At 42.3% G+C, this 124,113-nt stretch overlaps 8 protein-coding genes across 15 annotated transcripts; 4 read left to right on the forward strand and 4 right to left on the reverse strand.

Moving 5' to 3' along the window:
- Positions 1-22,130: 22,130 nt before the first annotated feature.
- c24h6orf136 (chromosome 24 C6orf136 homolog) lies at positions 22,131-28,056 on the reverse strand. Of its 4 annotated transcripts, XR_009937153.1 has the most exons (8): positions 26,901-27,078; positions 25,628-25,791; positions 24,857-25,552; positions 24,645-24,733; positions 24,274-24,474; positions 22,828-22,897; positions 22,403-22,694; positions 22,131-22,255 (listed from the first exon to the last, which is right to left on the reverse strand). XR_009937153.1 is itself a non-coding variant. In XM_062528904.1 (7 exons), the coding sequence occupies exons 2-7, from the start codon at positions 25,724-25,726 to the stop codon at positions 22,551-22,553; spliced, it is 1,299 nt and encodes a 432-aa protein (XP_062384888.1). In that variant the 5' UTR covers positions 25,727-25,791; positions 27,945-28,056; the 3' UTR covers positions 22,131-22,550. The 4 variants fall into 4 exon arrangements, 3 of the variants coding, with proteins under 3 accessions (XP_062384888.1, XP_062384887.1, XP_062384889.1); XM_062528904.1 differs by lacking the exon at positions 26,901-27,078 and adding an exon at positions 27,945-28,056 and having other exon boundaries at positions 22,131-22,694; XM_062528903.1 differs by having other exon boundaries at positions 22,131-22,694.
- On the forward strand, positions 27,422-37,822 carry abcf1 (ATP-binding cassette, sub-family F (GCN20), member 1). 2 transcript variants are annotated; one of them, XM_062528901.1, is made up of 27 exons: positions 27,423-27,644; positions 28,326-28,378; positions 28,483-28,557; positions 28,664-28,793; positions 29,341-29,375; positions 29,459-29,584; positions 30,543-30,593; positions 30,946-31,041; positions 31,382-31,456; positions 31,552-31,638; positions 31,764-31,862; positions 31,959-32,081; positions 32,407-32,507; positions 32,699-32,784; positions 33,371-33,510; positions 33,675-33,823; positions 34,433-34,516; positions 34,682-34,806; positions 34,913-35,025; positions 35,359-35,530; positions 35,705-35,779; positions 35,888-35,958; positions 36,058-36,090; positions 36,348-36,516; positions 36,666-36,730; positions 36,837-36,909; positions 37,046-37,822. In XM_062528901.1, exons 1-27 carry the CDS (start codon positions 27,587-27,589, stop codon positions 37,210-37,212), a joined length of 2,631 nt encoding a protein of 876 aa, XP_062384885.1. In that variant the 5' UTR covers positions 27,423-27,586; the 3' UTR covers positions 37,213-37,822. The 2 variants fall into 2 exon arrangements, with proteins under 2 accessions (XP_062384886.1, XP_062384885.1); XM_062528902.1 differs by lacking the exon at positions 30,543-30,593 and having other exon boundaries at positions 27,422-27,644.
- A 2-nt stretch (positions 37,823-37,824) lies between these two features.
- On the reverse strand, positions 37,825-39,652 carry mrps18b (mitochondrial ribosomal protein S18B). Of its 2 annotated transcripts, none has more exons than XM_062528906.1 (7): positions 39,557-39,652; positions 39,138-39,303; positions 38,953-39,050; positions 38,780-38,848; positions 38,615-38,681; positions 38,457-38,516; positions 37,825-38,325 (listed from the first exon to the last, which is right to left on the reverse strand). In XM_062528906.1, the coding sequence occupies exons 1-7, from the start codon at positions 39,632-39,634 to the stop codon at positions 38,126-38,128; spliced, it is 738 nt and encodes a 245-aa protein (XP_062384890.1). In that variant the 5' UTR covers positions 39,635-39,652; the 3' UTR covers positions 37,825-38,125. The 2 variants fall into 2 exon arrangements, with proteins under 2 accessions (XP_062384890.1, XP_062384892.1); XM_062528908.1 differs by having other exon boundaries at positions 39,563-39,640.
- Positions 39,653-40,172: 520 nt separating this feature from the next.
- ppp1r10 (protein phosphatase 1, regulatory subunit 10) lies at positions 40,173-52,804 on the forward strand. Of its 3 annotated transcripts, none has more exons than XM_062528909.1 (18): positions 40,173-44,651; positions 44,839-44,953; positions 45,278-45,364; positions 45,521-45,656; positions 45,779-45,830; positions 46,006-46,098; positions 46,263-46,391; positions 46,503-46,608; positions 46,810-46,907; positions 47,046-47,155; positions 47,298-47,451; positions 47,680-47,823; positions 47,962-48,208; positions 48,454-48,529; positions 48,701-49,036; positions 49,301-49,445; positions 49,633-50,007; positions 50,327-52,804. In XM_062528909.1, the coding sequence occupies exons 1-18, from the start codon at positions 44,525-44,527 to the stop codon at positions 50,443-50,445; spliced, it is 2,649 nt and encodes an 882-aa protein (XP_062384893.1). In that variant the 5' UTR covers positions 40,173-44,524; the 3' UTR covers positions 50,446-52,804. The 3 variants fall into 3 exon arrangements, with proteins under 3 accessions (XP_062384893.1, XP_062384894.1, XP_062384895.1); XM_062528910.1 differs by having other exon boundaries at positions 48,704-49,036; XM_062528911.1 differs by having other exon boundaries at positions 40,173-40,669.
- Positions 52,805-56,543: 3,739 nt separating this feature from the next.
- On the forward strand, positions 56,544-58,979 carry agr2 (anterior gradient 2). Its single transcript, XM_062529323.1, has 8 exons — positions 56,544-56,627; positions 57,014-57,143; positions 57,339-57,402; positions 57,600-57,652; positions 57,987-58,063; positions 58,233-58,296; positions 58,456-58,539; positions 58,702-58,979. Exons 2-8 carry the CDS (start codon positions 57,029-57,031, stop codon positions 58,749-58,751), a joined length of 507 nt encoding a protein of 168 aa, XP_062385307.1. The 5' UTR covers positions 56,544-56,627; positions 57,014-57,028; the 3' UTR covers positions 58,752-58,979.
- Positions 58,980-60,142: 1,163 nt separating this feature from the next.
- On the reverse strand, positions 60,143-65,547 carry tspan13b (tetraspanin 13b). Its single transcript, XM_062528912.1, has 6 exons — positions 65,304-65,547; positions 64,318-64,485; positions 63,233-63,313; positions 62,666-62,779; positions 62,198-62,308; positions 60,143-61,617 (listed from the first exon to the last, which is right to left on the reverse strand). The coding sequence occupies exons 1-6, from the start codon at positions 65,364-65,366 to the stop codon at positions 61,543-61,545; spliced, it is 612 nt and encodes a 203-aa protein (XP_062384896.1). The 5' UTR covers positions 65,367-65,547; the 3' UTR covers positions 60,143-61,542.
- An 831-nt stretch (positions 65,548-66,378) lies between these two features.
- LOC134072300 (CD276 antigen-like) lies at positions 66,379-84,042 on the reverse strand. The gene is made up of 4 exons (XM_062528913.1): positions 83,862-84,042; positions 78,539-78,889; positions 75,676-75,957; positions 66,379-70,081 (listed from the first exon to the last, which is right to left on the reverse strand). The coding sequence occupies exons 1-4, from the start codon at positions 83,914-83,916 to the stop codon at positions 69,948-69,950; spliced, it is 822 nt and encodes a 273-aa protein (XP_062384897.1). The 5' UTR covers positions 83,917-84,042; the 3' UTR covers positions 66,379-69,947.
- A 20,664-nt stretch (positions 84,043-104,706) lies between these two features.
- khdrbs1b (KH domain containing, RNA binding, signal transduction associated 1b) lies at positions 104,707-121,078 on the forward strand. Its single transcript, XM_062529357.1, has 12 exons — positions 104,707-105,017; positions 107,310-107,440; positions 108,836-108,952; positions 110,210-110,356; positions 111,661-111,803; positions 112,368-112,575; positions 113,387-113,454; positions 113,974-114,032; positions 114,197-114,399; positions 116,641-116,713; positions 117,988-118,126; positions 120,793-121,078. The coding sequence occupies exons 1-9, from the start codon at positions 104,924-104,926 to the stop codon at positions 114,301-114,303; spliced, it is 1,074 nt and encodes a 357-aa protein (XP_062385341.1). The 5' UTR covers positions 104,707-104,923; the 3' UTR covers positions 114,304-114,399; positions 116,641-116,713; positions 117,988-118,126; positions 120,793-121,078.
- Positions 121,079-124,113: the final 3,035 nt, after the last annotated feature.

Below are 124,113 nucleotides of genomic sequence, written 5' to 3' on the forward strand. Positions count from 1 at the left end.
GGTCTTGCACAGAGGGTGTTTTACAATGTTACAATCGGAGTGGTTTTTAACTTATTGCGGTGGAGAATTGTCTTTCAGATTCACAGAGGCAAAAAAACTGGGAGCATAAGGAAGAAATACACACAGGGGCAGAAGAATGGAAAAGGTCAACCAGAAATGAAATGACAGACTCCAGAGAGAATGTGCGCGTGAGAGATAGAGAGGTAGTAAGCCGAGAGGTATATAGCAAGTGACAAAAATGACAGACTGAGATAGAGGTGACAGAGAGAGAGAGAGAGAGAAAGAAAGAGAGAGAGAGAGAATGAGAAAGAGAGTGAGAGAGAGAGAGAGAGAGAGAGAAAGAAAGAGAGAGAGAGAGAATGAGAAAGAGAGAGAGAGAGAGAGAGAGCTCACTGTGAGAGATAAGTGTTAAAGTAGAGTGGTCTGGTTCAACTCCACCGGTCCTTGTGACCTTACACAGGGGAGCCAGATGGGCGCCTGACAGATCCCATCATGAAAGCTGTTTCACGCGCAGCCGACTGTGCCCGGGGCCAAGGCTCGCGTTCACGCTCTCCCCCCGCGCCCCTCGCCCCTCGCTCAGAGAAGAGACGCGCCGCCGTCCGTCGCTGTTGTCACCGCTGCACCTGCCAAACTGCATAGCTTCACAGGTGCCACGGAGAGGTCAGACCCAAGAGCCGGTCCTTTTTCGCTCGGGATGCCCGCCGCGAGAGCGGAGGGAGGTGTATGGCGGAGTCCCTGTTCCCGTACATGTTAAATCAATGCGCTTAATTCCTTTGCCAAAGAGCATGCTAACAGAATATCAATTGTGAATAAGGGGTCACACAGGCACGATGCAACACAATATGGCATAACAAACGATATTGACAAAAGCCCTTGGGTGTACCTTGAGAGAGTGCTCAAGTGAAGTGTATTTATGCTGTGGTCTGCGACACTTTATCCCGTTTTTTCTATCCCCTTCTTTCTTGCACTGGTAGTTATGGCTCCTGAGATGAGGGAGGGAGAGAGAGAGGGAGGGAGGGAGAAAGAGAGAACAGGGAAAAGGGAGAACAGAGCACAAGTGGGAGAGAGGGAGAGCCAGAGAGAGGAAGAGAGAAAGAGGAGGGGGGGGGGGGGGGGGGGGGGGGTGGCTGATATTTTCTTATCTGCCTCATAGCTGGTGGAGAATGACGAGCCAGGGCTGAAGATTTTTAATGCCAAGAGTGTAATTATGATATCATAATTAAGGGTAATGAAATCATTATATTAGCCATGAATATCACCCAACCCTGGCCTCACGCCTTCTCCTCAGGTCACCACAGCCCGGCGGCTCACTAATTAACTTGGCATTCTGCAGGTGGGGGGGGGGGGTCGGGAGGAGGGCTGGGACTTCCATTGGCTGGGGTATAGCTTTAGGAGAGGAGTGTAGAGAGGGAGGCACAGCCTGACTGTCCGGGTCTAAGTCTTTAACTTCTCTCTGTAGACCCTGAAAAGAATCCATCTGGAGACTTACCTAATCTGCCATAATTATGTTCAATTACCCCCCTGCTCTCGACAGAAGGAAATGAGCAGAGATGACCTCGAGGGCTTGAGGGCCGAAGACATGGTTGAGCTTACTGGGCTGTATTGGAGATAGGAAGCTGGAGACACAACCAAGTGGAAATCATTGCGGTTGAACTGTATATGTGTGTGTGCATATGTGTGTGTGTAATTTGTGAAGAAGTGGCTGCCTATGTCAGTGACTGGCGTTCATGTGTTCATGTCTGGGCCTGTATGGTAATGTGTGTGTATATGTCTAAACTGATTAATGTTTACATGAGAACATCTCAGACATACTGTATGCATCCTGAACAGCAGCTATGCTAGAAAGCACCACACATATGTAGCTGGCTACACATACACCACACATGTGCGCACACACACACACACACACACACACACACACACACACACACACACACACACACACACACACACACAACCTCACTGCACCTTGAGAAGTTTTCGACAACTCACAGGAAGAGCTGAAGCAAAATATCATCGCAGAATATTTACTTTTTGACTTATCTTCTTTCTCTTTTTTTGCTTTCTCTCGCCTTGTGTTGAGCTGGGAAACACGAGTCTTCCTCCTCCGGTTCCTCCTCCACCTCCGCTGGCCCGCTGCAGCTGGTGAGCGCGAGTGGGAATGTGGTGGGAGGCCTTGGCCCCCGACCCGCTCCGCTCCTCCAGCAGGAGGACTCCGGACCCAGGAGACAGAGGAGGAGGAGGAGGAGGAGGATGGAGGAGGAAGAAGAGGGAGGATAGAGGCAGAGCAGCAAAAGAACAAGAGAAACATCTTCTACGGTTCAGTGTGTGCTTGAAAAAAAAAAATAGTGTGATTATGATTTCCTTTTGTGTCCTCTATCTTTTCCTTCTGGAGATATAGTCTGTGTAGTAGTGGTTATTAGTTATGGGGTACAATTCCGAATGTAATGGAGCAATTACCGAGAAAATTTCTTTTGGAATCAGAGCCATCTATTTTTATGGTTCCACTACTACAATAATGGCATTGGTCTCTACACTGACAATAACAGAAAGACGGTACGAACGGTAATGCCTCAGTGGTGTGTTTCTCGGTTTTCCCTCCTCCTGTTCAAAACAAAAGCCTGGATGTCTGAAGGAAAAACCTCGGCGATAAGGAGAGAAAACGTTGAGTTTCAGAAAGGGGGAGGCTTTTCTTAGTTCTGTCAAACCGTTTGGACTCTTTTAGGGTCGCATTAGTGAGCGAAAGCCCACTGCGGGTCACAGTTTCATGTCATCTCTCTCTCCGCTGTCGGAGACTCTGGCGTCTTTTTTGGGGGGTCTTTTGATATTGTTTTCCAGGCAGATGTTGCTATTGCATCTCTGTTGCCATCGGAGCCAGAGGGGGACCGGGAGCTCTGCTCTTTCAACCGCGTGGAATTCGTGTGATGTGTGAGGGTGGAGATGTGCTCTGGGATGGGGCCGAGGATAAGTGGGGGTGGGGGTGGGGGTGGAGGAGAGGAGGGGAAAGGGCACATGGTTGACTGAGATGGTGTGATGAAAGAGTGGAGAGATGACGGCGGGTTGATCAGAGGGGGTTGGGAGTGTGTTCATGCTGAAGATGGAACTTCAATGTCGCCCGGCGCCGACGTAAAACATCTTCATCAGTTCCTTAAATGTGTTTATGCTTCTATCTCTTGGTCTATGCTGCTTTGCCAAATACACATAAAATTGTTTTGAGAATTGCTGAAAGCTTTTTCTTTGTACACAACAAATCAACAATTAGATTTTGCTTAGCTCCAAACAAACAGCCAAACTCAAAACCCCTATGTCTGTGTGTCTCTCCCTCCCATACACACACACACACACACACACACACACACACGCACACACAGACACACACAGACACACACACACACACACACACACACACACACACACACACACACACACACACACGACACGCTACAGTTCCCCCGCCTTCTCTCCTGCAGGCCGGTCAAACAGTGCCACCCCCCTTGGGTTCTCCCACACAGCTGCAAGGATGATCATATGAAATCAAACCTCTGATAGATCTGGGTGTCCTAGAAAGACAAAAGCAAGGAGGAAGGGGAGAAACAAGGGGCAGAAAAAAGAGAGAGATAGAGAGAGAGAGAGAGAGAGAGAGAGAGAGAGAGAGAGAGAATTGTCCCAGAAAACGAACAAGAAGAGAACGGGGCTGTGCTATAGAGAGAATTAGTTGGGTGTTGCCATGACACCTAAGGCCCAGCCGACTAAACGTACAACTTGAAAGCAAACACACACAAAAAAATTAGTGAAGAGAAAAGCCAATCACACATGGTGCATCCGAAGCCACCCCTCCCTCCATCTCTCCATCTCCCCCTCCTCCTATCTCTTCCCATCCCTCCATCCCCTTCTCTCCTTCCTCCCGTATTCCCTAAAGCGACGGGAGCAGGGTGGCACAAGCACCAAGAGCGGAGCAAACAGATGGCATCGGAGGAACTAACCCTGTGCCCCCCCCCCCTCCCCCCCTTGCCCTCAACTCAGAAATGAGTTCTAGGAACAACTGTTTGAAGTGTGAGCCAAACACACTGGAGATGGAGACAGGGTGTGGTGGCAAAAAAAAAAAAAAAAAAACAGACAGAGGTGCATGTGACTCTAGTGGGGGGGGGGGGGGGGGGGGGGGGGGGACTAAAAAGACTAAAAAGCGTTGCTGGCTACCTCCGGGAGGTTGTGCCCAGAGGTGGTGGCATGTATGAGAAGCTGTTTGCTGCCGTGATTCTGATGATAGACTGCCATTTTGCCAAAAATTCAGCTCTCATAAAGACATGACTGGTGAGCAAAATGAAAAATGCAAGAAGTGGATTCATATACTTCAATATGCAGCAGTTCACTTAGACAAAAAAACTGAACTGTATCAAGTGTCATGTGTGATAGAGATGAACAAGAACCTTGGCCGTCGGTTTGCAGTACTGACCACTTGTAAAACAGCAAAACTTCTCCAGGGAGAACAATGAATAGGGCATCACAAGGACCTTGGTGTTTCCTTGCTGAACATTTTTGCATACTAGCTGCAGATGTGTAGAAGGCGTAATTGTTCAATTGTTCAAGACTTCACTTAGGTGAACAGTTGTGTATAAACAAGAACAAGAGCTGTACCTCATTCTTCGAATTAGGCTTGTGTGAAGAAAAGACATCTAGATTTTTAATTGGTAGACTCTGAACAATGGGACCCAGTCAATACTTGTTTCTCTGAAAAACACTAGTTGTGCTCTCTTATGCTTTATGCCACATACAGTATGTTAAAAAATCATGGCTGGCAAACCAATTTTTTCTGTTTCAATTTCACTTCAGCACGACTTCCAGGCTTCTTACCAAGAGTCACAACCTGCAGGTGACACAAGGGGGGCATTGCTTTTTTTCCCCCCAGCCAGATTAGGTTCAGTAAACACATACAAATAAATAAACGAAAAGGCCAAACAAATATGTGGGTGTCTGTAGACGCGTGAGGCTGTGAGGCAACAATGTGAATACAGGCAAAGACTGTGTGTTTGACTGCACGTACTGTATGTGCATTTTAAGGAAACAAGTGCAGTGCCCATTCAAACATGCCATTACTGTTGAAAGCCCAATTATATGCCCGCAGGTATGCCTACTTTAAAAATAGAATTATAATGTAATACTGGCTATTATATTGTAATATAGTGGCCTATGATTAACGTGCAGTAAGCAGACATTCCTGTCATTTAGATAACATAATTGATGTGTAATGTTTTCTCCTGTCTTGTTTTCTTTTTTGAGGGATGAACAAAACATACCTTCACACACTCTCCAGAGACATATAGACGTGCAAAGTAACATTGCAGACTTGTGTTTTTCAAAAACAGAAAAAAAAACATCCCCTTCTTTCATGTCAGACACAGGGGATGTGGGTGGGTGGGTGTGAGGTAGAAGCATATGCTGATGTGACGTGTGTGTGTGTGTGTGTGTGTGTGTGTGTGTGTGTGTGTGTGTGTGTGAGGTAGAAGCATATGCTGTGACGTGTGTGTGTGTGTGTGTGTGTGTGTGTGTGTGTGTGTGTGTGTGTGTGTGTTTTGTGATAGCTACTGCTGACTCCTCTGGCTAACCCAACCCCAGCAGTCAAGCTTTTTTTGTAGGCATGTTAGCGCCCCATGAGGCACTACTCTGTTTTCTTTTCCAGACCCACTCTGCTTACACACACACACAGAGAGAGAGAGAGAGAGAGAGAGAGAGAGAGAGAGAGAGAGAGACACAGACACACACACACACACAGAGAGAGAGAGAGAGAGAGAGACACACACAGACACACACACACACACACACACACACAGAGAGAGAGAGAGAGAGAGAGACACACACACACACAGAGAGACACAGAGACGCACACACACACACAGAGAGAGAGAGAGAGACAGAGAGAGAAAGAGAGCGAGAGAGAGAGAGAGACACACACACACACAGAGAGAGACACACACACACAGACACACAGACACACACACACACAGACACACACACACAGCTATTAGGCAAGAGCAATCCCTCCATCCCTCTCTCCATTAGTGCTGTCATCTGCGCTGAGCCGGAGCCTGCTAATCACTTGAGATGCCATTTAGCGCGAGGAATGGCAATCCCCTGACAGCCTCATGCCTCAACACGGAGCTGTCGCAGGCCGGTTAAAGCATGTTAACCAACAAAGCGGGCCTGACCTTTCCGACACCACACCCCGAGCTTCCGAGACCTCCGCATGTACTGGCTTCTCAAGATAAGAAGATGGAAATTGTGTGTGTGTGTGTGTGTGTGTCTCTCTCTCTCTGCTTGTATGAACCTTTGCATGTGTGTGCACGCGTGTGTGTGTGCGTATCGTATGTGTGCGTGTGTGTGTTTGTGTGTGTGTGTGTGTGTGTGTGTGTCAATATGTCTGTACGTGATTAAGTGTGAATGTGAGCCCATACACCACATTGATGCTGAGGGATTTAAAAACTCAAATTATTTGTCAAGGCTTAATACAGCCATAGAATTATTTGAAATGAACCACACTTTGATTTAAAAATGGCAAAAGTTGAAAAAAAGGTTGATTAACTTTCAGTTATTTTCTTTTATTCTTATTTATTTATTTCATTTGGGATTTGCGTGTTGAATGAATGTGATCAAAAGCGCCACGGTTCTCACGAGGTTATATGCTGTGAGTTTACACGAACAAAACTGGCCCAGATCAACTCCGAATCAGCACCAGAACCAGCCATACTGTACAGTGTAGGTCTGTTGCAGAGTCAGATTGAATGTGTGTGATTCGCTCTGCATTAATCACCACTGGGGGAGTGTTAACACACATGGAATTAAGCTCAATTCCAACTCAACTGTCGCCCTGTGCCTTTGAAAATGAACACAGCAACCCTACCCGGGAGGTCAATTTGAGTGTCTGTTGCAGTGTGCTTTAAAAAAAAAAAAAAAAAAGGTCTCCTCTGTATTTGTGATTGGATTTCAATCTGCAATGAGTCTTCACGAACGCAATTTAATATCTCATACATTACATGAATAGGCTTGTTTGTCTGCAGTATAACAGGATGCCATGCTAATCAAATTGTGTTGTCGACCTAAGACACACATTCTTAACCTTCTGTATGTGAAGCCTCCAAACGTTCAAGAAGACACAACTAAGCAAAATGAATTGAAAGAAACATTGGATTGAGTCCAGTTGAATTCACTTTTGTTTGAGGTTTTTTATATGCTGAACCTTCCAGCACTGTTTCTGGTGAGAGAACCAGACAGGAAGTCAGGGCGAAGTCTGTGTGAAAAGTAAGCTTGTGTCTTCTTAGCCAGATGAAAGGCTGGACCTTAAAATGCCTTTACAAGGTTTTCAAAGAAAAATTCTGGTGATTTTTCACAAAAAAACTCTATTTCTCGAGGTCACCGAGTAATGTCAGTACAAAAAAAAGAAAAACAATCGGTTCTACCTACAGTAGCTCGAGCTGTTGCAGCCAAAAGCTAAAGCTGCCAGGCAGCTGGTGCTACACCCTAGAGGCATGTTCATGAGCCCCCATGTCCATAGACTGTAGCCAGAATTCTCCTTTAGGTAGTAGTACATGTACATCACATCACAGCACATAGAGTCTCAGACAGGTCGAGTTTGAATTATGACCAACACAACCTCTCATCTGTTATCACCTGTGCATGTGTGTGTCTCTGTGAGTGTAGGAGTACACAACACTGTAGATTGACTATGATCTGAGACACTGAAATGATTGTGCTAATTAATGAATAGTTAACTATATTGATTTTTAAAAAGAGATTGACAGCGAAGACATGGCTTGAGTGCCAGTGGCTTGCCACCACAAAATGTTTTGCGCTTCTTTGCATATTGTTGAGCTATTGTAGCTATGTTGACTATACTTGTGATCAAAATAGAGTTATGTTTAGAACTTTCATGTCAGATAGGATTTATGAGAGCCATACTTCCTCTATACAGTCCAGGTCCTGGGGAAAAAAAATATATTCTTTATCAAGTGGTGGTGAAGATGAATCATATACAGCACACTGCTCATAGAGAGAGAGAGAGAGAGAGAGAGAGAGAGAGAGAGAGAGAGAGAGAGAGAGTGCAGAGGTACTATATAAAGAAATGCATGGGGGCGGAAAACAAACACACACATACTCCTGTATCAGAAGTGTGTGGTCTTTCTGACACACACTAATAACCAGCCAAATTGCTATTCTTTCGCTGCTCTATACAGTCACAAAGGTACAAAGAAGAACTCTGAAATCGTTTTTGTTTGTTTGATAACTCTAAACACATTTTGTCTCAGTCCATCTCACTAGATATTTCATGATATCTCTAAATATACTGTATCATTACTATAGAATAAAATAGACCAAAAAATCTAATCAGATCACATTTATTCAAAGCTTATCATAGACACTCCACAGATTTGAAACATTTGACATATACTGCAAGGCAACACAGACTCCACAGAGGAGCACTAGATAATGGATTTGCTTTCTAATAATCCTTGGAGTGCAGCAGGTCCTTTAACGTCACAGGAAATGACATGGAATGATTAGCATTCACTATGCTATGTTACGCCTACAATCATCTTAATTAAAGTATTTTGATGAACATAATATAGTGTGTGGCCCCAGTAACACAATAGCTGCCGATGAATCAATGGTTGTTTATGCAGACCACTGGTTTTAAAACGCCACGTGATTAAGTTCCCTGTGGGCTGTCACAAACCCACCGACTAATTGTGGCCATTGAACTGCTCATTAATTTTGAGTATCGTTTTGCCTCCATATATTGAGCCTGTCAAATCAATGTCATCCTTGGACCATTACAGGCGAATGAGGATTGAGATTAAACTCTTGAAGTGTGGCAAGAGACACAGTCAAGGCACAGGGCCAAGTGAGGAGGAAGCTTCTCCCACTTTCTTCATGTGCTCTGAGCATGGAGAGTCCTACGCAAATGCCCCAACTGCATATATCTATTGTTTATTCTGGGCCATGTCCGTGTGTATTAATAAAAACCCACACTGTTTTACTGTTTAGAGAATACTACTACATACAGAATCAAGCTGGAGGTATTTTTTTCATCAGAGTTAAAGATGGACAAAGCTTCCGTGGTGGAAGGAACTATTCAAAATATAATAATAATATAAAATGCAATATTATAAACTAAAATATTTTCTGGTTATGACAACAGGGGATGCACCTTATTCAAGAAGACATTGGTATGATACAGAGAGCATATTACCGTGCTGTCTGGGTAGATCTGATCGCAATAATACAGGTCTGACAATCATTTCAATCTCTTCACATTAAAGCACCGTACCAGTGTTGAGTGCTGTTGACTACAAAGACTGTCGTCATCAGGCTAAGAAATACCATTGTGTATGTCTCTGGTTCAAAAGGTGCCGCAGCGAAAAAGCACACTTGTAAATGCAGTGTTAAGGGGAGAAGAAAGAATTTGCAAAGTGGAATGTGCTGCTACACCTACACAAACACACACACACACGCGTAAGTATGCACACACACATGCACGTACGCACTCACAAACAAACACACAAACACATACACACGTACACGAAACAATGCGCTCACATGCACGCACGCACAAACATCCACACACACACACACACACACACAAACATCCACATCCACATCCACACAAACATCCACATCCACATCCACACACACACACACACACACATCCACACACACACACACACACATCCACACACACACACACACACACACACACACACACACACACACACACACACACACACACATCCACACACACACACACACACACACACACACACACACACACACACACACACACACACACACACACACACACACACACACACACACACACACACACACACACACACACACACACACACACACACACACACACACACACACACACACACACACACACACACCAAATAAAGCATGGGAGCGCAGAGGGAGTTGTGTGCAATGGTGCACCGATGAAGACTATCTGATCAACACTTGGAGCCTCTCAGAACTAAAAGGGCAGGTGTTATTGATTGCTGTCGATGCCAAAGGGGTCGTCAGTTTCCACCCTCCACTCCAGCAGTACTCTTGTACTGCTGAACATGATCTGTCGTCCCTGAGGGAGGGGAAAAAAAAAAAAAAAACTCCAGCAGGACTCAATATCCCATCATTTTATGACATTGTAGGCCACTATATTTTACGAAACCCTCTGCAGACCTGCAGTCATGTATCATTTTGTTGATGCAATGTTCACTGATAGGCATTTCACTGTGTATAACTGCAAATAAAAATGTATTGACATGGGAGAACATGGGAGAACAGCGACTCAAGACTTGGCCATTTCGGAGAGATATATGAACAGCTGATGTGTTATGTGCAGCTTAATTGCCCTGTGTGTAGGCTGGCAACACTGTAAGGAAAACACTGGCTAAGGGATGCTACAGAGTCATATAATGTTTGATATGATCAAATTAGCTGCCCACCTCGTTCATTTGTGTAATTAGCTGCTGGACCTGAACTGATTGCTGCTGAGTAAGCAAGCACCATCTTTTTATATATAAAATATTAGTTTACAAATGTGCATATCAAAATGTTTATACAAGGCAATTAATGTGTTGAATTTATCATGATTATTTATGTGATAATCTAACTTCAGTATCTGATTTCTCTTTTGTCAGATGGCAAGCAAAGGAAGCAACCAGAAAACGGCTGTACAAAGCAAAGGGATAAGGTGTGCGTGGAACATTTTTCGAACACCATTTGAAAAGCATGTTTTGGTGATCATTTAATTTACATCAAGCAGGCTTCATAACATGAACAGTCAAATATATATAGATAAATATGCAGACTCTGGCTTGACCTTACATTTTTGTAAAGTACCTGTGCTAGAAGTGACTTTTGATACAATGATCATTGTGCTGCCAGGTCCTCCGACAGATTCTTGCATTTATTGCTGTCACAGTAGAACCAACCTCACTGAAATACTACCCCATAAAATCATATCTCAGTCAATGTACACACTTTTTTCTTCAGATGATCAACAGTAATACTAGACACTTTTTTCCCCCAAATGCATGAATTGTAAATGCCAGATTCTTTCCTCTGATGGATTCTACATAGTGTCTGACCTTTTTCCACTGTTTACACTTCAACAGCATGCTTGTTTTTTTTTCTTCTATATGCTGCTGTACATAGCCAGCGCTAAAGGTTAACTTGTCAAGATAAGAGTAGTTTGACCCGCAGAGACAATAAAAGCACTTCAGAGTGTGAGAGGTCTCAGAGTTTGAAAAGTTACTGCTAATAGAGGCATTAAACAAGGGTTTAAGACACTATAGGTAAGTGTTCGAGAAGACACCCACTCGCACACATACAGGTTGCCAGTATTCTTGAGATAACGCTTCAGAGAGAGGCTTGCCCACACGAAAAGAAAAGGAATTGCTCCCCAGTACTTTCTCAGCTGAAAGGTTGCATTTCACAATACTGAAGTAAACTGCGTACAATACAGCATAAAAATCTATTGTAAGTATCAAACCTTTTTTCAGCTGTTGGCATATTTTCTCAATGCAGAGAAGCCAACTAGGCTCTCCCTACTCCCTGTAAGTCTTATGCTCCATCTCATCGTCTCCAATGGATCTGCTTCGGACTCTAGGGTGACACTGACACCCGAGCCTCGCACTCCAAACTGGGGGGTAGGGGTGGTTGGTTCTTCCTGCCCCAGTCTGGCTGCCTGCCTGCCTGCCTGCCTACCCTGCCCTCTCTCTCTTTCTCTCTCTCCTTTTCTTTTCTCCTCCTCCTGACGCTCGATGGCCATCGATTCGCTCCCCAGCATAGGAGACGCCAAGGCCCAGTGAGAGCGAAAGTGGATACACCTCGCCCCGTTTCCAACAGTCCCTTTGTCCCTGTCTGGACAGGCTCGAAGTAAATTAATAGTGTGCTTGCACAGGCCAGGTTATCGCTAATGTATTTGCTATTGATAGAGTGAGATAACATGAGTAGCTTCAGCCTTACTTAACACAAAACATAAATCCTTGAAGGCCCTCCACCTGCAGCGCCAATTGGGAACGCAGAGACTGAATGAGGGGGTCTGACTTTGAAATGTATTACTTTTTGATCTAATTAGGTCTTGGCCTATTTTGTAATGGCTCCAGGCCTGGAATTTCAACATTTTAGGGGCAAAGCCACTTGGTCTTCGCTTGGGCATATTTGGCATATATTGGGCACATAAGCCACACGTCAAGCAGGGCACCAAGGCCAAAGTTGTGTTTAGCCCATTCACAGCAGTAGACCTGCATCACTGTATGAAACATTACAAAGACATAAATCATGACATATTACATAGAACTGTAAATCATTTGATTTTAATACAGATATCTAGGCTATGCAGTATTTAACATTTACTTTCTATTTGACTAATTACATCACATATTTAACAATTTAAGCACAGCTCAACTTTAAGAAACTCAAATAACCTACATGCATGCTTAGCATTTTGTGATCATTAAAGGGATGGTTCAGAATAACTTTCGAGGTCCATGATTGCACCATGACCTCGAAACAACAACAGGGTAGTGTTTAATGAATTCCTCCTCGGATTAACGTTAAGAGAATGAAAGTTACTGTTATAACCGACACATTATCAAGTCACAGAGAGCATAACTTCAGTACAGCAACATCAGTGAATGGGTCAGTGTCAGCTGACATTAGACTAGGCTATTGCCTCCCAAAAGCTACCTCATATAAAATGTTCTTGCCTTGTCTTCTGGCTGCTGAATGTTGGACTTGCGTGTGCTGTCACTTTCTCCATCGCATCAAAGACTCCATTAATTTGGGCTGTGAACGCTAAGATTATTTTGACAGGCCATAGGTTGCAAAATTATTTTACTTATTGCTATCAGTCAGACAACGCGGAATATTGAAAAAAAGGGGCACCGAGGCCATAGTGGCCTGTGAACCTCCGATTTTCAAAGGGGCATCACGGCCATGATATTCCAGCCCTGAATGGTTCCATTGGTCGTTTTAAGTCCAAGGGTACACATTTTGTTGTGTTTTTTAGTATCCGGATGTTATTGAGTATACCTGGATTTGACTTGGGAATGTACAGTAGGCTAGTAATATGAATTCATAATTCATTTGTACATCATTTTTGCCAAAGGTATAGATGGCGCCTGCGCCTATTTTCTAACAAATTGGTTGTGCCCGGTGCGTGACTCCAAGAAAAAGTTCAGTCAGGTAGTAAAAAAGTAGAGAGTGCACTCAGGGGCTGAAATGTATACAAAACTGTATTCGAAGTGCCGATAGATCATACATCATTACTGCAAAAAGTCTATCTTTTTTTGTCTTGATGGTTTCAATATCGCCCCAGAATCATTTGGACTATCATACGCTGCTTCCTAATGTTTCAAATTAATCATACGCTGCTTCCTAATGTTTCAAAGTAATGTGCCTCTCAAATCAAACAAAATCCAAAAATAGCTCCCACACTGTAAAAAAGGATTTTAGAGGGTGGTAATTATAATCCCTACGAATGGGTTAAAATTTACCTACGTATATTGATCAGCAACTGAAATCTATAATAAAGGGTAAATTCTACCTACATTACCTATTTTTTAGCAGTAACAAATTCTACCTAAGGGAGGGTGGTAGGCTAATTATAATTCCCATGAATGGGTTAAAATTTACTTATGTATATTGATCAGCAACTGAAATGTATAATAAAGGGTAAATTCTACCTACATTACCTATTTTTTAACAGTAACAAATTCTACCTAAAAACGATCATAAAATATACCCAAAGACTCTTGCTCTACACTTGGCGGTTAGAGGGACGTGTGCTCAGTTGATTGTCTGCTATGGTGGAGCTGCTGAATTCAAGGTAAGCTCTGATTCCTGTTTGTCACGTTGCTTTGCTGTGTATCATCATAGGGAATGTTAACGTTAACGTTTTAAATGGTTATAATCTACCAGAGTTGTAGTCGGGGTAACGTGCATGCATGCTTGAACCAGAAAGTTTGGCCGGTCGTTCGTTAGATCTAGAAGGTTCAGAAATTCGCCCCCTCTGTGGGTGAAAGCTAGCATGCTAACATCACACATTGAAAGTCAATGGGCGAACTCGCTAGCTGTTACACTTTATATATTCGTTTAACATTCAAATGTAGTTCTGCTTGTTTCTGAACACAAGGATTTGAAGGACTTGTGTTTACTTAACTGTCCAGTGTATGCTAACAACTTAATTCACTCTCAATTTCCCAATTTTGATGACAAACTTCACTGGAAGCTAATATATTCGATGGTAGCTTCATTAGGTTGCTAACTAGCTAGCTAGCTAACTTTCTATCGTCAGTTTAACAAAACCACACATTCTGTTGTGAATCATGCAAACATAACAATCATTGCCTGTCTGTCCTATCCATTGCAGGTGTTGGACACGTCTGTTGGATACACACACACAGCAGAAGCACTGAACTGTACACTCTTCTGAATGTTTTGTTATTTAGCCTATTATTATGTTAGGCTATGTTTCAGAAAACCAGTTGTGAAGTGATCAGGTGCACACAGACACATAAAGCACAAAGCAGAGTTGTATGAGTATACTTTTTGTTTGAGCAAACTCTTTGAATATATTGTGAATATGTTTTATGATCCTTTTTGTATATTCTCCATCATTTGATTGATTAAACAAGTTAACTTTCTCAATACAGTCTGCTGTGTCTGAAAATAACTCAATAAACTTAACCTTCCCTGAATAGGTAGGCTCATAATTAATTAGTCATATTAGATAATTATTACTAGTAATTATTAAGTAGGTTAATAATGCCTAACAATCTAGAGTTAATATTACTCTATTATTTTGAGTAACTTTATTGAAAAAATCTTGGGCAAATTGTACCTAATTTATTGTACCTAATTTATTTAAGTATTTCAGAACTGTTGAATGTAGGTAGTCTTTACTCAAAATAATAGATGACATTTACCCAACCAAAGCAGATGCAAATCCTCGCCCGCGATAAATTGGGTAAATTATATAGGTTGTTTTTTACAGTGCACTCTGTTGCTGTGGCCCATCACTAGTACAAAGGGAACCCATCTCAGGCCTAATAAGCAGCCAGTAGTACTTCAGGGGATTCCAACTCACTCCGAGCTGATTACTCTCGGAGAGGGAGAGAGAGAGAGAGAAAAATGTCTATCAGTTTGGGCACCTCTGGCTAAAAACTCAAAAGGCAGACCTTGTCAGGGAGCAGGAGAGAGAGCGAAAGAGGGCCTGGAGAGAGTGGTGTGGTGGCAGGTGTTTACCACAGGCGCTTGTCTGACACCAGCACCGCGACGGACCTCCTCCACTCTCACCTGCTCAGACGTGTACAGATCTATACACATAGCTCAATGTTCCACCCCAATGCCTCCCGAAAATCGCTCCCACTTGATGGCCGCCAGGCAATTACTGACCACACACACGCTGAGAAATGGCAATAAAATCAATTTCAAGGTTTCATTCCATTACTTTTCAAATTGATCTTGCTCCAAATAATTTTCTTTCTATTTTTTTTTTTCCTTTTCTCTTAAAGCCTGAATGTAGGATGTGCTGGAATATAAATTGCTTCACTCTGGACATTTATGTATGAGGGTGCCAGAAATAGCTGAAATAGGCGGTCTTGCAACAAGGACATTCAATATCCAAACATGGGACAGCATCTGTATTTTTTTTTTCATTTTGGTCTTTCATTCGTCATTTGCTCTTTTTCTGTGACCAATCATATGGTCACAGCAGGATGACCGTCCATCAAGATGACAAAAATATTTTGGATTACTCAACCGTACCCTGCACCAACATGTTGCATGCTTTTATGAAAGGCAGGGAAAATGGCTTTTCTTTCAAAGTAATACCGCAAATCTAAATTTGTGTGCTAATCTGTTACTACAAAAGGTTTCTTCTCACTGCCTGAAGTGGACATGTCTTTGGGAAGAGCTTACAAGAGCTCCCAATAAGGAAATCTTGGGTTGAGATGTTTAGAGGTAGTGTGAGAATGATGAACTAATTCAAAGTTATCAAAGGTTAAAAAGGCCATGTAAAAATATGTTTTGTGTATGGCACAGACTGGGATGTTACTTTAAAGGGTTGCAGAGTGTTCAATGAACTGTTTGCAGCCAACTATTTCATTGCTGTTTCATCACCTGTTATCCTCGATTTTCATTAGGAGGTTGAAAGACGAAATAGCAAAAATTAGAACTCCCAAACTGGCATTCTAATGAACTAATGGAAACTGAAGACTCATGCAAAAGTTGAAGCTTCTTGCTTATCAATTCATTACTTCAAGGGGGATATAACTAAACTGCAATGAATTTAAAATTCTCCTTGGATCACACATATACAGTATTAAACAGCACTGACCTGAAATCTCAACACACTGGGATCAAAAGTTGAATCATGCCATATCAAAGGCAACCATATCTAATGTTGTTATTAAACAAAGATTAATTAAGAGGTCTATGCTTAAATGTGGATAAGGGCTCTTAAGATAAAAATAAGATGCATGTAGCGTTATCTGGAACTGAAAATAATGGTGCTTCTAAACCTACAATTAATGTATGTGTCTGAAAGTTATAAAAGGTAAGTTTGTAAATACCCTTGTCAATTATTATGAGCAGAGAGAGCGCAGACAAGAATTGCAAGAGAGAACAGAGACATAATGTTATAACTTTCCAATGATAGCATATCATTTCATTATTATCCCTGCATGGCAAATACAGTTATGGTGCACTTGCATAATCACACAGTGCAAGCACAGTAATTATAATGGGAAAAAGAATCGGATACAGCTCAATGCACAAACTTCTATTTGCTTGACAGTTGACAACTTAACTATAGGCCCAAATAAAAGTGCATAAGTAGACTGGCCGGGTAGTTATAGGGCTCAATTAAGATGATGATCATCTTTGTCCTTAGTTGGGGTTATACTCTCGTATTTGGGAAAAGGGCAGAGAGGGATCAGTCAACAAAATGAACAAAATGGCTATTGTGTTTTGATCGACGGACCAGATTCTGTTTCATTGAGGAGGGAGACAGATGATATTATTGGAAGTTCTCAACATAGAAGAAACTGAAATCCATAGACATGATGTAGTTTCCTCTTAAATAATGCAGGTGCCTTCCCAAGAGAAATCTACAGATTGTGCACATTTGACATTGGTCTGGCACTCTATGACACAAGAGACTTTTTCCGATATGTCTGTGGTAATCAAAGACTGATTTTATATACTGATCTTGATGCATTTTGGTATGACGTATCACTGGATAAGTGGATTTTCCTGTAATTGATTGAGGGAGTCTTGGCAGCAGCTTGCCGCTATAACAGACCTCTATCAAGGTCCAGATCAGTTGAGGCGATGTTCTATTTACAGATAAACTACTGTACAGCAGAGATAAATATCCATCTTGCCTTTGCCACTCTACAAGATAAAGTCTGCTGAATAAAATGAAACCATGAAACCGAGGAAGTCCAATCGCCAAATTGTTTTCAGTGGAAATGCATGACAAAAATCAAGGAAAAGTGGTCACCGCAGTCAGGTTTTGCTTGTGATCTTCATCTCTTCACTGTGCCTTTTCAATACATAAACCCACTTCATCTACTTCCTATGCAATATCAATGATCAATAGCCTAATCAACAAACACATACTATGCCAGTAAAGTACTATGTAAGTATAACAAGAACCGCTGAATTAGCTGTATGTGTATGCTGAACAGATATGTCTTTAGACACTTATCCTTTGGGAATCTAAGGGCAGCAGGCAGTACCGCTCATTCGGAATACACATTTTACAATTGAGGACATTGAGCGAATGTTCCTTTTAATGCCACTGTGGTGTTAGGGGTTACGTAGGACTCCAGTCATTGGACACTCACTCAGTGCTAAACTATATAACTATTTCATACCATCACATTCAATCTTCAATGTTCTTTATATAATGGTATGCTTATCTATCCGTAAAACACACACAAATTACATATAATGAAAAGTTTAGATAAAGATCAAATTGACACTAAAATGTGTGTCAAACATCACTGTTTTTATGCATGTTTTTCAGCTAATAAGAAGCTTTGGCAAACTTCCTGCAACCACTGTTAAACAGATGTTATCAGTGGAGGAACACAATGATCATGTTAGCCGAGACAAAAGGGATACAAACATTGGCATGATGTTGAAGCCTGGTAAACTGTTTGCCCATGCCTCCATGTCAAGATCATTGTGAATTCTATCTGGCTTTCATGGCTGAGAGAGCTGTTGCCGAGCAACATAACAGACCACAGAATGTTATTTATGCATTTCCGATTGTCGCTTTCTATTTTTATGAGTCTCTCTATGCATCAAGTGTTGAGGGATGACATCTGCATCTGAAAAGAGTTAGTGTGACAGGTCATCCTTGTCGAAAACTGTGTTCTATTGATTTTTGACAAATGGGCCAACTTAATCTACCACCCACAAAGAAAACATGCTTCTAGCGTGCCACAGAACCAGAATTTACCATGGAAATGTAAATGACATATGCACTGTCCACTGAGGATAATGTAAGGATAGCCTGAGGTAAATCTAACTTACTTCATGTAAATTGAAATTGTCCAAAAGGACAGAGACTGACATTTATTGAATAGTTGAGCGATTGCTGCTCAAGCAATTTTGCACCAATTATCTTGGCTGTAAATTACAGGTGACTGTTTTCTATAAACAAACTGCACTGCAGGCAACACGGTCCAATTTTAACAACTGTGTTAAGATTTAGTTTCGAATAGCGGAGAAAAATGGTCAATGATGAGTAACTATAATTATCAACAGTGATTTTGTGAAATTTTGTAATTTAGCAAAGGCGAAGGCAAACAGTCCTCACCATGATAAAAAAAACACCTATGTGCACACATATTCCAGCTAACACAGACACATAGAAGCAGATCAGCACTAAACCATGGACAGATACACACACCCACACTTAAATTACTTGTAGACTATGTTGTGCATAATTTCTGCCTTCCGTCATGATTCATTGAACTTGTATTTCTTCAGCTGGATTAGGTCAGTAAATGTGTTTTATAGTAATGTGGTATTTGGCTCCAGAGCGTCCCAAATTCCTCTACCTCTGTAACATTGAGATCGCAGCTATAACTTAGAATGCCGTCTGTGATTTCACGATGAGAAGAGAAAAGCGCCAGGTGGGTAGACAGTATAGGCTAGACATGGCACATTGATGCCCTCTAGAGGCCAAAAGAGGCAATGAACATCATGGACTTGCCCTAAATGTCTGTGGTCCATCATTTGCCACAAACTTCTCGTGTACAAAACTTTCTGACTTTAACTTTTAACTTTTTTTTTTAAATCTATTCTTATTTTTACAAAAAGGCAATGCTGATTCCATTCTTTTTCAGAGCTGCAATGTCTTTTAGAGCTGTCTTTTAGTTACTGGCATCCAATTTTGCCGGGCTTTCCCTACAGTGGAGTATTTGTATTTTACACAAAATACTACTTCTCAGGGCTTGCCTTCCCGAGGGACAGGAATTGGCAAAGATAATCTCTGAAGAGCTCTGTTGATTGACAAGGTAATTTACGCAATATACGGGTAGGCTATTGCATAATTGCCAAAAAACAGTTTGGGTCGTGGAGAACAAAGTTGTAGGGCTGGTTCTCAGGGTAGGTTATGGATAGCCTGGTGTCACCTTTATGATACCGGATCTCCTTATTTGGGCAAAGATGGTAGCTTTATTCTATCTTCGCACATCGCCAGAGTTCTAACCTCCACCTAGCCATTATTTCCATTGAACCGGTCACCTCGTCGGCCGTTATCCCTTACTTGGCTACAAAAAGAACAAAGAGCAGTTTCAGTTGAATGACCACTCTCGAAACCAGACTGCATAGGGTTTAGTAGGTTGTTCTGATCTGAGAAGTCACAGACTTGTTTGAAAACCACTTTCTCCAAAACCTTAGACAAGAAAGGATATCTGGCATCACGTCAGTCATGTACTGAGTAACTTTCCACAGATCTAAAAGACTCCCTTTGCCAAAACATCACTACAGCTATTAGCTGGTCTGTAACGCCAATAGTCATGGGATTATTGTGCTGCATCAGTCACGCACATCTAAATCAAGACCTTCCAGTTTCCAAATGGTAAATGGACTACATTTATAAAGTGCTTTTCAAAGTCATGCCTCACATTCACCCATTTACACATTCATGCACCAATGATGATACATTACACCGCTGCTACACAACGTGACAAATTCTTCAGAAATACTTGGCCGTCATGATTACAAGCCCAAGTGAAGGCCCAATGGGATCTTTACATTTCAAACCTACCCTACATGTCAGGTTTACTTACTTCCACCGCATATAATTAAGCTCACTCTCGCCTCAGCGGCTACTTTAGTCATCCTGCTCGACTGCGGCACTTGCAGGTCCTCGCATTTGTGTGGACCAAGGCTCTCGCAAATGGGGCCCAGTGGTTGCATGTGTTGAGCAGCCTCCATTCAATTAACTGATAATCTCACTTCCTGAGGACCCGGACAAGCAAATGGCCTCAATGGAAATCACGCTGAATTCAATCAGGCGGTTAGGTGCAATGAAGCTATGCTTGCATCTGAACTTTCTAGAACCCAAAAATGTAATGAATTCCAAGAGCAATCAAACCCTCGAGGGATGGGTAAAATTAGGGGATGGGTAAATCCACTTGTGTGTTAGCTTTGGTAGTTTTGATGAAGAACTTGTTCATTGACTCATGAAAGCTGCTATGCATTTGAGAGTTTATTCTGCCAAAAGCTATTTTTTCCCCCTCACATAAAATACAGGTCAAAAATGCCCTTTGCCACTTTAGTACTAGGGTGTGCAAGTCATCACAATCGATACGGTTTATTATTCACACATATTCTGTTTTATTCCACTGCAAAGTTGAATTATTACAGAAACAAAAGCCAATTACCATCACAGTATACCAGCATGAGGATTTTGTCATGTTTTCTAATGTATTTGTCTATCTGAATGATTTAATTGCAGAATGATGTTAAGTCATGCTGTTCAACTCTAGATTGAATAAAGCCAGAGCAGTGCTATAGCGGCAGTGTGGCGTCGTCAGGACAGATGAATCACATACAGCAATAAAATGAGAAGAAAAACTAGTTTTCTTTTTTTCATTTTGATTTACGTTTTTAGAGCTTTTTTTTTAACTTGTTACTTTCACCATACAGGATTAACTGGAGCTCTTTGATTGACTGATCATGGCATGTTTAACGTGGTATGCTGACTCTTATGACACACATTTCAAACACTACTTTCTGACAGCTGCACATACAGATTACATATTTGGAGTACTTGCTTCAAACAATGCTCCTACTGGGTTAGCAATTTAATTGCAGATATAATTTCAAATAAATTGTGCAGAATCTAGCTATACTTGAACACGGATTTGATCCCATTCATCATGGTTTGATTTCTTAAATAGAACAGAAATATGACTTTGAATGCACTGACCGAAATACTATAATACAGCTCTTCCCATAATGAGTGTTTAGGTGAACATGACCCATTTCGTAGATCTATTTCCAACAATGTTACGGAGGAAATGGATTGGCTCTAACCAGTCAGTCCCTGCGACTGCATTTTCACTTCATATTTTTCATATTACCCCTGAAATGCCTTACAGTATATGCCAGGTACTTGGCTGACTGTGTAGATTATTAGTGTGTTCTGTCAAAGTTATTTTGAGTCGGTATAGTGGTAATGATTACCCTATCAGAAAGGATAAAGATAAAATTAAAAAAAAACCTAACCTGTAACCAAGACCTTGCAATATACTCAATCTCACAGTAAAGCCAGTTTCAGTCAAGAGGTTCTTCAAACTGTACAATAATGACACAGGGCAGTGTGTGTATCTGTACGTGTGTGTGTCTGTGTGTCTGTGTGTCTGTGTGTCTGTGTGTCTGTGTGTCTGTGTGTCTGTGTGTCTGTGTGTCATAGCAACATATCTGTACATCATTAAAGCCACGGAAGCTGTTTTCTAAGGTGCGTGCATGGATTGTGCGTAAGGTTGAAGCTATTTAAAAGCTCCAATTCAGTGATCCACATCAGAAAAGGGGACACGTTGGAGGGCATTGCATAACAGTTCTGGTCATGTTTTAACCAACTATTCACAAACACTACAATATTTTCCTCTTAGCTACATGAGACAGAAGAATACACATTGAGGGTTTTAGCTTGCCTGTACAGTTGAAGCTGGGGAAAAGCAAAGATAAAAAACAACAACAAAGGGAGTCATTTTCAAGTGATGATATTACTCATTTTAAAATGATTATTTCTTCCTATCTAGGATTGTAGGCATCATTCTTCCTTCCTCTCTTTGCCTCCAAACAAAACCCTTACCTCTTTGACAGATCTTTCACACCTTCTCTGTCCCTCTCTCTCTCTCCTGCTCAAACCTCTTTCAGCCCTCCTCAGGCCCTTTAAAGTCCATCTCTCTCTGTCTGTCTCTCCCATTCTGGCAAACAAACGCTGCGCACCACCCTCAGACTCAGTCTCGGCCCTGCCTGAAGGAGGACAGCAGGAAGGGCAACAGGTTGACAGCTGGCCGGTGCTCTTGGAAGCCCAGAGCCACGAGCGCCCCGGCCAACAGCGAGGTCACCCCGGGCAACACCGGCGGCGGGGCCTGCATCACCTATACAGACAGGAGTGAGAAATCGACAGACAGAATTATGGGATACACGTTCAACACATTCTTGCGTGCCCATCCCAAAAGCAACTGTATTTTCATGACTTTTTTTTTTTTTTTTTTTTTTTTAAAAGCTCACCTTTTCCACTCTATGACAGTGAATGAGACCATCAGAGCCCAGGTAGAATGTGGAGAAAGCATCGTAACTCCTACAAAGAGGTGACGAGAAGTCAGATTAATACATACCCTCTGTTCTGATAGGAATGGCCACTATGATGTATATTATGCTCCCAGACATATGGATTCTACACAATGAACAGACCAATGCAGTCAAAACTTCGGAAATCACCTGCATTCAGTATCAACATCTGCATCCTGCATCAATATGCATCAGCCAGAAGGACTGCCAAAAACTAAGGGCTCAATCCAGCTGTTGGGGAAAGGAAATATCTAGCTACAGTGTTACACTCTGGGGGCATAAGTGTCGCACTGTAGCTGCCTGGCAGCTCTAGCTGTCGGCTGCAGCAACTCGAGCTAAGTGGAACGATTTATATTTATATACTATCATTTTCATGCATACCGACTACCTCAAGAAAGAGATCTACCCGTAATTTCCCAACTATTAGCCGCAGCTTATACATTGATTTTTGCAAAATTTATTCCGCTATGAGGTTAATACAGGGGGGCAGTTGATATGGTGTTAATATGGTTTTGTTTCTTTTAACTTGCATAAAACACTGTCCTGCGGCTTATACACAATGCGGCTTATATGCAGGAAATTACTGTATGTGGAAATCCGGAAAATCTCCTTTAAAGGGATAATCCGGAGTGAAATGCACTTTAGATCAGTTTTTCGGACTATTGGGAGTACATACGTTGAGTTGACACCAAAATCATGTCATTCGGATGTATTTTGAGAAAGTTCGAGTTCACCGTTTTTAGCCAAAACTCGTTAGCCTGGAAGTGACCGGGGCAGGTCCTTTCGCCACTACAAAACGCTATTTTTATACCTCTTCTACTGTTCCAAACAACGCTACACTTACGTGGTAGTGAGTAGAGGGTCCCTAAAGCCAAACCGAAGTATCGTCACGTCTTTATGTGGTCGGATAGAGAGTCCAGAATGAATTTAATCGAGTCAGTACCTTTCCGGAAATGTTAGTAAAGTGTTGTTGAAGCGTTGCGCAGCTGCCGCAGCGACATTTCCGGAAGGTACTGACTCGATTAAATTCATTCTGGACTCTCTATCCGACCACATAAAGACGTGGGGATACTTCGTTTTGGCTTTAGGGACCCTCTACTCACTACCACGTAAGTGTAGCGTTGTTTGGAACAGTAGAAGAGGTATAAAAATAGCGTTTTGTAGTGGCGAAAGGACCTGCCCCGGTCACTTCCAGGCTAACGAGTTTTGGCTAAAAACGGTGAACTCGAACTTTCTCAAAATACATCCGAATTACATGATTTTGGTGTCAACTCAACGTATGTACTCCCAATAGTCCGAAAAATTGATCTAAAGTGCATCTAAATTTCACTCCGGATTATCCCTTTAATGCTCTTTACTTGCTTGCATGGTCGTCCTTTCGCTCACCTATAGAGACGGCTCTTGTCCTTCTTGTAGAAGCGCAGCAGCAGCATGTGGAAGGGCAGGCCTCGGATCCTCCAGCGCGCTCGCACCGAGCCGTCCTCGGGGTGCTTGGTCAGCTTCAGCACCTCTATCCGCGCCTCCGCGTAATAGCACAAACACGTCACTCGCCACAGGGACAGGGTCAGCTGATACAGCATACGGCCCCTGCAAAAACGCACACACACACACACACACAAAGATCCTTTTCAGTCTAAAAACTTACATCGGACTATAAATACAAATGCCAGCCCCAAAAATCCAATGTTATTATGAATCATATTTGTCAGGTATTTAATTAATTGAACAAATGTCTGATGGAAAGAATAGCTATTTACTTGGTCTTGGTGTTAATAAGTCCATTGATGAACTCGATGTCATTGGAGTAGAGGCGATAGTCATGAGTTTTCACCAAAAGCTGCGGAAGCTGCAAAAACAACATACCAAGAACGTCAGGTGAGCAGGGGAGTCATAAAAGCACTCATAAAAAGACAAAAACAAGACAAAAATGCAAGATTTTTGAAAAACCTGTTCCTCTCCGTACACCTACCTCTAGCCTCAGCCGCTCATACATTACTGCCAGCTTCTCCTCGTCCTCCCGCTCACGGTCACTCCTGCTCCTCGCTACCCGGTCAGGTTCATCTTCGTAGTAGGAGACCGAGGGGAGTGGGGGGGGGCCTGAGGCCTGCGCCTCTAGTCTGAGCCTCAAGTTAAGCCTATTTCCACTGCTGGCCAAGGGCTCCATCGCCGGGCAGTGAAAACAGTAGAAGTGTGAGCCCAACACAAACGGAGCAGGACAGCCTTCCGTCTCAAAAAGACTCCGGAAGGATCCTGTCTCTTTCCCAAGAGTCGCTCCCTCCGCACATCCTTCTTTCCTGTCCTTCGCTGTAATGCTAATGTCATCCTCCCTGCAACCGTCAACAGTCGTTAAAGGAAGGAGGAGCTCAAAGGGCCTGTTAGGTCCCAGAGCAAGGAGCTCGCTTAGTTTAGCCTGCCCAAAGTGTGACACCTCCACGAGGGTGTGCTGCCCCTCAGACTCCTTGGGTCGCAGCAGCACGCACAAGCTGACCGTCTCGTCCCAGTCCTCATCCAGGACAGCTGCTGTCTGGGGCTGACTCGCATGGTGGAACGGGTGCGACAGGGACGGATGTTTCAGGTTCTGATAGCGTAGGCTGTTTGGTGGTGCCAGGGCCCACGATGCACTGCACAGTGTCCTTGTGGAGCCATTCAAGGGCTGTTCAAGCATCTGCAAATGACACATTTTAATTAATTTCACTTCTGCAAACTATGGCTTATGTACTTTCTCTTATTTCAAGTGTACCTGATATATAGTCCAACATGGCTGCCTTCTGAGTTGACTGCTGCCATGGCTCCAGAGACACCCCACCCAGAAAGCAGCACCCCCTCTGCACACAGCCATTCACCTCAGGAAGGGGCAGGGGTGACCCCAATGACAGATTCAGTGAGCAGACACCATTAGACAAGCTGGAGGGAAGAAACACCACAGTTATCTTTGCTTTGTCTTGGCTTGTTTTTCTCTCTCAACACTAAAAATGCAAATCACCATCACTGCAAATCAACAGTCACACTCAATTTACTGAACCATAATGTTGCAGGTCTCTATTACTTTATGTCGAAATACAACTGCCATCTAGTTATTCCAAGACGCAAAAGCAGCCCAACATCACTATACGATATACGAAGGGTGTGCTGAGACTTTGACCTCTCGTGCTCTTGAAGCTCAGAAAACCACTGAAGCCAAAGTAGCACATGACACATTGAACGTGAGTGGCAGCAGCAAGTTCGGAAATCATTCGATTAACGATAGCTGCAACTTCTGTAGCATGCTAGGCTGGGGCAGTTCGCCAGCAGCAAGGTAGCCTACCTATGATCTCATCTCATTATAGTGTAACGTTAAACACATTATATATCAGGTTTGTTTGCAGAATATACTCACAGACGTGTTCTCACGCATATATAAATAAACTTCTCAGCCGATAACAATGTTACTTAACAGCTAATGTCAACGTTAACTAGTGTCATCCGACTGCAAAATCTCACATTAGCTCATTTCGTGCCAATACTGAGATAACATTAGCTACACCAGAGTGAGAATAATCTACTGTTAATCTAAATCGACGCGCTGGCACAATCAGCCCAAAAAAAACAAAGCAAAGCGGTCCAGCAGACATCTGTTTGGTAACATGCAAACCAAAGCCAGATAGGCAGCACGCTAGCTGTTAGCTAAGCAGTGAGCTAAGGTTATGAAATCCATGTTTGGTTGTGGGCTGATGCCCTGGTGACTACTGTAGCCTGCAAATAGTTAGCCATTTAAATGTGCATGCATACTCCTTACTGTGTATGTAACGTTAAATGACAGTGAAAGTGATTAACCTTTCCTAACACTGACGTATCAGAGAAGGCTGACAGCCATATCATCGAGTGATGACAGACTGATGATGTAGGATTTCTGGCTAACTTTCCAGCAAATAGTAACGTTACTTCACTGGTCCAAAAGTATGCTAATAAGCTAACAGCACAGCTAACTAGCTGGGTAGTAGCTATGCATGCAGTTCCCAAGCAATTTTGCTTACCTTTATTAGTTAACTAGGGCTGTGATGCAGGCGTGTGTTTGTTTGGTCAAACTGTGCAACTCATATTTTATCTCCGCTTACAAGGATTGACGTTTTTCCCGCAATTTCCGAGGCCAGTAGCTAATGTTATACAAAGTCATTCCATCTACCGATGTCCTTGCCAGTCTACAGCCAGCACACTGTTCACAACGCAAGCGTCAAAATGCTTCTAGAACAGTACTCCGCCCATCTACCTCACACACCGGCGTCCCGCTGATTGGCTGGCAATGACTGTTCAATGTTGTGCCAAAAACATTACTTTTATCCATGAACATATTATATAGATTTATATATATAAAAAAATATATATTTAATCTATTACAATTTTAATCCCATAATGCATATGTATTTGCAAAAAAAAAAAAAAGCACCTGCAAATATTTGCACATTACAAACGCTACAGCTGAAGTACTGGTTTTGACCACCATACATTGTTGGCGCTATGACATTTTCAATGAACCGGCTAATACTCACTCTCTCGTAGAAAAAAAAGGAAAATAGGCACAGGCCGCCGCATGCGATTCGCATTAGCTAGCATCCCTGCGCATTTTAAGTACAGCTGGCTGGTGGTCTCCCAGTGGTCCGACAATTATATTAAAATACATTAACAGTTTTCCGAAGCCCATTAACATATTTAAGGACTGAAAATGCCCAAGAAAGCTAAGGAAGTGGAACTGTGGGAAGGAGATGAAGTTGAAACGACAGGTAAGTTAACGGCTAATGTTAGCTAACCTACTACTGGTGAATCCACTTAGCTAACGTAGCTAACGACATTTCAACGAGCCATAATGTAATTGATAGGCAAATATAACGTTAGTCATGTAGTGAGTCGGTTATCGAAGAAAAGCCTAACCAACACCTTGGTTCAGGCTAATGTCACGTTACGTTACTAAAGCTATTCCCATATTACATGAGAACTGAGTCCGTACAGACTATTCAAACGTTACCCATTATTGTTGCGGGCTTTGCGGTTTTCGTGGCTTTTGAGGTACAGTGTAAGCTCACCTGTCAACGTGAACTAGAGCGGAATGTGTAAACCTTGAAGCACAACGTCAGATTTGTGTTAATACTTTGCTACTACTCTAATCGTTAGTAACTTTTAGATGTGTGTTAGCTGAAAGCTTATGCAACAATGCGTCATCGTTTGAAATTGCTGTCCTTTCATCGGTGTTGCTGGCCAACTTTCCCAGGCCAAAGGAAACGGCAATTCTAGCAAAACTGCTGTGCTGTCAGAAAAATAGCTGGCTACCTGGAACATCTACATCACTATCAGCTTCAATTCTCATTGAGGCTCACTCACTGGCCCTGGTTACTGTTGTTGTGTTCACTGCCGTTCATGGTACCCACAAAGCATCTATTCATTTAACCTTAAATGCTTTTATCTAGAAAAAGAAAAAACAGTCAAGAAAGGAAAGAAAGACAAGAAGGGGAAAAAGAGTGTAAGTCTTTGTGTTCCGATTTAGTATGTTTTCATTTTAGTATGTACAGTTGGTGTTGACAGTTGACATGTACCTGCATCACATCCTCATTCATGTGGTCACAGTTTTTTGAGGAGCTGACATCAGATCCTAAACCAGAACAAGAGGAGGAACCCGTCAAAGAAAGTCATTCAAAACAAGTAAGTTCAAATTCACTCCTAGAATTTCCTTCACAAAGTCTCACAATGATTCGGTAGTCCTAAACGTTAGGACCTAAACCCTGAACCCCCTCCGATTTGTGTCCAGCCTCAGAAGAAAAAGAAGGACAGGCGAAAAGGTAAAGGAGGAAATGCTGCTGATGACGACGATGAAGATGTCATGGAGAAGCTCAAAAAGCTGTCGGTACAAGCCAGTGATGAGGATGAAGAGGAGGAGGGTACTGTCAAAAGATAGTCTTTGGCTCATTGGGTCATTTAAAAGGCAGGCAAAGTGCAAAGTCTGTCAACAAGCCAAGCTCTCATGTCCAAACTATTGTTATCGTGTTGTATGTAGGGCTGGGAATCTTCCAGTATCAGTGTGATATCTATGTAAATGCAGAAGAAGAAAAAGACACAAATTATGGAATTATGGATTTATCCATAACATTTCACAACTGAATCAAAACAGAATTTTACAGTTTGCAGAAGATTACCTTCATTGATATTTGCCGCTTATTGATGATATATCACAAAGAGAAGAAATGCAGTACATTGCAGTATTTATTTTGATATTGTGTCCCATCCTAGTTGCATGCGGGAGCATTGAAGAGACTCATCAGTGTTTGCACTGGTCTTATCCATTGTGTTGATTTTGCCTAGCTAATTAAATTAACTTCAGTTAAACTTAAGACTTTGCATTTGCTTACCTTTTAAATTGGGACCCTTTGTCTTAATGCGCTTACCGGTTTGATTTTTGTAATCACAATGATTATTTTTTCTCCTCAGTTGTGGTTCCTAGCAAAGGCGCAAAGAGAAATAAGGTAAGTCCTTGGTGGGAAGCATTGTATTTCACATTTCTGTTCTCCCTGTAGAGCCACTCTTACCCTCTCTCTCATCTTGCTAGGGAGGCAACATTTTTGCTGCTTTAAGTCAGGGACAAAGTGACGATGACAACGATGATGATGATGAGGATGCAGGAGATGACGATGACGAAGAGGAAGAAAAACCATCAAAAAAGAAAGAATCTGTGGTGGGTGGTGATGACATGTCTGTTATGTTTTATGTGTTGCCTTCAATAATTCAGAGCACATTGGGCTTGTGTGGCTAAGTATGTGCATGATGGATATTGTATGGATTGTTATGCATTGCATTACATGATTTACGTATTAATTGCTAATGTGTGTGTGTATTCATAGCACTATTATTATTTATATACTACTCAAGCTTGTCATGTCATATAGCAGAATTATATTGTCAAAGTCTGTGCATATAGAAGGTCTGGGCTAACATGTCATTGAAGCATATTAATCATTGAAACATTAAAGCAACACTAAAGAGTTTTTTGTTACTTAAAATAATGTTCCCCAAAATCATTTCAGTGGTTCATCAACTCGTAACGGTGTGAACGGCACTTCTGCATTCGCTTAACGGCCCTCTTATCGGCTATAATCGCACAGAAGAAAAGTGCTCTAGTGTTGCTTTAATCACACTAACTTTTTGTAGTAGCTGCCATAGTCTCATAAATCCCTTTGTCTTTGTTGTCTATTCTGTTTCTGCCCTGTTCCTTGTTTCTTCTTCTGCTCCATCCCAGTCCTCTGTCTCCCATCTGATCTCACATACTAAATTCACTGCATCGTTACTGTTGGCGGCCGTTCACACACTCTTGCTTGAAACAAATAACCTTGCTTGTGTCGTTCATGTACCATCAGATGTTTAACATCCATGACCTACTGGCTGCTCATGTATAGAAATGTTTATTTGTGACGAAGAAGTCAGAAGAAGTCTTGGTCTTCAAACGACTTTCGTTTTTAGTCGTTAGTCTTTGAAACGTTCATTTGTGCTCTATTTTTTACCGCTTGATTGTGTGGCCTGGGAAAACTCAATGCTGCAAGCTTTTCTCATACAGAACATGGCATAATATTTGATTTGAAAAAAACAGTTCTCAAATTCTGTGTGCATCTGTCTGTGCCTGTATGTCCGTGACACAGGAAGTGCCAAAAGGCAAGAAAAAAGATAAGCCTAAGCCCAAGAAGATCAAGGTGGGTAAGAGAACCTGGTCACCGTACCATGATGTGACACATTCACGTCTCCACTACATACGCACATCACTCTTCTCAACCACCATACCCCTCCCTACCCAACCCAACCCAACCCTATCCCACACCACCCCATCCCACTTACCCTCCATTTCCCCTCCTCATGTCGCTCTTGTGTTCAATCTCATCCAGCAGTGGGAAAGGATGCTGAGGACATACCTCTTGATAATCTCCATCTTTCCATTTTCATTCATTCTCTTTTTCCTGCATACTTTCTCTTATATTGTTATGCCCAATTTAAGAATGACCTGAATAAATTAACCTCTTAATGATTTCCCCCTCCCTCCAAATTAAGGATGCATCCGAGGACGAGCAGGAGGACAGTGAGAAAAAGGATGAAGAGAAGAAGGCCTTGAAGAAGAACAAGAAGGCAGTAGCCAAAACATCTAAGGTTAGACATCAGGACCCTATGTGTTATGCATGTCAACTCTACCTTTACTTGTCACACTTAAGAAACAATACCTTGTTGTTTTTTACATATATAGGTTAGTCTGGGGCATGCCTCATCATTTTAAAGGAGAATTACCCACTATTATCTTCCAGCAAATATTTAGAGAATAGCCCTTTGCACAAAGTGATCATTTGTCCTTACCGGATTCAGCAACACAAAAGGGCATATTGTATGCCCATTGCCCAGTAACCTACAAATACAGCGTCCTATTATACAAATAACTGTAAGGAAGCCATAGTTGAGATTGAAAATGTAGGGCCCTCTGTCTTTATCTCTGAAGTCTCCAGAAGTTGATGAGGAGAATGAAGCTGAAGCTGAAACATCACAGAAGAAAGGCAAGAAAGAACAGCCCATGGTGAGTGGGTCCTACCTTGTTGAGCACTTTTGTCAGGTTGTGCGAGTCCCTGGTTTTAAAAAACGCATTCCAATATGAATTTGCTTCAATTACAGAAAGCCAAGCCAAGTCAAGCCAAGTCAAGTAAAGATGACGACGACGAAGAAGACGAGGATGACAGTGATGGGGACGACACACTGATGGTACAAGCCTCGCCTCCACTTCTCAAATTCAGCTTGGTCAGCAGATAGATGTTTTGCCTTGTTGAAGGTCCTCGCCTCTGTCCTTACCAGTGTCCTTTGTTTGTGCCATTGGTCCTTCCCGACAGAGTGCAGAAGATGCCATAAGAGAGCAGCTGGAGAAAGAAAAGGGCGAGGACCCCTTTGCCAACATGAGCAAAAAGGAAAAGAAGAAGAAAAAGAAGATGGTAGGCAGGCTTTGTTGATGGTCACAGGACTGCGGGTTGTTTTGGGTCCATGTGTGTGATTTGAAGGCTTTGACGGTATGTGTTGCTGTTTGACAGATGGAGTATGAGAGGCAGGTGGCCAGTGTGCGCGCTCAGAATGCTTCAGAGGGAGACTTCTCGGTCTCAGTGGCAGAGATGTCGTCCAGGCAAGCCATGTTAGAGAACGCTTCTGACATCAAGGTAATATGGCTGTTGTAATATGGCTCACTTTTGAGATCTGTTTACTGTTTTTCTCTTTCTACACACACACACACACACACACACACACACACACACACACACACACACACACACACACACACACACACACACACACACACACACACACACACACACACACACACACACACACACATCCCTGATAACTTTAACATTGGTTTCAAGGAGCATTTGAGAGTCTTTTTCCAAAAGATAGCTTTACCATATCATGTCATACCTTACCATACCTGAAAAAGCTCTGAAGATTTTGGTTGACCTGTGTTAAAATCCCTCCTTCTCCCATCAGCTGGAAAGATTCAGTATATCGGCTCATGGAAAGGAGCTCTTTGTAAACGCTGACCTACTGATTGTTGCTGGAAGGCGTTATGGTTTAGTTGGACCTAATGGGTAAGTTGGTATTTGTAAATAATTTGATACTTATGTTCTGTTTTAATATTGAAGTATTCCTCTATCAGAAATTGATATAAAGTTATTACACAGACACAAATAGAATGTGAGAGGGAAAAAAATGGTATGGTAAAAATGGTACTCAATGTATGGTCAAAATGACTAACACAGCATTTTCTTGACTATTTCAGAAAAGGAAAGACCACACTTTTGAAGCACATTGCCAACAGAGCCCTCAGCATCCCACCTAATATTGATGTACTCCTTTGTGAACAAGGTAACAGCTCATTATATTAAGAAAACAAAATGTGTGTTCAAGAATGTAGTCTGTCATTAATGTAATTATCCCAGCCCGGTTTTATTTCCTCCGCCAAGGAGGTATATGTTTTCATCGGGGACCGGCGTCTGTTTGTCTGTCTGTCTGTCTGTTTGTCTGTTTGTTAGCAAGATAACTGAAAAAGTTATGGATGGATTTCAATGAAATGAAAGGTCGGACATGACCCAAGGAAGAAACGATTACATTTTGGGACTGCTCCGTAATTCTGTCGGGATACCAGAAGCTTTATGTATTTATCTTAGTGGTGTAATGGCATGGTATGGCCATGTGGTGGCGATCTGAATAGTTTAGGTTCAAATGTATGACAACCTAGGAAGAACAATGCAGGCGGAGGTAGCTGCGCTCTCTGAGTGCTTTTCTAGTTTAGCATGTGTTGATATTGATGTCAGGATACTTAAGATTTTGTATACTGACGACTTGATACTTGGTGTTCAAGCATTTCATTTCCTTCTGTTGCTCACATACTTAATTTTCTCCTCTGTGTGTGTGTGTGTGTGTGTGTGTGTGTGTGTGCTTGTGTACGCAGAGGTCATCGCTGACGACACCCCGGCTGTGCAGGCCGTGCTGAAAGCAGACACGCGGCGAACGAAACTTCTGGAGGAGGAGAGACAACTGCAGAATCTTCTAGAGAAAGGAGACGACAGCGTCTCTGAAAGGCTTGAGAAGGTAAGGAGTGGAGGGTGACTGTAGCATCATTAGCTATCTGCTTATGAAAACCAGGATGGTATTCCCTCAAAATACTGGCAGAAGGAAGTTGCACAGTTGCACAGTTGCACAGTCACCCACCACCCAGCTTTGTGTGTAACTTGTAAGTGCACTTGTGTCCGCAGGTTTACGAGGAGTTGAGGGCCATCGGAGCTGCCGCCGCTGAGGCGAAGGCTCGCCGGATCTTGGCAGGTCTCGGCTTCACGTCCGAGATGCAGAACCGACCCACCAAGAAGTTCTCCGGAGGCTGGAGGATGAGAGTCTCCCTGGCCAGGTCAGTGTCACATTCTACTGATGCTTCAAAGGAGTTCTGGTCTCAAATGAACTTCATTATAGAAACTTCACCGTTTCTAGAATCTGAACACCCTCAGTAGGCATTTTATTTTGATTATTTACATATTAATAATATCCCATTATCTTATGAAAAGGAATAATAATGAACTAAAAAATGTTAATCAAGGGAATTTGATGAGGCAGGCAAAGCATTCTCTGATCGACCATCCAAAACCCCTACAGAGCTGTGTGCTCCTGGACTGAAAGTTTTTTGACTGTTACTCCAGTAAAAGATTGAACTGACAAATACACAGTCAGTGCTACCAGTTTGTGTCAGCCCCATGAGCCAATTAAGTAATATACCCTGAGAGGCCATAGTTTACACTGATTTTAGAACAGCAATTCCCCAATTTCTTTTCTTTTTGTATTTTTGTATTTTTGTATTTTTTTTGTGGTAGTGCATTAATATAGAATGAAATATGGTCAAGGTGTTTGTTTGTGTTGGATTTTACAACGGCATCGAACGCGATTCAGCCAATCATAATCAAGGACCTGAACCGGAACCGTTTTAGAAATGTAAATAAATGTGCCTTCCTGTGTCTCCCCTCAGGGCTCTCTTCATGGAGCCAACGCTGCTGATGCTGGATGAGCCGACCAACCATCTGGATCTGAACGCTGTCATCTGGCTAAATAAGTACGGAACTAACGCTTTTATCATATAGCCATTGTCTGCACGTGAAGATGTTTTTATGTCTGTGCTTGTTTGTTTTCTACTGACAAAAGGAAAGGTCATAAACATCAGTTAGCTTGAGGATAACACTCTCTCTCACTCTCTCTTGTCCCCTCTCTTTCTCTACAGTTATCTCCAAGGCTGGAAGAAGACTCTTCTTATTGTTTCCCACGACCAGAGTTTCTTGGATGAAGTCTGTACAGATATTGTTCACTTAGACATGCAGAAGCTCTTTTACTACAGAGGAAACTACTGTGAGTATACTCGTAGATTTGGCATGCACCTTGCCAACCTTGACCGTTGTACTTATTGTAAACATTTTGTAATTTATTCAGGCTTTCTGTGTTATTTGTTTCTTAGTGACCTTCAAGAAGATGTACGTCCAGAAGCAGAAGGAGCTTCTGAAACAATATGAGAAACAGGAGAAGAAACTCAAAGACCTAAAAGCTGGAGGGAAATCCACCAAACAGGCTGTAAGTTCTGTAACATTGCTGTTATCTTTCTGGGTGTCTCTGCTCACATATAGCCAAACTCATTTCCTCAAGACAAATAACGTGTTTCTTTACCACACCATCACAGAATTTACAGTAGTAATAATAAGTGGTGTTCTTTCATTTAAACACCTTTAATCTTAAAGGAGTACTAGTCAGACTGTAATTCAAATCAAAAAGCAAAGATCACCAGACCAGAGAAAAGGTGCCATTGTGTGATAACCAAAGCCGAGAAATTGCTGGCATCACACAAGGATTTCTTTTAACACGGTGAAGCACCCAGTCTCCATCATGTGCTCTTTCCTCCGTTCTCAGGAGAAGCAGACTAAAGAGGCCCTGACCAGGAAGCAGCAGAAGGGCAAGAAGAAGGGCCTGGAGGAGGAGAGCCACGAGGCCCCAGAGCTGCTGAAGAGGCCCAGGGAGTACACGGTCAAGTTCACCTTCCCCAACCCACCGCCCCTCTCGCCACCCATCCTCGGCCTGCACGGTGAGTTTTTTTTTTCCTTCCGAGTTTCGAGTTTCTCTTTGCCTCTGTTGCTTTTCTTGCTGAAATACACTTTTTTTTTTTTTCATTTCAATTTTGTTTGGTCTTTTTTAATCGTGAGTGTACTGATATACTAATGTCTAATGGATTTTTTAATTTGCATACTATTTCTTATAGGTGTTGACTTCACCTATTCCGGCCAGAAGGCGCTGTTTAAGAATGTGGACTTTGGTATTGATATGGAGTCCAGAAGTAAGTTAATGTAGTTGCTTCAAGATACTAAATATCGAACTCTCAAGGATCATGATCAATTCCCCTGTGTTGTGCTGATTGTCAAGCTAACACAAACATTTCCTCCAGTTTGCATAGTCGGGCCCAACGGAGTGGGAAAGAGTACATTGCTGCTGCTCTTGACTGGAAAGTTGAATCCTGTAAGTATATATATTTTTATGTTTTTATTTATTTATTTATTTTAAGACGTCGTCTGTGTGTGACTGGCTATGTTTGTTTTTTTTCTCTGTTAATTATAGACGAAAGGAGAGATGAGAAAGAACCATCGTTTGGTAAGTAAAATATTTTGAGTTTCAGTTATCCTAAGTTGTCTTACTGCGCATGCTACACCAGTGATTGTAACCATTTTATCTTTGTGGATCTTTTTGATGGGCCAGACATTGTGCCACAGGTCAGGCTCACAACAAGTTCTGGCTCTTTTGACGTAAAAGCACACAAAATTACTGAAGTAATTTATTTTGTGGCAATGACTAGTGTGCACAGTGGACATTGTAATCATATATACTTTTTGTGTCTTGTGTCTTTACAGAAAGTGGGCTTCTTTAACCAGCAGTATGCTGATCAGCTGAACATGGAAGAGGCAGCCACAGAGTACCTCCAGAGGAACTTTAACCTGCCCTATCAGGACAGCAGAAAATGCCTGGGCCGTTTCGGCTTGGAGAGCCATGCGCACACCATTCAGATCTCTAAACTGTCCGGTAACTATAGCAACTTCACTACCTCAGCGTCAGTCGTGTAGAAGAAAACAACTCTGATTTCACACAATGGGATGAGGTTGTTAGGTTATCATGTTGACATATACTCTGTTGCTAGGACACTGACAAATGTTTTGATTCTGATTCCACAGGAGGTCAAAAAGCAAGAGTGGTGTTTGCAGAACTGGCATGCAGACAACCTGATGTCCTGATCCTGGTGAGTCTCCTCAATTGCACCCTCATCTCAACTAGCTTGATGTAAAACTGACTTAAATGTCGCTTATGTATGGCTGACTCAGATATCACTTTCTCTTGTTTGAAAGGATGAGCCCACAAATAACTTGGATATTGAATCAATTGATGCCTTATCTGATGCCATCAATGAATACAAAGGAGGTATGTTGTCTAAAAGCAATTCAACATGTTTCTCATTAAACGTGTAATGACATTGTATTATGTTGTATTGTTTCCTCCACACTCCACACATATTGTGAACTCTTCCTAACTAATGGCAAATGCCTCACCCTCCCAGCTGTGATCATTGTGAGCCACGACGCCCGACTGATCACAGAGACCCAGTGTACGATGTGGGTGGTGGAGGACCAGTCAGTCAACCAGATCGACGGCGACTTTGACGAATACAAGCGTGAGGTGCTGGAGGCCCTGGGGGAGACACTTGTACACCAACCCAAAGTCTGATCCTAGAACTGAAGACCCAAGACTGCAAAAACAACAGCAAAAAATAAAGCCCTTCAATAAAAAAAACTGACTATGTGCTAGTGTGCACTTGGCTGCTTTGCAGTTGAAATGTCCAAGGTTCTCTTGACATGTATTCTGGCTTTGAAGATGACCCGAGTTATAGTCGGAGTCAAGTATAGTTGAGAGAACCAAAAGGCCAGACCAGGAAAAAGTGTGCCACTTAACCAAAAACAGGCTGAACAGATCATTTTTTGTGACTAAAGATGTAGTTAAATAACTTAAGCTGTTAAGGGACAGTGAAGTGTGTGTAATGTACCATAGCACACTCCTCAGTTTACCTCCAGTTGTCTGAATTCACCAGTGTTTAACACACAGAATACTTGTATAAGTGTTCAGTGGGGAATTGAGACCTCAGGGGTGTCATGCTGAAGACATTGGCCACATCATGTGTTTGAAATCTGTCTTTAAAGATTAGATTCACAAGTACTTACATACATTGCTTGGATATTGACATTAATACATAGCTAAAATGAATATCAACCACATCCTGTGATGTGGGTGAGGCAAAATATTCAATATTGTCAAAGCAAATAAAATGGATTTTGCATCACATTATCCACTTGTGTTTTTATTTAATGTGCTTAACACAATTTGATATGATAATTTATCTCATCTTCCTGAAACATCTGTCCATCTACCATGACTTGAACAATCACAAGAAACTAAGTTTCACCTCAGGGATGAGCAACAGGGCATGACAATGGTATCAATTCAACACTACTGAGGGATAGACAAGTAATGACCAACAATTACTTGTCTTCTGTAATGTAACCATAATTGCAGGCATTATACAAGACATCAACAGTGAAAGCCACACGTTAGGCCTATGCCTTTATATCCCCACAAGTACACACTACTGTTTCAGGTAGGATTTGTATATCTTCTTTACTCGTGCCAATTCCCGTTCATCTGGAACCATGCTTCCATACCACTGATACCAAGGTTCACCAGCCTTTACAACAGTGGGAGGAGGTGTTTTTCCCACGGCTGCATGGGAATTGGAGTAGTCCTCCCCTGAGAAATCCACATGAGGTACCTGTACAGGTATCAAGCCTGAGGAGATACAGAAAAAATATCAAAGTATAATCATTGAATCAAGATTGGACATTTTTGCTAACAGGTTCATCTGTGTTGGCCCAAGCTAACTTTAATCAAGGAAAATAAGTCAATGAATGAAGCCATACCATGGTCCCGAGCTGTCTCTATCGCAGTGTTAAGCTGTTTCTGTTGTTTCATGCACACACCTGGATGTCACATAGAGAATTATTCTTTACACATTATATTGACCTTAATGGGTCACTGCCATGTCATTCAAGCAACTTCATATGGGTTACATACGTACCTGTTCTTGTGGAATCCAAGACCAAACCCGTGTAAGGACTAACAAACTGCTGCAACAACTTCACATTCTATATGCAAAACAAATAAGGCAATGAATAAATGACTGCAGTATTATTTCTTGAGATCAGAACAGAAGCTGTAAATGTTAGAAGAAAATCGTTGAGACCTGGTAGTGAATTATGACATTTGGATCTCTGCAGATGGGACAGGGATTGCCGCAAGTTTTATCTCCTCTCTACGAAACAGATAGCTCCAGTCAGTAGATGTTATACTATTACGCCTGAAGCACACATTAAGCTCATCAACATGTGATTGAGTTGGACAATGTGATTGACGCACAATACAGGTTTTACGTGTTTTCTGCGGCGGAATCCCCCCTTTATGGTTTCTCCTGTAGTCGAGCCACACTGGTTTTGATCCGTAGCGGTCAATATACTCTGCGAATGACATGAAAGACTGAGTGTTTGACGAACATCCAGCTATGGTTCAGGCATCTATGCAAAATTAACCGGAAATACGTTTACCTTCGCTCTCCAAATAATCCCAGGGTCTGTCTTTATACCGGGACAAAGCAAGGGTAGCTGCAACGTCCTCATCAGATGATGCTGGTGTACAAAACGACCGATAAACCTGCACACAAGGACTTCCAACTCGGTGGCACCTTACGACAGGTAACGAAACATGTCCTCCCTTTAACAAGAATAATCATAACACCGTTACTCTATGTTTTGGTCAACACGTGCATTCTTTTACAGCGTACAAATTACACACAGTCAAACTATGAAAGGGTTTGAGTTTATGTACCAGTGTTGCTAAAGCTAATACTAGCTTGAATTGGTCGATACGTTATAAGTTATGATACATTTAATGGCATCTCAACTGCAATTATCAAACTAACATGCTATTCAATTTTCGAAAACACAATCTTGGGAATATTTCATACCCGAACCTCTCGTAAACTTTGATAGAGAATGTTAGTCCGACACAAGAGTCTTCCAATGCTTCTCAAGGGGGCCGCCATTTTGGTTGATATGAAGGGTCAAAGTTAAAACTAACGGAAGTGATTAATCATCGGAAGTATTTTTAAATTTATTCAGATTCTCTAGTTTATTTCACAATTAAATATCAACCGTTGCTTCAATCATATCTGCTTAAACACAGGTGTTATATCAGTTACATTTGTTTAGCTGCAGAAACATTTACCTAGCCAAGTACATTAACATTACCCGTTCTCTTCTGAAAGGCAGGTTCAAGACTAACCATACTTTTCAGTATTTCTGAAATAGTTATTTTATTGCAGTGATTTAGGTTTGATGTGGTGAATATGGTTTGTTAAATGTGCTGTAGCTGGGGGGGGTGGGGGATGGGCTGAAGATTGTCCTTCACAGAGTAGAGAGGTCGTGTTCAGAGGAGGGGCCTCGTGTAGAACTCCATTTTGTTTGCTTGAAACTTCACGTACGCGCGTTCTCGAGAGCACGAATGACGTAAAAATCGTCATAGGGTATATAAACGGAGTCCCACCCATTCTAGATCATTCCTGGATTTGTCTGAGGTAAGTAAATGTGCTGAAAGTTTGTGGCCGGGACGCATTTTTTGAACAATAGTACAGTTTTTATTATTTTATCGGCTTTTCGTTCACATCCCACTTAAAACAATATCAGAAGAATCGACTGTTGCTGTAAGAAGACAACGTTTCATGTCCGTTACCGTTATCCTAACGTTTCGGTTATTTTTGTTCTTTGTTGCAGGTCTGGCTAACGTTATCTCAGTGAAGATCTGGCGTCGAGGATTTTCAACAGTGTTTGAAGACCAAAACCAAAAATTCTCATTATTTTTTCCTACTCAAGTAATGGACATTTGATTACTACTTTTTGCCTCCAGACTGTTCCAGAAGGAAAACCTAGAGCTTATCACAATCCCGCCCATAAGCAATTTTTCAACCATAATATAAAGTCATGACAGTTTACGTTCTGAAACTGTTATAACTGAAAGATTTGTTGCTGTAGCTAAAGCACAATATAATAGCTACCCGAGACGCAGAGGAGAGGTATAAATAGTAAGTTGTCTTTCAAAACCGATTTGATCCTAAATTTGATTAATTATAGTTATACAGTTGAATATAACATGTCTTGCCAGAAATGAATTTGAGTTAGTAGGAAATAACCGAATGTAGCGAGTTAGCTTGCTAGGATAGCTGGATTAAGCTATTTTAAGCATTTGGTCATAGTCAGCTAGAGTTAGCATATGAGCTCGCACAGCAAAGTCTACAGAGGCTGAGTGCCCTGTTTTTCTTTGTGTGTGAGACTGGTTTGCCAATGAAATTATTTAATCAGTATGAATGCAGTATAAAACCAAGATCGCTTTTCATAAGCAATCTGTACATAAAGATTGCCAAGGGTAAGAGGCAGGAAGTAATTTAATTTTGATGTCGCTAAAATCTTTTTGAAGGGAGAGCTCATTGGAACCAATCAACGCAATCTACACATAAAGATTGCAATACCTGGCGATTATGGACTTGCAATCCGAAAGGGGAACTCTATAAAAATGTTCTTTTTTTTTACTGTGACTTTTACCATGTTTTAATGTTAGCTTTTCATGCTGGCTAGTTAGTATTTTCGCGCAGTTTCCGTATTCGTGTGTTTACTCGATCTTTTTTTTTTTTTTTATTCTACTTCAAACTATATGTGCTTTTTAACGTTGCAATCTCACGATAAAGATTGCGGTCTGCGTGGATGTAGATGTACAGGCGAGGGAATTTAGGTTGAGAAATCTTTGCTTTGCGGTTGTAATGTTAGCTCTAAAATGGCGGACAGGTTGTCCTTTGTTGAGAACACTCGAGGCAATGGTGGTTCAGGTTGTCTGACTTCTGGAATTACATGAGTCGGAGCCATCTCCATGATAGCTCCACTTGGACCGAATTCGTTTTTATCGGATTTCTGATGGACTTTTTTTGACCATTAGCTGTATTTTGGAATTATAGAGGTAGACAGCTGCACGATGTTACAACAATTTGTGACGTATTTTTCTTTCTTCAAAATGGCGCCTAGGGCTTCTTCATGCAACGCTCTCTTGTTTTTAGACGACACCTTCCATGAAGGGGTTAACCAAGAGGGCTGGCCATAAAAAGCGCTTCAGCGAATCACTGCGTCAGAGGGCCGCCCCCTCCATGGACAGTTTGTGTCGATTTGGGCTGTGAAAGTCAGGATGTGACAGATGGCTTATACATCTGTCCACTGTGGCAGCTTTATGATCTAACAAAGCCTGTGTTAATGACGCACCTTGCGTTACTTACATATCGTGTTTGTGAAATAAGGCTGTGAAATAGCATTGATCTTTTTATAATTCGATGCACTTCCTTTTTTAATATAATGCAGTGCATCACTACAACCTGTCTTATTAGGTGAGAAGTGGAGAATATTAATATTAATAGGCCTACACATTGTCCAACTCACATTGCTTTTTTCTTTCCCCCTGGTTGCATCATAGACAAGTGTAATGTGGTTGTTTTCATCATCGGATGAGCATCCATTAATGTATTTTGAGAAACTTGTTGAAAGTAAATACACAATGGCTTTTCCAGCCATACATTGTGATGCTTTTGTTAGTGTCGTTAACTGTGTGTACATGTATAACAGTTGTGACGTTTTCAGGCATTGTGTTGTATGCCCCGTGTTTTGGAGTTCGATTCTGAATTGTGAAAGTATAAAAACTTCTACAACCACAGTTAAACGGGTAAGACCAAACCTGATTTCTCACATGACATTTGACAGATCATAGCTATTGATAACAATACTCGCCCTGATTACAAAGAATGGTGTCGAGATTGTACTGCCTCAAATTGGCACTTGTATAATTTAAATACTACTTAAAAGTCCAATGCATGCTGTGTTCAGTACCCTGGTGGTTGAGATAACATACACAACCAACCAAATTTAAACATTTAAAGTTTATGCAGCAACGGGATTCGTGTTGCAAATGCGATCATGCACTAGTCTGTGTACAAGTCACACTCGAGTGTTTTTGCTCGGCTTCTAGCCTGTGAGATTAGGTATAAATAGTTGCCACTGCAGAGGCAGGGCAAAATGACGTCGCTAGACATTTCTCCATAACAAGGAACGCCCCTCCCCCCTCCATTGCACTAGTTTTGGAACTTCACCTGTATTGCATTGTCAGTTGTGTGTGACAACTTTCAGTCAGATGATGGACTCTAGGCGTAGTGTGAGCTCTTGTCTTGCCATGTGACAGTGGTTCTTGTTTTGTCAGAGATTAACTTTACTTTCTTCTGTAGCAACAATCATATGGTGCCACTAGATGGCAGCAGTGTCACATGCCAGTCACTAATCCTGTGACATAAGAACAGCTCCCTTTTGTAGTTTTGATTTACTGTGTTGTGAGGAAGCGAGTCACGTATAAAGCTTTTGAAGTAGAATGAGCATACATTTCAACTTCTATTTTGACTGTGTGTGTGTGTTGCCCACATTTTTCCTGCACTTTTCCCATCAAAGCCTTCTTGCCGTTGTTAATGGGAGACTTCTGGAATACATGCTGACCCTCACTCCGGGTCAGACAACTGATGCAGTCCAACTTATTTCTCCCATAGGAATACTTTTTTTTTATGTGGAAGTCGTCTGTCTATTTGTGTGTTTGTGTGTGTGTGTGTGTGTGTGTGTGTTTGCGCGCATGTGAGTGAGAGAGAGAGGACGATTTGTAAGTATACTTGTGTGTTTGGGGCTGTATGACACTGTTTTATGAATCCTGAGACAGAGGATATAGCCCAGCACTCTATTCCCCCATCCATTATTACAGTGTTGCATGTACTGTGCTTGTCTCTTCCTGTCTGATATTGAGATATATATATATTTTTTATAAATTAATAATTTATATATTGCATTAAATGAGAAATAGAAAGTAATGAAAATAAAAGTAACATTCTCACTTTTATAAGTTCATCAAATTGTATAGATTAAAACATCAAGAGTTTCCTCAACAAAGTAAGCATACAAGCACTTAGCTTCAAGGCAAGCAAGGAAAGAGCAAAGAACGATTTCCCCCCAAGACATTACAATTTACACTGTTCTTTTGTAAAATCCCTTCCCCTTTATTTTATGTAGTGTCAGACTTGGAGTGTATAATTTTCTTCAGACTCACAATCACCACTTATTCTTTATAAGTTCACTTAAAGTGGCTAAGCTGTGGAGAAGGTGAGTCATATGACAAGTGACAAGTACACATACATGTTTCTTTTCCATGCGTACCCAATCTAGTGTCAATTGACATCGCTAATGTGGTAAATCTCCCCTATTAGTACGGTTTACTTTGTACTTATGTTACTAGTAATAAGCAGTCAACAGACACAAATAATGGCTGTTAATTTATAATCATAACATATTTTTTGAGTAGCCAAGTTTGAAGAAGATGTGTGTAATGTCAGCTTCTCCCTGTTGTTAGTTTGCACATCGTCAGTCATTGTTAAAGTAATTTGTTTCGTATTCATAATGTTACTTTTATATTGCATAGTGTTAGGCCCATACTTCATTTGAACTTATTTGACTTGCCTTGAAATTACATTTTGGGTGAAATCACTGATAATTTTGGATAGACAAAATTATACTAAATATCTGTTTGGTAGGCATAATAACCCTTCTTATTGTATAGACATAATGGCCCCTCATGGAAGGCTCAATACTTCCCCTTCCAGTTTTTTATTTTTTTAAAGCGAAAACACTTACTGATTTTTATCATATTGTCATCAGAGTATCTTAAATTCTGTCACACTGCCTGCCACTGATTGCTTTCCTTTCTTGCGTCCGTGGTCTTCAGAATGGGACTGGTTTACAGAGAACAGTAATCTTCCACTCTTGCTTGTGAGAGCTGCTTGAGCCAGGTGTCTTTTTTCCTCCTATTTGACACTATGGTTCAGAATGCCCAAGTTGACTTTGGAATGGGATCTGCCCTGAATGACCCCCATGGCAAGCTTGGTTCCAATGAGCTCCCTTCAGAAGACGTTCGACATTCCAGTTATAGTCAATGTAGCCAATGTTAGTGCCCTTTGCTTTGGGAGTTGTAGGACTCCCCCCATAGGGCTACAGATGGTCTACCTCGGTCATGTGATTTGATATGTAAACCTCACACACTGCACTGCTTCATAGACTGGGCAGCGAGTGGGGGGTGTTGAGTGTGATCTGTGTGTGTAACACTTTTTGTCTGTCTGTCTCTCTCTCTCAGTCGCACCAATGGCAGTGGGGCCTGTCGACCCAAGGGAGGTGCTGAAAGGCGTGGAGGCGCTTCTGGGAAAGGATGGCGAGCTGCGCAGCCTTGAGGGAGTCGCCAAAGTCTTCAGGTGAACATATGTGCAGAAACACAATTATTCCTCTTCAATCTTGTCCTCACTGAAGTCCATGTGTCAAATCACCATTACATTTCCATAACCATCTCAAGTTCTCACCAATTACTAATTATATGTTCATCATATTCATCAAATTAAGAGCCCGCCCCCCACCCCCCCAAAAAAGTCTAATCGCACTAATTACATTCAAGTTGTGTCCACCATCCTGATTTAAAAAAAAAAAAAAAAAAACATGAATGAATGAAATTTGAAATGAATGAACTGCCCATGGTGGTTAGTGAGATAACTAATGTAAAAAACCTTCCCCCCCTCCAACAGTCTCATGAAGGCTTCTCATAAGATGGTCAGCCGATGCATGTATCTGAACATCCTGCTGCAGACCAAATCTCATGACATTCTTAACAGGTATGAGGCTTTTCTGGATAATGAGTTTTCTTTATTCCAACTAAAATAGAGTATAATTTTAAAATAAGTCATTGAAGTAAGAACATAACTGGAGTACAATACAAGAACTGACTCATCTTATGAATTGTTGTTGGACTCTTCCTCTGTCTCTCGTAGATTTATCCGAGTGGGTGGCTACAAGCTGTTGAACTCATGGCTCACCTACTCAAAGACCACCACCAACACACCACTGCTGCAGCTCATCCTCCTGACCCTGCAGAAGCTGCCTCTCACCGTGGACCATCTCAAGCAGGTAAGGAGTCTTGTACCATGCATTGCTCTAGGGTGCAGTAAAGAGCTAGTGTGCATGACTTCCTGTTGAGGTATTTGGAATGTGGGAATTTCCTAAAGTCATGTATTTCCTTCTCCAACTAGAACAACACTGCCAAGTTGGTGAAGCAGTTGAGCAAAGGGGGTGAGACAGAAGGTAAGTCTTCTTATCTTACCTTACTAATATTTCTTTGAAATCAAATGGTGCCAGGTCAGAGTAAAATCTACTAGATTGAATTCTTCTTCCATTATAATCATGTGAATTGGCTATTCATCACCGCTATTGCATGGATGTGTTTGTGACCACATATGTGTTTGTGTTTTCCCCACAGAGCTGAGGAAGCTGGCCTCAGTGCTGGTTGAAGGCTGGATGAACATCATCCGTTCCCAGAGTGTGGCCGCCGCTGCCGGTGGCTCCCCAGCAGGTAAGCGCCTCCACCACAGCCTCCTTTCAGTCAACCTCTCACTTCCTTCTAACTAATGGCCATATCTCTTACAAATGTATTTCTTCCTGGGTCTCAATTCAAGGGTTTTGTTTTGTTTGTTTTAATGCGAAATCTTGACTTGTATTTTGTTTGGGATTTCTCAGATAAGAAGAAAAAGAAAGAAGAGGGCAAGCGACCTGAAGTGAAGAACATTGAAGGCAAAAGTGAAGAAGAGAAGAAGAAAGAGAAGCCCAAGGCTCATGCTCCCAGCCACGCCAAAATCCGCTCCATAGGTGCGTAGCCTGGCCCAAAGTTTTATAGTTTGAAATGGTTTATTTCTTTCTTCCCCCTCAAGGGGCCATCATTATGCCTGCATTTACGCCATATCCATTGCTCTCTCACAGGTTTGGAGATGGACACTCCCACTCCATTGCCGCCCAAGAAGCCCCCTGCAGCCCCTGTGCTTGGTGACAAATACAACATCAAGCCAGCAGTGCTCAAGAGGCCTAGGTAACTACCATCACCCAGTCACTTATTACACCATCTCTGGCTCTTGCCTTAACTTGAGTGAGGCAGTATTGCTAGATGCTCATGCGGAAATGTAGTGCATTTTTGCTGTATGTGAGGTCATTTGAACGTAGTGTTTTGCTGTTCATTGTTTCGGCAACCTGTCGTTAAGCGTCGCTTTTTTTCTCCTTTCTCCAACCTCAGTGGCTCCCCATCAGATGCCCCGCCGGTGGAGAAGAAATACAAGCCCCTCAACACTAACTCCACCAAGGAGTCCCGCATCAAAATCATTCCTGCCCAGCGTAAGTCCTCTTTTTCCCTTTTCTTCTCTCATCTGATGTTTTGAACGCACACACACACACACACACACACACACACACACACATCCCATATCCATCCCAATGTCATTCCCCGGCTCATCTTTTCCTCCTCTTCTTCAGCCATGGAGTGCACCGGCTTCTTGGATGCCCTCAACTCGGCCCCAGTTCCAGGCATCAAGATCAAGAAGAAGTCCAAGACCAACAAGGCCGTCTCTCCTACCTCTACCAAGGTAATCATGCCTTTCTCAACTCTTGTCTCATGCCGGGAGGTTAAGAGCAGATGACTTGATGGGTCAGAGTCTCGTGCCGTAAGCAAACAACACTCATCCTTCCTCTTCCTCTCTCTCTCTCTTTTTTTTTTCTCAACCTCAGCCGTGTCCGTTCGACACTAAGCCCAGCAGCGCGCTGGCCAAGCCCTCGTCCCCCGAGGCTCCCATGTCTCTCACCCCCGCCGAGGAGCCTCTGGAGCTGGAGCAGCCCGGCACGCCCGTACCAGCCGAAGACCCCGAGGCCATGGACACCTCCAGTAAGTCCCCCTCTTACCACAGAAAGAGTTTACAGACCATCGCAAGACTCTGCTTGACTTGTAAACGTATCCCGCTTGTGTTTTACTATTGTTTCTCTCCCACTTTCTAAATGTTTGTACAGTGGAGAGAACTTAAAGCTGGATGACATTTCCATTATGCTCTGTGAGAATTTGACTGTGTTTTGACTGTGGCATTCTACATTTTCTCTCTCTCTCTTTCTCTTGCAGCCGACAAGCCCAATGCTCTGGTGGAGATTCGTGGAGATGAAGAGAACCTGACGAAGAAAGGGAAGAAGAAGAAGAACGTGACCTGGGCAGAGGAGGAGCAGCTCAAAGAGTACTTCTACTTTGACCTGGACGAGACCGAGAGAGGTGAGGCATCTGTCCTCCATTGGTCCATTCTGAGGAGAACATGCAACCTTGTTAGTGACCAGAAGTGATGTGATGCAAGATATGGTTATCAGTGGTTAAAAGCCTAACTCCTTCTTTGACCGTTTCTCTCTTCTCCAGTAAACGTGAACAAGATCAAGGACTTTGGTGAGGCAGCCAAGCGTGAGCTGATGATGGACAGGCAGACGTTCGAGATGGCCCGCCGCCTGTCTCACGACACCATGGAGGAGCGGGTGCCCTTCACTCCTCCACGACCCATCAGCCTGCCCACCTCGCTGGTGAACTTCGGCGCCAACAGCACCGAGAAACTGACCCAGAGGGACCGCGAGATGGGCATTCTGCAGGAGATCTTCCTCAGCAAGGAGAGGTATGGAAGGAGCCGCTAAGCAATTTGAACGATCTCTTTCTTTTATAAGTGGGAGCATGAGGAGGAGTAGGGGGATTATTTCTTGAATTTTCCCTTGGGGATCAATAAAGTATCTGTCTATCTATCTATCTATCTATCTATCTATCTATCTATTTGACTGTGAGGTTTGGTCAGCAGGAAGCCTGCTAGGTTAGATCTATTTGGTCTGTTGATGATTGATTGGACCTCCATTTGTTTCTCTTCAGTGTCCCGGACAGCCCCCATGAGCCTGATCCTGAGCCCTATGAGCCCATGCCCCCACGCCTCATCCCCCTGGACGAGGTAAGGACATGTGCACGCACACACACACACACACTCTATATATCTCTAACAATCAATCACCGTTTCTTTTTCTGATTCTGATGTGTAAGTGTGAGGAAGCCATATTTTACAGTTGACTGCAACACGCAATGATACCTGACCTCACGTCTCCCTCTCGCTTCTCTACTCAAGCAGGACTCCACCCCGATGGAAGAGCCGTTCGTTGACCAGACGGAAAATGCCCCTCCCTCCGGCATGCCCATGGGTGGTCTGCCCCTCGGTGGATTGCCCCTCGGTGGATTGCCCCTCGGTGGATTGCCCCTCGGTGGATTGCCCCTCGGTGGATTGCCCCTCGGCGGACTGCCCCTCGGTGGCCCAGAGGGTTCCAAACTGCCCCCCGTCCTGCAGAACCTCATCGGCAGCCTGGGCAACAGCGGGCGCAGCCCCCAGATGCAGGGCAACCCCGCACCACCCACCAACAACCCAGCCCTCAACGTCAACGTGCAGGAGCTGCTGACCTCCATCATGGTAAGAGACCAGAGCTTTGACAACAGTTGTTACTCTAAGGGAATTTGTTTTTTTGTTTTTTTGGATTTGGCTATTTGTGTGGGATAACCATTTCACTGTGACCATCATTTTTTATTCCTATTTAAGATGCACAGATTAATAATAGGTTGATAATATAAGATGCACGGATTAATAATAGGTTGACAATATAAGGTGGTCTTTTTAGTAATTTCTTGTCCAGTATTTACAGTGTTCTTTCTTTTTTTTCTGTCTCTGTCTGTTTAGGGTGCCCAGGGAAACCAGTCGGCAGAGGACCTAATCAAGCAGCCTGACTTCTCCGACAAGATCAAGCAGCTGCTAGGCTCTCTGCAGCAGACTCAGAACCAAAACCAGAACCCCAACCAGAACATGCCTAACAACATGCCACCAGGTTAGCTCATGACTATGAACACACTTAGCACCAGGGCTCACTCCATAGGTCTCCAATGCCTTCATTTACCATTTACCATTTACAGTTTTATCACACATTTTATGATGCACATTATATGCATTATGTGTGTTACTGTTGTTTTGTTGAGTATTTATTTTGACGTGTGTGTGTGTGTGTTTTTCTACAGTGGCTACCGGTCTTCTGGGCCACGGCCCCGGCATGAACATGAACATGCCCATGAACATGAATATGAACATGCCCATGAACGGAGGCTACCCGCCCAACAAGCCCCCCGGCGGCCCGCACTACAACCACCCCCCACCCCCGCACGGCCACGGGCCCCCGGGCTTCAACGCCGGCGGTCCCGGCCCACGCATGATGGGGCCTCCCCCCGGACCCGGAGGTCGCGGCGGAGACAACGGCAACTATTGGGGCGACGACTCCATGAGGGGCGGCCCACACCGCGGAGGCCACTTCCACCGCGGCCGAGGGCGAGGAGGCGACCAGGGCTTCAGAGGCAGGGGCCGTGGAGGACCCAGAGGAGGCCACAACAACATGGGCGGTAAGTCAGACAGCTCCCTATTGCACTGTACTGTGTACTGCACTGCACTGTACTGTACTGTACTATACTATACTGTATACTATAGCCAGGCTAGTATCAGTGCTGTTTATACACTTCACTTTTACACAACGGTTAGGAGGTGAGGACTAATACATAGAATAACATACATAACATTTCTACACATCGGGAGTTATATATACACTTACTAGAAAATTAGAAATTGTGTGAACAATATTGGTATTGAACAATATCAGTATCTTACTGATATTGTTCATTTTTAGCTGCTTGAAGTTTAATCCCCCCTCTCATTTCTCCTCAGACATGTCCAAGAGGCCGGTATGTCGACACTTCATGATGAAGGGCAACTGCCGATACGAGAACAACTGCGCCTTCTACCACCCTGGGGTTAACGGGCCACCTCTGCCCCCCCAGCATTGACAGTCACATAACACCCCCTAACCCCCACCCCATCCCTCCTCTCCATGCCTGTGGGCACTGAATCTCACTATATACACACACACACACACACACACACACTCACAGTCATTCAAACAGACAGTGGCCATTTGAACACTCCCTCAGTGTTTCACTAGGGGGCAGCTGGACTCAAGTCAGAGCCTCTGCAGTGACACACCGGCAACTACTCCTGTGTGAGTTCAGCCGCTGAAGCCAAGCTTGGATGATCACACATTCACTCACACACACACACACACACAAACAAAGAGAGACTTGCCCCAGCCCTGAAATGGCCAGTACCCGCGGTACCCGCTCCAGTGGCCTTAAGCAAAGAACACTACTTCTCTTTCCATGCTTGGTCACAAGGCTTCTGGGAACATAGTGGCATGCTGTGGCTCACAAAGACTGTCAAGGTGTTCAAGACAGACAAACAAAGCAGTGAGCTGATCATCAATATTCATGAGGAACTTGCTTTTACTTCTACACCCTTCTTTGCCCTCTCCCCCAAAAAAACCCAACCCCAGTCAGTGGAGATTGTGGGGTCCCCTTGTTCCCCCATGACCACTAAAATGAGCGCAGGCAGAGCTTGTTCTCCTGGACATGATCTCTGTCCAGTGTCTGTCCTACACTCATTCCCACCCCCCAAACCCATGATGTTCCTTTCTGGTCCTGAATGCCCTGTTGCACTTTTTCCAGCCCAAAATGAGAGAAGAACATATATAGATTTTACAGAGTTCTATTTTTTACTATTTAACATTGACAGATTGAAGTATTAACCCCTCTACAGACTCCTCTTGTGAGCGTACTCTTTTTTTTGCTCGAGGAGAAATCCTTAGACTAACTGTGGATCTTCAGTCTTTTAAGCTACAAAACCAAGAGTTTCATCTCACTGAAAATACAGTGTTTTGTGGCCTTTTTTGATTTAGCGTCTAGAGATGTATGTAGGAAAAAGAAAACCTTGCTTACGGTTTTAAGACTATTAGCAAGACTTAAAAAAGAAAAAAAACACAGTAAGGAACAACACTGTTTGGGATTGCCTTTAAACGTCAGTTGACTACGCTTGAACCGTGTTGCCGTTTGTGCAGTCCAGACCGAGGTCCACCTTGATTTACTGTTTCATTCCCAAAAGCTCTCAGCCATCAAATGAGCGCACATTTGGCCACACTGTTCAATTTCTTCCTCCTTTTTCTCCCTTTTTTTTTGTTTTTTTTGTTTATGTCCTTGTGGAATTTCCCCATGTTAGCATCTCATAATCTGCTAATTGTACTCAAGAGGCCTCCCAAAAGGCCTTGTGTTTGCTGTCCCCCACAGCTAAGCTGCTGCTCCCTTGGGTTATTGAAAGTGTGCAGTATTGAAGCGAGAGAAGGGGACCTGTAGGTTGTGATGGAGGTGACTTATTAACGCCTTATATTCATTGACCCCAAAGAGCAGATGATGCAGTATTACAGATGGGGCATATGCACTGATGTGAAAGATGATTATGATGATGATGATGACCACTGATTTGAATCTGGTTCATTGAAAGAATTTTTTTTGTTGTTGTCCAAGGGCACAAACATTTAGCTACATTTTTTGTTTTGTCTGTCTCTTTAGCCTTTGTCCACAAATTCTAAATACTGTATTTGGAGGTTTGCCACTGGCTTTCAAAATTGTACTTTCTGCTGTTTTTTTCTCTCTCTCTCGCCGCTCTCTCTTCCACTTTGAGGACCGTTTGTTGAGAGGCAATTAATTCAAAGTTGTGAACATGATTCAGATGGATATGTGCTGTACCTTATGTATCTGTTCGGTGTGACAATCATGAGGTGGTTCAGCACACATCACCTATTTTCTATGAATGTTAATGGTGCCAGATGAACTCTTTTGATCATTTCTTTCACAATGTGTGAGTGTGTGTGTCTTATCACCGTCCCACGTTTAAACTCTCAGATTCAATGAGGTGGTACGATTGTGTGTATGTGTGTTTGTTTGTGTTGGGATGTTGTGAATGTCAGAACCTAAACAGGGGGTCATGAACCACTCTCTGGGCCAAGCCTTTTCAAATTGTTTTCTGTGAAAACAGTGGCTTTCATGTCTCTTGTGGGACTTTTTTTTTTTTTTTAAGTTCTGCCCCTGCTCCTTGGTTTGGTTACGTTTTGGTTACGAGTTGTTTTTATTTTGATACATTAATAATAAAATTGCTTCTTTTTAACCTCTGTGCGGAGAAGGGGTTTTTTGTTTGTGTATAGAGTTGTGTGTATCTGAATGATTGGAAGACATACATGCACATGTATATTGCATATTATTCACACATTGTCATAAGTATTTTGTACATGCATCAATAAATGTGGAAAATTATATCCGGTACGTCTGTGTGAAGTTTTTTTAAGTGGGCTGGATTTCTATGTCACAAATGTGACTTGCCTTACTACCCTTAATATCGTCAAAGGTTGACACCGGCATCGGCAAACTACATTGCCCTCCCTTATATTTTGTTTGCTTTACACAATCATTGCTTCAACCCCCCAGGGGTTAACATCCCCGTCTGCCAGCCTTTTGTTTGCAGCCAATCAGCATAGCCTTGGTGAGGCCTGATCCAATCACAGGGCGTTTGGCCAACCACCAGGAATATCCGTGTTCTAAGGGCGGGGCTGACCACAGGTGGCACATGCGGGATGTGGACAGGAGTGGTCTTGGGAAGCCGCCCTCCAAGGTAAATATTGACCCGGGCTCAGTACCGCGTCAGTCCGCATCACTGCGTGAATGTGTGCACAACCAGAGTTAAGGACACCTCAGCTCTCCGCTCCCGTTCAACACGTTTTGCCTCACGTCCAGCATATGCCACATGTCTATGTTAGGTGTAAATGACGCATTGGCCCAGTATCAGGGCAAGATATTCAGATATCATTTGATTAGGTAATAAATGGTTCTCCAGTCATGATGAAACTAGTAATATTCAGATACACCATGAGCAGTGAAATACAGTATAATCTTGAATTATACACTGCTGCAAATTGTTGCATTTCAATTCGTGCATCGGATTTGCTTAGTAGTGAAACATAGAAATGCTACTTTGAATTGCACTTTGGGCTTTCCCTATGTATTTAAATTAAACAAAATTAAGAAAAGAAAATAACGCTGATTAATAATATGAGTAGTTATAATACTGTAATGTGAACAGGTAACTTTTCTTGAGTTTTTTATTTCATAAAACTACTTCATATGTGCAAGACTTGAGTTCTTGTTCTTTAATGATATGGTATTAATTAAGTACCGTTATGGTCAAATCAAGCCTGTGGCCCTCACCATATTGTCTCCATTCTACCTGACGACTAGTCAGACTCTGAAAATGGTGGGAAATAAATGAACTCTTGCATTTGCTCCTGTAGGGGACGGGGGGAAACCGCCATGTCAAAGGATTGATTCATGCAGTCAGATGTACGTTGGCTGTCTCGAAGGCCCTGTCTTGATTGAATGCTGAACAAAGGGGCCATTGATTCAGTGCATGTCATTTTATCCCTCAGCCAGAGGACCATGGACAGGGAAAAGACTTGGTCTCCGATGTACCCAACAATTTTCTCAGGAAAAGTCGAACTATGTGAATCGTAGGAACTAATTATTGCAGTATAGCGACAACAAACCTATCTGTATCTTCTAGACTTCTCAGAAGTATGGTTATGGTACAGTATTTGAAAGTATCCCATTATTGTGTTCTTGTTATTTTCTACACATTTTTGGCTCATTTATTCATATTTATACATGAAATGAGCACATCTTTGCATAGTAAAAAACAGAACATATTCATGGCTAAACTAAGGCGCAATGAAATGACAGTAGATGCCAGCTTTCAGAGCAATCTGTTTGTCTAATTTCATATCTCTGATCATTCTCCAGCCAACATTTGTATGTGCAGACCATGTGGATATACAGTATGTGTTGCCAATATGGGTTCAATATGGGACTGTCCACTGGTTCCAAAGTGGCCCCATGTAATTTTTCCACATGTGCTCCATGCAAGATTACACTGGGTTTCATTTGCGTCCCAACTGGGCAATATACGTTGGACCCATCTTGACCCCAGCCTTAAATTCTACCTGGGTTCTGCATGGGTTGAAATATGGGTATTTGGTGCGATTGTCAGCAGGTTCCAAAGTTGCCCCATGTCATTTGCCCACATGGGCTCCATGCAGGACTACACTGGGTTTTATTTGGGTCCCAATTGGGCAACATACCTTGGTCCCTTCTGGAACTCAGCCTTAAATTCTACCTGGGTTCTACATGGGCATCACATTTATGGTTTTGGAGAATATAGCTACATAAAATAGAGCCATTACAGATACCCCTGGGTTCCAGAAATAGTCTCTTTTCTCATTAAAATGAAACAAATGAAACAAAGAAGGCCATCCAGACCTTTGAGGTCTATGTCCTCAGGACAGTTCAACAATAGTTTTAATGCGTTTCAGTGTCACCTGAGAGAGACTTTGGCTCAATTCTTTGATGCACGTTTCCGGAAAGTTTGTGAGGGCTTAGGGCTTATACAATTGCGAAGTGCATGAGGCTTCCTCACTGATTTTCTGCGCCATTAGTGTAAGTCCGTAATCATGCAGACTTTAACCCTGGGAATTACCAGCAATTCATTGTGTGAAAAAGCTAAATGTCAGTTAAGCCTTTGAGGCTTCAGGGAACATGTAGGCAATACACCCAAAAAATAGAACCCTGGGGGACTCCACAAGAGTCACAAAGTCACTTATGCTGACAGAAAAGCTGACATATTATTATACTATCACCTGAGGAAGGTCTATGACCGAAACGTTGTAAATAAATGTATGCATGCGTAATGGACAGTGTGCAGGATTTTCTTTCACAAGAAAAGCTGACAGACACGTGGGCCTTAGCCACTTCTGTGCAGTAGTGAGTTCGGCAAAGGTGCAGTGGTTCACATTGGGTTTTCTCAGCACTATAAGCATGACACTAACACGGTTAAGGATTTGTTATTACAAGACACCAAATAAATGAGACGGAAAGGTCTTAGGACACGTCAGATTTTTTAATGACCCTGCCTTTTCACTTTTCCTCTTCCTTGTCTTCCCCTCATGTAACTGAGAGGCTGGATTTGTCCTTCTTCTGGAATGAGTCATTATTTGTTGTGAATTGTGCTGGTGAACCTCCTGTTATTACACAAAACTTCCCATGTGGAGATAAAGATGGAAGGAGAGTGGGTGAGTGAGTGAGAGTGAGAGAGAGAAAGAGAGGTCATGATTAAATTGAACTGACTCACCTTTAGTTAACTGGTCTATGACCCAGAAAACTCCACTTCATCACTATGGAGATAATGTCAAACACACACAAACCTTCTGCTTATAACTCCGAGCACTCACACCTTTGAATTTTAGCTGGAACACAGTCACTCAGATCACTGTGAAAATATGCTCTGTTATTCCACTGTGTTATTTTTCAAAAATGTACTGTTACACATAGTATCAACACAGTAGATTGCATATACTAACCATATTGCATGTTACTACTATGTTACGTTTTACATTTAGTTATATCACACATCTGTCTAAAATTAATCTGCCAAATAGCATAACCATAACTATAACCACAATGTACTGATGTAATAACTTTTAAACAACATGCAAACAAAATACAGATGGGGAGAAAAGTGTCAAACTGTGCAATGACTGGAAGCTCATCCTTGAGGCGCAGTCAAGGTTTTCAGGTTGGACATGAATAGAGCCAATCGTGATTGGACTAATCATCCAAACATCCAAAATCAATCCACTGATGTCTGCTGAGCTGTCCTTGGACCAGAGCCAAAATCTTAACATGAACCCTCCCTGTACTGTACAAGCTTCTCATCTATTATCCCTGACCAATATACGGTAGTTAACGCTTATACTGTAATTACATTTGTACAATACAGTTTACCCTACATTTGACATTTGGAGAATGTTAATAATCAAGTTTAAAACTAAAGACAACCAGTTTTTTGGGGCTTGTCAAGGACTACAGGCGCTATAGAATCCTGCTCCACACATTCCTCCAGGCGACAGGAGAACAAAAGAGATGGGGAGGAGGCGGACCTAGCAGGTGTACAGGTGTATAAAGGCTGCACAGGTGCATACGGGCCGGTACACTTGCCACCAAGCGGTCTGAGCTTGCACAAAGGGGCCACTTTAGAGCAGGTAAGAGAGCCAAAGGGCCCTGTTTCATTTCTTCTTTCAGCTCCTCTCCTGCTGTCATCCATTGCCTGCACACAGACACACATTATCTCTCCCTCTCTCTCTTTCACACACACTCTCTCTCACACACACACACACACACACACACACACACACTGGATCTTATCTTAGATCTCTCTGCGTTTGGTGTTGGGTATCAGTATCTCTCTGTAGCGGAGGATCTGTGTGTCTCTGTGTCTCCTGGCCAAAGCAATGCCATCATAGTGACAGCCTGAGAGCAATGCAACTAGAAACAGAGAGATGCATTGACTTCTGAAAGTGTTGTCTGTTGTCTGTGGCGTTGTAATGTGAGAACTCTGAAACTCTGCTCTCTGTCTGCTCTCTTCCAGTGAGGGTTGTGAGAAATGGCTAAGGTACTATTGTCAGTCTTACTGGTCCTGGTGGCCGTGTCCTCCTCCCTGGCTAAACCAGAAAAGGTCGCCAAGAAAGAGAAGAGAATTCCTCAGACTCTCTCCAGAGGTAAGGCTGAGTAGATTCCCCCATCCATCTACCGGTGTCAATCACATGGCGAGCTGCTCAGGATTGCAGCATTGCAGGCTTGGTGGGGCAAGAACTGTTAGCAAGGAATGTTAGCACGATACAACTTTTGTGAGGGGTTTGAAGCATGTCTTGTGGTGTGTGAGAAATCCTTGAAATGTATTTGTCTTTATTCAGGATGGGGTGATCAGTTGATCTGGGCCCAGACATACGAAGAAGCCTTGTACTGGGCTAGATCCAAGTAAGTTTGGCTCTTTCCCAAATTGACCATATAAGAAGTTGGCTATGACATACTGATACTGGTGTTTAATAGTCTACTCTGAAAGTAAATAATTGCCCTTTCAAAAGCACACCACAGCTATTATTATGTTTGCATAGACCAGGAAGCAGGTGTCATTCAGAGGGTGTGCACTTAAGAAAAAACTTTTGTTTCCATAGGAACAAGCCCCTTATGGTCATCTTTCATCTGGAGGATTGCCCCCACAGCCAGGGTAAGGCCCCTTCTACTCCAATCAAATGCCACCTTTCTTTCATTCCTGACTCCAAATATAGCTGCTTCTTGTCCTGTGTAAATGAGTTGCATAATATATGGACGTTGTGGCATGTGGCACGGTTATATCGAACACACCTTTTCAGGTTTCAGACTCTCCCTCCAAACACACTGTTTGACTGATAGGCGGTCCTGTTTGTCGAGTTAGTCGGCATTGAGCCTGCGGTACACACGACTGTGGACGAAGTGAAAGCTGTAATGTGGTCACAATACGGCGTACAGGACAAAGCACCCGGATCTTGTTTAATCCCTCTTTCGCTTTCATGTCTCTGCAGCGATGAAGAAGGTCTTTGCAGAGAGTAGGGAGATCCAGAAGATAGCCGATGATGACTTCATTCTCCTCAACCTTGTGGTGAGTTGTGTGTGTCCACTGCCTGCTTCTCACATCACATACATTTTGCAGCACATTTTTGTCACCAAACCTTATACACTGTAGCCTACTGTACATTATAAGGACACTGGTGTTAATGTCTTTTTTTTGTTGTTGTAAAATGTGATTTCTTTTGCCCCACCACATACAGTATGAAACCACTGATAAGCATCTTTCACCTGATGGTCAGTATGTGCCCAGGATCATTTTTGTTGGTAAGTAGTACAGACGGACCCACCCCATTTACACCTTTAGAACTGTAATGTAATTATTACACTGAACTGCAGGAGGTGTAGCGCACAACAGCAATACAAATGCTTTTGCCTCCTATCGGCTGTCATTTGGAATGACAATACTGCTACTCCTCTCTCCAGATCCCTCCATGACTGTACGTGCCGACATCACTGGGCGCTATGCCAACCGCATGTACGCCTACGAGCCAGTTGACGCCAAACTCCGTAAGTGTTTCCTTGCAATTACTTCTCTGCTGAGCTTGACTGCATGCTAACAGCAAAATATGCACGCTTGACAGAAAACAGTCTCATTTTTCATGAGATTCCACGTGATTTCATGATCATTTCGTAATAGTGGTGCCTGTTCTTTTCCTCACATTTTTGCAGTGGTGGACAACATGCAGAAGGCCAAGAAATTCCTGAAGACAGAGCTGTAAATGCTGAGGACGTCTCCACCATCCCTCACCCCCGATGTGAAGGCAATGGGCTGGAGTGCGATATCACACTCTGCCATAGTTTACTGATGTAAAAGCCAAGCACTGGAGAACTATTTCACTTTTAAAAATGTTTTTATTTTCTTTTTTTTAGTTTATGTTACTGTCATTTTCCTTTTGAATGTAATGTATGACATGCCTTTATAAATAAATGCACAAGTTCTCAAGTTATGTTTTGATCTCTTGTTTATAATTCATCCCATCAATGCAATCTATCAATTGCATTTCTTTTTTAGATTCTGTTTCCTGTCCATAATCTGTTTTATTCTAACCCGTTAAATGTATTGTTCAATATGGGCTACCTTTATCATCACAGAGACATTGGAATTTCATTTACATGTTTAGAAGGTATCGTCAGCAGATGGAGCTCTCCTAAAGACAAACCATTCTTAAGATCAATGAAAGGCTACAGGAGAAGGTGAAAGTACTCTGTACTTATATAAAAACAAAACAGAAACTGAGAATAAACACCAGCTTTATCAAGTATGGACAAGCACATTTTGGAGAATAAAAGATATGTTGAAGTGAACTGTAACGGCTATGTTCACATACTATCCCTTCCATGGTTATTTTACATTCTAAAGAATCCTTCAAAAGAATTCCTTACATTGTGCTCAGGTCAAAATGGTCAAAAGTCAGCAAATACAAGTTCCGTACATACATCCTGTTCAGGATTAAGTGGTAGCATGTATTACACATTTACTCTCCTGAATAAGGGCTCTATAAAATCACCATGACGAAAATATTGAAAAGAATACTACGCCAATTCATTCAGCTACCACCAGTCTGACATTTCTCAGTAAGATTCTGAAATGTGTTTAGGCACGATGAAGTTTATTCATTTGGGACATACTGCATGTTAAATCAGGTGCTTTTTGAAGCACCTGTTCCTAAAACTATCCTGTTTAGTAATATATTATTCTCTGTATTGGTATTTTACTTTCCTAAATGTGATTCAGTCAGTAAAAGCACTGTGTGAAGAATGTGTGGGTACTCAAGTCCGGTCACACTGGTGTGTTTGCCCAGGGCCTTAAGGAAAAGGACGCCGGTTGAAATCTAGGGAGTGTAACTGTGCAACATCCTGGAGGGGAGGGCCCTGGAGTTGGCATACTTTATCCTGAGTCACCCGGTTGCTTGGCGACCACGGCACTGGCCAAACATGGGCATTGTTGCTTAATGAGTTTCTGGGACTATGGGGCAGGGAAAGTGTGTCAGTCTCTGATTGGTTTAAATGTCAGCAACGAAGAAAAGCCTTTGTTTCAGTGAGACAAAAAGCATATTTGTTGAATTCTTGACAAAGCGACAGACAACAAATTGAGGTGGAGGGCGGGTGGTGGTGGGGGGTTATTTCAGGTTTATTTTTGCATCATTTCCCAACACTTTGGTGTGCAGTTCACAGAACCTTCATACATGGGCACATAATTCAAACCAAACATCATGCAAGAGGCCAAATCCACACACACACACACACACACACACACACACACACACACACACACACACACACACACACACACACACACACACACACACACACACACACACACACACACACATACAATCAAGAGGACAGCATTTCTAGCTATTACCATGATTGTTCCTCACATTTATATACTGCAAAAAAAAAAGAAAGACAGAACAAAACCACACAAGCCAAACGACACAATGTACCAGGTAGAGCTATTCTGATTTAGTGGCAAGATAACACATACGTGCCCTTTGTAGTGTGGGTCTGACGTTCTAGGGATAAAAACCAGACATGCTTGAGAACACAGCTCAGTGCCACACACCTGGCCAGCCCCCGCCTTGCAATGAAATTAGTACCTGCTCCACAGCTGCCCTCTCAAGACTCCCGTAATCTGATTTAAATGCGAGGAGGAGCTTTTACTCTCGACTCCCGATTTCCCCTCTCACTCTACTCCAGTAGTCTTTTCCTCATTGCTGGCCCATTACACACACCACACTGCATGTTTCCAGAGCAAGGATATAATAACAGCATTAGAGAATGCTGCCGATGATTTTTATTGTGTGGACTTTGACGGCAATCTTGGTTGGGAAATACCAGTGCATTTCTTTGACATAGTTTTTTTGAGAGCTGCGACGGCAGCTATAAAAACACAATGATTGCATTTTTTTCCCCCAGGAGATATAAATATAAATATTCTAGTCATTTCCATTCAGTCCCACATGCACAAGTGATACGAAGATCTTCATGACTGAAGTTATTTTCAGTGGTACAGCAGCAAGTTTTCAACCCCAAACCATTAAAGCTCACATTATCAGTCAGGCCATCATACTTCAACCCCGTTAGCCCATGTCTTATCTAGGCCATTAGAGAGTAGCAAGGAGTTAGTGGCACATGCCAAACTTTACACAGGAGTTTTCAAAGAGGAACGCCCTTTCAGTGGATCAACACAATCATAATGTACATAACTATTTCACTCAAACACACACTGCACTCTTGCAAATCCAGTGCACAAAGCAGTTAGAAAACACTTTTTTTTCACTTCATACCTACATGACAGACACACACACTCAGACACAAACACAAACAGACACACACAGACACACACACACACACACACACACACAGACACACACACACACACACACACACACACTTGTCTATATACATCCAAACAAAACTTTAAAAAAAAAACAAGTTCAGGGATTCAGAGAAGTGCAGGTGAATGCAGCGGTGGGTCACCATGACAACCATAGCCTGTGATGGGAGCTACAGGAAGGCACTGGGATTGGCCCTCGGGTCCTTCTGATTCCTGTACCTATACGTGAGCCACACCCCGAGGATCTGAAATCAAAAGGACAGACAGGTCACACGTCATACTCTTGTGACTACCTGCCACGAGCTGGCTGGCATCAACCAACCCACGAAGAATGCATGGGCAACCGCAGATGGCGCCTACTTCCACAAGGAGCCCCGGCTGTGCCAAACCTTGGCTAGAGCTGTGCGATTTTAAAGCAGCCCTCTTCATGGCAGATGGTAGAGACGGAAGCCACATTTCCTTTGAGAGGGTGGCAGCACAACTACAACAACACTTTCAAGTTGATAAAATGGCAAATGCGGACATGTGTGGCACATGATTACTGTAAGTCCACATCCTGGTGTGATCACTACAAAATCATGTGAACTGCTGGAGGAAACAGTCCAGGGCAAACAAAACTGGTTAGACTGCTTCACATTAGCATGACTGAGGTCAGGATCCAGCCAAATTCTTTAAGAAAAGTATTTCTTCACTTCCTTAAGAGCATGTATTGGACTAATGTGTTGGGCCATGCATATCAGTCAGTCAGACAGACAGAAAGAAAGACAAAAAGAAAGACAGAAAGAAAGACAGAAAGAAAGAAAGAAAGAAAGAAAGAAAGCTCACCTCAGTGAAGCTGAAGAAAAGGCCAATTCCACCAACGAACTGCAGCACCTCTCCTGCGTGTTCTTGGATCTTATCAGCGCACGGGGTGCAAGTATTCTGAGGGAAACAGGCCTATGGAGAGGAGAGGGCTCAGAATCAACCCAGAGTCATTGTGCCATCATCAGAATGTAGTTAAGATGACCTGCAAAACCCTTTTTTCGCTAGGTGATCACAGAAAGTAGTCAATTAAAAAACATGACTACACAAAGTGTTCTATTAGATATTCTTGTCAACAACCTACAGGGGTTAAAATCAGTTTGGTTAGCTATCGCTGTATTGCAGCTACACACAGTATGCTAAATAAAGATGAATGTTGAGAAAATTAAAGTAAAAAACAAATGACAACCTGATGAATTTCTGCTAAATAAATACGCATGTGATCAACGTAATCCCAGTTGGTATGAGTGTGTATGTTTGCTAGCGTCTTACAGCAGGACAGGTGGCGTTGCGGTCGACTTCATGAAAGCCGCAGCAGTTCAGTGTCTTCTCCACATCAGCCTGAGTGCTTACAGTGTTGTTCCAGCCCACCTCAAGTAGGTGCTCCTTCAAGCGAGCATAGTACACACAAATGTTAGTATACACATTAGTAAACACACGTATTCACACTCATACTCTTGGATGGCTCACGTTCAAACTCTCACACACTCCTCCTACGCCACACTAGTCTAAGCACCTCTTCACTCCTTACAAGCGACTACGTCACTGGGTTTTCATGTATTATTTAATTACTGACAAAGCGGAACTGACTCAGAAAGCATTGTGGTAGAGGTCAACATGGGAGGATGAATGCCTGAAACATTGAATGCAGTGCTTGCTGCTCTCAGTATGTAAGGAAAAACTACCATCCACTAGTTACCCTTCCCTCACCACATTCTCCATGAATGGCCCTGTATTTGCTTAAAGGCTTTTGAAGCCTTTAGCTGTGTGATTTGCATACAGAGGACTTGCGCTTGCCTGTAGGCTATGCATAATCTTATCCTGCTCCGCCATACATACCTGTTGGTCTTTGTTGATGGCCAGACAAGCGCAGGACACAGAAAACTGCACCACGAACACCATGAACAGGATAATCATGTACTAGTGTTTCAGCTGTTAAGGCACAAGTCCACAAAATACCGAAAAGAGCACAACTGATTTCAGCCATGGGTATGGGTTAAGACTTTGGAATTTTAGTTACAAACTTGTTTTCAGCCTAGTTCAAAACCGACCGTTTCATGCCATACATGACGCACAAAAAGTTTTGGATATCTGGCTTTCGGTTGACATTTATGGAAAATATAAAAAGTTCAAGCTACAGTGGTATTATATCATGAAAGCAGGGCATCTAAGTAGAAGCAAATATCCCTGACTTTTTGTGTTAGACCTATATATAAATTCAGGAACCCTTAAATCTATAAGAACTTGAACATGTTAGCGTGTATTAAGAGAGCTATGATTTGAAGATTCCTGAGCTGATCATGTCGACCGGACTGCCAATGGATTGCAAGAGATCCACTGCAGCCTCCGTCCACAAGGGCCCAGTGCACTTTGGCGCAGTGTGAAATCGGATCTGAACTACACAGGTCTGGTTACATACACATACATCACTGAGAAGTGCACATCAACATTTCCACGTAGGGAAGCAAAGCCAACCCAGGGATATGACTACACACAACTGTATATCAGAGAGTTCATTACTATCATTATTAGTCACATGTTACTCATTTATTTAACTGAAACTTAGCAGGGCAGAACTGATGTCCACCAAAATGCAGGTTCCTCTAGTTTTTTTTTCCGTTAAGTCTAACAGTGCACATACATTCCTCAGATATGTGTTAGTGTCTTCTGTCAGTGACCTATTCACAAGAGTCCCAATGACACGGCCATGTCTACTTTTATCCACTCCCCCATTCAGTTGGGAATAAAGGCGTATTGCATCACTGTGAATAGGTTTACTCTGCTGCCACTAAATGTTTTTCTTTTTTTTTTAATGGTGCAATGTCCTCCATCAGCTGCATAATTCAACAAAGATGGTGCCCTAAAGATCCCCTGACCTAGAAAACTAAAACAGCTAGACCTCCAGGGGGGAGGAGAAAGGATACGAAGAAGAGCAGGACTTGATGATGCTTCATGGCTCCAAACAGGCCGGCCAGGGCAACAACGAACAAGAAGACCCCGACAGCGATGACGCCCCCCACCACCTGAAAGCTAGACACCAGGCCGAACCACTTTCCCCAGGCTGCGATTCCAATCATCAGCAAGCTCACCATCTAGAAAGAGGACGGAATCAAGATGAAAAAAAAGTGTTTGTGTCCTGATATGTGAGTGTTTATCAATATAATATAATTTGTATAGTTTATCAATGTAACATGTATTTTTCTTTTGTATTAATTGTTTCATTAAACATTTTTAGGCTTGAGAGCAATCATGTTGCATTTAATTAGGCCTGTCAGTGTGGACATTTGGTCTGACTGACAAATCACTGGCTTGCCCTATACCCTATCCACTTACCAAACAGTCAATTGCAACTAGGTCAACAGTGAAATCTTACAATTTAATCAGTTAACTAAAACTGTAGTGTCCAAATTTATCTGACACGGATTCTTCAGAGCAGAACAGGCCACGTGGTTGATGTGACATGCAGGCCAGCATATCTAATAGAGCGATGCAAAAATAAGCCCATCGGCAAGAGAGCCTAACCGTTGTGTTAGTTTATGTTAGATAAAGCAGGATACAGTTAGGCCCAGCCACGAACAAAGGCAGGACGTGAATTTTCTCCCTGACACGCCAGAGGAAATGAGAACGACAGCTTGTTTTGCCTCTGATTTTGTATAATTCAGACATTTGCACGACCCTGGTTGAAACCCGAAACGTTGTTGTTGGCCTTCGACCGTCGATCTAGCCTAATTCCAGACAATGAATCATTTTGAATAATTGATACAGCGGTGTTCACTCTGCGGACCAGTAGCCTATATTGTTTACAACAATTTGCATCTTGACCCTATCACAAACATTGGTATTTATCTTAACGACGTTCAAATTGCCTTCAAGTCGCACCATATGGAAATGTCTGGTATGGCTTACTTACAACATAGAGGATGTTGAGAGCGCAGAGGGAATTCTTTGAGCAGGTGAATCCAGCGCAGCCCATGGTGGCGTTTTTTTCTCCTTTTTTTTTACGTCTTTAAATTAACCTCACTCCTGTCGCTTGATGTTTCCAAAAGCAATACTGCAATAGCCTGCCAATATTCAGTGAATAATGTCCGTATTTCTCCTCTAGCGCGTACAAAACACACCTTGTTTCTTTGGAAAGCTAGACAGCATGAGCATATGACTTTCAGGGGAGGGACTTTGGAATGCTTTGCGTTCTGGTTGGTCGGTAGGCAGTATCTAAGATTCATATGCAAATGATTGCGGAGATGCGGTGATGGCTTTGGACCGCTGGCCAACAGCAGCATCATCCTGACGCTGCGCATCAACTAGATACAGTCAGAGGATGATGTCTGAGAGTTACAGGAAGCGTTCTGTCATCCTTGTCAGTGATGGCATGAAACGGTCGGTTTTGAACTAGGCTCTAAATAAGTTTGTAACTAAAATTCCAAAGCCTTAACCCATCTGAGGTCTTTGTTTACATTTTATGTGCCTGAAGCAAATGTTCTGTATCAACAAATGGAACAAACAGAATGGTAGGAACATTATAGAAATAACTCATCACAAATTAAGCCCACATTGTAGGTGAAGTATAGCCTAATATTGTCCTTTTTGATAGGCCATGTGCAGCCTGCAAACTGCTTATGCTTATGGATAATTTGGTGTAAAAGTGAACAATTAATCTCTCAATTCTAAAGTCTAAACCATATTCTGATACACGTGCTTTTAACTTTGAAGACTTACAGATTTCAATAAATTGATATGTTCTATTTAGAGGTGAAAAGGAGTAAAACATAAAAGTCATGATTTACATAAATAAGGCCTTCTGTGATGATCCGTTACCAATCCTTACTCCATAATTATAAAAAGAAAACTTAGAGATCTTATAACTTGGCAGAAATCATGTTGGTTATGTATTTTCCCATGATAATCTCTCTCTCTCTCTCTCTCCCTGGTTGTGTGTGAGTGCCTTGATGAAGCAGTTGAACAAAATGCATGTTCAGTACACGGGGTATTAATGGATCTCATTAGTTTATTAGCAGCAGATGACATGTACAAGTAAACAGTGTGTCTCAAGCAACATGTTTTCGTTAACATAAACACATATTCTAAGGCCCAAATCCAGATTTTAACACAACCTCAATTTTGTGCCCAAAATATTAGAAAAGAAAATGATATTAAAATCCATTCCTTCAGGTTATTGGTTATTGACTCTATTGACACTATTGTTGACTACAATCAAAATTAGTCACTGCATCAATTCTTGTACCATCAAGCAATGGGCTTTCAATCCATCAGGCCTTCATCAGAAACATTTTTTTATCATTCAGGAGGCAGCGAGTGTACCATTTGTGTAGTTGAACAGTTAAAAGACCTATAATTCTTACTGATAACATCACATTATCCAGCAGGACTATGCAAAACCTTGCAAACACCACACAAGGTCTTACTGTTAGTGTTAGAAGCCTTTTTGCTGCACTTATACTTTAGTGTAATAATATTTAACAGCCTTAACAGAGATGCAGCATTTAAAAACCTTGACAGATGCAAGTATTATAATAAACATAAATACTGATAATGCTTGTAGCAAAAGTGTAATTTCACTTTTATCATTTCCCATGCTGAAACTTAATCAGTAATTTTACTTCAATCCAGTAACTTTACTTTTACTGTTAACTTTGAAACTGCAAAACAAATCTACAAAATGATAAATACATACAATGAAATTGTGAATATCAGGGATGTGTTTGGAGGTATCTGAAATGTATCTCAAGAATGTGAATATCAGGAATGTTCAGATGTATCTCTTGTGTCACTGGTGCCTGCAGGTACACTGCCGTACGCAATGTTCTCACCATCAGGCTACTCAGCAACGAGGGGGGGAGAGAATTTCCCTTGTAAATATTTACTACAAATTGGCTTATCATATCTTCCCAACTCTTCACTGCACTGTAGCAAATTAACGTTTATACTTTTCTATAAAATAAACAAATGTATCCTACTTGCAGCACAATGTGGAGAGAGAGAGGAGAGAGAATGAGAGTGCACACATGCAGTAATTGAGTGGTTACTGAACTTGCAAGCTACTTCCTGCTGGTTACCAACAAACAATGTTCAGCGAATTCAGCTATTTTTTTTGTAAACAACAATAACAGAAAGGATGGAGGCTGCAAAGCTAGAGGAGTTATTTCAGATGGGCAAGAATGAGGTCAATTTGTTCCTGTAGGCAACCTTGGTTACCGCTGTTGTCCAGCAACATTCTCTTCATTTTACAAGGTCAATCATCATGGAAGAACACATCTTTTGAAGGTCAAAATTGATTCAATATGAGTCCAACGGAAGTTTTTGCAGTGCAACATAATCGATACATATTTCAAGAGATTCAGTGACAGTGCAAAAGAGGTGAAGAAATCTCTACATATTGTGCTCTGCCTAACACTGTAACAGTTTGGGCCCTAATTTAACTTAATTTAATTTAAATAACACAGAGACTAAGTCTACAATCTAAGTAAATGTCACATAATAAAAAAGTAAAATATATTTGCTAACTCAATACCATGCACAAAATCCTATACAAACATCAGTTATCAGTTCAATGGTCCCACACATTTTACAACGACTTTAGATCTATTTTGACTTCACTCAGAATGTCAGCACAGTCTTCACATATGAATGATTGAATTGAATGCTTTTGTTGCCATTGTATTTTACAATACAGCACAATTAGGATGCCATCCTTCTACCCATCCTCAAGAAGATATATCAGTAAAGTCATGTGACTGACCCCAGGAGGCTTGGCTCACCCTTCAACACAAGCATCCTGGCCAACAGGCTGTTGACGACAGGGCTTTAAGGCCAATGTCCACTGGCGACGACATTTGGGCCTATGGATTTGATGCTCAAGAGATTCTCTAAACTTTGGTGTTGACGCACCCGAGCCCAGTGGGCTTTGCCATGTTAAAAGCAGTGGAGTTCTAAACGTTGACGTCACTTGACAGATACCGCCAGTGAGCGTTGCCCTTAAATATTGGTGCTGACATGTCATCAGCTGTTCTAGTGCGCAGGCAGATTTGGCTGAAGCAGACCTCGCTATACCGGAAAATATCAGAAAATAACTCACCAATATGGTGGCAGAGCACTGTAATGCGTTTCATCCAGACTCCCAGAGTGTTCTGAATAAGGCTGAGAAGTCTTGCCACACAGAAGAGTCTGTTTCTCGTACATTCATTAGAGTCGGGGGGCTACTCTTATCCCCCACACCAGACTCAGCAGGTTTGACAGGAGACAGATTTCAGAACTTTGTAGCAAAGTCTTTTTAATATATAAGTGTCTCTGTTTGTAGCCCCTGCTAGTGGTATAAAGCAGCTGCCACTGCAGCAGCCAGGATATCATCTGCGTCTCAAGCCTAGAGGGACACTCCAAAAAAGGCGCAGGTGTGTACATTGGGAAACAACCTTGGTGTCTCAAGCTGTCAAGGGGGCATACCGTCTGCAACCAGGCAGGGCACTAAGAGCTCTATCATGGGATCGCTTCCTGGTTTGAGCTTTACTCCAAAAAAGGTGACCCCCCCCCCCCTCCAAAAAAAAAAGACAATAACATTTCTCTCCTTCAACAGTTGATTTGTTGTCTTTGAACTATTTTCAATTAAATATAGGATTGGCATGATTTGTAAATCATAGCGTTCTTTTTTTAATTCAAATTATTACAAACTTTTTCGGAATTTGGGTTGTAGATGCAGCGGACACTAGCAGATCCAATGACACAGGTGTGTACATTGGGATGCAACCTTGGTGTCTCAAGCTGTCAGGGGGGCATACCGCCTGCAGCTAGGCAGGGCACTAAGAGCTCCATCATGGGATCTCCCCCTGGTTTGAGATTTAAGAGGGGTATCTGTGACGGAAATTTATGCAGCAGCATCTTGGAGTGCCCCATGCGCATTTTCTCGTTTCTACAGAGTCAAGGTGGCAGCGCCAGCCCTACTGGGTTCAGCTGTACTCTCTACAGCAGGGGTTTTCACAGTGGGTGCCGGAGCACCCTGGGTGCTGTGATACACAAAGAAATTAGCCATAATATCAATTTCAAAATACAGTTGTGATAGAGGTGCAGACATTTCATGCACTTTAGTTGAAAGCCTATTCCTGATATTTCTTTTCATATTCTGTTCACTGTTTCTTTTTTTCAAAAGTTCTATTAAATGATTTGAATTAAAGAGAGTGGTTCATTTGAATAAAAAAGGGAATAAAACTCACTTTCTCATAGGCTTATAATAAAAGCAGTTTTGGTCTATCCAACATATCACAAGGTTAACTAAAATGGAAGGAAGTACAAATAAAGCAGGTTGAGAGTAAAACGTTAAAAAAATAGGGGTGTTGTGGATGGAGAAAAATATGTTTAGGGGTACCATGAGCCACAAAGGTTTGGGAACCACTGCTCTGCAGTGGAGCCCTCCGTTCCTTCATGACCCTGATGGTATGAGTCATCCATAGGTGAAGACCATAGTGACTATCTGAGTGAGGTCAAACTTACAAACAGATTGTAAGTTATGTCTATAACTTAGGTTTGTGCACTTTGCTGATTTACTTTACCTGTTATTTAAAATGGAGCACAATGGCTGTCGTACCCAAAACAGTAATATTGAGCCAATTACACAAAATGCAATTGGACATAACAGAGCAAGCCTCTCTCTGTTGCAGTCCACACGGTTTCTCTGATCATCTGGAAAAAAAAAAGAAATTGTAAGGCTCAAACTGTTTGTTAGGTGGACTAACTTTAAACCCTCCTATTCTTCTGCATACACACTATCTGCATATTGTTACTACTAAACATGTGTGACTCAAAACCAAACACAGAAAAAAGCGAGAGAGACCTATGGAATGGGTTAATTTACCAATAGCTAATATACTGTGTAAGCGTAGCTGTTCTGCTGTCTTCTGAACTGTGCTGTATGCCCACAAGGAGGCAGTCTAACACAAAACAAAGAATGATGGGAGTCATTTTGGATTTATTGATGACAACTATGTCAAGTTAAATAGGAAGTTCCTGTTGCACCGTTGTTTTAGGGAGTATTATGTAACTAATATGTATCTGCCAATTGGCCATCTACAACGACCACCATTCATAATTCATTAGGTCATTCACCTAAAATTCTCTTCTCTTTAACTTATTATTCTCTGATTGTTTAGCAAGACGATGACAATGTCTAAGCAACACACCGAAGCTTATGTTTTGGTTAAGAACCAAACCAGCTTTTGTTCAAATCTACAGACCTGTCACTACTGAAAAACTTAAGGTTCATTTATCAAATGTTATTTTGAAGTATCAAAACATTCTACATAATGTCATCTGGTATAATTGATACAACTGACTAGCCTATGAGCTACACACAGACACATTTGATGGACATCTGTAACGCCCAATAAACGGCTCTGGGCATTCATAAGCAATACCTCAAATACGAGAAAATGAATACTTGGTTCCCAGACCACATCTCAATTGAAAATGTAAAAAAACACATTTGTACAAAATCGCTTTGTTTGTTCAAGATGGGGAGAAACTGTTTTGAGAATTTCAAATGTGAGCTGAGAAATGCACCAAAGCTGTAGTATTATTCCACTTCTCAACTGTAGGGGGACCCGAGAGCACATATTATTTAGTACTGCTTTAACACTAGATGGCAGTCATGCACCATTCATCCTCTGTTTCACAAGCTATGACCTTTTCCAAAAGTCTCCAGCAGGATCATGTCCTTGTGTGACCAGATGGATTTTGTTAGTGAAGTTTATTTTACTGGCTAAATAAACTTTTCATAAACTTGCTGGGGTCGGATGACGTCTGTGTTGTGCATCTGTGTGGTTACTCACAGTTATTGGGTCACGTGGTGTTGGTGGCGGTAACAATCGTAATGTCTCCTGCTCACTTGCTAGTGCTTTATAAATGAACAGAGAGGGAGTGAGGGGGGAAGCCTTACTTTTTGCTGACCGCATTTGACAGTTGATAGACTGGATTTATTAATGTCTTTGAATTGACACAAGACACCTTGAACTACTTTGGATATTTTGAAGATGACGGTTTTACCACAATAAAATAACTTAACTTTATTGGAAGCTACTGGAATTATTGAACAGTGTGTTAAGGAAGTTAGTCTCCCCCACTCAGCCTCTCAGTGACTAAAGCTTTGAGTTAAGGATTAGTCGCCTACACTGTTCATAGACTTCAGTTCAGCACTCAACACCATAATCCCACAGCATCTCATCTGCAAACCGCCTGGACCACCTATGGCTCAACACCTCACTATGCAACTGGCCAGTGGACTTCCTCAGTGAAACACCACAAGCAGTGCGAGCTGGCTGTGTGCTCAATCCCCTGCTCTACACCGTGCTGACCAAGGACCATGCTGGAAATTGTACTTTTGCATGTCATCCTTTGGATTTGTCTTATTTTGTCGTAATCCAGAAATAAATAAAATTAAATAAAAAAAATAATGACTGAACACCAACCTTTACAGATAATGGCCGGGTTTCCCAGGTTTGTTAAGAAGCTCTAAAGTGCGCTCTAAGAACGCTCCTAAGAAGTTCTTAGCACTTAAGAGCTTTTTTAACAAATCTGGGAAACCGGCCCATAACTGTGGTGTCTCATCTCCAAAGACACTCCACCTGATTCTGTGAAGTGTTGAACATTTATTTAAATAAATGTATTTAAAGATGAGTCTGCACTGTATTCCTTCATCAGAACACTGCCTGTTGATTAAGTGGATGGTGTTTGAGAGCAACAGCTTTTCTCTGCCTACAGTACATGACATGCCATAACCTGCAAACAGTCAACAGATCAACTATGCTGACCTGCTTGTTACATCTCATAACCAAAATACCATATCAGAGATGCATTCAAAAAGTCACAGCTGAACTTGTCAAGCGCTATGTGGAGACAAGTCTCTGACATCGTCAATACACGCACAGATTGATTCCATGTGTTCCGATGGGCTTGGTTCCAATAATTGGTTCCATGTGTTCCGATGGGCTGAATAAAGTTCTCAAGAAACTTGAGAGGAAGTGAGATTTGGTGGAGGACAGAATGAGGAGGATGATGAAATCAGGAGCCACCCACTGCATGACACTGTGGTTGCCCAGCAAAGCAGCCGCAGTGACAGACCTCTCTCTGTGCGCTGCAGGACTGAGAGGTAGGCCTACAGGAGGTCATTTGTCCCAGCTGCCATAAGGCTGCATAAGGGACCTGCTGATGCGCATTCATTCTATTTTACTACTAATGATAGAAGCCTCTTTTTTTAACTTTTCCTTTAACAACTGTTATTGGCCAGGTTTCCCAGAATCGTTAAGAAGCTCTTAAGTGCTAAGAACTTCTTAGGAGCGTTGTAAGAATGTTCTAAGAACGCTCCTAAGAAGTTCTTAGCACTTAAGAGCTTCTTAACGATTCTGGGAAACCCGGCCATTGTCTGTGTCTTTACGTTTTTATGAGTGTATTGCATGGTGAATGCTTGTTGATGGACAACACACTGTAGGCTGCTGGACACCTGAATTTCCCCCGTCGGGATGATTAAAGTACCTATCTTTCTCTAAGTAATTTACATTACATCTATTCATGTAGCAGACACTGATGCCCAAAGTGACTCATATGTCAACTGTATTACAAGGAATTACATTGTCCCCGCAGCAACTTGGGGTTAAGTGCATTGCTCACAGGCATTGAGACACAGTGGAAGCCGGGAACTGAACAGTACTCAGTGATTTTGAGAAACAGAGATAAATGTGAACAATTCTTGGGTAGGCTTGTCCCACCCTGGCCCCTGGCAACCACCATGTGTTCCAACTGGATGATCATGCTGATTTGAACTGATAAAGTTCTAAAGCATAAGTTGCCCAATTATAATAACAAAAAAAGATTTGATCAAATATGAAAGGGAACATGCCAGAACACCAACAGACCATTAAGGACAAACTCAGAGAACAGGAAAACCCAGAGCCGTATAGTAAGGCACTGAAATACAAAGACCAAAAAAACACAAGGTACTTGAAAATAGTTCACTTTTGATAGAGAAAGCAGATTGAATTTCCTGCGTGCAATACAGGAGACATCTCATTTACATCGAAATATTTAGGCAATATCAAGTTCAGCCAGCTATCTTTCTATGCACTGTCCATATAAATAAAATAGTGCTTGTCCTCTGAGTTTGTTCTTGACAACTGTTGTTAGGGACCTGAAACCGGCCATGAACATTGCTCAGAGAGGTGCCTTGTCTATCATCAGCTTTGGGGGACATATACACATAACTGTAAAAGTTGTTCCAAAGCTCTACCAAAAGCAGGTAAACCTAAACCTCTACCAAAACCAGACTTTTTTGCCAATGTTGATATGGTCTTAATTGTATTGTTTTTAGATATTTCATTTTTGTGCTATTTTTGTTCCGTTTATTCTTTTATTCTTTTATATATGCAACGCACTTTGAAACTATGTTTAGAAAAGCGCTCTATAAACTAGAAATGCAATTCCAAGGAATTACCAGTACATGAAAATGCAAAAAATTGTAGATATGGCTACTAAGGTGTAGCTAGGGTAAACATGGTGGTTGCATAGTTTAAAGAGAGTTGATCGTGTTAAGGTAGACATTTTAAAGCTTAAACATTCCTGTTCTAACTTAACTAATAATTTCTAACAGGTATTCTAAAATGTTAACTATGCTAACAATGCTAACCACGTTGATTAGCTAACTTAGCTAATCATTTTAGCAGTTGTGCTAAAAATGCTAACTATGCTAACAATGCTAACCAGGTTGATTAGCTAACTTAGCTAATCATTTTTAGCAGTTATGCTAACAATGCTAACTATGCTAACAATGCTAACTATGCTAACCATGTTAACAATGCTAACTTGCTAGTGAGGACTTTTATTTTGAAACAGTAGTTGCTAGGGTATCCATGGTGCCCACTATCAGGAATAAAGAAGTTACTGCAGTATAATCATGTTGGTTGCTATGGAAACGTTGGAATAGTTGAGTAGTTTCAGTGGTTAAATGATTCAATAGTGTATTATTGCAGTGAGGACTTTTATTTTGAAACAGTTGTGGACAGAGGAAACAGTTAACAGGATATGTAGTCTTCACAGAGAGATTGTATGCTTAAAGCCTGAGAGAGAGAGGGCTGCTGCAGGTGGGGCTGGCCACCTGGCATAAGATTCTAATTGCTCAACGACCCGATTGTGATGTCATAGAGGCCAATGTTAAGTCTATGGGGAAATTTTAATAGTTTTTATTTAATAGTTCAAAAAGTATAAAAGTTACAAAGTTGAAAAGTCATACCAACCCGATCCATTAGAAGACCTATGTCACAGAGTTTGAATGAAGTTTCTAAGTTAAACGGTTGAAGAGAAATTAGCATAGTTAACATTTTAGAATACCTGTTAGAAATTATTAGTTAAAGGGATAGTTTGGGTTTTAAGACACGAAGTTATATGGGTTCCCCGTCAGCAACGTTGTGCATCAGCACTGACTTACCCCGCAACAGCGTCCTGTGAGCCGAGATCCAGCCGGTTTTTGATGCTGAAGAAAGTAGTCCGGCAAGTTTCTGGGGTCACGAAAGTAAAGTGTTTTTCTTCTCAAAACCATATGCGTTCAAAAGAGTGATATATTTGCACCACAAAAACGTTGTCCAGGAAAAATTCAAACCTCGTTATCACTTACTTATTTTTCGCGATTCCTATCACTGCGCGCTACTGACAGCTGGACAACGTTTTTGTGGTGCAAATATATCACTCTGTTGAACGCATATGGTTTTGAGAAGAAAAACACTTTACTTTCGTGACCCCAGAAACTTGCTGAAGAAAATAGTCCGGCATCAAAAACGATCAAAAACCGGCTGGATCTCGGCTCACAGGACGCTGTCGGGGGGTAAGTCAGTGCTGATGCACAACGTTGCTGACAGGGAACCCATATAACTTCGTGTCTTAAAACCCAAACTATCCCTTTAAGTTAGAACAGGAATGTTTAAGCTTTAAAATGTCTACCTTAACACTATCAACTCTCTTTAAACTATGCAACCACCATGTTTACCCTAGCTACACCTTAGTAGCCATATCTAAATTTTTTTGCATTTGCATGCACTGGTAATTCCTTGGAATTGCATTTCTAGTTATTATTATTATTATTATTATTATGTGTCAATGGCTAACATATGCTCATATGCACATACTTCAAGAGAGTATCACTCTATACAGGGCACTACTGCATACAGTCTATTTATCTTCTGACAATATTCAAACAAATAATAATGATCCACAAAAGGGAGGCAAGGTTACTGTACCATAAATGAAGCTAACAGGTCTCTGGATGACCTGTCCCAGGGGATGGTTGACCACAGTGAGAGTCCAGTTCAAACCCTCGGCCATGTCGACAACCACTTGGGTTTGGAGCTTCAGCAGACCAGGGTCCACATCTGACTGAAGCACTTGGGTGTTGTGTGTGAGGTTCTGACCCGACCCATCCCTCCACTGGACCTCAGGTTGTGGGTAGCCCTCGCTCTCATATTGGAGAGTGAAGTTGGAGCTGTGGGCCAGGATAGAGAGCCTGGGTTCTGAGAAGAAAGCTGAATAAACAAAAAAACAAGGGTCAGACACAGTTCAGAGACCGAAGGAATTTCCGCTTAGCTCCCTACCCAGCTCATCCCATATTCTGTTCCAGGGCATGGCTGGCACACACGCACGCACGCACACACACACACACACACACACACTTGGGAAAATATAACCAACATAATTTCTGCCAGGTTAAGATCTCTAATTTTTCCTTTTATAATTATGAATTAAGGATTGGTAAAGTGTCATCACAGAAACCCTTATTTCATGACTTGTTTTACTCCATTTCAACTCTTATCCGTTTATTGAAATCTGCAAAAGTCATGTTTAAACACTGTGTAAACATTGAAATGGGTCAGTGAGTCAATAACTCACTAGCTGAAGTTAAAACTAGAGTTAAATCATTTTGAAACCTGATGTACTGTATGTGATCCCTCTTTTTATGTTTCTTTTAATTACTTTTTTTTAATTACTCTTTGCCCATGTATGCTTTTATCTGCTATTACTTTTTGGTTTTGTGTAAGTAAAGCACATTGAATGACCTCTGAATATGAAATGCACCGTTTAAATAAACTTGACTTAACTTGACCACTTTTGGTGTGTTCTCAAAATACTCTATTTTCCCTCTCAGGCATTCGGTGAAATATTTTGGGCACTGATGTCATCGATGGGCAATGCTAGATGACCACAGCCCATGGCACATGATCTTAAAGGTGCAGTAGGCAAGATGTTTTTGATCACATTCACCTCACTGAAACCTACAGTATGCTTTGACAGAAAAAAAAACCCTGCGCTTCTACGTACTTCCACCTAGAGCAAAAATCCACCGCTCCCAGTTCTTCTGGTCTAGTAAGGGCAGGGCTGCGTTGGGAGATCTGACTGTCAATCACAGTTTGTCCAGTCCTCTTGATTTAGACAAAATAAATGTTTATGTAATGCTCTCCTGCAACATTGACAGGCAATGCATGCATTTGATTTAAAATGTCAAGGCTGCCAGTCGAGGCAAAAGTTAACAACCCTGGATGTCCCATTTACTAATAGCCTAGGTAACGTCAAAGGAAAGGTCCTGACAGTGACAGCAGTTGCAGACTCTTACAATGCATGCTGTTCCAAACATAACATACTGTATGTGCGCTTCTATTGGTAAGTTTAATATATGTTGGCTTCATTTCATATTCCTGCAAATGTAGCCTACTGTAGGTTTAACAAGCTGCAAATTCAGCACAAATACCACCCACACACATCCCATGTCTACTTAATTAAGAGTAATTTTCGTCGGATAGACACAATCTATTGCGCACATACTGTAATAGCCTAATACAGCCAGTCCAAAGCATTTAGGGACCATTCATTATTTGTGTATATGATAAAGTGAATTCTTACTCTTACTTGCCGTGTTTATTATATCATCACATATGAACATCACATTATAGGATTTCGAGACAAGGGGCAAACGTCTTCACCACCATCCCTGAAATCTTATCCCAACCAATGAAATGCATTTGTGCCTATAATGAGGGTAGGTGAAACGTGTTCTCGAACACCTTCTTTTCCTCTCCAATCGTCATCAATGACATACAGTTGTACTTAACGCTGTCTCAATCTGTAACATGGAACCTAATTGGCTAATTCTAGCTGGTGCCAGAAAGGAATACCCATGAAACGCCATTCAATTTCAAACTTTTTTGGGCTGAAGTACAGTAGCTAACCTAGCATGCCATGGGCCATTGAAATTAATGGGTGCGGGATTTAGTCACTCTCTCCAGTCATGTATAATATCTACATGGTCACTAACAAGCACAAACTCGATGAGACGGTGCTTGGTGGTATTGTGGGAGGGGCCTGGGAGTTGTATACGTTCAAAATGTTGCCTAAATCCCCTCAATCTGCCAGATATACCAACTGCAGCTTTAAGCGGTATTCATATGGTGAGGCAGGCCTCTTCGGGGGAGGCACAGCGCGGTGGGAAGAATGAACATAAATTGTCTTTAAGGGTTGTAGAAAAATGACCGACACAAAAATAGAACATGATGGAGAAGCAAAAGCAAAGGAAAACCCATTGATGCCTGGAAAATATCTAACAGGGTCAAACAAGTTTTCTTGCATTAATAACAAAAGTGAAACCTGAGCTTTCTGACTCAGAGTGCCCTAGTTTAAATGAAGCATTGGTGCATAAAGTAGTCTGTTTATCTATTTCTCTCTACAATATAAATCATGTATTTATAACCGGATATCAGATATGAGCCTAAAGTTAGTGATGATTTATATGGAACATTGGCTGTAGTCCTAAGCAAAGAAAGGGAGATGATCTGAACCGTCCGTTCACCAAACAAAAGATATTTTCACGGAGAGAAGAGACATATTAGGGACGGAAATTGGTACAAACAAAACTGGTACTTGGTAATGTGTTTGCAATGTCACAAATTCTTTGAGAAAATGTGTAATTGCAATTGTAATGTAAAAGGATGGGAAAGGTTGTGCAGAGAAAGGGGTGTCATTTGATTGGCTGTCAAGATAAAATGTCAGCAACCTTTCACCGGCATTGTGAACAACACCTTTAAAGGAATACCCCTCTTTTGAACCCATCCTCACCTGCATAACTCAGCTGCACATCTGCCTTGTCTGATCCCTGTGAAGTACTGACACTACATAGGTAGTGCCCAGTGTCTCGGGGGCTGACCTGTGCCAGCCTTAGAGTGGCGTTCCCGCTTGAAAGCTGTTCGCGGTACAAGCTTGTCCTGCTCTTGTAGTCCGCACTTTGTCGATCCAGCTGATCAGTTCCGTAATAGAAGCTGTGAACCACCCTTAAGTCCTCTACTCGCTGCCAGGTCACAACAACGTCTTGTAGGCTGGGAGGAGGTGTGAAGGTGCACCCCAAAATGGCAGCTGGAAACCCATGGACTGCCACCACCTGCTTCTGGGGAACTCTCACTTCAAAGGCAGCTGCAAGAGAAAGGAAAAGGGAGGGAGGGAGGGAGGGAGGGAGGGAGAGAGAGAGAGAGAGAGAGAGAGAGAGAGAGAGAGAGAGAGTACAAGTTTAGGGTCTCATCAATTGGACAGTTGGATTCGTGGACAAACAGGTCAAGGAAACAGGTTATAGAATTTGACGCAATGCAAATACTAACTTGGACAGCTTAAGATCATTAAGAGCAGTGCACAGATGTTTGCACTACAAGCGTATTCAGGAAGTCTTCTCACTGATCAAGTTAGTTTTACGTCAGTTATTGCAGGGATATGCTAGCCTAGAAATCTAGACACCCCTAGTGGCAGCAAATGTAATTTGGCTGGCGGGGCAGTAGGCACGATCCATGGAGCTAGGAGCTGAGAACTGGAAAATCAAGCTGGCCAATCACAGCGTGTATAAAGTCGGTGGGCGGGCTTAACATAATGGTGACTGACATGTGACCAGAAGTTGCGACGGTAACGCATCCTGCTATTTGAAAGCAAGATGATGATTCGTTTAGCGTTATCCTATTCGAGGAGAGGGAAGGTTATGCATCCTGCTACTTGAAAACAAGAAGATGATTCGTTTAGCATTATCCTACTGCGGAGAGGGAATTTGAAAGACAACTGTTTATCCCATCCTTCCGATTGAGCCCTGACTACGGTGAGTTCCCAGACCCTACATCTTGATGTGGGTCTGGCTCGTCAGGCTAGGGATATGCCCTAATCCTATTCATTATCATTACAAGCTTGTGATATAAATACATACCCAAACCAAACCTAACTTTACCCAGTTGGACTTTGGACTAAGGCTAGCCAACATTTTTATTTCAGTTATTCAAAGATAAACCTTTAAATGTGTTAATAATAGGGCTGTCAAAATAACTTATCAATTTTGATAAATTAATTTGAGAAAACACAACTAATTAAAAAAAATAACACTGATTCATCAATATAACCTTTGACCTGGAGCCATTCTAATCAGTAACCATTAGACTGTAAAATGAAGGAGAGAGAAGAGAATGTGCTGCCTAGATCATTGATTCTAACATTTACTTTTGTAACATTTTTAGTCGATCGACAGCCCAGTTAATAAGCTAGAGTAAAATAATTTTGCTGATTCAGATTTTAGATTATGGGAGGTGATCAACAAAAGCCTATATGGACGAAACAATGGGATGGGGCAGATCGAGGATTATTATTATTTTTATTTTTTTTCGAAACAAAGGTACGTCAGACTAGGACCAAAGGGAATTTTTCGGGTTATTGAGAAGTCGGAACAATGGAGTGTCAGAGAATTGGGCAGTCCTTGAAAAAAGTCCCTCGCCGGTGGTGCGTCGGGGTTCTATCCGCCCTGTCGGGATTTATTTTCCCGATAATGACTGGTGTCACATTGTCCCTCACAGCTTCTTAATCCATCAAAATGTTTAGCTTAAAGGGATTTTGCAGGAAGTAACGTTTGTTTGTGTTTGTGTTAATGTTATTGCTGGTGGTATTCTCTCACATCACTCTATATCCCTAAGTTCACTTTAAAGACCTTCCATTCAGCATGTCACTGACGCGTGCAAATTCCTGGCTGTTGTCCACATTTCAGTAAGATTAACGTCTGAAGAAGAGTGAAAAAGGGACCTATCTATTTTCTTCTATTACAAAGAGAACTCTCCTCCAGGGTCCTATAAGTCCTCATTTCCCTTCTCTGCGTGTCAGTTTTACATTTGCTAAACATTGCACAACCACCTAGCATTGTAATAGGCGTAGACTTTACAACCAAACACATTGGATTCCCACCCTCTTGAAGTCATCCCTGCTGACTACAAAAGGGCCAACTGGGTGGAGTTGTATTATTGGCAAGTGGCATATGCTAAGGTTTGAGGATAAAACATTTCCATCTGGAAAATGAATTATCTTCTTCTTGGTATACCTTCTTTTGTTTTTTTTTTTTAAGTATATTTTTTGGGCTTTTGTGCCTTTAATTTTTACAGGACAGTAGAGAGAGACAGGAAGCGAATGGGTGAGAGAGTCAGGGTGGGATCCGGAAAGGACCACGGGGCGGGAATCGAACCCGGGTCGCCGGCGTGCGGTGCAGGTGCCCCAGCCAGTTGCGCCACGGCTGAGGCCCTTGGTATCCCTTCTCATACTACTCTCTTATCCTCTTGTCTCTGCTCTCACTCTTACTCTCCTTTTTTCTACTGTTCTCTTTACTCTGTTGATGAGCTCTGTTCTATTTGTCAAGAGTTGTCCAACTCTTCACAAATTTGATAGATTCATTGTTTATCTGGTTTATTTGTTTATTACATTGGTTTCAACTTAACATTCGGGCAAATACCCTTTAGAACCCAAGATAAAGCAGCCCAGGCTTCTATAATTTAGGCTGCGTTTAGACTGCAGATCGGATATGCTCAAGTCCGATTTTGTGCTCATATCCGATCCAAATTCTTCAGTCACATAAAGTTCAGACACGCTTAATCAGTCAAGCATGTCCTCCATTCAGGAAATATGTTTAGACTGCCCTACATCTTCAGATAACTTCTCCCTAAGCACCAGCACAAATGCTGGTTAGATATGATATCTTTACGAGTCCGGCCAAGGTCATCTCTTCAATGCAACAGCACCTGCTCTGTGCACTGGGAAGCACCCGTAATCGCTAGGCCATTCTGAATCCCACACAGCTTTCCGAGTGAAAACAATGTTCACAGTATCCTGAACAATCAAAACGTTTGTATGAAGACCAGCCTTTTTTTCCAGGAAGGTTGGTATAATAATGACTTGGACAATAATCTGATGGAATTTCTTGAATCCTTTTGAATACATCATTCCTTCATATTTTCACACATCTGGTTGACTGTAGCAAGCTGAAACAGCAAAGACTGGTATTGAAAAATGGTCTTTGATAAAAAAAAAAAAGAAAAGACTAACAGTATATACAGTATATACATTACATTGCCAAAAGTATTGGATCACTTGCCTTGACCCCCCTAATGATTTAAGCAACATCCCATGTTCCAACATGACTGTGCACCAGTGCACAAAGCAAGGTCCATAAAGACATGGATGACAGAGTCTGGTGTGGATGAACTTGACTGGCCTGCACAGAGTCCTGACCTCAACCCAACAGAACAAACGTTTCTGCCATCAGGATGAAATACTTGCTAATTTGATGTGATTAAACATAGAACAATACAACTAGGTGAGTGTTCATTAAATTCATGCATGCGTGTGAGCATTTGCGCGTCAGAAACCGAAACTAATCGTAACGTTGTAACGTGAAAATATCATTATCACGAAATAACGTGATAATTTGTAACATGAAACTTATCTTGTAAAACTTGAAAAAGATCTTGTTATAACAAGAAACGTTCATGTAATTACTTGAAACTTTCACGTAATTACTTGTTACTGAGCCTTTTTTTTTTTATTTCTAGTGTGACAGCAATACGCCACCGTACCTTTTGACTTCTCCATGTTAAAACACATCTAATGAACACTGCTAGATACCAAACATTGTGGTTTTATATAGGCAAGGAATTAAAAGTTATAGACAGGTGGGGCTGGTAGGATAAGTCTTAGGAGATATATTATTTATTAATATTAATTTAGAGCCTGAGCCAATAATAATAAAAAATAAAATAAAAGGCTATTCATGGATTTCATCAGGTCCCTTGCCACAGGTATGAAATCAAGTCCCTATTATGAATGCAGACTGTATTCATTAATAAACATGTGGTAAAGGACCTGATGAAACTCCTGCCCTCTGAAGTTTGTCTACAAAAAAGTGCATCTTTGCAAATATAAGGACTGGATATCTATCTTGCCATTTTGTCTTGTGGGGAACATGGGCATTTCTAATGATCGAACCTGTTAAACGCTCACGGGGATGAAGAAATTGGAAATGTAGACTTGCTCTACAGCTACACCATAACGCACGTGGTGTGCATGCGTTCATTCTATTGCGCATCAGTTCAGTGTTGCCAGATCATCAAGTAGCATGTCTGAAAAGCCCAAAATAATCCATATTTCTTGGCCGGTCTTGTTAGGGGAGCTTATTTATAGGCATAAGTTAAAATACCTGTACAAGGCGCTGCACGAAGCAAGCCCAAAAGAAGCGACGCATAAAAAACACTCCTCTAAAACCCCGTCACGATACTATGTGGCAACTGGATGTGATTCATTCATGGCACTAAATCCGCGTTCGGAATCGCACTGTGTCCATCATGTGCATGGTAAGGTTCGCATCCCGTACATGGAGATAAACCGAGTGCCTAAAACATATTTAGGCTAGAGGAATGTAATATTGAGATAGAAAAGGGCAAACGTGGAATGAGTGAAAGTGCAGTATGGCAATTATAGAGTTGAGGATCGGATAACTTGAGTTAAGAAACTCAGAGAAACAGTCAGCAATGTGAAGTCGACGTTCGAAGCTATTCAGGCTACTGTTTTTTCCAGGTTCTTTCTACGCACTTTACGCTCGTAAAAGTCTGTTAGGGAGGAGCAATGAGCTGGCCATAGGCTACTGATAATAAACTTTTCAGAAAATAATTCTCAAAAGGCCCGCTCCTAAGTTTCTGAACCTTTTGAGGTGCAATGTATTTGGCAGTTTCAACGGAAGATTTCCAACTTGTGTCAGTTATTTTGTGCATGACTTACCTAGGCTACCACATAATCAACAGTGGCCTACGCTACAGATTTGTTTAAAAATAAAACAATCGGGGCATTTCCTCATCTCTGCTGGTCTAGTCCACTTGCCGACGTGGAGTTACCGTAGCCAGAGAGTTACCAAGGAGTTACCGAATAAACATACAAAGTTAACCTACCCGTTTTTCAGATGGAATTCACATAGATTGAGCGATAATAATCATGAAAAACCAAAAACTTTCCTCAAGAACAGGACGCATCGACTACGCACAATGAATTCCAATACAGTCCCGATTTTTTTTGAAGATGAAAGAAGCAAAGAATAAGATGGTAAGCTTACCTCCACAACAGGTGAACACAATAATCACGATACCAAGTCTTCCATAATCTTTCATTTTATCAGCTTTATCAAACTTGTGGTGGCAACGCCTATTATGACCTTTAAATGTAGGCTAGTCTATAGTCTATCACCATGTGAGCCTGCTCAGGTCCTCGCGTCGGACAGCATGGTTTTCCTGCTCGTGCTTCAGTGGCAGATGACATCAGTGCGAAACCCTGCGAAAATCATTAATTCAATCATTCTGCTTTGATTAGTGAGAAGCTCTTTTTTGGGATGCGAAAAAAAATGTAAACATTTATTGCAAAAATGGTACTCAAACACAAATGCAGATGATACAATCAATACCCAATCAATTAAGTAAATTGAATTCATCAACAAATAACATATAATAAATACAAATACTCACATACAAAAGCCTAATAATAGCCCTAAGCCTAATAATAATAAAAAAAAATGCACACATCTGCAGTTGGCCACATTCACACATTTTGTTTTATCAGGGAAAAGTGGTGGATTTTTACATTTGACTTAGAGTGGGAACACTGAAATAAACACGTTAAAATGTTTTCACAAGTTCATATTATGCTATTATTCTTATGTCTTCTACAGCCAGCCATATCACTGATATGCAATCTCTCATGTCTTGAAGCTTTTCAAACGACAGGTGGGGGGAGAAGTCCTGAGTCAAGAGGACCTAGAATTCCTGAAAAGTGCTGAGGCCACATACCTGTCAGCTGAGGAGTGTGAGGATGAGGAGGACAAGGCGGCCTTTCTGGTCCTCCTTTCTAAATGGAGGTCCACGCGACTCACAAGGCTTTTGCAGCGGTGCCAGAGCCAGTTGAAGGCTATGGCAGGCTGGGCCGTAAGCCTGCCTGTGTTCGAAAGCGTGTAACCGAAACTGGACGTTTGTCCTCCTGTGACCCCCCCCCCCAACAGGCAGGAATCCCTTGTTCCTTGATTTGATTGGTTAATAAAGACCATGAAAGAAACTATTGCCTGTTGTATTTCAATTTTAATAGTAAATTCAAATAAGTATTTAGTAGATGCAATTAAGCATTAAGTAGGTGTAATTTAGAGTAATGTAATTAAGTGTATTTAAAATGAATATGAAATATTACAATGTTGAATGGCAGTGCATAACAATAAGATGAATGTTGGTTATGTAGGCCTATCCCATGTTTAAAACCATTACATTACTACTTTAAATAATTAAAACTATAGCCTAAAAAAGCAAAATACAGTTACACGAGTGACAGTCACACGACCAAGTATGGTGAGACAAAATAAAACGTGGTGCATTTCTAAGCAGGTAAGAGGGATAACTATATTGTGTGGCGCAATAATATCCACAAATCACCTTTTTTACATGGTTGCATAAATGTTGTTAAAATGAAAATGTATGTCCTTTTGCCTTGACTTTTCATATGACAGCGCCATGTATGTAAATTTTGTGTCAGCTGACAGTGGGACGCGCGTTTTGGGCACGAATGAATGGGTTTGCCCTTAGTTTAAATGGAGGCGCGGTGAGTGCGCGGGAGAGACTATGTTCCCCGGTCGCAATACATACCGGGGAACATAGGACGCTTTTTTGGAAAAGCGGGGAACATAGGACCCTTTCTAAAATTTAAGAAAAAAAGGGTCCTTTGTTCCCCAGTCCCATACAAAGTGGGGAACATAGGACCTGGGGAACATAGGTACGCTCCCGTAGCTTCACAACAAGAACTGCAAAAGTGGTTTTGCTTGCCGTTTGATTTTTAAGGATGCCATGTTTCTTCAGAACAGAATGCATACAGTAGGCCTACATCACCAAAATACTGCGCTTGCAAGAAAGAATACAATATTTTGGACATGCAGTTCAATCTAACATTAAATTTTGTCAACGTAGGCCTAGAGTAAGTCATTTGGGGGTTGGGGTTGTTAAGATGTACAGTATTGTAACTCTTCCAGCCTACTGTTCCATATACTTATGACAGGGAGACAACTCAGAACTCCTCAATTCAGCAAGGCATCTATTAGTTTTGCTGTCAAATGCTACTGTGACATCTTCCCCTGCCCCTGTTGGGCCCAGTGCCCAACAGCAAACTGCCCCAGAGACTCCAAGGTGTTGTGTACAAATAACACAAATAACACTGTACACAGATTAACAGTAATGTATAACAGTTCAATCAAAAAATGTGTTGCGTCATCTGAATACGGTGTCATTTTAGCAGACAGGGAACAAGTCAGGGAAGAGGGAGAGATGGTCGACCCAGTGTCCACACAGAAATGTCAAGGTCACTTTACATCACTGTGTTTGGTTTCTATGTCAGACTGACTTGTTGCTTACATTCATCAATTAAAATTCTCAAATTAAGGTAAGAACTTGTATTGTTTTACTTTGTATCGTTCACATTACTCATTCTCATCATCACAGGTCTTTTACTGCCCTTTTTGGAGCCAAGGGAAAGCGTAGATGTGTCCGAGGGCCCTCCAACAACTTCACACCAGTTAAAGAGATACAAATGACATTTTATCACTTACCCAAAGTTCTCGAGCGTACTCCCAAAGGGAGTGAAGAAGTTTACCATCTGCAAGCTGGTTTGGGACGCAGATCCTAGGGGACCTAAGTGACGCACATCTACTTCCGGCCTATTGGACCTAAATCGCGGAAAAAAATGAATGGGAGTCAACGGAGAGATAATTATTAGATTTTGGTCCCGTTCGAATTGTACTACGGATTTCACATATGATGTGTGGGAATTTAAGATAATTTTTCGTCAATAAAGTACTGTTATTCAATAGACTTTAAAAGTTATGTTAGTTTTGTGCGCATCCGTCCAGTGGACTATACATCTCTCGTCTCAAACGATGCACGTCACCAACATTAAACGAGCGGCTCGCTAGTTAGCTAGTTGTTATGCTAGTTAGCGGTTACATCTTGCTGCCAACTATGTCACTTTACTGTAGTTTATGTACAGTCTATGGACGAATACAACTTATTTGGAGTGTTTAATGCTCTCACTCATGGTATTTTCACCGGCAAGGGGGGAATTTCAGACTGCTGTTGCTGGTGCCGGTGGCTGTGGCTGACTGCCTGTGAAGTGGGATAACGTCACTAACGCGACTGATGTGTTGTAGTCGTTGGAATTAAGATATTTCACAATGTTGTAATTCACTAGTTACGAAATGAACTGCAAATGTCTTTACATGAACATTTGTCTTTAAAATTGACAAACATCATATGTGTAATTCATGGGACAAGACGATCGGGACCAGAAAATAATTTATATTTCTCCATAGACTCTCATTCATTTTTTTTCCGATCTTAGGTCCAGTGGACCGACCGGAAGGGGCGGTCACTTAGGTTCCCTATTCCAGAGAATTACACTCATGATGAGGTGAGGCAACATTGACAAGAAAATCTCTTTACACAGTACTAGTACTGTATAAATATATGGACAATTAAAATAAACATGACATAGTAAAATAAGAGTTACATTATTGCAGCAGTGCAAGGATAGTTAGATATGGGTGCAGACATTAGTCATTGGTCAAATATATGGACAAAAAGAGAGTTTAGACATGTAAGCCATGCCATGTAAGTGTATGCTAATCCAGCGAAACACAATAAAGTAAGACAGCGCCGCCATTACTGCGTGGCTGGCTGCTAAGAAATCAGCCCGTTGGATCCATAGGCGGCTGTTGCAGGGGTTAGCTGTCATTAATACACGTCTTAATACCTTATGTTGTTAATAAATTACCTTCATCGGTAAGTTTTGGCACAGTCTGTGACATCATTGATCCAATTTTCCCTTTCACCTGATATTTTCTTTCATGAGCGGGATCTCTTGTTAGACATTCTCTGACAGAATGCTTTCATTGAAAAGCACAGGCAAGTGTCACTTGTCACACACGCAGGCACGCATTAATGGCGATTTTCAAGATGGCAGCGCCCATAAAGTTCACACTGGATTAGTGTATAACGTTACTTGCAAGCCCATGTCTACTTTCTTAAAACAAACAACTCAAATGGAGTGTCAACTTTAACTTTAGGCTACCCTGTATCTTGACATTAGTGTGAAATGTAGGCCACGTTAAACGTTGTAGTGTGAAATGTAGGCCTCCGTTCTTATGGTTCATAAGTCTCTTATTAAACTAGAAATGTGCATGTCCAAGGACCTGCAAGAGTGGGCTTGCAAAAATGCTATGCTAACCAGGTTGATCAGCTAACTTGGCTAATGATTTCTAGCAGTTATGCTAAAAATGCTAATTAAGCTAACAATGATAGCCCGGTTGATTAGCTAACTTAGCTAATGACTTCTATTATGTCAACAATGCTTAAAAAAATAAAATAATAATAATAATAATAATAATTTCCCCATTCATTTCAATGGGGCCGAAAAACGGGAATACCGGAAAAACGACAACCGGCAGCCATCCGACATTAATAAGCAACCTACACCGGAATTTTTAGTGTTGGAACCGCGTCCATAGCTCAAACGCTCTAGGAGAAGAGGCGTTCTCTAAAAGTGGGTGAACGGGGAGAAATAAGTATAAAACTTAAGAAGAACAATAGATGGGTTTGCTTGGAAGCAAGCCGACTAGTGATTTGTTAAAGGGATAGTTCGGGTTTTAAGACACGAAGTTATATGGGTTCCCTGTCAGCAACGTTGTGCATCAGCACTGACTTACCCCCCGACAGCGTCCTGTGAGCCGAGATCCAGCCGGTTTTTGTTCGTTTTTGATGCTGAAGAGAGTAGTCCGGCAAGTTTCTGGGGTCACGAAAGTAAAGTGTTTTTCTTCTCAAAACCATATGTGTTCAACAGAGTGATATATTTGCACCACAAAAACGTTGTCCAGCTGACTGTCAGTAGCGCGCAGTGATAGGAATCGCGAAAAATAAGTAAGTGATAACGAGGTTTGAATTTTTTGAACGTTTTTGTGGTGCAATATATCACTCTTTTGAACGCATATGGTTTTGAGAAGAAAAACACTTTGCTTTCGTGACCCCAGCAACTTGCCGGACTACTTTCTTCAGCATCAAAAACCGGCTGGATCTCGGCTCACAGGACGCTGTTGCGGGGTAAGTCAGTGCTGATGCACAACGTTGCTGACGGGGAACCCATATAACTTCGTGTCTTAAAACCCGAACTATCCCTTTAAGGAATATGATAAAACATTTTTATGATAAAACACTGTTCTTTAGCCTACATCAGGGGTCGACAACCAAAATGTTTCAAGAGCCATAATGGACCAAAAAAAAAAAAAAAAAAAACTGTCTGGAGCTGACCCCTTGCCAATAATGTCATAAAAGTTCGCGCCACAGCGAAATAGCTAGCTGGACGGCAAGAATACGAGTCGAATCAATGGGTTCTGATGGGACGTATAGCACTAGCTCAGAGATTATATTGAAATGTTACCTTCATGCCCTTCCACCACTGCTAGCATATTGTTTGTAATGAATCAACATCCGATTACTTGATACAGATATATTTTGCTTTGTTTTCTTGAGTGTTTCGGGAGTATTTCAACCACGATTGCACTGTCATCTGGTCCGTCTACTTAGCTCAGCAAGGGTTGTTATAGCAACCATAAACTCTGAATGGGACGGCGCGTTTAACGAGTTCAGTGCTAGGATAAACGTTAGGTAGGTTAGCTAATTGTCATATTCTGAATTACCATACAGTAATGTGGGAACATATTATTTGTTGCACTCAGGAATCTGTTTATGTAACACACCCGAAGACTGCTTCAGTTCATGAGTTTATGAGTAAAAAACACACACGTTGGAAACTGTCTCGGAGTGGATGATTTAATTCGTTCAGTTAAGTTCATAGGTTTATAATCCTGAAAGTAAAAATAACAGTTAAAAGTACAACACTAATATAATAGTGTTCAATGACCGCTAACGTTATTTCATATGCGGATATGTTGTTTGACTATGTTACATCTGTTAAGAGCATTACAAATAAAGTGGCCAAATCGGTTTGAAATATTTTAGCCCAGAAATACTTAATATGGGTGTTAATATACAGTAGGCTAATATTAATAGTAGACTACGATCTAGCTGCCCTATGTTAGTACTGTTATCACTAGTTTTAATAACTATGTAAATTTGCGATCACAACCCATTTCACCTTACAACACCTCTGGCATGTTTATATGACTACCAGACGCTGATCAAAGTAATACATTGAACTATAAAAGATGTTAAAGTGAAGGTGTTCACTTCTTCATAATGTAATTTGCAGTACATCTCCGATCTTTCCCCGTCCGTCATGGTGCCGTCCGGTATGAGTTCCAAAACCAGAGAGGATCTTTGCTTTAACTGCTAACATTAACGTTAACCCACTAATCGAGCTTCATTCCGGCTTCGTCTTACACCCACTCTGGTTAACTACAAATTATCTGAGGCATTTATCGACATGCCATGACATTTATTTACGTGTCGTGTTACGGGATACTGTCGTTCATGGTGACATTATCAGATGTTAAGATCGCCATCGCCAGTGTATTGTTAAAATAACCAATAACGTAATTAGTTGAAAAGGGAACAATCGTTTTTCATGACATTTATCTACATGTCATGTGCTATTGGATACCGTTGGGTAAAGTCGATGTAAACAATAATTTAACATTCATGAACCAATACAGAATGTTCGCGCAGCAAAGGACAGTTGACTTTAACTGCTAATGTTAACGTTAGCTAGCCTAGCTCGAAGTTATCGCCACTGTCACTCACCTTTCAGGTCTTCAAGACGAGTCAAGTCAAGTCAAAGCTAAACTAATACTACTACCTACTATAATCTAATCTAATCAACGCTATATATTTTAAACTAAACTATTTTAACAGATAAACAAATATAAAAACTACACAAACGAAACAAACACGTAAAAGGTGAAAAGGTATCTAACTATGTATCAATCTATCTATCTAACTATATTAACTATCTATGTATATATCTATCTCTAACTATCTATGTACCTACCTATCTATCTAAACTATAAACTAAACTATGCTATATATATATATAGGCTAAACTACAAATCGCTATCTCTCGCTGGATGGGATGTGAGGCTTGAGGCTGGTGAGCCTCTGCTTCTCCTTAATTTGTGAGTAGCTCGAAGTTATCGCCACTGTCACTCACCTTTCAGGTCTTCAAGACGAGTCAAGTCAAGTCAAAGCTAAACTAATACTACTACCTATAATCTAATCTAATCTACGCTATATATTTTAAACTAAACTATTTTAACAGATAAGCAAATATAAAAACTACACAAACGAAACAAACACGTAAAAGGTGAAAAGGTATCTAACTAGGCTATGTATCAATCTATCTATCTAACTATATTAACTATCTATGTATCTATCTAACTATATCTATCTCTAACTATGTACCTACCTATCTATCTAAACTATAAACTAAACTATGCTATATATAGGCTAAACTACAAATCGCTATCTCTCGCTGGATGGGATGTGAGGCTTGAGGCTGGTGAGCCTCTGCTTACCTCCTTAATTTGTGAGTAGCTCGAAGTTAACACCACTGTCACTCACCTTTCAGGTCTTCAACACGAGTCAAGTCAAGTCAAAGCTAAACTAATACTACTACCTACTATAATCTAATCTAATCTACACTATATATTTTAAACTAAACTATTTTAACAGATAAACAAATATAAAAACTACACAAACGAAACAAACAAACACGTAAAAGGTGAAAAGGTATCTATCTAACTATGTATCAATCTATCTATCTAACTATATTAACTATCTATGTATCTATCTAACTATATCTATCTCTAACTATCTATGTATCTACCTATCTATCTAAACTATAAACTAAACTATGCTATATATATATAGGCTAAACTACAAATCGCTATCTCTCGCTGGATGGGATGTGAGGCTTGAGGCTGGTGAGCCTCTGCTTACCTCCTTAATTTGTGAGTCGGACATTCTGTTACCCTTCTCTCCTCTGCACCACACAATCAAAAGTTTTTTCTTGACGCCCAGGCATGCCTGGTGCATATAATCAATGGGAAAGGACTCCACCATGTCAATGGGCAAAGCAAGGAGGGGTGTGCTGCATGGTGATGTTCAGCCTGGGTTTGTTGACGGAACGAGATGTCTGTACGTCCTACGGCTTCCATTTCCTGGTAAGTTACTCTGCCATACCATTCCCCTCGCTGCTCACAGCAGTCACATCCATAATACCCTGTACCAAGTTTGGTATTTTTTACAAAAGCCTTTGCAGGAGCATCATAAACAACACAGAATAAATTGAAAGTGATGAGTCTGTCTCTGTGTTGCAGGCCACTGGAGAGTAGTTTGTTGACGTTGGCAACCATGTCATTAAGGAAGTGAAGGTCTGCTGGCTTTGCCCCTCCGTGACAGGATGATGGGGAAGACTTTGATGGGGTTCAAGTGCATTGCGCAGAGGACGGGCCACGTGCATGTTCCAGAATTCCTGAATAGAGGTAAACCGTCAATGTTCAAGGACAGGTCAATGCAGTCGGGAATCTGATCAGCTGGATACTTCAGCAGATGGCCTTGGATTGTGTCCTTAATTGGAAAATGCACACAATTCATGTCAGACTGAACTGTAGTCTTAATCTCCCTTGGTGTGCTAAGGAGAGTTCTGGTAGTTGATGGAAGGTCATTGTGTCCATGGCCTTGCAGAATCTTCAGAAGGGCATCCATAGCATTGTGTTTGACTTGGAATTGGCATGCCCATGTTGCAAGATCAGAATGGAGTGAGGATCTCCCTGCAGCGGTTTCTGGATAGTTCTCCAGTGCCTCCCCTAAAGCCCTCTCGAAGTCATCATCAGAAGTGTCGGTGTCAACCTCCATGACCTCAACTTCTGGTAGAGAACCATCCTCCAGATCAGAGAAAGCCTCCACAACACTGGCACCAGAGAGACTGTCAGGGGTGCTGATGTCAGGCAAAACTGCATTAGCACCAGACGAATTTCCAGGGAAGTGTGCTTCAAACACACGATCCCTTGTGTTGAATGCAGATGTGGTGTTCTCTGCTGCGCTCCTCATGGCTCGTCTAGCTGATCTCCATGAATGGAGACATTGCCTTGCCCGAATCTGCCTCTCCATCCTGTGTTGGACATTAGAACGTAGGCAACATATGAAGTGAAGCAATCTGCATCTGTCCTCTGTCAAATATAGTTGCATTTTCAGCTCGTAACTAAACCGTTCGTGACTTATTTGAGCAGAAGTCAAATGTACGCATACATCTCCTGGCCAGTTCGATTGAAACAGGCATGGGGGACAAAATTATGACTGATGGGATCAATCAGTCATAATCCGGTGCAATCCTATAAAATCCAGTCATAGATGATATGGGGACATTGTCTTATGTAAACTGCTCACAAAAAGTGAGGAAACTTGACTTTGGCCCATTATATCTCCACTTTAATAATACCAATCACTAAAGTGTTTTATGTCATTTTCATCGTTTATTAGTCACCTTTACAATGAGGTACAACTTGTAAGCATTGGGCTCCCATGGAATGAGCAACACAAGCAAACGTGTAAGTAGTGCCAACAAAAAATGTGCCAAAATGGCCTGTAATGCTGTTGGAATTCACCTTTGTCACTTCAAGCATTGACGATTGCACTCTCCCACAGAAATGAGGGAAACAAAACATGTTAGGCATACATTCGTTCATTTTATACTCAGTGTCAGGGTCCTCAGTAGGGTGTAGAGGATCCATATGCAGCCATAACAGCTTGGCACCTTCTTCTCATGCTGGTCACCAACCTGGCTACATTCTGCTGTAGGATGGCATCCATTCCTCGATAAGGATCTGCAGGGTTCGTACGGGTGCTTGAAATCCATGAAAATGCTTGGATTTTAATGTGGTGTTTTCAAGGTTTGAAAAATGCTTGGATTTTGGGTAAAGTGCTTGTGAATGCTTGAAAGTGCTAGGCCTACATATTTCTCGGCAGTGTGACCCAATAGACCAATTATTAAATGAAGGGAAATAAACTTAATTAGGGTGCTGCGCTGACAATGACGACGGGTTTGGGGCTTCTCATTCATCACTCCGCAAACATGTCCGTTCGCCAGTCTTCTTCATTGAAAGTGAAAGTAGACGTGTGTTGATGAATATTTGATACAAGTTCGATGTGTGTGGTGAACTATTTGTTTCTTAGCAGAAGCCATGAAACGGTAAAGGTCAAATTATTTATTTAAAGAGACATTATGAAGTTGTTTTGGCTTTGCCAAAACGCGTCCAGTTTGACGTGTCTGGATTTTCCGATAATAATGACAGCAGCAATCTCGTGATGCTGATATTGGCTTTTAATTTATGCGCGTGTAAGTCTAAGCTATTGTGCTTGAAGTTAGCTGTGACCGACTAGCCTACTGGTTTTCATCGTTTTAACCACAAAGCCTGTCGACCTTAGGTCTACTAAATTGTTTAGTTAACACCTTGTCATTTCGCGTTTGTCCAGCCGTTCACCCCCGTGCGCCCCATGTCATTCAAAACATATTTCGGGATAGCCATCTCACTATGAGAAAACGTATGACAATAGTGCTAAGATATTAACACGTTGTCATGCTTGGTAAACATCAGTCTTGCACATAATATTGAGCTGATTTTTTAGTGGAAATGGCTTACTGTCGCATTGTGCTGATAGATGAAAAAAGTCGCCTATTTAAAGGCACAGTCTGAATTTTAATCATAGCTCTCCATTTAGTGTGTGCACTTGAACAACTAGTGATGAAGCATATAACAGTAGGGCCTGACATTTATTTTAGGAGGAGGGGTGTAGGGCATGATACTTTGGAAGGAGAGGGAGTGGTGCAATTTGATTTTCTTCAGAGCAACCTCTTCAAACAGCATCAATATCAATAGGCCTATGGTTCACTCAGGACTAGAGGACTGTAAGGGGCAGGCTATATGTGATCAAGTAGGCCTATATTAAAACAAGTAGTAAAAATGATAACGTTATGTTGATTTAAGTTGAAACAAAACATGTTATGAACTGAGAAAATCCATGGTTCTACATCATTGTTGGCAAAATGATCATGATACATATTTCAGCCATATCTGGTTAAGTCTTGAGTAGGCCTAGGCTACTTTGCTATAAATGAGTTATAGACGTAAATATAGACTATATTGTGGTTTGTTATAATGTTTGAAATATATGTATCACAGTTTATCAATAGTTCTCATAAAAGTCATCAGATGTCATCATTTAAGGGGTTATTTTTTCCTCTTTTTTATTCATTATCGAGTGCTGTCAGTAAGAAAAAGAACAAGGAAATTTGATATGACATAGACCAAATAGAGCAGCAGCAAACACTAATGAAATGGTTCCATTTTCTATGCCCCATTCAGTTAACCTAATGATAGCTGCTGGTTATATATTGGGCTTAGGTTGTATCAAATTTTCTGGTTCTTTGTCTTACAGTGACCTCAAACAACAGGGCTTTGGATTTGTTCACACTCGATTTCGGTACTGGAAAACTGGTCTTGAAAGTCCTTAAAAAGTGCTTGAATTTGGCCATTAAAAAGGTGTACGAACCCTGACTATAGTCACATTACATATATCAAAGAAATGACCATACATACATACTGTAGAATCTCAGAATGGATAACATGAAGTCTGAGATTTCTAATAGTGACAGTGAGTGGTGCATTGCTAATATACGTGTTGGCCTGCTCTTTCAATTCTGTTTTATTGTCATGCTGTTGTTTTTAGTAGTCTATCTATGCACCAATGTTATCGCTCAACAAACTTTATATACCTGTTATCCGTTTCAGCATTGTGCTGGCCAGCAGCCTCCATTTATTATGATTTGGTTTCCTCTCAAGTTGCATGTGGAGCATGAAGTGTTACGCTTGCCTTGCAGTTTGCCTTCTCATTCTTTGACCAAGTGCTACTACCGGTATGCATGAGAGTGGACACCGGGGGTGCACTTGGTGAACACAGGCTCTTTGTTCCATTTCAAGAAATCTAGCCTGAACTTGCCTGAAATCCCGGTCCCTCCAACGCACCCTTTCGGGAACCTGAACCACAGGACGAAAGTAGCCTCTCAGTCATGAGGGCTACGAGAAAATGACACATTGTCACCTTTTTTCAACCTCCTGCTTTCACTTTTGACTTTTGTTTTAGTGGTCACATTCTAGTGGTCACATTCAATGAAATTCTCCTCACTAGCTGTGTGTGCAGAAGTTAAAGGACCCCCCCCCCCCTCTCTCTCACACACACACACATACACACACAAACACTCACACTAACACACACTAAATGACCCCGCTAAAGTCACATATGCTCTCAAACTGCATAGAAAAAGAGAAACGAGTTAATGGACTGAGCTGAATGACGTGCACATTCCTTTTAAATGGTGCCATTGGCATGACAACACCTTACATTTGCCTGCTGGCAATTCAGGAACATGGTTTGACAGTGTTTATCTTAATATGTTAAAGGCACTCTATACGATCTTACGTGGTTAAAACTTTTTTTTGTCACATACAGCAAATATTGCTTTACCATCTGCCAACAGCCTCTCCCCTGAGTACACGGAAAAAATAAAAATTTCAGTCTCTGAGGACAGCACAGGCTCAGCACAGCCTGGACCACAAAAAGCAATAGTAATTGCATAGGAAGGAGGGGGAGGAAGTAGTGAGCTAACTCTCTGCTGAAACATCAACAGAAGTGACGTTACCAAAGATCCTTCATTACTGACAAGATAGAGCAATATAATGCATCTCTATGGAAGCAAAATTCGAACAGTTCCTGTCTGCTTAAAGAGGCGTGTCGCAAAGTCGTCATAGTGGGATATCGATCTCTGTCAGATTGGCAGGCAGTTGAGTTCGACTGTTTCTAGGTCTGCTTAAAGGGGGATTTCGCCCCCCTCCCCTTTGCGAAAACAGAACGCGGAAATGTTTGAATGTTTGCGCCTCTCGCTCCGCTTTAACCCTCTCTGACGTTACCCAGCAACAGCAACCCCTTTAAACAACAATGGTGTCGACTAGATGAACCTCAAAAAGATACAAAATATGACAGTCCCTCTGTCCTGCACATTCTCTCCGCAAAAATACAGTAAATCACGCTTGTCCATCTCCTACTCAACCCCCACTGCTACTTTTATGTATTTGAATGTGTGTGCTTGCCTTTGTGTGTGCTTCTCTGTCTGTTAGTTTTTACTTGTGGGTGTGTGTGTGTGTGTGTGTGTGTGTGCTTGCCTGCATCTGTGTGTTTTATGTGTCTGGGTGTTTGTTCACTTGTGAGGGGGGGGGGGGGGGTAATGGTGTTTGTGTGTGTGCATGCGTGTGTGTGTGTGTGTTAGAAGAAGGGTAAGAAGGGTAAAAAAAAAAAAAAAAAAAAAAAAGTCGGGCTACAGCCCCGGATCTACAGTATGGTACACCTAGTGACGCCCCTGCTGCTCAATAGGACACCAAACTGTTTGCCAATTGTTTTGTATGACGTATAACGTCAACCAGAAAAAGCTCAACACTACCAAACGTATCGTAACAGTCAGACATACTTTGGTCAATCATTTGATTTCCCCTCCCGTGTTTGTATACGGGGACAGTAGTCCAATTAAATGGCTAGTTGGCCTAGATGATGCCTGACTTAAATGTGAATGTAAACATGCTGATTGACGTGAAGACAATAATAGGAGCCTTCACCATGCTAAACAAGAAATACTTGTGGTTGTATGCGTGCATTGCAAAAATAGCATTTGAAGGAATGACTTATTTTATTTAGCTGTCATCTTCACATGATAATTACAGACATGATAGGCTAATTGTATGTCTTTATGGCATGTTTTATGTTACTTTTACTTTGATGAATACTATTATAAACATGGCCTCCACCCATTGCATGTTCTTTATACACTGTTAAAGGGGTGACTTTCAAGCAGAGCTGACTTTCAAGCGCTCTACACTATCTACATCTCTTCAATGGAAAAGAGTTCCACAACCACCAGCTCTGGTTTCCTTTAGTCTTATCTGACAACCCAGACATTCTTAAGAAAACAAACTCCCGTTTAGTACCACAAGAATAAACTTAGACATGCGTAATAGGATATTTACGTTTATTCCAAAGGGAGTCACTGTGTACTTTTGTCACCCCATTACCTGATTACAATGATTTTTTTATTTTTCTTTTCATGGGATGGCCCAATGTCAAATTGTTGATTAACAAAGTCCAAATTTCGACATGAACCAAAGCATGTTGAAAGAAGATGTAAACTCTATGAGTAAGGGATTGGACTTGAGGGTATTTAGTGACGAAGCAGGAAAGAGATGACTAATATGCTGATTGGTTCTAACTCACAGTGTTGATAGACCTCTGAAGTTCGCCTACACAAAGCTACCATTTTTGCCCAAACAAGGAGATCTGATATCTTGAAATTTATTCTATGGGAAAATAACATGGGAATTTTGAATTATCACACCTGTTAATCTCTTGCGGGGACGAAGAAATTGGAAATGCAGGTTGTTGGCGCTACACAGTTTTGTCCTCCGCATTCGAATGTGATCTTAGGTGAAAACGACACACTTGCTAAACTAACAAACAAAATATCTATTCTTAAAAAGGGTTCAATGGTAAACCATTTTGAACCAAAGAACCATTTAGGGGTGCCATACATGTATGAAGCATAACCATTTTTGGTTCTATATCACCTTTTTTTCTAAAAGGGGAGCTAGGCACGTAACTAAATCGTTCCGTTCACGACGCATGTGCTGCAGTAGTTAAATGGAATTAGCTATACAGTACACCAGACACAACAGTGGGGCGTACATTTGAAAGAAATCCAAAGTCTTCTAAAATTTAACACATAGCAAACAGAACACTTCAGTTACACTGGTGTAGCTCCTCTGTAGTCAACACTGGATGTAACTGTAAAACATGATTCACATTACCAGTCAAATGCCTAGCCTAACACAATTATGAGAAACTCTGCATGAACGCCCTTATTGTTACAAAAAACTGAGAGTGCTTTACTGAGGAGATTCCATCTGAGGTCTGGCTGTCATCTGAAAACGCTAACTGGCAGCATTAAACTCAGCTGGTGGGTTATTATGCACTCACACAAACAGTGAGTTGACCAGCCTTAATGTCACCCCAGGGCTCGCTTGAGCTGTTCACCCACATCATGGCTATTTTGTCAGAATCTGTAGGACCTGTGTAGATTCAGACAGTCGCCCATGCCTTAGGCAGTCACTCTGACCAAAGGGCAGGCTTGATAAATCCAATAGGACAGTTGCAGCAAACCCCTGGACTTAGGCTTCGCCACAATGAACCAGGCAGGTCGTTCAGAAATGTCAGAAGAACAGGGCTTTTGTATGGATATGGCATGATTCATTATCAAAGTCAGCAACAACAGACAGCCTCAGTGTAGGAGGAATATTGTAATGGTGCTAAAGACCTTGGGTAAAAAGGTTGTTAGCCTGAACATGAACTCAGGCTAGTTCATCTTTTGCACAGGGGGACAAAGGCCTACAAGAAAAAAATATTTTATTTCATGAAATGCAGTGTTATAAACTTAGTGGAATAGTGGTCTTGACCCACAATTAATGAATATGAAGGTTACAAAATGCTGGTTACTGCTTTGTTTTTCATTTCAATTTCGAAATGAGATCTCATCTCATCCCAGTCCAATTTAAGTTTAACTTTAAAGTTTAAAAATACTAAACTCTCAATCTATTTATTATATATCTTGTGATTAAAAGCACAGTACCCCCCCGACAAACATTGCCTGTTGCAATTCTGTGATGGTTGGAACACTCAAACTCTAATTAAACCTGACTTGACACCTGCGACTCCCACAGTAGCTAAGCTGACATCACGCTCCTCTTGTCACCGCTGGTGAAGTAGCAGGTGAAGGTGCCTATATGTTAAGAGAAGGAGCCCAGAGAAGCAGTCCCCTCCAGTGTATACTCAAGGATCAAAGGGAAACATTATAGGCATGTCGGCCATGACCACAGGTACCTCTGTGCTGTTACTGACGGTAAATTGAGAGTGGTGAGCTCTTTGAAAAAATATACCCTTTGAAGTGATTATTTTGAAATCATTAGTGTCTGAACAGTTTTTTCTCTTCTCCAAGGTGTGTGTGGGGGGGTGTTATCAAATCCTGAGAAGGTCAATTAACCACATGGTGTTACCTGTATTGCACTCTAACACGGGATGCAGTTTTATTTTTATTATTTTCTCTCTCTTTTTTTTTGACGTCATATTGATTCCCCTCTATAATGGTCAAATCATTTGAACTGAAACCTCACTCTAATTTTCTTCAACTGCCCTTTTCTGTGTAATTTTCTGTCCTTGGGGCATGTTTTCTATATAGACATACATACACATTGAGACTCTGAATATCAACAGTGATCAACTCAGAGATAAGTCGGCATTTAATAAGGCACAAGGGACCAAAATGTTAACAGTTAATCAGTTATGAAAATAAGCTTTCCCATGAACTATGGACCCTCTGCCCGGCCGCCCCCATTCATATTTTGTTTCCCCTTACAGCCAAGAACAGACGGGCAGCTTCAGCATGAAGCACAGGCTGAAGAACAAAAGGAACTGCTTATTCAGAAAAACAGGCCTATACTAGTAACGTGGTGTAATCTATATTGTGGTTATCCCATTCAAGAGTTTCATAATTTAATGATTGTGAACATCATTGATTATGACTATCATTGCTGTCAAAGTCCACAGTCCAAGTGCAAAACTTTTTCAAAGTGTGTAATATAGCCAATATAGTGTGCATTCAACTGCACGTTTTTAGAAAAACTCAGAAGAAACCAATGCCTCTGTCTGGACTTACAGCAGGGTACACTAAGTGCTACCAGAATAGTCCAGTGTCAGCTTTTAACAGAAAGGAATTTCCTGCAAGTGAAAAAGAAGTACTACATTCTGCGATTTTTACATGCATTTCTCCTCATTGGCCACACAGTGTCCTCAAAGTCACTGCTTTGAGTGTCCAGTCCCAGAAATTGAAGACGCTGTCTGTTATTCTAATCAAATGGCTTCTTGTTGGTTTTAATAGTATGTTCTGTGTTTGTGATTTATCTGTAACAGATAAATAGATAATGATAGTTTTTCATGTTTTACATGTTGTAACATACTGTAATGTTACATAGGTTGATATACCCTGCGTGTTACCATTGCATTTGTTCAGTATTGTTTCTCAGTGCTGGATTAAGCAAAAAGTGTTTCTGCATCTGTATAAAATGCATCTGAATCAAAAGAAGTATTTAAAATACAAAATAGTTTGTTGTCATTTGTATTTTATTTTGCTGAAGAAAATGGCTTCGTATTTTTTACCAAAACATTTTTATATAGGTGTGTATTTTTGTAGTTGAAAAATGCTGGCAAATATTTTTGGTAAAACCAATAACCTACTTTGGTTTGGTAGGTTTTATGATATGATGACACCATAAAAGTACAAAATAATGAATGCAGTCCCTGACTGGTGCTGACTTGATCATTTGAGTTGTTGAATATTGAGATTCAAGAAGATGATCCAGTGCAGGATGAGTAACTTGTAGGTTGCTCAAACACATACCAACCTCAAGTTTCTTGAGAACTTTAATCATCCAATCGGAAGACACGGAACTGGTTATGTGGTTGCCCTGCAGCAAGTTGCCCCATATGAAAAATGAATTGAATTAATAATTCGCCCAGACTTGTCGTAGTTGGTACGACTTGGTAGTTGTCGTACTTGATAGTTTCAGGAAGATGATCCAGTGCAACATGAGTAACTTGTAGGTTGCTCACACACACAATACACTCCCTCATACCAACCTCAAGTTTCTGAGAAGGGCTTTACTGATTAGTTTCATGGAATGGCTGGTTGCAGAAATAGAGGTTCCTTGAGATCTATGTGAAAAGTACCAGAGTTCTCCTTTAAACCGCGCTCACACTCAGACACAACACCTGTGAGCAGAGGGTGAAGGCGGCATTAAGGCATCATGAGGGGGGTGTACTGCACAGCTAGCTATAGTTCCTTTATACTCAACACAAATTCATCTACATCCAGCTGAGTTTGAGAATGCACACTGCGCAGATGCACAACTGGAAAAAAAAAACATTGACTTCTTGACTTTGTTTGGGTGTACAAGATATTATGCTTGACCCCGGCCCCCTGGTGTCAAGAGTCCCAAACTTCATCCCATAGCCAAAGAGAGGGGCTTATACTTGAAGGAGAATTAAAGTAATTTTTCACATCTCTTTCCACTGTCACAGAATACTATGTATACAGGGTATGTATGATGATTAGAGTTATTATGACAGTATGCTCAAATTACTCTTTCATAGCATTGCCTTCTTTCGCTGTTTCAAGCATTCTTTCCATAGTCCTCTCAGTCTTTAACTGCCAGAAAATCCTGAAGATGTAATATGTGACTTAACCTAATTTTTGCAGACAGAGTGGAATATTTGGATGAATAACTAAACTCAGAGTGTATATTGTGTACTGTACAGTATTGTACACTGTTTATGGGCTTTCATAGATTCTGTTGTCAGCGCTTTGGTGCCCTTATTTTGTGAGGCGTTCTGTGATCTAGACAAGATTACCAAATGTGATCAATGTATATTGACTTCCATTCTATAACCAAAATGATCATGAATGAGGAGTGTGGTATGTGATCCATTTGTAATTCACATGTGTGCTTATAGCACTCAGGTTATTAGTGGTGTCCTACTTAACATACGTTGCAGTGCATTCAAAGGAAGCCAAACACCTCAAAAGAAATGCGACGATAAAAAGGAAAACTCCATCTGATTGTCTCCGCAAACTAGAACACAGATATCCCCACAGGCCACTGTCCTATTTACTCTGTAAGAGCACATTCATCTTGTGTTCTGGGGAATAGACTTTTTGAAAATTAAAGCGTTCTGATTTTGTCAAGCTTGCCGGGATCAACAGAGCTCCTGTCAGCCTCTCTCTCTCTCTCTCTCTCGTTCTCTCGCTCTCTCTCTCTCTCTCCTTGTACAAGTAGATAAAACTGTTACTTCAACCCAGTTCCCTTCATATGGAGTGATACAGAATTCCCCGATGTCTGCCGCATGGTGATTACTGAACAGCAAGTGTCGACTGAAAGCAACAGATATAAGAAATAATGTTTGGGAGGAGTGGATTATTTCGCATCCTCTATATTCTCCCAGTGAAAGACTTAATCTCAAACATATAGAAAAGAGTTATGTCTTGATACAACATTAGCAAAGATACTGTATCAAAGTTTTATCAAGTTGTCCAGATAAACAGCAGATTTTAAATTGATATTTTTTTTAGCATCAGCAACTATATCACTTACCTTTATGAATAGAACTGCCTGATATTCAGTGTGTGTGTGTGTGTGTGGGGGGTATGAGTGAGTGAGAGGGTGCTAGAGAGATAGAGAGGGAGAGAGAGAGAACATTTTTCATTAGAGTGAGGGAGAGAGATGAAGGAGAGGAAACGGAGAGAATGAAAATGAGAAAATTGTATGTGCCGCACTAAAACTATATGACATGACATTCTTTGACAGGCCACCCCAAGCTACACCGATCTTCTCAGAACACTCAGCGACAGCTCCAGTTAGGCTTCACTCTAAACACAATACACAGAGTGCAGTGCAGTGCCGTGCCGTGCTGCATTCACCTTGTGCGAGTGTGCGAGGGAAACAAAGAACAGAGAGGGGAGGGGAGAGGTGCTGGAGGTGGTGCTAAAGAGCTGAGCAGGTGTGACAGCGCTGTGAGTTTTAGCAAGGCAGAAAGGTTTCCCTGGCCTCGTGGCGACGCTAAACACAGCGCAGCCTCCTGTGTGACCTAGCCATTCGCCCATGCAAGTGTAACAGGGGGAAAACAGGTTTGTCTGTCGGTAGGCCTATTGCACGCTTTGAGGTAGTGATCAGCCACTCTGTGTTCTTTACGAGAATACCCGCTTGGGTTTGTTCAGGGAGTTTCTTTTTTTTATCATTAGACACCATACAAGTCCAGCATGTTCTCTGCTTATCACTTGATATTCTGCCCATGTCACATCCAATTTATCAGTGACAAGCACCTTCACCATAACCTTGTAAAGTCCTCTGCTAATAACAGTTTGATGTGAGGAGATATATTATTTTGTACTCAGACAGTGTAATGGAACGTACACTTCCAGAAGCTTTTACGACACCATATATTTAGTTATATGTACACTGAATAAATGTAAGCACTGATTACTGACTTTAATCATCAGGTCATCAAGTTATCAAAGGTTAATCATTTTCATGTTCCTCAGTGTAAACTGTATGCAGCTAATATCCCCATTATTTTGGTGTGTGTTGTTATGATACTTTTAGTCATTCAGATTTGAATTATTGATGCAATAGTGTTACACTGATTTATGGGATGTCAAAGCATGTCTGCAGTCAATCGTGTGTGATGCCAGGTGCTGTTGCCTGGATTTCACCTCAAGGGGGCAGCATATGTTGCATTATGAACTCATTTTCTACAGTGATCTGAAACATCTGCACCATATCAACAGAATTTTATACCCACTAAAAGCAGTTTAGCTGTACATCTGATTGCATGATGTTATTGACAATGATGAGCGATATGCAACACAAGTTATAAATAGAGCACAAATGTTAATGCTAAATTGATGCAGTGAATTACAAGAGTAAAATTACCATATTAATTGATATATATTGGGGATGCTGTGCAATTTAACCAAAATAAAAAGAATCAAACAGTAGCAGCACACGCGGATTTATTTGCTGATTTATTCACCACAACAAAAACACTTACCGTGGTTTTCTGGATTAAGTCCAGAGTGGGCGGTCCCACAATCAAAGAGTCCAATCTGGGTGAGATCACTTCCGCTTCGTTCCGATCCGTTCATTTTCCTCCGCCAGACTTTTTGTTCTCCATTTCAACACGCTGCGCGTTGGAGGAAGAGGATTTGCTGCGTTTGAGCCGCTCGTGCAATTGCTGAACTTGTCCACACCACGCGGTTTATGATCTCTGAATATCGCCTTCAGAAAGTGGATACCCGCAAGTTTCCAAAGAGGATCAGCTGTTTTCTCGACTAAACGCAGCCTGGTTGCTGTATTAACGTTAATTTATTTACAAACTCAAAATGGAGAATGATAACAAATATCTTCCTCAGCTGTTGGCAGAGAGAGACAGCCTGGATGCATCTTTCACACATGCCATGAAACTTTTGTCTGCAGGTAAAATTCAGGTTTTAAAATTAGCTAGTTTACTTGAATGTTTCTGGACTCTTCTCTTTTGTTGCACGAGCGTTGTTGCTCCGGAGCTCAGACTGGAAACATGCATGCTAGTCTGCGCAACACTGGGTTAGCTAACATAGTGTAGACTTGATAGGGGGTCCCTTAGAAACAAGAAATGTCTCAGGTAAGCATGTAAAGCTATTGCCTTGGAACATGGCAGTTTTTCAAGTATTGACAGATTAGGTCACTGTTGACAATGTCTACAACTTATCGTATTTGGGAAATGTTTTGGTGGTCGTCTGACGTGCACTCTAACTTAACGTTAATACTACACTGACCTCAACGCTCTTTCTGAATGCTAGAGGCTGCAGGTTTTGAATTTAACGTTGAGTAAGATTGATGGGTTAAGTTCACAATAATGGTTTAATGTAAGGTTATTGTGTCAGTATGTTGATGGGCTATGCAAGTTAACCTCCAAAGTGCAGCGTTAACATGTCACCTCAGACAGAACAAGCTCTTGCATGTGAACTCGGCATGGGATCCAAGCTGGGTGTTAGATTAACGTTAAATCATAATGAGAAACTTCTCAAACCTTCAGCAAATGCCCAACCAAAGCGAATACGTTTGGTATTTATGCAACCAACTATGCTGCAAACTCTCAGGAAGGAAACTCTGAAAATGACCTTGTATTTACACCAGTCGTTAATAATGATCAACAGCCATTCAGAGCATCGCAATTGTTTTTCTAGATGGGACATGGATTAGATGCGTAATTGGGCATCTTGACCAGTATCCCCCCTTACCTTAACCGAATATTAACACGTAGGCTCTGAATCTTTTAGCTTTCAGTTACAATGTGTCAGACGAGGCTGACCGTAAGAAATCGAAGACGGATGGAGTGCCGGCGGTTGAATCTTGTCTCGGCAGTAAAACTGCCCCGAACCAGATGTATTGACTGCATGGGAAGTGTTGCAGCTGGTTATTGACCGTGCTCTTCTGCGGGAAACGTATTTATCTTCGGAACTTACCACGCCACATGTTTTTGATCTGTATCCATTTGGGACAAGGACGTAAAAATGCCGCGATTGAACACGCTGCCCTCACAATTTCCGTGTTTTCACGACATTTGTTCGGTGGGGTCAGATGTTCCTGGACATTTTACCTACGGGACCGTGATATTTTTACCATCTAGAGCGAGGATTTTCAGTGTCCTGGGCACGCCAGACACCCCACGCTCTGATCTGTGGAAACGAGCGAAATGCTTATATTCTTTACAGATGTCATGTTTCAAACAACTGTCTAGGTCCTCACAATTCTTGATTCACTTAGTCAAGACCTCCTTGTCTTCCAGTCTAGTGATGAGATGAAATACGTGTTCTTGCCCGGTGGCGTCCGTGGTCCCTTAACTCGCATCTCTGCACAACGGGCTCTTAGTTGTCATGGTTGGAGGGGAAACTTGCTGTTGAAGGGTCCCTCGGGAAGAAGTTCTAGGGCTCCCTTCTTTAGGATTGTGGCTGGCAAGGATGAAAGTGGCCCATGTCATCATTATGTAGTCTGCCTTGTGGTTTGTTTGTCTGTCCTTCAATTTGTTGTGGCCGTGCTGTGAAATCTCATTTTCCAGAGTGTGATGTTGAAATTGTTTCATTAACTCTGATATAGATGTTAAATGCTAGAGTCTTGAAGTGGTCACCTTATAGAAAGGAATATGCTGTGAAATGTCTAAAAATGTTGACAGTCACATTCATGAAGGATTTGATTTGATTGCTGTAGTGTACATTTCACACTTTTCAAGGAACCGAGTAAGCGTAGAGCAGAAAAGTATGCAGAAGTGCAGAGCCAAATGATACAATGATTTTATTTCTCTCTCTGGAAGGTAGCCTAGCCAGTGATTTCACTTAAATAGTTTGGATGATTGCCGTAGATTCTTTGTTGGGTCTCTTAGCGAGATGGTCTAGACTGTTGTTGTTTTACTCTCTGTCTGCTCTGCCTACCTCTGTAATATCAGTTATAGCCAAAGGAACTGTGCTGCCTTGGGTGTGAGTCTCCAGACTCCACGGAAAACATTGTTCAGGTCACTAATGTGCGTCAGCATTTTTCCAGTGCTGTCTCGAGCGCCTCTTTCATGTTCGTTTGATGGAGAAAATACTTGCAGCTGGAGAGCAACACTATTCTTGGACTGATTTTGAATGCCCATAGGCCTCATTTCAGCAAAGCATGGGTGATTGCAGATGTGTGTCTGTGTGTGTGTGTGTGTTTCATAAGTGCTCAAAGCGGCTGTCTTCTTTTTTGCAGAAATTGAAAGAATAGAGAAAGGCGACTCTGAAAACGAGGAGAAGTCAGCCGAAGCCTACCTGGACCTCTTCACGACCAAGAACATCAAGCTGAAGGAGCGAGTCCTCATACCCGTCAAACAGTACCCCAAGGTAAGAGTGGCCACCCTCCCACCACATGGCACCTCTACCCCCCTCCACTGTCACCTTCCCCCCCTCGTTTCACAGCCCTGGAGGCTTGTGTCCTAGATGGCATAGCTCAGCCAATTAGAGACAGCTCAGGTGAAGGGCTGCGGCTGATGACTATGACAGATCTGTGGGGGTGTCGTCTGCCCTTTGTGGGTGTCGGGCTGTCAAGACTGGCTCGGGGCGACACCAACAGAGGCGTTTTCCCCTGCTTTCCTCAGGTGTCAAAACTTTTACCTGCTACATTTACAGGAACTGGTTATGACAGGGCAAGCTGGTTGGTTCGCTGGCACAAGATTAGGGTCCGTTTAAATCCCAGACATTAAGGCTCCTTAACCGTTTAGCTAAGCATTTTGTTTGCCTGCAGATTTCATTTAAACCAATATGGAGTCCTGTAATTGCCTCAGTGTTTGGCCTGATCTGGTTTTGTTTCCTTGGTGCCTGCCACAGAGCAGCAAGAAAATCAGCACAAGCAGCAAACTGCTTATCTAATGCCTCTAGTGCCTTCCTGCCTGCTTGAGACTTTAATCTTTTTGGGGGTTGGGGAGGGTAAAGAAATATGGTGAGGAGTAGGGGAACAGAGATTTTGAATTGGGGGCAAGGAGGTGTGTGTGTGGCGGGGGGGGGGGGGGGTTGTGTGAAACAGACGGCGTGGAAAATGCAAGGCGAATGTTTTTGGGTGACCGCTTTTGTGGAACAGGAGTTCAGCAGAAGCCACAACTGGCCTCGTCACGGTTTGGTCGCTGCGGTGCATTTGCCTGTGGGCTGATTGCAGGGCCTGACCAGTTGCGCATTGGAAGCCGTTCAGCTGCTTGGGCTGGCAGGCACTCCCATCTGTCTCCATCCTGTTTCTGAATGAAGGGACCGTGTGTTCGTTCGCCTCTTGGTGTGTTATGACGGGGCAGAACAAACTCCACCAACTCTCAAGCAAGGCTTTTTTGCAGGGGACGGCTGCCACGTGTGCTATGCTAAAGTGCTCTGTTTTTTTGCTACACAAGAAGAACCACTCCTCCTCTGCTGCCCTGGTTTTGCTCTCCTGAAAAATATGCGTTTGGCTCTGCTGCTGACGTGTCCCCCAGTCCTTGTAAACCCCCGCAAGCAGCCAACAATTAGAATGAGGGCCTGTTCTGATTTAGTATGTGAGTTTTATTTTCTTGCGATTTTTTTTTTTACAGTCAAAACATAGTACGAACCGTGGAGCTTTGTGGTGCAGGAGTTGATTCAACTCTCTTGGAATGCTAGTCATTCCTACAGTGACTTAATAAATATTATGTGTTATTTATTTTCTCTCTCCTCTCTCTCTCTCTCTCTCTCTCTCTCTCTCTCTCACACACACACTCTCCTCCTTCCCTTCTTTTCCAGTTCAATTTTGTGGGAAAGATCCTTGGACCTCAGGGAAACACAATAAAGCGTTTGCAGGAGGAGACGGGCGCCAAGATTTCAGTCCTGGGGAAGGGATCCATGCGGGATAAAACAAAGGTGAGAGGCTACCCTTGAAATTCATTGCCTGCTGGGGAGAGGGTTATTTTAGGTTATTTTCCTAAATGAAACAACAACAACAAAAAAAAGTCAGGTGTCAACAGGCAGTCTTTGTGGTCCTTTATGAGCATAGATGAAATTTAATTCTTAACGAAGCTTGAGTGCTTGGCAGCATGTAGCCCTGGAATGGATGCTGAGGCGAAATCATAATTAATTCATCTGACTGGAGCATCTATTTTATTTTTTTTCCCCTTGAAGAACCAAAACATGTCAGTTCAGTGTATGTTCGCCAGGATTTATTTCATGGATTGTTTACTTTGCAAATGAAAGGATTTAATTAAATGGAGGAGCAGTCCTGGTCTGTTTGTGAGTGGTAAATATTTGACCGAGTAAAAATTCTTGAATGTGCTGCAATCAGACTCACATTCTCATAGACCAGACATCCCCAATGCCTTCTAGTCTGCATCATTTTCTTTGATCTTCAGTTGGCTTGTGCAATCTATTTGATCAGTTTATCAAGACGTGGTAAGTGGACAGTGATTAAGCTCATTCTCCACCATGGTTTCTACCTTTGATGTAACCCACACTATTGGCCTCAGCAGCACTGATGCATCTGAGTGTACAGTGTGTGCTTGTTCTCTTTATGTAGCTCCCAGTTTGCAGAATGACTTTGATGTATTGAATGTAACTTGCCCCGTGTCCTGGGAGCAGACTGTAGCTTTTTCGGTAGTTCAGTAGTCTTTGTCACCTTTTTGATGTAGCTGTGAATGCTCTTTGTCTGTGTGGACGTTCCTGCGGTCAAATAAACTGCACGGGCCTATTCCTTGTGCAAGGATTAAGCCTAGTCTTGGACTGGAATGGAAATCTCCATTGAACAGTTTAGTCTAGGACTAGGATTAATCCATGTCTGACAAACTGGTGGCCAATGTCTTGTGCAGGCCAGGGACAGACAGGCTTTTGCTGTGTGATTTTGCTGTACTGCTGTCTACTATGGTATTCGAGGCAGTTGGGGCATCATTTTCCATAGAAACGACTTGCCAGACTCAACCAATAGGACTCAACCAAGAATTTATCCTCTTGTGTTCTTTTCCAGCGGCTCTATTTTCTGTAAATATAATCAAGTTACAATATCTCCCTAAAACCTTGTTTATATGTCGCCTTCTGTTGTTGTGCGTTTGTTAGTTTGTTTGTTTGTTTATTTCCTTGCTTACTGACTGATCACTCATGCACACCTGTTCACCACCTGTGCCCCACCAGGAGGAGGGCCTTCGGAAGAGCGGCGAGCCCAAATATGCTCACCTGTCCATGGAGCTGCACGTGTTCATTGAGGTCTTCGCACCTGTCCCAGAGGCCTACCTGCGCATGGCCCACGCCATGGAGGAGGTTAAGAAGTTCCTGTTCCCGGTGAGTGGCTGAATCTGTAAAAGGGGGGGGGATGTGAATCGGTGAATCTCGTGATTGTTCCTCAGTTTTTTGTTTGAAGATGCTCGATTCTCGTAGCCTGACGAGTCAGACCCCACCGAGCGTAAAACGCAAGTGCTTGTTGCACGTTTGGCTCTAAGTGCCCATGGGGGCTAGCCTGGCTAACGCCTCCCACTTCTCAAATGAGACTGGTCTGGCAACCAGACGTTAATTTTCTCGTATTTGAAAAAATGCCCAGATCCGTTCATTGGGCGCCACGGATGTCAATCAAATGCGTCTCTGCATAGCTCATCATGGTCTTGCTTTCTCCCTTGTTCTGTGATTGGCCCCCAACATCCGGCGAAAATGGGGGCGTTAGTTTCCAGACTGCCTTAGCAGCGTGAAAAGAAATCACCGCGCAAGGCAGTATGGGAAACCCAGGCTACATGGGGGCATGAATTCGAATTTGACCAATGGTCATTTGCCTCACTGAAACGCACCTCTGGTCACTCCTCCCTGTCCTATCTACATAGGACAGCTAAATGGGCAAACGGATACCTAAAATAGTGAAGAGCTTTTCTCGGAAGCGCAGACACGAGCTTAACTAATCTATAAAGTGAAATGAGAGTAAAGAGTCTGCTGTGTGAATATGCTTACTCGTCGATCATGTCCAGATTGGTCAACGTTGACTAAACTCAGGCGAAAATGGAGCGTGTCCATTCTCCTTTTGGCAGAAGATTAATATTTAATCTGATAAATTGCCGGCTTTTGTGTCCTAAATCTGCCGCTGCGTGATGAGGCAGAGAGATTTTTTTTTTTGGGCCAAGTGGCATCTATTGTTTTCATGGCTGAGGATTAATAATCAGAGCTGCTTCTCTGATGGGTGGTAGTCGGAGTGCTGGCATCTCTCTCTCTCTCTCTCTCTCTCTCTCTCTCTTTCTCTTTCTCTTTCTCTTTCTCTTTCTCTTTCTGTCTTTCTTTCTTTCTCATCTCCTCTCATCTCATATTCTCTGCCTCAAGTTGAAGACAGTTTCTCATCTTTCCTGCCGGATACGTTTGTCGTCTCTGCTGTGGCTGCCACGGTCCGTTTTCTGACTATAAACAGGATATTGCCGTCTGTGCCTAAGTAGCCTATGTTTACAGTATGTCTGCGCGTTTGACATTTGAAGATCAGTGTATTTCATTTCTGTATTTATCTTTGCTTTGCTTCACGGTGCTGTGCAATCGTGCTGTCCCTCTTGCCTCTGACTCTGACTCTGTCTCTTTCGCTCTCCCTTTGTATGTGCGTGCCGTGCCCCTCTCCGTAGGACATGATGGACGATATTTGCCAGGAGCAGTTCAGGGAGATGAACTACCTGAACGGCGCCCCCGAGCAGCACCCCCCTCGTGGCCGAGGAGGCCCCCCAGTCAGAGGCCGAGGGGCGCCCCACCCGCCCTCCGCCCCATTAAGGTAGCACGCTCAAAACTGCCCAACAACACCCCTCCCTCCCTTCCATCACCCCATTTTGAGCAGTTCTCTCAAGTGTCAGTGACCCGTTCACGCCATCGCATGTTAACCTTTAATGAACCTGACTGCATACCAGTGTAGCCCCCCAACCAGTCTGGCTAGATGTGTGCTAACTAAGCACCTGTCCCTCCACTCTGTTCTCAGATGGGAATCCATGTGTGTCTAGTCATAGCCAAAAGTTGTTGCTGGTGCTTCCAGAACTCATCACCTTCGTTTCCTTGAAACATTGCAGTGTATAATCTCTGTCTCTCTCTCCCTCTCGTTCTCTCTCTCTCCCTCCTTCTCTCGCTCTCTCTCTCTCCCCCTCTCTCTTGCTCTCTCTGTCCCTCCTTCTCTCGCTCTCCCCCCCTCACTCTACCCCCCCCCTCTCTCTCTCTCTCTCCCTCCCTCCCTCCCCCCCTCTCTCTCTCTCTCTCTCTCTCTCTCTCTCTCTCTCTCCCCCTCCCTCTCTCTCTCTCTCTCTCTCTCTCTCTCTCTCTCTCTCTCTCTCTCTCTCTCTCCCTGCAGGGGTAGGGGCATTCCACCGCGTGGAGGCGCTCCGCGCGGAGGACCCCCCAGAGGTGGTGCGGTGAGAGGTGCCCCAGCGGGTAGAGGGGGACCCCCGGCCCAACCCACCAGAGGAGCGGCTGCCACCCGCGCACACCCGCCGGCACCCGGACCCCCCCAGCGCATGGCACCCCCGCCCCCACCTGCACAGGAGACGTATGATGAATATGTAAGTGCCCCACTGTTTTAATTACGATTCTAAAACGGATAGTTCCGGTCCTTGATTGATTGGCTGAATTGCCGCTTCGTGTCGCATCGTGTCGTGCCTAACAACGCCCCTTAGCTGTTCGATTATACAGTATAAAGCACGGCCTCTCGGGGCTTGTTGCTTAAACACAATGTGTGCTGTAACTCAGTGCTATCAGTCTACATGGCATATGTGGTGACACTGAAATTATGTTTTAATTGCCTGGCTGATTCTTCCATCAAGTGAGATTTACACCAACAAAGCTAGAGTGCAAGACTTCCCAAAAGCTAATCAAGGAGACACCGAACGAAACATCTACAGGACTAGCTGTTCGTTGTTTCAATTTTCACCTTACAGAAGTAGCAGATGGCTTCAGGGAGTTGAAAGTATTGCAATTAGCAAGTTCTTTAAAAAAAACTAAAAAAAACATGAGCCTCCACAAAGAAGAGTTGGGTTGCTTGTTGTACCCGCAGGCTAGACTGAGTACCATTAAGTCCAGTAGTTGCATTTTGTAAAAACGGTTGATCCATGGCAAGCGTTGTACTTGTAGTTTTGTCATTTCATTTATTGTGGCTGTCACGTTTAACATTTTGTGGTATCGGCACAAGGCTGCAAGTCTGCAAAAAGCCTTAGCGATTTTGATTTTCTTGAAGGCGCTTTCTGAGTAAGATGAATTATTGTTATTATTATTATAAGCACATATGAGTGCGGTTGATCGCTTTGACAGAGATGGAACTGGACAGAAGTGAAAACATCTGTCTTTAATTGCTTTTCTTTTCTTTTTTTTCTGCAGGCTTATGACGAGAACTACACAGAACCGTCTTATGAGTCATATGACAACTATTACAATCAGACACAGGCGTAAGTACTCCTGAACTTCTAATATAGCAGTAACTTTGCATGCATTCATCACAGTCAATTGATGGTGGGGGTGAAAGGTCTACACACTTTCTTTCAATTGCATTTGCAATATTAGTTATTGATAGTATTAGAGAACCAAGTGAAGACATTTTTAATTGAAGAAGCTTTTTGAGGGGCAGCCGTGTCCTACTGGTTAGGGTTGTAACCTGAGGGTTGCCGGTTTCGATCCCCGACCAGTACACGGCTGAAGTGCCCTTGAGCAAGGCACCTAACCTCTCACTGCTCCCCGAGCGAGTGCCGCTGGTTGGGCAGGCAGCTCACTGCTCTGGGTTGTGTGATTCACCTCACTGTGTGTTCACTGTGTGCTGTGTGTTCACTAATTCGGTTAAATTGGGTTAAATGCAGAGAACTGAATTTCCCTCACGGGATCAAAAAAGTATATATTCTATTCTATTCTATTCTATTTTAATTTAATGTGACTTGTCATTGCCTTTTGACCTCTTCTCCCCGTTAATCCAGGGAGCCAGAGTATTATGACTACGGACACGGAGAGACGCAAGAAAGTTACGACTCATACGGTAAGGCCATCCTCCACTTGTGACTCTGTGAGCCCAGTTGATGAGGAGGAGCGATGTCTGATGGTCCACAGTCTGTTTTTGGAGGATTACCACTGCAGATTTGTTTCATCCTAATTTGGTGTGTATTTGTGTATGTGTGTTTTTGCTTGTGTTGGGAATTCCAGCTCAGGACGACTGGAACGGAACTCACCGCACGACAACCGGAGCCAAGGCCCCTCCTGCGCGGCCAGCGAAAGGGACATACCGGGAACCCCGCTACGCGCCGTACTGAGCCCCTAAAGAGCAAGAACAGTCTCCCCTTCCTTAACGCGTCGCCATGACAACTGTCTCCCAGGGCAGCTCACGCTTTAAAGCAACCCCAACAAAAGTAATTGTCCATTATCCCACCCCACCTACCCCCTTCCACTACTTTAGTTGTTCTACCCTGGACTTGTTTCAAAACAAAACAAAAAAAGAAAGAAAGAAATGGAAAAGTTCTACTGTTTTGCTTCGGGAATGATCACGTTAAACTGCTGCGGATGAGATGGGGAAGTGGCTTTGTTTTCAGAAGTTTTTACTTTTGCTTTTGTTTTTCTCCTCCTGTCCCATCTTTTCCCCGGCTTCTGCTCTTTTGTTTGCATTGTTGACGGCACACTCCGTTTTTGGTTTCTTCAAGTGGTTTGGTTGGTTAAAATTAGTGGACTTTTAAAAGCTTAACAGATGTACAGACACATGTTTAGTGTCCAAGGTTTAATTTGTGTTTAATTTTAAAATGACTTTATATAGATGTGCAGTTGCAGATTCCCACTTAGGCTACATTTCAAAATTCTGTTAAATATCAGCAAAATAACAAAAATGCCCTTAAAAGTAATTTTATTTATGTAATACTTTTAGAAAGATTAAATCTAGGAAAGGAAAACCAATATTTGTTAACAGCATTGCCAACAGTCCAATTCATGATTACTTACACCATATTTGTTTTAAATAGTCTTAAAAGTTGTAAATATAGATTTAGACATCAATATTTTTCATTGTCTATTAGAGTTTTGAAATATAGCCCTTTAGACACTGTTGAGATGGACTGTCCTCAAATCCTTAATTTCTTAAAATCAATAATTTATGGATGTTCAAATAAAAATTTGCTTTCGTAAGAGAGGCCCACTTTTGGCTCCTTATCATGTAAAAAAGAGAAAAAAATGAAATTAAAAGCAAGAATTTTCATCAGTGATACCATGCTATATAAACTGCATGCTCAAACTTGTTGTAAGAAGGATTGGGACAAACAATCTCCACAAGGGTCATCTCTCTCTAATGTAAAGGGATCCTGCAGCTAAATCGGAACTTCTTGTACATACTTTAAAAACGTCCAAACTGTACTGCCATTTAGTCTCTGTATCCTCTCCGTAAAATGCATTATGCTGCGTATCATGTGTGAGCTTGCCTAAATAGGTAACTAAATCTGTCCAAAAATGTTTTGCAGCAGTTTGTCAATAAAGCTAGATTGTTTTCTATGAAACTTAACTTGGTTATATTTTTTTCTTTTCCTGTCATCGTAAAACTGTAATTGCCCTTTTAAAATACCTTTTAACCCCACAGTTTCACTAGGCTTCTCTTCAAACGGATTTTAAATTTTTAAAAGAGTGCATGTAGCCTGAAGACGTAAACCTCTCTTTAACAGTATCTTGTGTTTTGATTTGATCTTAAAAAGCACAACTTTAATCTTTCTCTCTCTCTCTATACTTAAAAAGGATCCTAGAGGTAAGACCTGTGGCCTTTTTAAAATAACCCGGATAGCTTCGTAATGTCTTTAGAAAGAACAAAGGCATTCATTGCCTGGGTATGTATAAAACTTTTATTGAATGACGTTTCTTTTTTCATTTGGTCTTACTTACAAGGAGAGATGTATTGATTCTAGCTTGAAATAACTTGGCTTTAAACAACCCTTCAAGTCTGGGCTTCAGAGCCTTCTATATGTTTCACTTGATGCAAAGACACACTGCTTGCTCTATATTAAAGTTATGGCAAGGAAAGTGACCGGCCTGTTAAACCTAAAGGTAACCCTTAACCCTAAAGTTGCAATTTGGGTAGTCTGTTTATTTCTACATGTGTGCATACCTTTTTATTTCTTACCTTGATGTCTTTAAACTTGCTGGTAACTGCGTATAATTAAAAGACCCAGTCTTAAAATAAAAAAAGTAAAGAGTTAAAAACAAACGTAACTCAAATATGCAGTTTTAGTGTTTTTTTGTTTTGTTTCGTTTTGTTTTGTTTTCTCTCTTCACAAAAATAATGTGTACTAACATGCCAGCTCAGATTTGTAATGCAACTCTTGCTATAAAAAGGGGAAGAAGTTTTGCCAGAACCAAATCTTGAATGTAATACTGTATGTGGAGCAAATATAGCTGCTGCTACTATTTTCTTTTGCCTAATCTGTATCAAAGTTATCTCACTGTACTCTTGAAACATGTTTCAAGCATCCTAATGAGAGAGTTCTCAAAAACAGCTTGAGTTGCATGAACTATAACTGTTGTTTAGCATGTGCACGAAGGATTTGTACTACCCTAGTTATGACCTCGGTAGGTGTTTCATCTTGGCAAGTGAACTCACTTTGCTTCTGCTCTTCCCTCAGGTAGTGTGAGTGGATCACTGCAATGGATGAAGGCATCTGAGGAGAACCAAAAAAGGTTGAATTCTTGGCTCAGGTGAGCATTGCTGTGTGTGTGTGGTGTGTGTTGTGTGTGTGTGTGTGTGTGTGTGTGTGTGAGAACAGGAGTCTATGCCAGAGTTCCAGCTATGAGTCATGTTGTCCACTGAAGACAGTGGGGCAACTGTGCTTGAATGCAGTGCAACTTTCACATGTCCTCATTGTCCTGCGAAATCCGCCTCTCTCTTTTTCGTCGTCCCAGAAGCCTCTCTGCTCTACACACACACACACACACACACACACACACACACACACACACACACACACACACACACACACACACACACACACACACACACACACACCTCCGTCGAGCTTAATCCACATGCACTTGCTTCACCCCGTGGCGTGTCAAAAGATTTTTTGTATTTAGTCGGCAAAAAAAAGAAAATTGGCACAGAGATTTCAGCGCGTTCCGTCGCGCAGCGTTGCCGCAGCTTTGGGTGAGTGCAGTATGCAGATGGGGTCCCTCGTGAAATCGCTGTGACATGAAAAATGAGGCTCACGCTCCTGAGCGTGCTCACTGACAGCCGAGGCAGGGATGTGAAGCAAGCACTGGGGGGACGGGGCTAGCAGGACGGGGAGGCAGAAATGGAAAGATGGAAGAGGTGTGTGTGTGTGTTGGGGTGTGTGTGTGTAAGGGGGGGGGGGGGGGGGGGGGGGGTTATTAGTGTAATTTTGTGCACGCTCCTGCGCTCGCTCTCTCTCCTACGCTCGCTCTCTCTCCTTCATTCTGAGAGGTACCGGACCTCGAGCAGCAGCCTCTCAAGATCACCCACCACACACACACACACACACACACACACACACACACACATACACACACACACATACACACAGAGCTGCTCTCCTCAATCGCTCATTCCCAGCCCTAATGGCAGCTAGTGGTAATTAAGCTTTTGATAATTGGTCCAATTAGGGCTTGAATGAATGAAGGCACAGCAGGGCTGTCCTGTTGTACGGCCCCCGGCAGACTTCTCGGGTCACTCAAGGACCGCTCTGCCCCCGTGTGTTGCCAGTCCTTGAGAAAGTTGTTCACCTAGTTGCTTCAACTCGTTTTCCCACCGGCACATGCGTCGACATTACGTCTACGCCTCTGCAAAAGCATCAGGCGAATGGGGCGCACTCAACGAGCCGCTTTTCAGCTAGACAGTAATTGCTTTTGGCCCAAGGTGAACAGGTCTGTTATTTCTTCCATTGCAAGGCTAATGTTTGTCATTCTAATGCTTGCATTTGTCTGTCCCCCCCCCCCCCCCCCTTCCCTTCTCACAGGGAAGGCCTCTGCCATGGTACCGCCGTAGGAGGAACACGTGCAGAATGAACTGGAACACCAAGCCGCGTGGATCCAGTCTATTGTCAAAGGAAGATGGGTAGACATAGAGAGAAAGAGAAAGAGAGAGAGAGAGTGATGGTGAGCCGCAGGGAAGACCTTGTGAATGGCTGGGAATAAGTGTGTGTGTGTGGGGGGGGGGGGGGGGGGGGTTGTGGCGGCGATGCATCCGCACTTCTCCTTCGAGTGGAGAGGAAGAGAAATCAATGTGGTCTGCTGCAGGCCAAGCAAAATAGGGTGGCAGAAAGCACTCGTCAGGCCAGATCAAAATAAAAGCCTCACTTCGCTCGTGACGGGCCTGTCGAACGGGGCGATGGGGGGAGGGTGGGTCGGACCTGGCAGCTGTCTGTGTTCTGAGGTTACTGCCTAATGTGTTTCGAGAAGAGCAGGAATCATTATTCCACCCCAGATCCCTCTTAGCTTCCTCTATGTGTGTGTGTGTGTGTGTGTGTGTGTGTGTGTGTGTGTGTGTGTGTGTGTGTTTGTGTGTTTGTTTGTGCGTGGGAATGTACGCGTGTGTACTTGTGTGTCCACAGGAAAAGGGCCTCTGAAGCACATTTAATGCCGTCTTGAAAATGACCGCTCGCTGTCGCCACTGCCGGCCTTGAAATCGCTTCATTTTAACAAGCACCCGAAACTCATCCGCACTCGCCTGCTGATGCTCCGCTGCATCCTGGGATGCCACTGCGCTTCGCTCATTTTAGCCTCTGCACTAGTCTGTGTGTGTGTGTGTGTGTGTGTGTGTGTGTGTGTGTGTGTGTGTGTGTGTGTGTGTGTGTGTGTCCGTGTGTCCAACAGAGCAAGACCACTGTATGCTCAAACCCCATCATCCCTAGCTGCATGCACACGAGCACAATAGAATGAGCGCAGCGCTTTTGAAATGAAACAGCCCATGTCTTTGTGACACTCCTGCTTCTTTGTCGTTGTGCCTTAATTGCCACGGTGACGCTAGTCCTGCTCTTGTAAGCAGAAGAGGCGCTCAAGTCAAGTGAACATGAACTGCCTCACACATATCGCTGAGTTTGCAGAATTAAGGGACCCCCCTCCCCCTTTCTCGCCTCTGTAATTAGTATCAGCCTCAGCTGCTCTTCTGCAGCCAACAGACATGTTATTTTTTCTTTCTTTTATATTAGAAGGGGTTAGGACGCTAATGGTGCTTCAGGGAAAAACAAGCGTGTGTATTCGCCATCTTCTCTTACTCCAGAGATGGTGGAAACTGGAGCCTGCCTTGCACTTATCATTCCGTCGCGTACACACACACACGCGCACGTACGCACACGTGTGCTCACTCACTTTCTCGCCGTCGTAAATTTATTCATTGGCAAATTTCGCAGCTGCAGGACTCTGCATTTGTGTCTGTTTCAAGCTTTTTCTACAAAAGACTCCTCTCTCTCTCACACACACACACACACACACACACACGCGTTGACTGCAAGCATGCCATTTCAACCAATTACTGCTGATGACAGTTCCTCTGTCCCCCCAGAGGTTGTGCTGATTGCTGACTGGCTAACGGGAGCCAGCGTTATTACATTAGACAGAAATCACTCCTCACCACAGATTTTAATAAGCATTAGCTACAGCTCAAGCTCCATCGAACAATTGGAAAAAATGGGGTGGTGGGGGGGCACTATGCCTGCGACAAGCTCAGCCACTCTGTGGCTAGGGGGAGGGGAGCAACAGTATAATGAGAAATCTCCAAAGCAGATAATGGAAATGTTTCATGAAGGGTTTGCCAATGGGGGGCAGATGGGAGATTTATTTTTTTTTGTTTTTAAACAGAAAACCTGGCACCTTTTTTTTTGTTGCAAAAATAAGAATTCTATTCAAGCCTGACTGATGGAGCTTAACAAAGCAGTTCTTTTTATAGTGTACACACACACACACATTCACTCACTCACCAAGTTGTGGCCTGTAGTGGGAATGCTCTGTGTGATGGAAAAGTCTGACCCGTACCTCGAGGGCTTGATCTTGTGGTACATTGACTGCGGGTAGCGTGACAGAAGCTGGTAAAGCTGCTGGTCCCTGCTGCTGCCAACCACCGCTGCTGCCACTGCTGCTGGCTCTTGTATGGGCGTGATGCCTGGGTGGCCAACAGGCAGAGAGACTAGATAGGGTCAACCAGAAGCCTCGCTGTGCCCTTCACCCGTCATGTCTCTTATGTTCACGCATGGAGACTGTTGAACATGCCTTTTTTGTTCTCTCTTTTCATGACTTTCATGCATGAATCCATGCAGTAAAAATATGCCTACTGACTGCATGGCCTTCTCTGCTTACGTAATAACTTGTCTTGCTAAGAGCAAACAGGGTTGCACTGTCCACTGGCCACTAACTCATATCTGTGCATGCTGCGTTTGACCTTGTGTCTCCACTCCCTCGTGTTCATTCAGCGACCCACCTTCTCCTCCTTGTCCTTTGTGACCAAACACTGCTGACCAAAAAGGGAGCCCTGCTCTTATTCAGGAATTTCAACCAGACTCCAACTCGCATCCATCGTTTACAATTAATCGCCACGATCCAGCGCAGTGTTTTTTAGGGCCAAATTCATTCCTGTAAAGTCTGGATGTCGGCTTGCTTAGATCCCATAAAGTTTGGATTGTTGGAGAACGACTTATCCCCCTCCACTCTTTGACTTTTGCGTTTTGTCATGTAAATGATCCAAATGCTGCATTCATCTTTGCCTGATTACATGCCTGTGGAAATGCACATATTTTTGGCTAAATTATGTTTTTTGTTTTTTTTTCCAGGGCAAATGTTAGTGGAGCAAATGTTCCAGCAAAGTCATAAATATACATCAGGAGCTTTGATCCATATTGTTTAATGTTAATGGAGGCGGCCTGTTTTTATTTTTTTTTTTTTTAAAAGACTTTTCAAGGTTTTAAATGTATGCCTCCTATCTCAGCAAGGTCCAGTTAGCTGATGTTTGACTGTTTTGAATCCAGAGGTATTAATATTCTTTAAAAAACATGTTGCTCTTAACTGTTCTTGGGATTGCAGCCAACAATAAAGGTACTCAAGGTTTTTTACATCCTGTGATTTTTCTTGTGTGCTTATTTACCATGATGCTGTAAACATTTGACTGAATTGTCTCTCCTACACGGGTGGCCCTATTATCCAGATATTAGAAACAACAGGTGTTTCCAGTAAAGGACCAGTCATGACACCTGACATCTTTGATATATATAGGCCTCAAGTAGAGACTGTTCTTTTGCACTTTCTGGGCTCTCGCGTCAATGTCTCGGGTATAATGCCACACTGTCTTGAGAAGAAAGGCCAAAGGTTTCCTCATCTGATGAACCCATACAGAAAAGTCTGCTGAATACTACCCCAAAGTCTGATTTGGGCAGTGATGAGGATCTGCCTTACTGGCTCACTGTGATCATAAGTGAGTGCCAGCTGCATCGGTGGTGTACAGAGATTTTTACCTCAGGATAAATTCAGCTATATAAAAGAAGTAGTGTATTGGTCTTGGACCCTTCTGGTGAAGTGCTTTGTGTTGTGTGTACTACTGGGATTCAATCAGGTAAGCTTCTTCATATTGTGTACTATTGGTGTGCATCCAAAATGAAGAAAAATGGTCTTTGTCCGGTGTATGGGAAATGGAACAGTGAGTAGACTGTCCCTGCAGAGTCACACATGATGGATGCCTCTTGTTAACGATTGGCTGGCTCGTGTGATGTAACACCAAAATGGCACACGGGATATAACACCAAAAAGTTTGCTAACACGCTGGTTTTCAAATCAGCCTATACAGCATTGAAAATGGTTCCGCACATTGGTCCTGTTGCCTACCTACTTTTTAATGTTAAGTGTGGCCTCGGATGCAGTTGTTGATGTGAGGCTTTTGTATGTGGTTGACGTACAGATATTCTGAAAGGTCAACTTGTTTTTCCATAGCAGCGCTGCTTTTTTTCTACTCAGTACTGTTCAGATGAGAGGAAAACACCCTGACCTGCATCGCCTCTTCACTGGATATGTCCCTGAGAAGGAGAAGAGGCATTGAGACCTTGCTCTTTTCCCATTTCCCAAATAAATGAATAAAAAACGCTTCTATAGACGAGTACCGTATGTTTGGTAGCTACAACACAGCCAAGTGACCTTTTGCTCCATAGTCCCAGCGGAAGAGTATTTCTCTGATCTTAGTAGGTGGTTTGACAGGCTGTGTGCTGAATATGAATAGCCTACCTTGTGTTGCACAGCATTACAGCAGTTTCTCAGTGAGACGATTTACTTTCTAAACCCGGGGTTGTAGATGGCATAGCCATTAGATTTGGATGTAGCATCTCTTTGAACTACCTGGTCGGAAACATAACGTGAAAGGGCAACAATTCATTTTACAGTACTCGTACATTAAGATATTAGGTTCACTGCTGCACTTAAATTGTCAAGATGAAACACCATACGCACTCTTGCTACTGGTACTTAATCTGCAGGTGGATACAGTGTGCACTGATGCTGAAGCCAGACCAGTATAAAGTATCAGTGTACAATTGCTTGTTGCCCAATGCTAAATTGTGTATTAACAGCACAGTGGTTTATAGCTATAAATATTAACTTTTTAAAACTCAAACCAGGAACAGTTATCCAGCAGACCCTGTCATCTCCAGCTCTAGTCTGTTCAACTTGTGTTGACCATGAACCGGTAGGATTCTGCGTCATTTGGGAGAAGTTCCTCCCTGGCCGCTGATTTCTGATCTGTCATGGTGATGATGGAGACAAGGTTACACAGGGCTTCTATTAGCCTACTTGTGTTGGTCAGATGTGTTGTGGTCTCTCCAACCGTATGCAGTTCTACTGAGTCACTGGCAAGTGTGTGTGTGTGTGTGTCTACTGAGTCACTGGCAAGTGTGTGTGTGTGTCTGTGTGTGTGTGTGTCTGTCTGTGTATGTCTGTCTGTCTGTGTGTGTGGACACGTTTGCTTCCTCTCTCACTGCGCCCTATCAGGCCCACACACTTAACGCTAATTTGAAATGGCCATGTGTGTGTGTATGTGTGGGGTGGTTAAGCCGTCACCTGAAGGCGTGTTGATGGAGCCAGATGTTCTGCTCACTCCTGTGGATTTGCACGCGGCTTCTGTTTCATGCCGTGATGCCCAGTTTGCCTTGTGGCAAAACCTCGGAGGAGTGACCTTGGCCTGGACCTTAAGCTTTTGTGGTCAGCAGAAATCCCAAAGTATCCTCGTGGGTCGTTTGTGGTCTGTAGTCTTTCCCTCCCTCCCTCTCTCCCTCTCTCTCTCTCTCTCTCTCTCTCTCTCTCTCTCTCTCTCTCTCTCTCTCTCTCTCTCTCTCTCTCTCTCTCTCTCTCTCTCTCTCTCTCTCTCTCTCACACACACACACACACACACACACAGTGCTTGTGTCAGCTGCCCTGTTAGCATGGAAGCCCTCTCTTATTAGCTTGAGCGCGAGACTCGGGGGCACCTGTCTGCTTTGGCTACACGAGCGAAATCCCTGGGCAGCCATTTAGGTCTCACTATAAATCAATTTTCATGTTAAATAGCTGCTGTTGGACAGCAGGGGGGATGGGGGGTGAGAAGTGGGTGTGGGTGTGGGTGTGTGGGTGTGTGTGTGTGAGAGAGAGGGGGTGTACAAGGGAGACATTGTGCCTTACTTTGCTCCAGGCACTCGTCTCGTGTATCCCCATGTGTCGCTGTGCCGTCCCTGATGTCCCCTGACTCACTCGGCAATCTCTCTCTGTCTCTTTCTCACCCTTTCTCTCTCTCTCTGTCTCTCTCTCCCTTTCTCTCTCTCTTCCTCTATCTCTCTCTTTCTCAGACACACGCGCACACTCATATGATTACCTTCTTTTGCTCGTTCATTTTTTTTGTTTTTTTTGTTTCTATTTTTTCCTAGACACTGCCTTTTTGTCTGGCTTTCTCTTCGCTGTTGCCTTCTTAGTCTGTTGTCGTTCTCCCTGACACGCTCTCTCCGTTCTCTCTCTCTTTCCCCCTGTAGCTCCACTTTCTGCTTCTCTCCATTCTTTTCTCTCACAGCTCGGAAACTCTCTCTCTCTCTCTCTCTCTCTCTCTCTCTCACTCCCCGCCTCACTTAGTCCCCCTTTTCTCTCAT

This window comes from Sardina pilchardus, chromosome 24, assembly GCF_963854185.1.
Source record: "Sardina pilchardus chromosome 24, fSarPil1.1, whole genome shotgun sequence".
Classification (NCBI taxonomy): domain Eukaryota; kingdom Metazoa; phylum Chordata; class Actinopteri; order Clupeiformes; family Clupeidae; genus Sardina; species Sardina pilchardus.

Bases quoted from the DNA above. Each gene is read 5' to 3' on its own strand.
- agr2 (XM_062529323.1), top strand. From the start codon at position 57,029: ATGGCTAAGGTACTATTGTCAGTCTTACTGGTCCTGGTGGCCGTGTCC. The intron at 58,064-58,232 runs GTGAGTTGTGTG...CACCACATACAG, and splicing joins TCATTCTCCTCAACCTTGTG to TATGAAACCACTGATAAGCA. The intron at 58,297-58,455 runs GTAAGTAGTACA...TCCTCTCTCCAG, and splicing joins GCCCAGGATCATTTTTGTTG to ATCCCTCCATGACTGTACGT.
- khdrbs1b (XM_062529357.1), top strand. From the start codon at position 104,924: ATGGAGAATGATAACAAATATCTTCCTCAGCTGTTGGCAGAGAGAGAC. The intron at 110,357-111,660 runs GTGAGTGGCTGA...CCCTCTCCGTAG, and splicing joins TTAAGAAGTTCCTGTTCCCG to GACATGATGGACGATATTTG. The intron at 111,804-112,367 runs GTAGCACGCTCA...CTCTCCCTGCAG, and splicing joins CCGCCCTCCGCCCCATTAAG to GGGTAGGGGCATTCCACCGC.
- ppp1r10 (XM_062528909.1), top strand. From the start codon at position 44,525: ATGGTTCAGAATGCCCAAGTTGACTTTGGAATGGGATCTGCCCTGAAT. The intron at 46,609-46,809 runs GTAACTACCATC...CTCCAACCTCAG, and splicing joins GCAGTGCTCAAGAGGCCTAG to TGGCTCCCCATCAGATGCCC. The intron at 46,908-47,045 runs GTAAGTCCTCTT...CCTCTTCTTCAG, and splicing joins CAAAATCATTCCTGCCCAGC to CCATGGAGTGCACCGGCTTC.
- mrps18b (XM_062528906.1), bottom strand. From the start codon at position 39,634: ATGGCGGCCCCCTTGAGAAGCATTGGAAGACTCTTGTGTCGGACTAAC. The intron at 38,517-38,614 runs GTACGTATGTAA...TGTGACATCCAG, and splicing joins CTTGGATTCCACAAGAACAG to GTGTGTGCATGAAACAACAG. The intron at 38,326-38,456 runs GTATGGCTTCAT...GTATCTCCTCAG, and splicing joins AGAGACAGCTCGGGACCATG to GCTTGATACCTGTACAGGTA.
- LOC134072300 (XM_062528913.1), bottom strand. From the start codon at position 83,916: ATGAAAGATTATGGAAGACTTGGTATCGTGATTATTGTGTTCACCTGT. The intron at 75,958-78,538 runs GTGAGGATGGGT...TTGTTTATTCAG, and splicing joins TGTGCAGCTGAGTTATGCAG to CTTTCTTCTCAGAACCCAGG. The intron at 70,082-75,675 runs GTACAGTAACCT...TTTTTTTTCCAG, and splicing joins ACCTGTTAGCTTCATTTATG to ATGATCAGAGAAACCGTGTG.
- tspan13b (XM_062528912.1), bottom strand. From the start codon at position 65,366: ATGGGCTGCGCTGGATTCACCTGCTCAAAGAATTCCCTCTGCGCTCTC. The intron at 63,314-64,317 runs GTATCCTTTCTC...CTGAAACACTAG, and splicing joins ATCAAGTCCTGCTCTTCTTC to TACATGATTATCCTGTTCAT. The intron at 61,618-62,197 runs GTGAGCTTTCTT...TTTTGATTTCAG, and splicing joins TTTTCTTCAGCTTCACTGAG to ATCCTCGGGGTGTGGCTCAC.
- c24h6orf136 (XM_062528904.1), bottom strand. From the start codon at position 25,726: ATGGCTGTGTGCAGAGGGGGTGCTGCTTTCTGGGTGGGGTGTCTCTGG. The intron at 25,553-25,627 runs GTACACTTGAAA...TGTCATTTGCAG, and splicing joins CATGTTGGACTATATATCAG to ATGCTTGAACAGCCCTTGAA. The intron at 22,898-24,273 runs GTGAGCGAAAGG...ACCTCTTTGTAG, and splicing joins GACAAGAGCCGTCTCTATAG to GAGTTACGATGCTTTCTCCA.
- abcf1 (XM_062528901.1), top strand. From the start codon at position 27,587: ATGCCCAAGAAAGCTAAGGAAGTGGAACTGTGGGAAGGAGATGAAGTT. The intron at 32,082-32,406 runs GTAATATGGCTG...TTCTCCCATCAG, and splicing joins AGAACGCTTCTGACATCAAG to CTGGAAAGATTCAGTATATC. The intron at 35,531-35,704 runs GTGAGTTTTTTT...TATTTCTTATAG, and splicing joins ACCCATCCTCGGCCTGCACG to GTGTTGACTTCACCTATTCC.